General features: G+C 38.8%; 7 protein-coding genes across 10 annotated transcripts; 5 read left to right on the top strand and 2 right to left on the bottom strand.

Annotated features, from left to right (window-relative positions):
- Positions 1 to 12,000: 12,000 nt before the first annotated feature.
- LOC308699773 (uncharacterized protein) lies at positions 12,001 to 14,846 on the bottom strand. Its single transcript, XM_081380739.1, has 7 exons — positions 14,529 to 14,846; positions 14,394 to 14,447; positions 14,223 to 14,286; positions 13,843 to 13,933; positions 13,606 to 13,723; positions 12,711 to 13,113; positions 12,001 to 12,549 (listed from the first exon to the last, which is right to left on the bottom strand). Exons 1-5 carry the CDS (start codon positions 14,649 to 14,651, stop codon positions 13,702 to 13,704), a joined length of 354 nt encoding a protein of 117 aa, XP_081236865.1. The 5' UTR covers positions 14,652 to 14,846; the 3' UTR covers positions 12,001 to 12,549; positions 12,711 to 13,113; positions 13,606 to 13,701.
- A 1,666-nt stretch (positions 14,847 to 16,512) lies between these two features.
- Positions 16,513 to 21,514, top strand: LOC308696323 (dynein regulatory complex subunit 3-like; the record flags this gene model as incomplete). Its single annotated transcript, XM_081374899.1, has 9 exons — positions 16,513 to 16,534; positions 17,355 to 17,470; positions 18,626 to 18,694; positions 18,894 to 18,991; positions 20,298 to 20,376; positions 20,480 to 20,582; positions 20,824 to 20,930; positions 21,076 to 21,207; positions 21,419 to 21,514. The coding sequence occupies 9 exons, from the start codon at positions 16,513 to 16,515 to the stop codon at positions 21,512 to 21,514; spliced, it is 822 nt and encodes a 273-aa protein (XP_081231025.1).
- Positions 21,515 to 50,288: 28,774 nt separating this feature from the next.
- gid4 (GID complex subunit 4 homolog) lies at positions 50,289 to 58,561 on the top strand. Its single transcript, XM_081380406.1, has 6 exons — positions 50,289 to 50,693; positions 51,505 to 51,564; positions 52,437 to 52,544; positions 52,644 to 52,745; positions 53,847 to 53,977; positions 55,618 to 58,561. The coding sequence occupies exons 1-6, from the start codon at positions 50,505 to 50,507 to the stop codon at positions 55,679 to 55,681; spliced, it is 654 nt and encodes a 217-aa protein (XP_081236532.1). The 5' UTR covers positions 50,289 to 50,504; the 3' UTR covers positions 55,682 to 58,561.
- A 7,352-nt stretch (positions 58,562 to 65,913) lies between these two features.
- noxo1a (NADPH oxidase organizer 1a) lies at positions 65,914 to 69,670 on the top strand. Its single transcript, XM_081360249.1, has 8 exons — positions 65,914 to 66,027; positions 66,561 to 66,641; positions 66,753 to 66,825; positions 66,909 to 67,092; positions 67,196 to 67,365; positions 67,475 to 67,582; positions 68,100 to 68,217; positions 68,652 to 69,670. Exons 1-8 carry the CDS (start codon positions 65,962 to 65,964, stop codon positions 69,265 to 69,267), a joined length of 1,416 nt encoding a protein of 471 aa, XP_081216375.1. The 5' UTR covers positions 65,914 to 65,961; the 3' UTR covers positions 69,268 to 69,670.
- An 862-nt stretch (positions 69,671 to 70,532) lies between these two features.
- tbl3 (transducin beta like 3) lies at positions 70,533 to 98,732 on the bottom strand. The gene is made up of 23 exons (XM_081369760.1): positions 98,531 to 98,732; positions 98,341 to 98,392; positions 97,943 to 98,038; positions 96,067 to 96,114; positions 95,847 to 95,988; positions 94,524 to 94,608; positions 94,208 to 94,378; positions 94,040 to 94,115; positions 93,816 to 93,912; positions 91,223 to 91,434; positions 91,001 to 91,142; positions 87,526 to 87,584; positions 87,305 to 87,411; positions 85,450 to 85,585; positions 84,798 to 85,028; positions 82,964 to 83,034; positions 82,601 to 82,757; positions 80,135 to 80,193; positions 79,133 to 79,236; positions 76,871 to 76,942; positions 76,625 to 76,783; positions 76,439 to 76,532; positions 70,533 to 72,880 (listed from the first exon to the last, which is right to left on the bottom strand). The coding sequence occupies exons 1-23, from the start codon at positions 98,560 to 98,562 to the stop codon at positions 72,529 to 72,531; spliced, it is 2,754 nt and encodes a 917-aa protein (XP_081225886.1). The 5' UTR covers positions 98,563 to 98,732; the 3' UTR covers positions 70,533 to 72,528.
- Positions 98,733 to 99,590: 858 nt separating this feature from the next.
- On the top strand, positions 99,591 to 114,258 carry sco1 (synthesis of cytochrome C oxidase 1). Of its 3 annotated transcripts, XM_081369471.1 has the most exons (7): positions 99,591 to 99,888; positions 102,494 to 102,607; positions 111,978 to 112,068; positions 112,205 to 112,402; positions 113,367 to 113,459; positions 113,551 to 113,666; positions 113,809 to 114,258. In XM_081369471.1, exons 1-7 carry the CDS (start codon positions 99,718 to 99,720, stop codon positions 113,941 to 113,943), a joined length of 918 nt encoding a protein of 305 aa, XP_081225597.1. In that variant the 5' UTR covers positions 99,591 to 99,717; the 3' UTR covers positions 113,944 to 114,258. The 3 variants fall into 3 exon arrangements, with proteins under 3 accessions (XP_081225597.1, XP_081225596.1, XP_081225598.1); XM_081369470.1 differs by lacking the exons at positions 99,591 to 99,888; positions 102,494 to 102,607 and adding an exon at positions 106,725 to 107,441 and having other exon boundaries at positions 113,809 to 114,252; XM_081369472.1 differs by lacking the exons at positions 99,591 to 99,888; positions 102,494 to 102,607 and adding an exon at positions 111,203 to 111,403 and having other exon boundaries at positions 113,809 to 114,252.
- Positions 114,259 to 115,163: 905 nt separating this feature from the next.
- On the top strand, positions 115,164 to 120,031 carry LOC308691635 (uncharacterized protein). 2 transcript variants are annotated; one of them, XM_081367053.1, is made up of 2 exons: positions 115,164 to 115,570; positions 118,319 to 120,031. In XM_081367053.1, exons 1-2 carry the CDS (start codon positions 115,293 to 115,295, stop codon positions 119,526 to 119,528), a joined length of 1,488 nt encoding a protein of 495 aa, XP_081223179.1. In that variant the 5' UTR covers positions 115,164 to 115,292; the 3' UTR covers positions 119,529 to 120,031. The 2 variants fall into 2 exon arrangements, with proteins under 2 accessions (XP_081223179.1, XP_081223180.1); XM_081367054.1 differs by lacking the exon at positions 115,164 to 115,570 and adding an exon at positions 115,841 to 116,110.
- Positions 120,032 to 144,179: the final 24,148 nt, after the last annotated feature.

The following is a 144,179-nucleotide window of genomic DNA, read 5'->3' as shown; positions in this document are numbered from 1 at the left end:
ATTTATTTTAAAGGGGTCATATAATGGTACATGCACTTCTACAAGTTGATTGTACTGAAATGTGTGTTGGCAGTGCCTGTACACAACCATCATAAAATGATAAAAATCCATCCAGTGTTTTTTTTTTTTTAATCTTCTTATATGTTTTCCCGTCTCAAATCAAGCCGTTCGACCGTGTGACGTCACACAGTCGGACGCCCCTCCCACGATTGTTAATGACAGCAGCGTTTCAACACAGACCCGCCCTCGCTCGTGAGCGAGCTGTCAATCATAGTCCGCGCAGACCAGCGCGGTCATTGTTGATATGCTGGAGCACTGTCTATGAGCAGAATGGCGTCTAAGCGATTGTGGTGTTCTGTTCTTGGGTGTAATAAGCAGGGCTTGACATTAACACCCGCCAACACCCGCGGGTGGATTTTGCTTGTGGCGGGTAACATAGTCACTCCAACTAGCCACTTTGGCGGGTTGAATAATTGTAGTCTTTTCAAAAGGCATCTGAAATAAGTGTGACACTACGACACTACAACTCCCATAGTGCTGTCAACGAATATTCTAAATTCGAATATATATTCGAATAGTTTTAAAAAAACAGAATTTCGAAGGTGAAAATTAATATTCGAATGTGGAAAAACGCCCGCGGTAGCAGAGGCGCGGCTGTCTGCTTTGCGAGTGAGCGCGCTGCCTGAGGGGTCATTTTATTTAACGTTAAACAGAAACATTACTAAAGTGTAGGCTACTGTACTGACTGAATAGATATTGCATGAAAAAGGTAGGTTAGATACAGCAGTTTCATGCACTGCAGGCTTCCACTGGTTTGATTATTTACCGTTTCATGTCAAGGAAAAGTTCCATGTTTACCACAGCACAGCTCGCTCGGAGCGTTCAATGTCGGTTATATATACTGTAAAACTTCAATTAATGTTAATAATATTTGTTTCAATCACTGAATGAAGCCTGCTATATAAGAGTCGCGACCTTAAATTGCTTGCACAAAACTCTTGATCAGCACTCAACATTTGCTTATTGTTGTTGTTCATTTAAACTGTTATGCACAGAGCGTGTGACGCCTCACACCGGTTTCACACTGCACGCATTAGCAGAGCGTAAGCAGCGCAGGAGCAGTGCATATGGCGAGCAGGTATGGCAAGCCAAAGTATTCATAAACGCCTGGTCGGGCGTTTGATTGCACACTGACACGTCAAAAGCGTGCGTTTCTATGGCAAGCCAGAAGGCTCAGAAATGCGCCATAGATTAATCGCGTTTAAAGCCAAACGCCGTCAAATACGGCGTTTTAAAGGGCACCTATTATGCAAAATTCATTTTTACATGGTGTTTGAACATAAATGTGTGTTGGCAGTGTGTAAGCAAAACCACCCTAGAATGATAAAAATCCACCCAGTAGTTTTTTTACTATCTCAATAAATCATAAGCTCTGTCTCAGAACACCCTGTTCTAGATTTCCCTCATTGTGACGTAGAATTGAGCTAAGCCCCACCGACGTGATTTGATTGACATCTGGTTTTGGCATAGACCCCGCCCTCGGTGATCTGTGTACACCATCCTCCATTGTTTCAACAACAGCCGGTAATGTCTCCTAAGAAGTGTAGGTGTTCTGTTGTGGGATGTAAGAATGGACATACTAGTCTTCACTGACATTTTATTTATGAAGAAAAGGCACCACTTAAACTTCCTAAATACGAGATTCATTTTCTGACTGACTATTTAGTGAACGAGGGTCAAAGTTAATCCTCAAGTGTGGATCGTTGCCTACTGTTCGCGATCCAACGTCACCTCCAGAAAAAGTAAGTGTATTTTATGATTTTTGAGCAAATAGTCATTTCAATCGATGTCAGCCAGTTCAACAACAAATGCGTCTAAAACTATTTATTGTCGTCGTCATAGGATGTCTCAACAAACAACGTCAGACAGTTTTATGTCACGTAGGCATTTTTTTTTTTTTGCAGCATTTACAAATGTAAATAAATTAAGGTCTGCTCTATCTCCATAGACAGTATATAAACGTCTATCTCCCTCCCCTTAATAAATAAATAAATAAATCGTTTGTACTTAGCAAACGTTATCACAGTAGTGTGTGTTTGTGTGTGTGTGTGTGTGTGTGTGTGTAGTTTAAAAAAATTGCGCGAACGTTATCACAGTTCGTTTGTGTGTGTGTGTGTGTGTGTGTGTGTGTGTGTGTGTGTGTGTGTGTGTGTTGCACATCCATAATGGCAAAGGGGACGCGATTAAAACTTTGTAAGTACATAAATGTATCAAATAACCATTCCGAGACGTTTAGTCCATTCTCATTCGTGTTTATTCTGTGCCGGAGTCTCTGTCTTCATCATCTGGGTCCAGCAGCAGGGCGGGGATATGCAGCTCATTTACATTTAAAGTGGTAGACGCCAAAAACAGCTCTTTTTAAAACAGGCCCCAAAAATGACATTTTCAAATGGTTATAATAAATAAACTGGGGGGTATTTTGTGCTGAAACTTCACAAATGCATTCTGGGGACACCCAAGACCAATATTACATCTTCTAAAAAGGGGCATAATAGGTGCCCTTTAAACCGTATTGGACACTGTAAAATACGCCGTTGTAATTACAAACGGCGTAAAAGACGCGCGAAATACGTCAATGACGCTGTATTTGACGGCGTTTTAGTGTGCATGGAAAGCGCCGCTTTTTACGCCGTTCATCTCGCCATATGACGTCGTAAAAAAACGGCGTTTTGGTTGCACAGAGCGCGCGCTATTTTACGGCATTTTGCTTATAGTATAATGAGACACGCCCACTGATTTCCACAGCCAGTAAGTTTGAACTGTTCTCTCCCAATCAATGATGAACTGAGTCAGACCAGACGAATTCAGCACGGATCATTTAATCCAATTCTTATGCTCATATGAGGAGTTATTAAACAAGGAAAAGAATCCGTATTGGCTTAACTCGGCACATTTCCATCTAAGTGCTGAATAACACACAATATTGATATAACCCATATAATGCCCTATGAATTTGTGTTTTAAATAGGCCTATTTAAAAAAATAAAATAAAAAATAAGACGAATGTATTTTTTGCCATTTCTAAAAAATGTGGCAGGTTTGTTGGTAGGTCTATAAGCTTCTCCTTCCAGAATTAAATAGTGTTCCACTTTTTGTAGGCTAATTAAATTCGTGTTTTATTCATATTACATTGATTATATATTCATTAAATAGCCTAACATTATTACATTTCGTTATATCCAATATATTTTGAAAAATGAAGATTCAAATATTTTGCCCTTTCGATCGTCCAGTTCATAGTGAAATAAACGACTTGGGGGAAAAATTCAACCGTTTGTGGGTATAGAAGTTCAGTGAAAGCCGTTTTTAAAATACGAATTTTGAAATAATTTCCGTCATTTTAAAAGATAAAACATAAGGTGCAAGGGAGCAAACTCGGCAAATGACAATAAATAAATAAATAAATAAATAAATAAATAAAAAGAACATTATTTCTTTCCCACAATTGAGTCATTATTCTTAAAATAAATGTAAATTATGCTTGCAACAATAGCTGTAGGTTAATTGGCCTGGATGAGTGTGATTGGCCTAATATTGTTTCCCAGACCATCAAAATTGACAGTTCTGTCGATGTTTTGCCCAGGCAGGGTTAGTTAAGTAAATCTAAAACTATTAAAAACATTTAAATGCTAATCGAAATAAACCTGAAATAAAGGAAAATATAGCCTAACTATTAGTTGAAAAACTTAAACTAAACGAAAATGAGAAATGTTTTTTTTTTATCAACAAACTGGATTCATTTCGGTTTTTTTTTTTCCTGCCACCTTCAACCGACGCGATCTTCCATTCATTAACCGACAAGATTATGTTACGGTAAATTAAAATTAAATTAAATTAGAATGAACAAGTGACTGTGACCCATAAAAAAAAAAAAAAATTCCAGGGGTTTAGTTTTAGCCTGCATGTAAAATAGCAGCAATAGAATAGGTAATCGTCATCGTATTCACCTGTAGTGCTTCTGTGAACAGGTAAAAAACAGGATAACATCCATAACTCTATACTCTCTGTTTCTCAACTGGTTTTGTGACAGTGTTTAATTTGTAAAGTGGGAGGTTCCGGAGCACAGAGGTAACGGAACAAAAAAAAAATACAAGCTTCTCTGCAGGGGCGGCGCCAGAGAATTTTTAACTCATGTGCTGAGGGGGTGCTAGATCATTGACAGGGGGAGCTGCGCAAAACTTGGCCACTAAATATTTAATATTCAGTTATTTTAATGATCACAATTAAAGTTTTATTAAATTGAACAAGCGGAACATTCAGCATTCAACAATCAAATAAAAGATGTAGACTATTATTAATAATAATGTTATATCAACATAATATCTCGTTATTTCGACATAATATGTGTGCGTGCAACAAGCAAGATGTGCTTTATTAAATTGAACAAGCGGAACATTCAGCATTCAACAATCAAATAAAAGATGTAGACTATTATTAATAATAATGTTATATCAACATAATATCTCGTTATTTCGACATAATATGTGTGCGTGCAACAAGCAAGATGTGCGGTTGGCATTTGAAAATCCGGTGACACATGCATTGATTTTTATTAGTAGTGTTTTCTGACTGTCTGCTGCAAAGATGAAGTTGACGATCGCCATCTCCGTAGTGAACGCGCCTAGAGAGAAATACACATAATGGATTACATAATCAGAGAGTAGCCTTTTTCTTTTTCTTTTTTTTTTTAATTTTGAATTATTTCGTTTAAAGACATTTCAAGCTTTGTGTATTTGATGTATTTCTCATGTCTTTGTGAGGCATACACTGAGTTTCGTTAAGTTAGGATGAGATGCGCTCCAGTTAACGTGCAATGCAAGTGACCGCGCGGGCGCCTCCATGATTATATTGCCCATTATATTTGAATCCAGGCATTAAATACAGGCAATTGGTTGATGAAAAATTGATTAAAATTAAGATACAATTTATACAAAACGAAATTCACTTTAAAGAAAGGCTTTCTACAAATCAAAACTTAATGAAGTGGTCAAAATCATGTCTGAACCACTCCATGTCTCATATTGCGCATCCGATCTTCTCGTGCTGTTCACTTTTCATAAATCAACATAAATGGAAAAAATAACATTATAATATTTTAACAAATATGAAACTAAATGCGCTTATTTAATGGCTACAACAGTATAGTAGGCCTACAGACTCTCTATTTGTACAAATTGCTGCACATTCATTTAATTCTGAATTTTGCATGCACAAGTTAAAAAGGCATTTGTTCAAATCAAGTTCACGGATAATTGTGCGTGCATTTATTAATCATTATGATACTAAAATCATAACAAAGTGGGCTATGCTATGTACAAAAAAAATCAGATAAGCCCAGAACGCAATTACACGTTAAGTATTTTCCCCCATAGAAAACCATTATAAGAACGCTTAATGTGGCTTAATGCAGATTAGAATGTCCCCTTATTATGGCGAAATAACGAGATATTATGTCTATACTGCTGTTTCCACCATGGTCTACACATTCTTGATCAGTGGAAACGATTTTTGCTTGTTTGGGATCTGACTGGCCAGCGTATTAAAGTTAAGCAAACTTTGCTGTCTTTTTGACATTTTTCCCCTGAGTGAAACGATCAATTAAAATTAAGCCCTGTGTAACACCCTTTTAAAATGTGAAAATCCTATTAATTTTGCTTTATTGATTTGAATGTTCTTTAATATTTTATTTAATTTCAGTTTATTATTTAGCTTGGATTATTTTAATAGCCTACATAAAACTAATAATTCCTTGGGAGCATACGAATTGGATTACCACAAATGATCCGTGCTGAATTCGTCTGGTCTGACTCAGTTTATCATTGATTGGGAGAGAACAGTTCAAATTTACTGGCTGTGGAAATCAATTTTTTACGGCGTCATATGGCGAGATGAACGGCGTAAAAAGCGGCGCTTTCCATGCACATTAAAACGCCGTCAAATACGGCGTCATTGACGTATTTCGCGCGTCTTTTACGGCGTTTGTAATTACAACGGCGTCTTTTACGGCGTCCAATACGATTTAAGACGCCGTTTGGCTTTAAACGCGATTAATCTATGGCGTATTTCTGAGCCTCTTGGCTTGCCATATGAAAGCAAAACGTGCGTGTCCTGCTCCTGCTCGCCATATGCACTGCTCCTGCGCTGCTTACGCTCTGCTAATGCGTGCAGTGTGAAACCGGTGTGAGGCGTCACACGCTATGTGCATAACAGTTTAAATGAACAACAACAATAAGCAAATGTTGAGTGCTGATCAAGAGTTTTGTGCAAGCAATTTAAGGTCGCGACTCTTATATAGCAGGCTTCATTCAGTGATTGAAACAAATATTATTAACATTAATTGAAGTTTTACAGTATATATAACCGACATTGAACGCTCCGAGCGAGCTGTGCTGTGGTAAACATGGAACTTTTCCTTGACATGAAACGGTAAATAATCAAACCAGTGGAAGCCTGCAGTGCATGAAACTGCTGTATCTAACCTACCTTTTTCATGCAATATCTATTCAGTCAGTACAGTAGCCTACACTTTAGTAATGTTTCTGTTTAACGTTAAATAAAATGACCCCTCAGGCAGCGCGCTCACTCGCAAAGCAGACAGCCGCGCCTCTGCTACCGCGGGCGTTTTTCCACATTCGAATATTAATTTTCACCTTCGAAATTCTGTTTTTTAAAACTATTCGAATATATATTCGAATTTAGAATATTCGTTGACAGCACTATGGGAGTTGTAGTGTCGTAGTGTCACACTTATTTCAGATGCCTTTTGAAAAGACTACAATTATTCAACCCGCCAAAGTGGCTAGTTGGAGTGACTATGTTACCCGCCACAAGCAAAATCCACCCGCGGGTGTTGGCGGGTGTTAATGTCAAGCCCTGCTTATTACACCCAAGAACAGAACACCACAATCGCTTAGACGCCATTCTGCTCATAGACAGTGCTCCAGCATATCAACAATGACCGCGCTGGTCTGCGCGGACTATGATTGACAGCTCGCTCACGAGCGAGGGCGGGTCTGTGTTGAAACGCTGCTGTCATTAACAATTTTGGGAGGGGCGTCCGACTTTGTGACGTCACACGGTCGAACGGCTTGATTTGAGACGGGAAAACATATAAGAAGATTAAAAAAAAAAAAAACACTGGATGGATTTTTATCATTTTATGATGGTTGTGTACAGGCACTGCCAACACACATTTCAGTACAATCAACTTGTAGAAGTGCATGTACCATTATATGACCCCTTTAAAATAAATGTAATAATGTTAATGTTAATATTATGTTAGATAATTGTGAAGTTGATCTAATATATGTAATAGTTCTTCCTACAGAAACATGATACTTTTAACTATCATTTCAGACGTGATGCTGGAGAATGAGGAGAGTGAAGAGGAGAAGAAACATCATTATGTCAAAACTGGAGCTAAAACTCGCTCACAGACTAAAATGATTTCTTTACTGAAAAGAAAAGACAAGAAATGTTTAACTTGCAATCAGTGTGGGAAGAGTTTCACACACAAAAATAATCTTAAGGTTCACATGAGGATCCACACTGGAGAGAAACCATTCACATGTGATCAGTGTGGAAAAGATTTTAAACAAAATGCTCACCTAAAGATGCACATGATCATCCACTCTGGAGAGAAACTGCATGAATGTGATCAATGTGGTAAAACATTTGACTCTCATGGCTAATTGGACTTGGGACACAAGCTGAGGTCTGATCAACCTAGAGCTGGCTGTCTCTGGGGAGGGTGTATAGTGTCAAAGGCCGAAACACCCCATGATCCAGAGGAACACTACTGATGATGCGTCCCGTAAGTCCAATTCTTCTCACGAATCCACCATCCACCATTCACCGACAAGTCCACCAGTTACTCGCATGTGCTCGCACAGGGAGTCTCCATCTCATTGTGTGTTTTCTAGAATCTGAATTTGCTACAGAAACATGATACTTTTAACCATCATTTCAGACGTGATGCTGGAGAATGAGGAGAGTGAAGAGGAGAAGAAACATCATCATGTCAAAACTGGAGCTAAAACTCGCTCACAGACTAAAAGTATGTCTTTACTGAAAAGAAAAGACAAGAAATGTTTAACTTGCAATCAGTGTGGGAAGAGTTTCACACACAAACAGAATCTTAAGGTTCACATGAGGATCCACACTACAGAGAAACCGTTCACATGTGATCAGTGTGGAAAAGATTGTAAACGAAATGCTCACCTAAAGATGCACATGAGGATCCACACTTGAGAGAAACTGCATGAATGTGATTAATGTGGTAAAACATTTTTCAGGGCTTCAGACCTGAAGATGCACATGACAGTTCATTCACAGGAGAAACCACATTCATGTTCTTTGTGTGGAAAGAGTTTTTAACGTCTGTATCATTTAAAAGGTCATCAGAAAATACACACTGGTGTAAGAAATCACATGTGCTTTGAGTGTGGGAAGACTTTTGTTACAGCTCAACAATTAAAACGGCACCAGAGGATCCACACTGGAGAGAAACCTTACAAGTGTTCACACTGCAATAAGACATTCATTCAGTCAGAGACCCGGAAAAAACACGAGAGGATCCACACTGGAGAGAAACCGTATCACTGCACTGCATGTGGGAAGAGCTTCACTCAATCATCTTCTCTACTCAGGCACACAAAGAACTGTCTGAGAGTGAGTGTGTGTGTGTGTGTGTGTGTGTGTGTGTGTGTGTGTGTGTGTGTGTGTGAGTGTGTGTGTGAGTGGTGAGAGTGAGTGAGTGAGTGAGTGAGTGAGTGTGTGTGTGGAGTGTGGTGTGTGGTGAGTGAGTGTGTGTGTGTGTGTGTGTGTGTGTGTGTGTGAGTGAGTGAGAGTGTGTGTGTGTGTGGTGTGTGTGAGTGAGTGTGTGTGAGTGGTGAGAGTGTGAGTGTGTGAGTGGTGAGAGTGTGAGTGTGTGAGTGGTGAGAGTGTGAGTGGTGAGAGTGTGTGTGTGGAGTGAGTGTGTGTGTGTGAACCAGTTGAACCAGTGATTGAAGAGCTTCACTCAATCATCTTCTCTACTCAGGCACACGAACAGTGCCGCTGCTAGCCATTTTGGTGCCCTGAGCATCATTACTTTATGATGCCCCCCACCCCGCCCCCGAGAAAAAAAAAAGTCTGTTTTTGCCAGTTTAACTTTTTATTACCAAACATATAACGCAATACCAATAACACAACAGCAGCATCACAGTATAAAACTTAAGAACACTAAAAAGAGAAAGTGCAGTAATGCACACAATTAAACAGTATTTGCTTTATATTATTCATAATGACATTTTATATTTTTTATACATTTAACAGGAATTGTTAGCCTACCATGTGCACTGCACTGACTGCTAACGTTAACTCTTCCTGAGAAAGTATTAACCACCGTCACGTCAAAATAAACCATAAACTACTGCTCAATATCTAAAGAAAGATAGTAAGTAACAGCTAGCTGGCGTCAGTTATTTGTAAAATAGGTAATGTTTAACAGTAAAACCTGGGGGGGGGTACTTTCTAGAATAGAGCAATTCAATTATCTTGTTCCCCCTTTTTTGTTACATATACATGGCTAAAATGTGCCTAATAATATTCCTATAAGCTAATGAAATAATATCGGCATTATATATTTTTTTCATTAGGCTATTTTTGGTGCCCCCTCAGCAATTGGTGCCCTACGCACAGCGCGTGATGCGCGTGGTGGGAGCGGCGGCGCTGCACACAAAGAACTGTCTGAGAGTGAGTGAGTGAGAGTGAGTGAGAGTGAGAGTGAGTGTGTGTGTGTGATTGTGTGGTGTGTGTGAGTGGTGAGAGTGAGTGAGTGAGTGTGTGTGTGTGTGTGGAGTGTGGTGTGTGAGTGAGTGAGTGAGTGTGTGTGTGTGTGTGTGTGAGAGTGAGAGTGAGTGAGTGAGTGAGTGAGTGAGTGAGTGAGTGAGTGAGTGAGTGAGTGTGTGTGTGTGTGTGTGAGTGGTGAGAGTGGTGAGAGTGTGAGTGTGTGAGTGGTGAGAGTGTGTGTGTGGAGTGAGTGAGTGTGTGTGTGTGTGTGTGTGTGTGTGTGTGTGTGTGTGTGTGTGTGTGTGTGTGTGTGTGTGTGGTGTTGAACCAGTGATTGAACAGCTTCACTCAATCATCTTCTCTACTCAGGCACACAAAGAACTGTCTGAGAGTGAGTGAGAGTGAGAGTGAGTGTGTGTGATTGTATGGTGTGTGTGAGTGGTGAGAGTGAGTGAGTGTGTGTGTGTGTGTGTGTGTGTGTGTGTGTGGAGTGTGGTGTGTGGTGAGTGAGTGAGTGTGTGTGTGAGTGAGTGAGTGAGAGTGTGTGTGTGAGTGGTGAGAGTGTGAGTGTGTGAGTGGTGAGAGTGTGTGTGTGTGTGGAGTGAGTGAGTGTGTGTGTGGTGTTGAACCAGTGATTGAAGAGCTTCACTCAATCATCTTCTCTACTCAGGCACACAAAGAACTGTGTGTGTGTGTGTGTGTGTGTGTGTGTGTGTGTGTGTGTGTGTGTGTGTGTGTGAGTGGGTGAGAGTGAGAGTGTGTGTGTGTGTGTGTGTGTGGTGTGTGCGAGTGAGTGAGTGAGTGAGTGAGTGAGTGAGTGAGTGAGTGAGTGAGTGAGTGAGTAGTGAGAGTGTGAGTGTGTGTGTGTGTGTGTGGTGTTGAACCAGTGATTGGAGCTCAGTGCAAGGTGTTAACAGGCCTGCTGGCAGCACAACTGGCAGACAAAGAATGCTAGCTCTACTAAGAGCTCAATTGAAAGTATCTACCGATCTATATATTGCAAGTCAGTCTTCTGCTGTGTCTTCCTCTTCTTCTGTAAATTCATCCTCCTCGTCTTCCTCCTCCTCACTGCTGTCTTCGTTTGTATGGTCATCTTCTGTGTAATGGAAATAGTCATTGTCAAGTTGATCCCTGAAGATCAAGGTGTACTGTCTCTTGACTTCTTGCAGGTGATATGTAATGTGATGTAGTCTGCTACGCAGGGCACATCTTAGGCCTCTGCTTCCCTCCTTGGACAGCGTCTGTGAACAGCCTTACAAGAGATCGCCAGTGGCGTGGGGAAAATTTCTGAGGAAGCCAATTAAGACACAACCTCTAAGCTGTGTGTTTTAAGGGGTGGGGGCAGAAAATCATGTTACCATTTATATGTTGCTATTTGGATGAACTATTAGAGCGCCCAGCATCATCTTACCGGGACTTACGCTTGTTACAATCCAACACTTTGAGCACGGACGCGCTCTCGCTCTCTCTCTCTCTCTCTCTCTCTCTCTCTCTCTCTCTCTCTCTCTCTCTCTCTCTCTCTCTCTCTCTCTCTCTCTCTCTCTCACTCACACACATACACAGTCAGTCCTCTTAAACATCTTTCATGGTGTTTTTTTATTAAAACATTCGCAGATAGGAAACGCCAACGGTAAGCAACAAGAAGATAACCTTTTTCATTTAATACACCCTTAAATCGGTGTGACGCTCATGTAAGGATATACAATAGCGGTTATTCACAAACAATCACAACAATAAACAACAAAGTGCACTCACATGCTGCTTAATCAAAGCACGCAAGAAACAGTAAGAAGAACTATAATCACATTAAAAAAATAACACATCGCTAAATGGGCAGTTCAGACCAGACGCGCTCTCTCTCTCTAGCTCTCTCTCACACACTGCTGCTGTAGAGGCAGTTTAGTAAAAGATTTTTTTTATCAAATACTCCAAATCTCCACCCTCCATAATTACAATTAATAATTTTAGCTAACTAGCTAAACAAGATGTCAACACAAATCCACAAATCTTCCGCTATTTCATTCATTCATTCATTGACGATGATAACGTGATGTGATTGGCCTGATGCCAACAAGTTCATGGCTTCCCTTGACACTGTCCTGACCAATCACAGGGGAGCAGTGTCGTGACAATAGCGTCACCTGATTGGTTAATCATTCTTTTTTTTTTCTATCAAGGTACGCCAACTCAGCCTGGCCTCCTCACAGACACAGGGTGCAGTACCATGTTTTCAACGCTCATTCACCATGTCACTTTTATAGGGGCGCTGTTTTACACATCATAAAACGCTCAGTAATGAATGAAGAGAGACGATGAGGAGATGACAGAAGGATTACGTAAACTGTGAAAACAAAAGTGTTTATTAAATGACGATTCTATTCTGAAAAAGTGAGGAAGCCTGGCTTCCCTTGGCCTCCGCAAGAAAACGCCACTGGAGATCGCAGAATATATTTTATTTGAAAAATAAAAATGACATGACAAAGCACTGGTATGCAGTTTACCATCATTCATGAATTCAGTGTGAGGGGGAAATGTTATTTGACTACTTACTTAAATGGCTTCCGGTGTCAATGACAGTTTGCAACTCCTCAACTTTTCTCAGCAAGTTACGACAATGCTGCGTCATCTCACAAAGGAGGATGTCTTTTTCTTCCTCCAGTCTACTCACAAGCATCACCTGGTCAAACATCTTTCTTTTGACATCTAATCCAATCCCAGCTGTAGACAAAACATAAAAATGGAAACAAGTAACAGTTTACGCTGATTACAAACTGATCCCTTCTCTTGTAATCATAATGCAACTTCAAACCGCTGTCAATGTAAGAGTAATCTTTAAGAGTTCAACTGTGTTTAAGGGGGGAAAAATTGTCAGGTCTGACCATTTGGTTCTTCCTCCCAGGGCCAGATGTAGCCTCCTCTTCCACTGGTTGCCTCCTCAGGGTCAATTTTCTGGTCCGATGAACTGTTGTACAGTGAGATGGCTTCTGTCAGGTTGTCTTTAAGTGTGGATATCCGCCGTCTTTCCCTAAGTTTTTGGGTACTATTGCCTGCAACATGAGTGTGCAAGAAAACATATCCATAACGATCACGTCAACCTTATTGATATGAAAATCTTCTTCACTGACATGATGTGGAGGAGACAGGGGAATCCTCAAATGGTGTAGGTCATTTTGGAGCTAACATTATACAGACCGTTACGAGAATGTAGATCTTTCCTCCTCTGCTGCAAACTGAGAAACTCTATTTTGCTCTGCTGTTTCTCCAGGCTTCCTTTACCTTTGCCTAAGATGGAAAATTATGTTCTTCTTGTTACCCTGAACATGCCCTTGAAAAGGCCCTTTAATCATCTGCTTTCATCACCTATAGTTGCGTTAGCATCTAACTCATTTGCATATTGTACGCGCATTCATGAAAATGTGGCTTACGAACACGTGCATCTGCTTGCTTTTCCATCCATGTGTTATGTGCATTAAGAATGACTTTTTCTTAAAGACGTTTACCCAGCTGTACCATTAAAACATGAGGTGTCACAATACAACAAATGTGAATGTATGCAAATAAACTGTTTACATCAACTTAATTCCCATCATACCGTATGCGCATCAAGAGTTAATTCACCCCCCTCTAGCGAATCAATTATCTATGCGCATTAGAAATTATTATGTGTATTTCACGGGTTTCCAACCGGGATTTCTTATTTGAATAGTTCCAATGCGCATTAAAAGGTTGGATGGAAAAGCAACTATTGACTGGTTATCAGCATTGTTGTCGTACCTCTTAGTGCCCACTCTTTCACATCTGTCACCCACTGGTCTTGTGTTTCTGGTGTGCAGTTCAGCTGTGCCATCAGTTCATTGAGTTTTTGTTCCTCTATCTGTTTTTTCTGTACCACCTACAAAAAGAATAGCAATCCACAAAAAAATAACAATAAATAACCAAAAAGACACTACATGAACATAATGCAACATATTCTGACTAGAACGTTATTTCGGTTAGGATTTTTGTGTAGACCTGTGATATCGTTGGTTGAGTGTGATGTGCAAGGTTTCTGTTTTCCTCTGGTTCCACCCAAGCACATGTATAGTGATTATGTCCATCCTGGCTGTAAAGCAATTCAAACACATATTTACACAACTAAAACTAATTACAATGCTATTTCTTGGACATGAGGTACAGCTGTTGTTTGGCCAAACTTGTGTACAGTAGATCCCTAGGCTACCTGTGGGTGATGGTCTGTAGGACTGAATAATGAAACCATGGAGAATAGTGAACTGATTGTGTGATGTTTTTTGGGCTGTGATCAAGTGTAAGCTACTGAAACAGCAGATATTGGGTGTACAGATGGAGGGTTCCCCTGTTCATTTTTTCATGTTCTACACGATAATACTTACCAGCTTTTGTCATGTACTTGGTAGTCAAAGCCACCTTGGAGAGGAAGCTATTTACTTGTTCCAGCTATGAAAATTGAAAGAGCGCAACACTGGTATAAACTCAAAACCTATTGTATCCATTAGTATTAATTGATTCATTACACATGCAGTATATATCAGAGACCATTGTACCTCTTCACCAAGGGTATCACCCGCTCCAGTTTGGTATTTCCCACTCCATTTTATCTGCAACATGTTGTGAAAATTAAACACAATTATGCAAATGGTGAAATGGAAATGTCTGTGTAATATATGGGTGTTGCTTACTTCACACTTTGCAGAGTGGGCTTTGGCGTGGAGCACCGAAAGTAGCGGCTTCATGTTGAGGAGCCGCCCAAACTCCCTAAACTGGCCCGCCACCCGCTGCAGATAGGGCCAGTATCTACACATCTGATCAGTGCAAAAACATTTACGCTATGGCGGCTTGCCAGGTCCTGCTGTAGATAAAGTGGGTAGGCGAATACTTTGCCACGGTACATATTGAGTCCCCTCAAGAAAAAGCCATGCCGGCACACAGCGATCTCCATGCCTTCCTCATCTAGGCGATCACTAGCTTTTTTTGACACTGGTGGCTCTTCCAGGTGTCTAAAACACAATTACACAAACAAAGGAAACAGACATCTTGCAATATATGCAGACATACATTTAATAGACAAAATATTACACCTATTGACATGTTCGTTATTGCAAATATCCTCACATGCTATCTACTCAGTGCATTTTATCTGCATTTGTTGAAGTTAAAACTGAACATTAGAATGGAGAAGAAAGTTAGTGTAATTGACTTTGGACAGAATTGGCTTTCTGCAGTAAAATTTAAGAAGTACAATCATAATTGTACATAACCAGCAAGAAAGCCTGAATACATAATGCTTTAAATCAATGTTTAGGCTGCTGATGGTGGGGTGAGGCTGTTTTAACAGCACACTTTTCCCTCTGATAATATCTAGAATTCCACAGCCTTGTTCATAACTCCATGACCCCTATGTACCCAAACATTAAATGGGTACTATCAGCAGGAAAACATGGCATGCTACAAAGCTTGAGTCATCTCAAACTGACAAAAGAACCTGAGATGTGGTGGACATTAAGGAGGTGCAGCTGGCACAACCAGAAGCAACTGTGTGTTGTGGTACATGTAATAATAATATAGACTAAAGTGAAAAGTGAAGACAAAAGTGATATGATAATAGTTTGGCTGGTGAATGTGTACATTTCATTCAGTCTTACCACTCTCATGCCATCATTGTCAGGAGCAAAGAAGAGACCTTCATAGAAGGACTTATCACCAGTTCTAAAAAAAAAGGGGGGGGGGTTGAATACAATGAATAGAAGAACCTTTAGTTTGGGTATATCTCTAACTTTATATTCCCTTTCATATTCATACTTTTTTGCATTGATGTGCAGTATGGGACTATACAAACCCTTTTGATTTGTTGAAGCGATAAGCCTTCCTATTTCCATCTACCGACACAGCCACCATGTTCGGAGTGCAAGCTGGGCACTGCATTATGTCATCCTTTCTCAAATTTTGTCGAGCTCCGATCTCCGATATTGAATATATACTGACGAAACTTAGGTGAAATATATCTCGGCAGATTTTACCAATCTGTAAGAGATGCAAAGGGGGTAAAAAGTTGCATTTTTGACATTATACATACATATCTATTCTGCTCTTATAAGGCTACTGCTAATACATTGCACATTTATATTTATTTATTTATATTACTGTCTACGGCACTGTATGTCTTACTGCACCGCCTGTCTATATTTTTTTACAGTCTATGGTCTATACCATATAATACTAACCTTCCTTTGCAGTTTCTTCAACTAATACTGCCTTTGCTCCTCTCCTTTTGTGCTCGTTTTATCTTCGTGATATTTGTGAAATGGCTGTAGCACTCCCTGTGGTAGCCAGTGTTAGCTGGTTTGACTAACTGGTTTGTAGGTTCATGGCTTTGTAACTTGTATGCCTGTACTGCCTCTTCTGCTATAATACTTTCTCTGCACTCAAGCTCTTTACACAGAAACACTGATTTAATGAATTTGTCCCAGCTTGTGTCTGTGAAGGGAATGGTGGGTCCACTTCCCTCAATGCAGCACTTCATGTTTTGCCATTTATACCCAGTAAACGTGTGCGGGAAAAAAAAGTATTGTCTGGCTCGTTTTTATGACGTTGTGTTTCCAATCAATTCAGATCAAATGTGTGAAATCAGAACGGTGTATTTATTAAAGATTACAATTAAATGATATGACGTCGTATGACAAAAGATGTACATGAAATAAAAAAAACAGTAAGAATGGATAATGTTACCTCTACATTCACATTTTCACATCAAACTGAACATGTAGCATAAAAGTGGGTAAAATGAGTTAGCGGAGCGCGCCAATGTGTTGACAAACGCATCACCAACACCGACACTTTCCCCGGCCCGAACTCCATCTTGATGACAACAACAATTCTCCGATGGTGAGAGGCTGACGGACAACCAAAGCGTATACCTAGAAGTTAGTATACTTGGTACTTCTATACTCTTTGGCTGTCCGTTATAAAAACATGAATTTATGGACATGTTTGCTTTTCGAAATTTAGTTTAGAAATAGCGGAGGCATTTTAGTACACGTGGAATATAATTTCTTCTAAATTCAAATTGCCAACATTTCCTTAGATTTTCCATTTCATGAAGAATCTTACAAATTAAATACTCGGAAGAATATCACAAACGTTATATGGCTGAGTATTATTATTAAAATGTATTTTAATTTCTTTATAGCGCCTCAAAGCTCCTGAAAACTCTGGAAGTTGATGCGTCATGGCGGTAGTCTGTGGTTGCTGAGCAACAGTGTTTGCGTCCAGAAGACGAGTAGTAAGTTACTTCAGTGATATATTTCCAGGTAAGTCTGTTGTCAAATGAACAAGCTTTTAGTAATAACATTTGAAATAGGTGACTGATACCGTGTTTTGACTGACTGATTGATTGATTGATTGTTTTTGACTGATTGATTGATTGATTGTTTTTGACTGTCTGACTGATATCAAAATCATATCCGGAGTATCTCCAAATACTAAGCCAGAATTCTTATATTCCTCAGATCTGTCATTCAATAATATTGAAGTGATTGAAGGACTGGACTCTCTTGTGAAACTGCAGAACCTGCACATCCTCTCTATTGGAAACAAAAGCATTGCTCAAATGGATAACGTTAATGTAAGCCAACTATATTTTAGATGATACAATTTTAGAAAACGCTGGATTAGCGGGGTAAAGTTAGTTTTGTTTTCGATATTCCCCAGACATTCGCTGAAAAATGACAATACCTCCTAAACGACTTGGCCAAAAATTATTTAAACCCTATTGCCGCTAAAAAGGCAAGGATAACAATGTTTCACAAGCTTAATTTTCCGTATTTTCGCTCTATATAATAAGCACTGCCCCTCAAAAGCCGCCGCAATGTGAGTTTCGCCGGGAAAACTCGCTCTTGACGGAGATGCGAGTAAGGGACCGTGGGGAAAGTGTACTTTTTCTTCGTTTTTAAGGAAAACGCAGAGTGTGTGTTTTTGTAATAGCTTTTTGATTTTAAAAGGCCTATTGACATGAGACCAGTGCAGCTCGGTAGGGGGTCTCAGTGGGCATCTTTAACAACCTCTACTTTCACCCCTACTGGCTGAAATGGGTATTGCATGTCCAAAATTAACATTCTTTTTGTAATAGCTTTGTCCAGCAGTGAGACAGAGACATCAAACTAGTGTCATTAAGTAGAGGAGGACAGGGGACAACTTTCACAACCTCTATTTTTACCCCTACTGCTCTACTTTCACCCCTACTGGCTGAAATGGGTATTGCATGTCCAAAATGAACATTCTTTTTGTAATAGCTTTGTCCAGCAGTGAGACAGAGACATCAAACTAGTGTCATTAAGTAAAGGAGGACAGGGGACAACTTTCACAACCTCTATTTTTACCCCTACTGCTCTACTTTCACCCCTACTGGCTGAAATGGGTATCGCATGTCCAAAATTAACATTCTTTTTGTAATAGCTTTGTCCAGCAGTGAGACAGACACATCTAACCAGTGTCATTAAGTAGAGGAGGACAGGGGACAACTTTCACAACCTCTATTTTTTAGTACAATTTCACCGCTAGATGGGAGAAATTCCTACACAATGTCCCTAAGTGCATTCATGTTATATTATCTGCAAGTAGAGTTTTGTAAAATATATGAGATTCGAATTACACATACAAGTGCACATTCACAACATTTAAACGTGCTTCTTTTTCACAAGTGAGGGATAGCTAACATTTATCCTAATGTTCTGTTCATAATTCATATTTTTTGCACCTACATATAACTGCCGTTGCAAAGTATCGAGATGCTGTAGAAGAATGGCTAAACAAAGAGCTCCAGGAGAAGGAGGAGCTTCAACAACCCAAGGTAACCAACATCACCATGCCATCCATCTCATTCAAGTACAAGAACACTGATCTTAAATGCTCGAGGTTTAATAAGTCAGATTTACACTACAGTGTTTGAAACGCTGCACTGTATTAAAATCTTCGTTCTACTGGACATACAAACTTAATATATACTCTTCTTGAGAGTAGTGAATAAATATTGCTTCCTTCTTTCACAGGACGCATTCATGAACCATGCACCTTCACTTTTCGACAGCATATTTGCTGAGGATCCTTATGCAGAGAAACTGGCTCTCATCCCGGGAATTAAAGAACTGCGCGATTCATATCCTTATAATGAATAGCAAAATATACAAATCAAACCACAAATGAAAGCAATACTTTATAATACACTCTTAAACATAGGGTTCTTTTTTTGGTATTCATGGAGCTTTCTTTTCTTTAGATTAGATTTTTTTTTTCAGATAAAAAAGGGTTCTTTTAAGAACTGTTTCCTGAAAGGTTCTTTGGGGAATGAAAAATGGTTCTTCTATGGCATCACTGCAAAAACAAACAAAAAAACAACAAACCTATTATGTTTTTTTTACATTGTCAACTCCATTATTGTGTAATATTGCTGTTTGAGCATGAAAAACGTCTGCAAAGTTAAAAAGCACAAAGTCATTCCAAAGGGAGTTATTCTTGAGTTTTCTCCCGGGAACAAACACGTCACAATATTTCCCGCCCAAGACATACGCAATATAAAGGGGCGGGGCCTAGTTGAGTTAGTTAGTAGTGCGTTGAAACTCATGGTTATTGTTAAGGGCTGCACATTTCCCAAACACGCTCAAAGCAGTTTTAAAAAGAGGAGCTATTATGGAAATATTATACTTTAGAATAAAATATTTAAGTGCAAACTGAATGTAATGTTTTCTGACACTGAATTGCAATTTAAATTTAAAGGGTTAGTTCACCCAAATATGAAAATTCTGTCAGTAATTACTCACCCTCATGTTGTTCCAACCCCGTAAGACTTTCGTTCATCTTCGGAACATAAATTAAGATATTTTTAATTAAATCTGAGTGCTGGATCACTTCTCCACAGGCTTATGGACACTATAACTTGCTGGCCCAGAAAATGTATTAAAGACGTTGTTAATGTAGTCCAAGTGACTCCAGTGGCTCAATCTTAAGTTTATAAAGCGACAAGAATACTTTTTGTGCGCAAAAACAAACAAAAATAACGACTTTATTCCACTTTTCATTTCCTTCTCTCTGGGCCGTAGCGCGTCTGTGTTGCACGTCACCACGTATCATACACATGACCACGTAGTTCAATGAGTCTGTGTTTCCCAAAACTATGGTTCCAACAAACATTCGCTAACAGTATCGCAAACTTGTGTGGTCAGATCAACAGCTCTCGATATAGAAGCAGAGTTTTTTGTTAAAATATCATGTGGACTTATCCTTATCTTTAAGAGTGCAGATGAGGGAACAGCTGTTAAAAAGGACTAATCAATTTACCTTGACAATCCATTTACATTTAAGAGCAAAATGGAACCTCTATGTGTGCAGTTATCGATCCTTGAGAATGATTTTGCTCGGCTTGTTCAGAGAACGGCTATCATGATATCCTTTTTTAGCTGTTGCCCTGAGGGAGTGGCTGACAATGAGCGCAAAGCAGTGCAAATAACAGCTGTCTTTGAAAACTACAGGAGACAGGTTGGTTTCTTCTCCCTCAGTCACACAAGGAAAAAGAGAACACCTGTTTCTGACCAGTTGAACACATCAAAACGCTCACAAATTAAATTCTGTTCTATTGCAGAAGATTGCGGAAATGCAACAGATCGCAGACACCGATCTTATTAAAGCTCACATCACTTCCTGCCATGAACAGGCTGACCAGCTCACTGGTGGACCAACTGCAGGTCAGAATAAAAATACTTATATTGTTAATGTAATATTAATTACGGAAATTTCACAAATATGCTTTTTTAAATTTTTTAAGGACATCTTCAAAGACTTTGAGAGGAACGTCTCAGACATGGTTGGAGGGTTCATTGAAAACGTACAAGGGATATATCCTTTATCCAACAAAGCAAAACAAAAATATTTTTATTTTATGGGTAATGCTTCTTTAACTCTGACACACATTCGCACTGATTCGAGACCTGGAGAACGGGTACAATGAACAACAGCTTGTGATTGCCTTGGCAACACTGGAGAAGGTGGTCAAAAGCGAGCTAGGGGAGCAAATACTGGATGATCTGGCAATGGTCAGTGGAAAACTGTCTTCATGATCACTTAATTTCTGTGTAATTATGAATAATTAAGAAGTCAAAATCCATCGTAACTACATGCCAGACACTTATTTTTAGTATTGACTGATCCTTCGTCCTCATTTCCTATGCTGCCCTGTAGCTCCTGGTAGATAAAGACACAGTGACCAATGCAGTCAGTGCTTCTCACGACACACACGTGCAGAAGATTGATAACAGGGAGGATGAGCTACTGGCACGGGTCAACAGCTGGATGAGCGGTCTGCTGAAATCGGTACTTGATTATAAACACACATCCTGTGAACTCCTTAACAATATTATTATATTATATTATATTATATTATATTATATTATATTATATTATATTATATTATATTATATTATATTATATTATATTATGTTGTAGCCTACCGTGCAGCTGTCCAGGATCAGAACGACTTTTTATTATTAAATAAAATATAAATCTTTTTTGTTTGTGTTAATAGATACACAATGATGACGTGAAGAGGAATCGCAAGCGCATCTCAGAGATCCAAAACTACATTCGTTCTGTAAAGTATGAGCTGGAGAACATGGCATGATCAGCAGAGATGGCGGATGGTAGACGGGAATAGGAGATTGAAGAGGATGATCGCAGGTAGGTAGATTGGGTAAGTCTTTAAGTCTTTAGAGTGAGTCTTGTGCGTCTATGTTGAGACGAGACCAGTGAACTGAAGGTGCAGTGGGTTTATAAAGGGAGTGGGTGATGAGGTGATGAGGTGCAGGGTCAGCTTGGGTTTTGTGCCTCCGCACTGCCTGTCAGGTGAGCCGTGTCCCATACCCTCTCGCTCTGCTCAAACCAGTGGTTGACAGCTGGAACCTCTGAGGGCTCACCTGACCAGGGAAAAAGCGGCATTTATATAGCGCTTTTAACAATGTAGACTGTTCCAAAATAGCTTTACATTGATAATAGGAAATTAAAGTAAAGTGTTTTGGCATTATAGCAACTCTAGAATAAAGTTATTGTCCAGCTAAAGTTAGTTTGATTGATTCACTTCCGACGCAACGATCATTAGTTATTAACTTAGGGGCCGCTAACACGACACCGTTTTAACAGAAAACTCTTAAGTTCTTTCTGCTCAAACTTCAAAAACACGAACCAGCGAGAACGACGATGGCATGCACATGCGTATTACGAGTTCAGTCTATAGGTATGTGCATTTGAATATATGTACGCAAGCGTGTAGTCCTTCCCTACAAATCAACCCTCAACATACTACTTGCCTGTCCTTAAAATTAATAATACAGAATTTGTATCGCTTCCACGTAGCCAAGCGAACCGTAATTATCCCGACAACGCTTTATCTGTAGATAGGTAAAGGGAGGGGAGGGAGGCCTTTACAGGGAAGAGACTAGTTGACATTTCAGGACTGCGCTGTTGTCACATCCAGGCGCAGGTCCTTCGTCAGGTCTGGATACGGCCTGGATCCGGCAGACTGCAGTAAACCTCGTGATAAACAGAAAGACTAATATTAGCATAGATGCCATTCTTCTTATGATTTAACGAGCACATCAGGATTTATGGGAAGTGTTCCCGGTTCCGTCTGATCTAATCTATGCAGCCTAACATTGAATTATAGAAGTCTATAATGTATTATGTGAATGCTAGGTCAAAGAGATGTGTCTTTAATCTGGCTTTGAACTGACAGAGTGTGTCTGCTTCCTGGACAATGTTAGGAAGACTGTTCCAAAGTTTTGGTGCTAAATAGGAAAAGGATCTACCGCCAGCAGTTCATTTTGATATTCTTGGTATTATCAACTGGCCGGAATTTTGAGATCGCAATAGACGTGAAGGACTATAATGCGTTAAGAGCTTGCTCAAGTACTGCGGCGCAAAACCAGTTAGTGCTTTGTAAGTAATCAGCAATATTTTAAAATGTATGCGATGTTTAATAGGGAGCCAATGCAGTGTTGACAGAACCGGGCTAATATGGTCATACTTCCTGGTTCTGTTAAGTACTCGAGCTGCTGCATTTTGAACTAGCTGTAGTTTGTTTATTAAGCGTTCAGGACAACCACCCAGTATAGCATTACAATAATCTAGCCTTGAGGTCATGAACGCATGAACTAACTGTTCCGCATTTGTCAATGAGAGCATATGGCGTAATTTAGATATATTTTTAAGATGGAAAAATGCAGTTTTACAGATACTAGACACGTGACTTTCAAATGAAAGATTGGTATCAAAGAGCACACCCAGGTTCCTAACCGACGACGAAGACTCAACAGAGCAGCCATCAAGTGTTAAGGCCCGTTCACACCAAGGACGATAACTATAAAGATAACGATGAAGATATAATTCTAAAAATCGTTCTCCATATTAAAGAATAACAGAGTTCACACCACAACTATAACGATAGTTGTAAATAGACACAGTCTCTATATGATGATATCTAGTTGAAAGAGGCTCTAGGTGAAGGGATTTATCTGACCTTGGTGACGTGAGACAGCTAGCAGACGGTCGGTTTAGCCAGTCTGACTGCTTCCTGACCTGAGCCCCAAGTCATGTTTGAGCTCTAAGACTATGAGCCATATTACTAGAGAGAAGAGCAGCACCATCCCAGGAGGGATGAATACCATCTCTTTTCAACAGGTCAGGTTTGCCCCAAAAACTTTTCCAATTGTCTATGAATTCTATATTATTTTGCGGACACCACTTAGACAGCCAACCGTTAAGCGAGCACAATCTACTAACTATCTCATCACTCCTGCGAACAGGAAGGGGGCCAGAGCAAATTACAGTCCTTGACATCGTACTTGCAAGTTCACACACCTCTTTAATATTAATTTTGGTGATCTCCGACTGGCGGAGTCAAACATCATTAGTGCCGACATGAATAATGATCTTAGAGAATTTACGATTAGCATTAGCCAGCACTTTTAAATTTGCTCTGATGTCAGGCGCTCTGGCTCCCGGCAAACATGTGACTATGGTGGCTGGTGTCTCTATTTTCACGTTCCGTGTAATAGAATCGCCAATAACTAGGGCACAATCATTCTCAGTGGGTGTTTCACTGAGCGGGGCAAATCGATTTGTTATGGTAATCGGAATGCAAGAGTGATTTTTTGATCCGCGACTAGAGCGATCCCTCACTGTCACCCATTTGCCCGGCTGTGCAGGCTCTACTTCAGCCAGAACTGACTCATGTAAAGAGTTCACTATGCTAGGCGCATCCAAAGCAGTATTTAAATCTCTAGCACTCTTACTATCCTCAATTAATGTTTGGATGCGTGTCTCTAATTATGAAATCTTCTCTGCCAACCTAACTGTCTCCTTACATTTATCACATATAAATCCTATATTGCCGACAGAGAAGGCTATGCTAAACATGTGACATGAAGTGCAGGTGACAATAACAGGACAAGACATTACTCACCGTTTTTGTTGACTGATTCTTACTCACCTGAGCTTTTTATGAACTCAAAGGCGCGGACGCGCGAGAGAAAAATAAATAAATAAAAATAGCTGAGCGCACGGGTGGCGCGTTAACAGGCTAGCGAATTACTAGCGTGTTGTGATAGTAGTACTAGTAATGGAAGCTAGCGATGTCAGGTTAATCTGAGATGTTGGGTAAGATGTATTTTAGTAGTATAATCAACTAGAAATTGTAGTAAATGATGGTTCAAAACAAAGAAATACGAGGCTTAAACGGAGCTTACAGCACCGAAGCAAACACACTCACAGCAGGCAGCGAGGCAGACATGAGCAATCGATCAGTGTGCCTCACCAAACCACTACAAAAAGCAGCCAGGCGAAGAAGAGGAAGAATTCGTTTAACTCGTTAAATCATCTAAATCGACAACATGTATGTTAGAACCTATACCAACTAAGCTACTGAAAGAGATGCTTCCAGAGGTCATAGATCCTCTTCTTAATATCATTAATTCATCTTTGTCATAAGAATACGTACCAAAAACTTGTGATTAAACCTTATGATTAAACCGCTTGTTAAAAAAACGCAACTTGATCGTACAGAATTAGTCAATTACAGGCTGATCTTGAATCTACCGTCCTTTTTAGAAAGAAATGATATCTGTGAGGATTTTCAGTCAGGATTTAGACCATACCATAGTACTGAGACTGCTCTCATTAGAGTTACAAACGATTTGCTCCGATCGTGGTTGTATCTCTCTATTAGTGTTACTCGATCTTAGTGCTGCATTTGATGCTATTGACCACAACATTCTTTTAAATAGACTCAAAAATTATGTTGGCATTAGTGGAATTGCATTAGCATGGTTTAAATCATACTTATCTGACCGTTATCAGTTTGTAGCAGTAAATGAAGAGATGTCTCATCGATCACAAGTTCAGTATGGCGTACCACAAGGCTCAGTACTAGGACCGCTGCTTTTCACTCTCTACATGCTACCATTGGGAGATATCATTAGGAAGCATGGATTTACCTTTCACTGTTATGCCGAGGATACTTAGCTCTATATTTCTTCACGCCCTGACGAAATTTACAAATTCACAAAATTAACTGAATGTATAGGTGATATAAAAAATTGGATGACTAGTAATTTCCTACTTCTAAATTCTGAAAAAACAGAGATTCTAAGTATTGGACAAAAAACTTCCTCACGTAATAATCTACAATACTGTCTAACACTTGATGGCTGCTCTGTTAAGTCTTCGTCGTCGGTTAGGAACCTGGGTGTGCTTTTTGATACTAATCTTTTATTTGAAAGTCACAAATCAATTTTTTCCTTAGGGACACTGCAATGCACTGCCTGATGCGATACTGTAGTAGATGGTTGCATAGTTATAATTTTCTCCCTGATATTGTCAATCTAGTAAGTGAAGAGGTTCGTAAAGTCATTACTGCTGTGCTGCTTGGAAACTTCTGGGCTTGAAGATTTATTTTTTGTTAGTTTAGCCACTGTTTCAAATAAATACCTAGGGTTTTGTTTATTTTCTTCTAATAGGGTTGAAAAATAAGCAGATCTAGCAGCGTTTAAAGGTCCCATGACATGAAAATTTCACTTTATGAGGTTTTTTTAACATTAATATGAGTTCCCCTAGCCTGCCTATGGTCCCCCAGTGGCTAGACATTTTGATAGGTGTAAACAAAGCCCTGGGTATTTTTGAGAAAAATAAAAGCTCAGACGGGCGAATCTAGAATCTTCCCTTTATGTCGTCATAAGGGGAAAGGTCACCTCCCCTTTCTCTTCTTTGCCCGCAAAGAAAATTTGGCCCTCCCATGAGTCATCCTCATTTTTTATATAGCGCTTTTAACCATGTAGATTGTTACAAAGCAGCTTTACAGAGATAAATGTATAATTTATGGTAGTAGAGATTGTTTTGGCTTTATAGCGGTTCTTTAATAAAGTTTTTTTCCATCTAAAGTTATTTTTGATTGATTCGCTTCCGGCGCAACGATCATTTGTTATTAAATTAGGGGCCGCTAAGACGACACCATTCTCTCTACACAGACTTTAAACGCGAACCTGTGAGAAACGCTGATGCCGTTCACATGCACATTAAGAATTGGTTCTATAGTTATGTGCGTTTAAATATATGTGCGCAGGTTTGTAATTCCCTACAATCCAAGCCTAAACAAAGTACTGGTCTTTCCTTATAAATTTTGATACAGAATTTTATTTTATTTTGTCACTTCGGGGTTGGTACGCGAAACAAATTTCCCGAAAACGCTTTATCTGTAGAGTGGAAAAGACTAGTTGGCACTTCATCACTCCGTTGTCATCAAGTCCTGGCGAAGGTCCTTCGTCAGGTGTGGATACGGCCTGGATCCGGCAGGCTGCGGGAAAACCTCGGGATTAACAAAGACACTAAAATTAGCGTAGATGCCATTCTTCTTATGATTTAACGAGCACATCAGGATTTATGGGAAGTGTTCCCGGTTCCGGCTGATCTAATCTATGCAGCCTAACATTGAATTATAGAAGTCTATAATGTATTATATGAATGCTAGGTCAAAGAGATGTGTCTTTAATCTGGCTTTGAACTGACAGAGTGTGTCTGCTTCCTGGACAATGTTAGGAAGACTGTTCCAAAGTTTTGGTGCTAAATAGGAAAAGGATCTACCGCCAGCAGTTGATTTTGATATTCTAGGTATTATCAACTGGCCGGAATTTTGAGATCGCAATAGACGTGAAGGACTATAATGTGTTAAGAGCTTGCTCAAGTACTGCGGCGCAAAACTAGTTAGTGCTTTGTAAGTAATCAGCAATATTTTAAAATGTATACAATGTTTAATAGGGAGCCAGTGCATTGTTGACAGAACTGGGCTAATATGGTCATACTTCCTGGTTCTGGTAAGAACTCGAGCTGCTGCGTTTTGGACCAGCTGTAGTTTGTTTATTAAGCGTGCAGGGCAATCACCCATAATCTAGCCTTGATATCATGAACGCATGGACTAATTGTTCTGCATTTGTCAATGAGAGCATATGACGTAATTTAGATATATTTTTAAGATGAAAAAATTCAGTTCCCTTTCGAGGGAACTCGAACTACGTCGATAAGACACTTTGGGGAACGCCCTTAGCATAGCGGCTCTGAAGCATGAATGAAACTAAGCCAATCTTGATTGGTGTTGCGTCATGACGTAACGTGTGACGGCATAACCGGAAGATACAAAGGGGCGCTGGCACAAACAAACGTTAGCTCCTTTACGATGAAGCAAGCGCTCTGCCTGCGATAGGTGTGGCGACGAGACACAGTGTCTCGTTCCCTTCTTGGGGAACAAGGTTTACAGTCGTAACCCGAGAAGTTCCCCTTCGAGGGAACTCGCACTGCGTCGTCGTTGTGATGACACTTTGGGGAACGTAGTGCCCACTATGCCACACCTTAATCACGCCTGCCCTAGTATGAAGCTGGAAGACCAGGCATACCTAGGACGCGAGCACTCTGGCGCCAGGCGTCACAGGAAGTTGCAGACTGTAGAAACGTATGAAGGTGTGCGGGGTGGCCCACCCAGCCGCCTCGCAAATCTCCTGAAGCGAGACACCAGAAAGAAGCGCCACCGAGGAGGCCAAACGCAACTTGATCGTACAGAATTAGTCAATTACAGGCTGATCTTGAATCTACCGTCCTTTTTAGAAAGAAATGATATCTGTGAGGATTTTCAGTCAGGATTTAGACTGTACCATAGTACTGAGACTGCTCTCATTAGAGTTACAAATGATTTGCTCTTATCATCCGATCGTGGTTGTATCTCTCTATTAGTGTTACTCGATCTTAGTGCTGCATTTGATGCTATTGACCACAACATTCTTTTAAATAGACTCAAAAATTATGTTGGCATTAGTGGAATTGCATTAGCATGGTTTAAATCATACTTATCTGAGACTGACCGTTATCAGTTTGTAGCAGTAAATGAAGAGATGTCTCATCGATCACAAGTTCAGTATGGCGTACCACAAGGCTCAGTACTACGACCGTTGCTTTTCACTCTGTACATGCTACCCTTGGGAGATTAGGAAGCATGGAATTAGTTTTCACTGTTATGCCGATGATACTCAGCTCTATATTTCTTCACGCCCTGACGAAACTTACAAATTCACAATATTAACTGAATGTATAGGTGATATAAAAAATTGGATGACTAGTAATTTCCTACTACTAAATTCTGAAAAAACAGAGATTCTAAGTATTGGACAAAAAACTTCCTCGTGTAATAATCTAGAATACTGTCTAACACTTGATGGCTGCTCTGTTAAGTCTTCGTCGTCGGTTAGGAACCTGGGTGTGCTTTTTAAAACTAATCTTTTATTTGAAAGTCACAAATAAATTTTTTCCTTAGGGACACTGCAATGCACTGCCTGATGCGATACTGTAGTAGATGGTTGCATAGTTATAATTTTCTCCCTGATATTATCAATCTTGTATGTGAAGAAGTTCATAAAGTCATTACTGCTGTGCTGCTTGGAAACTTCTGGGCTTGAAGATTTATTTTTTGTTAGTTTAGCCACTGTTTCAAATAAATACCTAGGGTTTCGTTTATTTTCTTCTAATAGGGTTGAAAAATAAGCAGATCTAGCAGCGTTTAAAGGTCCCATGACATGAAAATTTCACTTTATGAGTTTTTTTTGAACATTAATATGAGTTCCCCTAGCCTGCCTATGGTCCCCCAGTGGCTAGACATTTTGATAGGTGTAAACAAAGCCCTGGGTATTTTTGAGAAAATAAAAGCTCAGACGGGCGAATCTAGAATCTCCCCTTTATGTCGTCATAAGGGGAAAGGTCACCTCCCCTTTCTCTTCTTTGCCCGCAAATAAAATTTGGCCCGCCCATGAGTCATCCTCATTTTTTATATAGCGCTTTTAACCATGTACATTGTTACAAAGCAGCTTTACAGAGATAAATGTATAATTTATGGTAGCAGAGATTGTTTTGGCTTTATAGCGGTTCTTTAATAAAGTTTTTTTTCAGCTAAATTTATTTTTGATTGATTCGCTTCCGGCGCAACGATCATTTGTTATTAAATTAGGGGCCGCTAAGACGACACCATTCTCTCTACACAGACTTTAAACGCGAACCTGTGAGAAACGCTGATGCCGTTCACATGCACATTAAGAATTGGTTCTATAGTTATGTGCGTTTAAATATATGTGCGCAGGTTTGTAATTCCCTACAAACCAAGCCTAAACAAAGTACTGGTCTTTCCTTATAAATTTTGATACAGAATTTTATTTTATTTTGTCACTTCGGGGTTGGTACGCGAAACAAATTTCCCGAAAACGCTTTATCTGTAGAGTGGTAAAGACTAGTTGGCACTTCATCACTGCGTTGTCATCGGGTCCTTCGTCAGGTCTGGATACGGCCTGGATCTGGCAGGCTGCGGGAAAACCTCGGGATTAACAAAGACACTAAAATTAGCGTAGATGCCATTCTTCTTATGATTTAACGAGCACATCAGGATTTATGGGAAGTGTTCCCGGTTCCGGCTGATCTAATCTATGCAGCCTAACATTGAATTATAGAAGTCTATAATGTATTATATGAATGCTAGGTCAAAGAGATGTGTCTTTAATCTGGCTTTGAACTGACAGAGTGTGTCTGCTTCCTGGACAATGTTAGGAAGACTGTTCCAAAGTTTTGGTGCTAAATAGGAAAAGGATCTACCGCCAGCAGTTGATTTTGATATTCTAGGTATTATCAACTGGCCGGAATTTTGAGATCGCAATAGACGTGAAGGACTATAATACGTTTAGAGCTTGCTCAAGTACTGCGGCGCAAAACCAATTAGTGCTTTGTAAGTAATCAGCAATATTTTAAAATGTATACGATGTTTAATAGGGAGCCAGTGCATTGTTGACAGAACTGGGCTAATATGGTCATACTTCCTGGTTCTGGTAAGAACTCGAGCTGCTGCGTTTTGGAACAGCTATAATTTGTTTATTAAGCATGCAGGGCAATCACCCATAATCTAGCCTTGATATCATGAACGCATGGACTAATTGTTCTGCATTTGTCAATGAGAGCATATGACATAATTTAGATATATTTTTAAGATGAAAAAATGCGGTTCCCTTTCGAGGGAACTCGAACTGCGTTGATAAGACACTTTGGGGAACGCCCTTAGCGTAGCGGCTCTGAAGCATGAATGAAACTAAGCCAATCTTGATTGGTGTTGCGTCATGACGTAACGTGTGACGGCATAACCGGAAGATACAAAGGGACGCTGGCACAAACACACGTTAGCTCCTTTGCGATGAAGAAAGCGCTCTGCCCGCGATAGGTGTGGCAACGAGACGCAGTGTCTCTTTCCCTTCTCGGGGAACAAGGGTTACAGTCGTAACCCGAGACGTTCCCCTTCGAGGGAACTCGCACTGCGTTGTCGTCATGACGACACTTTGGGGAACGTAATGCCCACTATGCCACACCGTAATCACGCCCACCCTAGTATGAAGCTGGAAGACCAGGCATACCTATGACGCGAGCACTCTGGCGCCAGGCGTCACAGGGAGTTGCAGACTGTAGAAACATATGAAGGTGTGCGGGGTGGCCCACCCAGCCGCCTCGCAAATCTCCTGAAGCGAGACACCAGAAAGAAGGGCCACCGAGGAGGCCATGCCCCTGGTGGAATGAGCCCTCACGGTCATAGGTGAAGGCAAATTGCGCACCTGATAAGCCGTGGCTATAGTCTGGACAATCCAATTGCTGATTGTCTGTTTAGATGCAGGCAGCCCTTTCTTGGGTGAACCAAAGCACACCAACAACTGGTCTGACATCCTCCACTGAGAAGACTTCTCCAAGTAAACCCTTAGGGCTCTGACTGGGCAGAGCAGGTGAAGTCTCCCCTCTTCCGCCGTCACAGGTGGAGGATGGAAGGCCTTAAGAACCACTGACCGTGCCACACTAGACGGCACATTGGGCACATAGCCCGGTCTAGGATGTAAGATGCCCTTAACTCCGCCAGGGGCAAACTCCACGCAAGTTGCCGTTATAGCCAAGGCCTGGAGATCTCCCACTCTCCTCAGAGAGGTGATAGCAAGGAGAAAGGCCACCTTGAAGGTCAGATTCTTTGCCTCAGCCGACTCCAGTGGCTCGAAGGGGGCCTCAGCCAACCCTTCAAGTACCACCGCCAGGTCCCAAGTTGGGACTCTGGAGTGAGCCGCAGGCCTCATCCTCCGAGCCCCACGGAGGAAATGTACAACCCGTTGGTGCTTTTCCAAAGGCCCATCACCTACAGGCCTCCTACCTCAGGAAGGTAGATTCGAGATCAGCCTGTAATTGACTAATTCTGTACAATCAAGTTGTGTTTTTTTAACAAGCGGTTTAATCATAAGGTTTAATCACAAGTTTTTGGTATGTATTCTTATGACAAAGATGAATTAATGATATTAAGAAGAGGATCTATGACCTCTGGAAGCATCTCTTTCAGTAGCTTAGTTGGTATAGGTTCTAACCAAGCGGCAACCTCCCCGGCTCTCTCTTGAAACCAACACGGAAGTGAGTTAAACTGCAATTCGTTGACTGGCCGCTTGAGGCTGGTGTCAAAAGTGAGTCAAATCTGTATCTCCCCCATGTTAAAATGCCAAATTTTACAGCAGAAAAAAACGTGTTTACAGCCTGGTGTCTGTATGTGGCTTTGGTCTATACAGCTAAGTTTGCCCTTCATGACAACTGTGAGGGGGGTGAATGTTTTTATAACTCATCCGTTTAGTTGATTAATCCTTAAAGTTCTGCATAATTAAGGGTGTGACGGCCACGTTTGAGTGACATGTGGATTGCCGCTGATGTCAATGCTAGCCGTTTGTCTGCTGTTACTAGCCGTCACTTCACCTCAGCAAATGTTAGCTGCTGAACTTGCCATCTCTGCAGTGTTTTGTGCTTTTTTTCGGGATTATTTCATACAATTTAATACACCCATTACTTCGCCCACGGCTTAGGATTCCGTCGTTGACGTCGAGTATCGTTCGAGAGATCAACCAGCGCTGCATTTCAGTTGTTTTCCTCTGTGAACATGCACTAATGGATGTCTGACAATTCTGTTGCTTTTTGGAGTTTTCAGATTTAAAAACGTCAATAAAGGCTCGTTCATTCTGCTCTCACGGAACAGATAGATTATAATATGCTTATGTACCGTCAGGTGAAATCCTGCAGGTGTCTGTGCTTCTCCATCCATGCAATAAATCCACATCCTTGAATGATCGCGGATTTTCTAGCGCATTTACTTGAACCTTATAGGCAATACATCTATGGTTTAACCCATTTGAGAGGCGGCCAAAATCACAATTTAAAATGGACTGAATAAGCTCTCTACGAACTTGACGAGCGATGCCACTCTGACGGACCATAGACTATAACGTTAAAAAAAGAGTGACTGACATGTAACGTTATGCACATAAATCACTGTCACACACACACCCTCAGAGTAATATTAAGTTACTGCATAATACATTTTCAACTAGCAGAATAGTACAGAATCACGATACACAGGCGCACTTGTAGCCATGTCTTTTAACTATTACAATATTTTGAAGGGCAAAAATAGGAACTTTTGATTGGCTTTACATCATCAATTGTCACTTTAGCGCGAGGCCCTGTGCAGTCGCAAACTTGGTACTGTCAGTAGCATATAGCATTACCTCCCAAGCCTGAGCTAACTCGATCACGTCGAGCTAGGTGGGCGTGATTTCAGATAGCCAGGCTCTGGCCAGGCTCCTCAGCTCCACTCACGCCCCGCCTCTTTGCCCATTTTCTGTTATCAGGGAGTGACGCAAGGCCAAGATGGCGACGGCCGGCTCCGCCCACTTTAGGCTTCAAAAATGCTCTTCAGAAACCTACGGGTGACGTCACGGACACTACGTCCATATTTTTTTACAGTCTATGGTTCTAACATACATGTTGTCGATTTAGATGATTTAACGAGTTTAACGAATTCTTCCTCTTCTACAGCAATGAATGAATAATTTTTTTCCTTAGGGACACTGCAATGCACTGCCTGATGCGATATTGTAGTAGATGGTTGCATAGTTATAATTTTCTCCCTGATATTATCAATCTTATAAGTAAAGAAGTTCATAAAGTCATTACTGCTGTGCTGCTTGGAAACTTCTGGGCTTGAAGATTTATTTTGTGTTAGTTTAGCCACTGTTTCAAATAAATACCTAGGGTTTTGTTTATTTTCTTCTAATAGGGTTGAAAAATAAGCAGATCTAGCAGCGTTTAAAGGTCCCATGACATGAAAATTTCACTTTATGAGGTTTTTTTTAACATTAATATGAGTTCCCCTAGCCTGCCTATGGTCCCCCAGTGGCTAGACATTTTGATAGGTGTAAACAAAGCCCTGGGTATTTTTGAGAAAAATAAAAGCTCAGACGGGCGAATCTAGAATCTTCCCTTTATGTCGTCATAAGGGGAAAGGTCACCTCCCCTTTCTCTTCTTTGCTCTTCTCAAAAGTTAGTTTTGATTGATTCGCTCCAGTCGCAACGATCATTTGTTATTAAATTAGGGGCCGCTAAGACGACACCATTCTCTCTACACAGACTTTAAACGCGAACCTGTGAGAAACGCTGATGCCGTTCACATGCACATTAAGAATTGGTTCTATAGTTATGTGTGTTTAAATATATGTGCGCAGGTTTGTAATTCCCTACAAACCAAGCCTAAACAAAGTACTGGTCTTTCCTTATAAATTTTGATACAGAATTTTATTTTATTTTGCTACTTCGGGGTAGGTACGCGAAACAAATTTCCCGAAAACGCTTTGAGTGGTAGAGTGGTAAAGACTAGTTGGCACTTCGTTGTCATCGGGTCCTGGCGAAGGTCCTTCGTCAGGTCTGGATACGGCCTGGATCCGGCAGGCTAGTGTCTTTGTTTATCCCGAGGTTTTGTTAAAACCTCGGGATTAACAAAGACACTAAAATTAGCGTAGATTCCATTCTTCTTATGATGTAACGAGTACATCAGGATTTATGGGAAGTGTTCCCGGTTCCGGCTGATCTAATCTATGCAGCCTAACATTGAACTATAGAAGTCTATAATGTATTATGTGAATGCTAGGTCAAAGAGATGTGTATTTAATCTGGCTTTGAACTGACAGAGTGTGTCTGCTTCCCAGAAAATGTTAGGAAGACTGTTCCAAAGTTTTAGTGCTAAATAGGAAAAGGATCTACCAGCAGCAGTTGATTTTGATATTCTAGGTATTTTTTGAGATCGCAATAGACGTGAAGGACTATTATACGTTAAGAGCTCGCTCAAGTACTGCGGAGCTAAACCATTAGTGCTTTGTAAGTAATCAGCAATATTTTAAAATGTATACAATGTTTAATAGGGAGCCAGTGCATTGTTGACAGAACTGGGCTAATATGTCATACTTCCTGGTTCTGGTAAGAACTCGAGCTGCTGCGTTTTGAACCAGCTGTAGTTTGTTTATTAAGTGTGCAGGGCATGGGCTTATCACCCATAATCTAGCCTTGATGTCATGAACGCATGGACTAATTGTTCTGCATTTGTCAATGAGACCATATGACGTAATTTAAATATATTTTTAAGAAGGAAAAATGCTGTTTTACAGATACTTGACACGTGACTTTCCAATGAAAGATTGGTATCAAAGAGCACACCCAGGTTCCTAACTGACGACGAAGACTTGATAGAGCAGCCATCACGTGTTAGACAGTATTCTAGGTTATTACGTGAGGAAGTTTTTTCAGAGTTTAGTAGTAGGAAATTACTAGTCATACAAGTTTTTATATCAGTTATGCATTCCGTTAATTTTGTGAATTAGTAAGTTTCGTCAGGGCGTGAAGAAATATAGAGCTGAGTATCATCGGCATAACAGTGAGAACTAATGCCATGCTTCCTAATAATATCTCCTAATGGTAGCATGTACAGAGTAAACAGCAGCGGTCCTAGTACTGAGCCTTGTGGTACGCCATACTGTACTTGTGATCGATAAGACATCTCTTCATTTACTGCTACAAACTGATAAAATGATGAGAAAATGAGCTGCGTGAGTGCGATATTGGTTTTTCCTCGAGAGACATCATGACTTGCAAACGAGCGAAGCATGGCAGTTGCTCAGTGTTTGGATGTACAAATGAACACAAAAGTATTTTTTTAGTTCCTTCATCCAAGCCTCTGAAGAACCAGTGGTTTATGTGAATTTCTGATGTGTAATTGTTCAAGTTCAGACAAATAATCTTTCTCTCAAAAAAAATCATTCAATACTGTTGATCAGTAAAATCGTTTCTCATGGTAGGATGAAAATAATCTTATTTAAACTGTGATTAAAATATATACAGAAAGCGATCCAAGAACAATCCCTTTCCAATCACCCTAGCTGTCAATCACACAGCGTGAGTTTATCTGGACACTTGCCAAAACTAGTTATGAAATCAATGACACTGTTACGCTGCACAATGAAGTTCTTACTGTACATACATCATGTTTGCATTGGTTAAAATAATTAGTGAGAGTGCAGAAACTGTGTTGCAATAAGATAAGATCTTCATTCACGCGATCAACAGACTGTCATCTACTCACTGCTCATCACTGCAATCTTTTATGTGATGGGAATAGATCTAAATACTTAAACTTCTCACGATTCGTTAATCTCAATAGCTGTAATAGTAAAAACGTATAATAGCTGTAATAGTAAAAGTATTAGAGAGAGTACTACATAATGCTAGCTATTTCATATGCAAGCATGTCACCCATTTACAGCAGTAGGCGTTTACATTGAAGTCTCACAGCAGACACGCCCCTTCAAACAGTGTTCAAATCAGAGGCTAAAATCAGGCTAGGAAAAATGCCTTTTATTTCTAAATTATTAAAAAAATAATCTTAATTTATTATTTTAGAATGTTTCCTGGGGTGCCCTTATAATGTTAGTATGTTTTTTAGATAAAAATTTGTTATAATTTAGAAATAAAAGGCAGATTTTAGCCTTTAATTTGAACACTCTGTTTGAAGGGGCGTGTCTGCTGTGAGACTTCAGTGTAAACGCCCACTGCTGTGATTGGCTGCTGTGAGACTTTAGTGTAAGCCCGTTGATCACGTGAATGAAGATCTTATCATTGCAACACAGTTTTTGCACTCTCACTAATGATTTCACCAATGCAAACATGATGTACGTACAATAAGAGCTTCGTTGTGCAGCGTTACAGCGTCATTGATTTCATAACGAGTTTTGGCACGTGTCCAGATAAACTCGCGCTGTGTGATTGACAGCTAGGGCGATTGGAAAGGGATTGTTTTTTGATCGCTATCTGTATATTAATCACAGTTTAAGTAAGATTATTTTCATCCTACTAAGAGAAACGACGTGACATTGATCGTTTAGTCACTGGCTTGATTTACTGATGCATAAACAGTATTGAACGACTTTGAGGCACCTTTTAAAACATACTAACATTATAAGGGCACCCCAGGAAACATTATAAATAATCCATGTCATGGGACATTTAAGGCCTCTCTGTATGCAATCGAGCTCTCTTTCCATGAAATGCGAAATACCTCTAGTTTTGTTTTCTTCCAGTTGCGCTCCATTTTTCTGGCTGCTCTATTAAGGGCCCGAGTGTGCTCGTTGTACCACGGCATTGGACTATTTTCTTTAATCTTCTTTAAGCGCAATGGAGTTAGGGGCTGCGTCTAAAGGATTTATTAAACTCCTTTGGGGTCAAGCAAAACGTCACTGGTCCCACTCATCGTCTTAATCATACACTAGAATTTATTATATCACATGGAACCAATCCAACCGATATAGATATTATACCGCAAAGTGATGAAGTCACTGATCATTACATGGTAACTTGCATACTACGTAGTGCTGAAATTTGTCATGTTGCGCCACGTTATCGACCAGGCAGAACAATCCTTCCAACAACTATAGATAGATTCTCAAATAGCTTACCTGATCTATCTCAGCTGCTCAGTGAACCCAAACAAACAGATGAACAAGAGGAAATGACTAGCACTATGAGCACCATTTTCTCTAGTACATTAGACATTGTTGCACCAACTATATTGAAAAAGGTTAGAGAGAAAACTAAAGCACCATGTTACAACAGTGCTACGCATGTTATCAAGAGAGAAACTTGTAATTTAGAGCGTAAATGGAAACAAACTAATTTAGAGGTCTTTAGAATCGCCTGGAAAGACAGTATGTCACATTATAAAAAGGCCCTAAAAGCGGCCAGGGCTGAGCACCTCCACAAACTAATAGAAAATAACCAAAATAATCCAAGGTTTTTATTTAACAGCATGGCTAGACTAACAAATAAACAGACATCACCTGAGCAAAATATTCCATTACAGTGTAGTAGTAATGATTTTATGAACTTCTTCACTGAGAAAATAGAAAGCATCAGAAACACAATTGTAAATGTACAATCTTTAATGGTGTCTTATGATTCAGCCTCAATTATCCCTCAAGAACAACTACACCGCTTTACAACTATAGGACAGGAAGAGCTAAATAAACTTATCATTGCATCTAAACCAACAACATGTTTATTAGATCCAATACCCACTAAACTACTGAGAGAAGTGTTACCAGTAGTGGAAGAGCCTCTCCTCAATATTATTAACTCGTCTTTATCTTTAGGTCATGTTCCAAGAATATTCAAGTTGGCAGTTATAAAACCTCTTATTAAGAAACCACAATTAGATCATAATAACCTAGCAAATTACAGACCCATTTCAAATCTTCCATTTATGTCTAAAATACTAGAAAAAGTTGTGTTCGCTCAATTGTGCTCTTTCTTGCAAGAAACTGATATCTATGAAAAATTTCAGTCAGGATTCAGGCCGCATCATAGCACTGAAACTGCGCTCGTTAAAATCACAAATGATTTACTTCTAGCTTCTGACCAAGGCTGTATCTCAATACTAGTTTTACTCAATCTTAGTGCTGCGTTTGACACTATAGATCACAAAATACTCTTAGATAGACTACAAAATTATACTGGTGTTCAAGGACAAGCATTAAGCTGGTTTAGATCGTACTTATCTGACTGCTACCGTTTTGTCTGTTTAAATGGGGAAAAATAACGTCTGTAAACTATGGAGTGCCGCAAGGATCTGTGCTAGGCCCTCTGCTATTCTCAATATATATGTTGTCACTTGGTAATATTATAAGAAGAAAACAGAATTAATTTCCACTGTTATGCTGATGACACTCAATTATATATTTCATCACAACCAGATGAAAACAATAAATTATCTAAATTGACAGAGTGTGTTAAAGATATAAAATACTGGATGACATGTAATTTTCTGCTATTAAATTCAGATAAAATGGAGGTATTACTTATTGGTCAAAAAAACTGCCCACAAAACCTCTCACATTAACATCAACTTTAACATAGTAGGATGTCCTGTTACTTTATCCACTACAGTAAAAGACCTGGGTGTTATATTAGACCGCAACTTGTCTTTCGAAAATTATATTTCATATGTTACAAAAACAGCCTTTTTCCACCTTAGAAACATTGCTAAGCTACGTAATATGCTATCAGTTTCTGATGCAGAAAAGTTAGTTCATGCATTCATGACCTCGAGACTAGATTACTGTAATGCTTTATTAGCTGGTTGTCCTGCATCCTCAATAAACAAGCTACAGTTAGTCCAAAATGCCGCCGCTAGAGTTCTTACTAGATCAAGAAAATTTGACCATATAACACCGATATTATCATCACTGCATTGGTTACCTATAAAGTTCTTGTAAATTAATTACAAGGTATTGCTACTGACCTATAAAGCCCTAAATGGCTTATCTCCAGTGTATTTAATTAACGGATCTTCTATCGCCCTATAATCCATCGCGCTCTTTAAGATCACTAAATTCGAGGCTTCTGGTCATTCCTAGGATATCTAAGTCCACTAAAGGAGGGAGGGCGTTTTCACATTTAGCTCCTAAACTCTGGAATGGCCTTCCTGATATTGTTCGTTGTTCAGACTCGCTGTCCCAGTTTAAAACTAGATTAAAGACGCATTTCTTTAGCCAAGCATTCACATAATACTTACCTTTTATACTACAGTTGAATCAGATTGAATGCATTAATATTATGAACAGCAGCTACGCTAATTATTTCCCATCTGCTTTTCTGTTGTTATCTCGGGACGCAAGTCCCGAGGTAAATACAGATCGTCAGCTCCAGTTTGTATCCAGCCTCCCATGGAAACTACAGATGCCCCAACACCCTTGCAGAGACGACTCGAAGCCTGTTAAGAGACGACTCGACACCTCTGAAGAGACGACTCAACGCTGGCGATATGTTTATGCCCTAAATTAATACATGATTAACTAACTGTATTTTTCTATGTACATTTCTGAAATGCACTTTCTGTAAAGCTGCTTTGAATCAATATGTAGGCCTATTGTGAAAAGCGCTATACAAATAAATTTGAATTGAATTGAATTGAATCTCAGAGATCCAAAACTACATTTGTTGTGTAAAGGATGGGAGGACATGGAATCATCTGAGGACAATTAAAATGTTTCTCTTGTCAGATCCAGAATATATATGGCTATGTATGTATATATAATAAACTATTTTTGCTAATTTTGTTGTTAGATGTTGATAAGTATGCAGCTGTATTATCTTTGTTTTGTTTATTAAATTTTGAGATCATCAGAGGGTTGTTCCATAAAACAAGATTAAAATACAAGCCAGGCTTATTTTGGTTAGTTAGACTTATTGTCGGTGGATTCTGTTTCATAAAGCAAACTTAAAATAGTTCAAACTCAGTTACCCTGGCAACTTATGCTGGGAAACTAGCCTGGTCCAGGGCAGGCTAACTGTCAGGCTAAGCCTCAGCTGTTACACAGATCCTCTAACACTGACCGACAAGAACACAATGATATTACCACTGACAATCTCTCATACCATTATTGGACTTTATTAACCACTATTAGTCCAAAAATAAATACACAGTATACAGAAAATCAACTTAAATAAGGCTACAATGATAAATTAGACAAATATATAGATGGATGGATGGATGGATGGATGGATGGATAGATAGATAGATAGATAGATAGATAGATAGATAGATAGATAGATAGATAGGCCTAAATACAATATACAGGTTTTCTTTTTTTACTGGCTGAATGTTTTTGTGCCCAAGATTTAATTAGATTGTTTTAAAGATTTATGAATACATTTCTCTCTGGTTTTGTTTGGCAGCTGTAGTACATGTTTATGATTAGAAGAACATTAAAACACAATCTAAAAAAAAGCTTTGTAAAGCAGAAGTTAAAATCACAAAATTAAAAATAAATAATTACAAAAGCACATTATAAATTTTAACTGGTAAGATGAATCTGAGCTTAGTAATTGACAGTATATTAGCCTACATTTGATTTACCCCATTACAATAGTCCCTTTACAGTTATTGCTATCATAAAAATACACTTGTAGGTTTAAAATTCTAAATAAGGCACATCTAATGTCCAAATAACAAATATTTTAGCAAATATATACAGTGCTATGCATAAGTTTAGACACCCATGCTAAAGTTGACTAAAAAAAGGAATAAAAAAATCATCTTTTGGAAATTGAACTTAATGCCTTAATTAAAAAAATTAGGAAAAATCCAACCTTTAAGGACACCAATTTTCTTTGTTGTTTTATGGTGCTTAATTTAACCCCTTGTTTGGGTCTTAAATATAGACACCGTCTACCTTATTTTGTTTATTCTCAGGTTAGGTAAAGTCAGTCGAATTCGTTCTATAAGTATATAAATTTCCATACTTACAATTCAGTCGAAAGACTGGTCCGTGGTTTAGTTCAGCTCAATATTTAGTAAAACAGAGACGTAAGGCAGGCGAGCTTCTTAATTTCAATTAAATGTATTTTTTTATTAAATACAGGTTAACAGGTTTACATAAAAGGTACTAATATATAAAATACAAATAAAAGTAAATCTAAACCAAATAATTTACAAACTTTCATCTTCATGAGGCACAATGGCAAGGCATCTAACACCGGAGAGGCCGTCCTTGGTGAATCAGCGTCTGACTGGACATGTCATTCCAGCTCTTTATAAAGTCCATCAATTTTTGGACATCTTCAGAAATCTCCTCCTGGAAACTCCCTATAACTTGTTCATTGGTCATCCTCTCCTGGAAACCCCCTTGGTTATAAAGCATTTGTCTCTCCATCCTCCTTCTTCTGGACCTTTTCTTCATCGCTGTATCTTCTGTGTCTCGTCCGCAACACATAGACGGTAATGATTGCATTTTTCTTCTTTCTTTGGTAAAGCTCTTTCTAATACATTTTCAATTTCTCTCTATTCTGCCATATGCTTAATAAATGCTTACAACATTCAGTGTGGTCTGTTTTTCTTTTTTAAACCATCTTCTCAATAAATGACTTTACATCACCAATTGCAGTGTCTTTTTTTATAAACCATCTTCTCAATAAATGACTTTACATCACCAATTGCAGTGTCTTTTTTTATAAACCATCTTCTCAATAAATGACTTTACAAACAACAGTTGTGGTGTCTTTTCTTAATGACAATTTCTTAATAAACATGTTTATAAAAACAAGTCTCAGTGTCTTTTCTAATGAACCAGATTCAAGGGTTTCTTATAAAAACTCTTTACAGTGTTTTTCTTAACAATAAGGTTTCTTATAAAAAACCTTTTACATTGTTTCCATATAATAAGGTTTCTTATAAAAAACTTATACAGTGTTTTCATAATAAGGTTTCTTAGAAAAACCTTTTACATTGTTTCCATATAATAAGGTTTCTTATAAAAACCTTTTGCATTGTTTCCATATAATAAGTTTTCTTATAAAAACCTTATACAGTGTTTTCATATAATAAGGTTTCTTAGAAAAACCTTTTACATTGTTTCCATATAATAAGGTTTCTTATAAAAACCTTACAGTGTTTTTCTTATACAGCACTTTTCTTGCACAAATTTACAATTATACTTAATACCCTATTAGAAGCCTATATATTATGAGGCATAAAATAATAAATTGCATGTTTCACACAACATTGTGAATGAATAATGTATCGTAAATAAATAAATGTTCTTCCTTAAAATACAGGGTGCATAAGTTTGGACACCCCTATGTTAAATTCCCATAGAGGCAGGCAGATTTTTATTTTTAAAGGCCAGTTACTTCATGGATCCAGGATACTATGCATCCTGATAAAGTTCCCCTTGGCCTTTGGAATTAAAATAGCCCCACATCATCACATAGCCTTCACCATACCTAGAGATTGGCATGGTTTTATTTCAGTTAGCCTAATAGCTAGTTTGATTTGCATTGAGAGATGATCTTATGGAAAGTACTCCATGCCAGTCTCTAGGTATGGTGAAGGCTGCCTCTATGGGAATTTAACATTGGGGTGTCCAAACTTATGCACCCTGTATTTTAAGGAAGAACATTTATTTATTTAAGATACATTATTCATTCACAAAGAAAATTGGTGTCCTTAAAGGTTGGATTTTTCCTATTTTTTTTTAATTAAGGCATTAAGTTAAATTTCCAAAAGATGATTTTTTTATTCCTCTTTTTAGCCAACTTTAGCATGGGTGTCTAAACTTATGCATAGCACTGTATATATATATATATATATATATGTATATATATATATATATATATATATATATATATATATTATGTACTTTATTATGTCTTTCAATTCAAACACATTTAACATAATTATACAAATGGACAGTTCCTTTAAAAGACATCTTTTCCCCCAATAAATATTCCTTATTTTTCCTTCTACTTTTTTTCTTTTGTGATAATACCCACCAACACATTGTCATGGTTACAAAAGACGGAAGCAAGTATGCAAGTAAAACTCTGTTTATTGATAATGAGAACAAATGTCCGGTGATGAAGCTGGCAGACTGGTGACATAGGGACTAGATGGTAAGCGATGGTGCCCGTGAAGTGAAGTGATGCAAACGTGACGATCCAAGTGAAGACGATATCGTTGAGTTATGCATATAACTACTGTTCCCAGAAGGAGGGAAACGAGGTACAACACATAAGACTATGGGATATCGCGCTCTAGCGCCATCTGCTGAAGACACCTTTATTCACGCCTGAAAGGCAAATGACGCATGACGACGTGGGCGGGGCCACCTGCCCACAGCATAAATGCAGTCGTATGCGTCATATCCTTTGTTCAGTCCAGCTCTTCACCGAGCCTCCGACTGCGCGGGGCCCAGAGGTGTTGTACCTCGTTTCCCTCCTTCTGGGAACAGTAGTTATATGCATAACTCAACGTTCTCATTCAGTCGGTCAACTCGGTACAACACATAAGACTATGGGACATATATTCACGCCCTGCCAAGTCGCTGAACTAAACGTAAGGGGCCAGCACTGCCACATCAACCATGACACAAGAGAGCGAGGGTCCTTGGTCTAACGCCCCCGCAGTAAGCACAGACAGAGCCAGCGTCAAAGCAGTGACATCTAGTCGGTAAAACCGAACAAATGTGTGTGGTGATGCCCAACTGGCTGCCGCACAAAAATCTTCTACTGACACCCCTCTAAACAACGCCCACGACGTCGCTATGCCTCTCGTAGAATGCGCCCGCACCCCTGCTGGTGGAGCTAACCCTTTACTTTTGTATGCAATTGAAATCGCCTCTACGATCCAATGTGACAGACCCTGTTTAGACAGCGGTTTCCCACGAACTGGGTTGGCAAAACACACAAAAAGTTAGTCAGATGAACGCATTGCTTGCGTCTGCTCGATATACCTGCGTAAAATTCGCACAGGGCATAACGCATGGAGTCTACTGTCTTCCTCCGACTCAATCGAGAGGTTTGACAGAGCTGGCAGCTCGAAAGAGAGCGAACTGTATGTCCCTGACATGACTTTTGGTGTATACGCCGCGTTCGGGCGCAACAGCACTTTAGACCCATCCAGTGCAAACTGGATGCATGAGGGATGCACTGATAGCGCATGAAGATCACCAATGCGCTTCGCTGATGCCAGCGCGAGCAATAGGGCTTTTTTATAAGACAGTATCTTTAGATCCAATGATTCTAAGGGCTCGAATGGAGGTTCACACATAGCCTCCAAGACCACAGTTAGGTCCCATGACGGTATCATCGACTTTGTAACGGGCTTCAGCCGCTTCGCTCCTTTAAGGAACCGAACGGCCAGCGGGTGCGCGCCCGGCGCGGACCCGTTAATACCCTTGTGACAGGCCGAAATGGCCGCTAAGTAAACCTTCAGTGTGGAATGTGAGCGACCTTCTTCGAACAATTCCTGCAGAAAAGTTAATATTCCTGCAATCGGGCATTGAAATGGTGATAATGACTTTTGTCCACACCACTGTTCAAATATGCGCCATTTCGATGCGTAAAGCCCCCTCGTTGATGGTGCTCTAGCACTTTGTATCGTGGCCACAACATTAATTGGGAGCCCTGCTGCCACTAGATTCACCCTCTCAGCGGGTAGGCCCATATATGCCACAGTTCTGGCCGGGGGTGTAGAATCTGTCCTTCTGCCTGGGACAGCAGGTCCCTGCATTGGGGAAGACACCACGGTGTTCCGGACAGCAATGTCATGATTGTACATGGTACATGCGTACCATGTTTTCGTTGGCCAGCGCGGGGCCACTAATATTAGTGACAGACCCTCCTGACGCACTCTGTTCAGAGTGGGCTGTATCAGGTCTACCGGTGGAAACGCATACAGTACAGTTTTGGGCCATACATGAGACAGCGCATCCACCCCCAGCGGGGCACTGCTGTTTATTATCGAGAAAAACAGCGGGCAGTGCGTGTTTTCCCTGGACGCAAACAGATCGACCTCGGCCCTGCCGAACCGATCCCAAATCTGCGCCACTATTCTCGGGTGCAAACGCCATTCCCTGACCTGTGGACCTCCCCGGGACAGCAGGTCTGCTCCGCCATTCAGGTAGCCCGGGACATGCACTGCCCTGAGCGACACTAAGTGTTCGCTGGCCCATATTAGGAGTGCATGTGTTAGCTGCAGCAGTGGAAGAGAGCGTGTGGCCCCTTGTCTGTTTATATATGATATTACCGTCGTGTTGTCCGTTCTGACTAACACATGTTCGCCGTGCAGATGCTGCACAAAGTGTTTCAGTGCCAAAAGAACTTCCTGCAATTCCAAATAATTTATATGGCGCTCCTTCAGTGTTGACGACCATTCTCCTCTCACAGAATTCCCTCTGCATAGGGCTCCCCATCCATGTAGGGATGCATCTGTCGTCACTACTACACGCGACGTAACTCTGCCTAGAGGGATTCCCTCCGTCATTAGACTCGGGGATCCCCAGGGAACCAGAGCTCGAACGCACGCTGGCGTTATCGTTACTTGTCTGTTTAAATGCCGTGTGACATTCAGACCAGTGCTCAGCGCCCATCTCTGGAACGCACGCATAAAGAGGAGACCGAGCCGAACAACTGTTATTATTGAGGCCATCAACCCCAACAGCCTTAACACTGTGTGAAAACGTATTCGCCTTCCTAGTCGGAAGAGACTCAGGCATTTGCGAAAATTCTCGGCTCTTTGAAGTGACAGCATAGCTGTGTTCTTTACCGAATCTATCTCTAAACCGAGATATGAAATCCGCTGACACGGAACTAGGGAGCTCTTTTTGAGATTTATTAAAAATCCCAGATCTCGTAGGTGGGAGACAAGGGTCTGTGTTTGCAATACTGCTTGTTCCCTGGTATCTGCGGCCAGGAGTAGATCGTCCAAATAGGCGAATACTCTCATGCCTTGATGATGCAGCGGAGTCAGTGCCGCTTCTGCACACTTCGTGAATGTGCGTGGTGCCAGGGACAACCCGAATGGCAGGACGTGAGAGGAACTGCAGCCGATAACCGCACTGAATCGTGCGAAGAACCCATAGAGTTGGTGCGCATGCGCGCCACTGTTCCAGGCTGACAGCAAGGATTCCCGGCATCACCGGGGAAACCCCCACCTCTCTCATTGAGCATTGCTGGATATTGGATATCCCTGCCTTTTCCCCCTTTGCCAACACATGGTTTATTTGTAAACCTGGTGGTTTCAACACACTTTGATTGTCCTGACAAATCAATACATGAGGCATTGCATGATTGTTTTGACAAATCATAACATGAGGCATTGAATGCTGAACACAAAGTTTCTTTATTGAAATTGAACTTAAAACTGAACCCGCTCTTTTGCAAGGTCTCTTTTTCACTAAGAGAAGAATGCGGCTGCCTCTGGGCCGATGATCCTCCCTCGTCTGCGAGCTAGGAATTTGGCCGCCCCCTCCTTTCTGCGGAGAAAAATTTCCCTTTCGCTGGGGGTGGGTCTTTCTTCCCCGACCCCGCCTGCTGTTTAGGTTGTGGATACGTTCGCCTAGGTCTAGCCTCCCAAGCATTGTGTCTCGGCGCTGCTACCGCAGCCGGTCTTTTAGCTGGCGGCGGTCGAGACGACACCCTAACCCCTGGCTGAGCAGCCGACTGTGTTGGTCTGTTAAACCTTCTAGGCATTGAACCCCTAAGAGATTGTGCTTGTTTCTTTGAATTTTCAAACCGCGCCTGAAACGCGTCAAGACCTTCTCCAAATAGACCCAAGGTAGAGATTGGTGCGCCAAGGAACGCATTCCGATCTCGTTCCGGCAGGTTCGCCAGAGTCAACCATAGATGGTGCTGAGCCACCACTGTACTGGCCATCGCATGACCTAAAGATACCAATGCACAACGTGTTGTGCGCATTATATAATCAGCGGTGGATCTCACCTCTCCCATGAGCTCGTCACACGGTCTTCCCTCTGACACGGCCTCGCTTAGCTCCCCTAAGCAAATAGCCTGATACGTTTGTAGCAGGGACATTGTGCTCAAGGCTCTAGCCGTGCAGGCCTGATCACTATAAATTCTGCTAAGCTGTCTGTACGAGAACCTACACGGTCCCGACGGGAGAGTGGGGATGCCCGCGATACCGCTATTATGCATTGGAGCCAAGTAAGTCGCAAGCGAATGCTCCATTGGTGGAGCTGACATTAACCCTGCTTCTTGTGCTCCTTCGAGGTCGGTGAACTTACTCATACCCAACACCGGGGAAAGGGAAGACATGGGTTTCGACCATGAAGCTGTAAGTTCTGCTAAACAGTCTGGGTAAATCGGCAGATGTGTTCTTACCACAGTTTGAACCTGAGATAAATAGAACCCGCCGAAACGCGAGCTTTTTTGAACCGGGGGAGGGGCAGGCCACTCTACCGACAACTTTGCTGCCGCCCTTCGATATAGTTCAAGGAAGGGTTCCTCCACAAACTCACTTCCCCCCGTCGCCTCGGAGAGTGAGGGGGAAGCCGCGACCTGCTCTGGCTGAAAACTATCGTCAAGGAACTCTTCGCCCGCTTCTAGCGAGACAGAGTCCTCCTCCCGACACTCCAACGAAGCTAGCAGGGGAACATTACTGAAATCATCCATAACCTCCCCGGCTTCCATACGGTCGCCCCAAGTATCTGTGGTTTCTTCAAAACCAGATAGTGCCGTATCTGGAACAGCACCTGAAGACAGAAGCGGACCGTGTCTATCCGCTGTACTCTCGAGCACTCGTTCAACAAACGCTACACGTCGCTCGAGTGTCGAACGACGAAGCTGTCGGCAGTGTATACATGTTCCCGTGTTGGAGAGAGCCAGCTTAGCGTGGACAATCCCCAAACATACCGAGCAGTGCTCGTGTGTATCTTTTTCAGACAACAAGTACCCACATGCCATTGGGCATGGGCGAGAATTCTTGTTTGTAGCCATTTCTCCCCGAGAAAAAGACTTATTAGCTTTTAGTTAGCAATGCTAAACTTATGCTTATAACACTTTTCTCTGTCGTGCCTTTCAATAGGAATCACCAACGTGGGCTTTCCTATGAAGATTGTGGCGTGATGGCGTTCTAGCAGCACAGTGAAGAGCTGAAGAACAAAGGATATGACGCATACGACTGCATTTATATGCTGTGGGCAGGTGGCCCCGCCCACGTCGTCATGCGTCATTTGCCTTTCAGGCGTGAATAAAGGTGTCTTCAGCAGATGGCGCTAGAGCGCGATATCCCATAGTCTTATGTGTTGTACCGTGTTGACCGACTGAATGGGAACCAGGGGAACAGGAACAGGAACAGGAACAGGAACAGGAACAGGAACAGGAACAGGAAGACATCAAACAACGATCTGACAATGAAAGGAGAGTGCTTTGAGGTTTTAAAGGTGCGTGAATGAGCTGCAGCTGGAGTGATGAATGAGATCAGCTGGAGCGCTGATCAGTTGGAATGAGCGGTCACACCCACTCACACACACCCATACACACATAACAACAGAAACACGAGACAAGAAGGAAACAATGAATTTATGAACCGTGACACACATAGCCTAAAAAACACATGATTAGAACAATAACCAAAAAGTACATAGTTAGACACTTTTACATATGATTTAAGGGGGAAAAAACAATAAATAAATATTAATAAAAATTTAACATTCACATATTCATATCAATCTCTTATAATGACACATAATTCCTAATAGTTATTCAAGTAATATTATTTGAATATCAAATATTCAATATTAAATAAGTAAATAAATAAAATAACAAATGTAGGCTAATATATATTCCTTTATTTTATGGAATATTCTTTGATTTTAGAGTTGCACATATCTTTTCAAAATGTATACATTTGCTCTTAATTTCATGTTATCCTCTCCATAATGTAGGCCTACTTTAGAAACTAAATCTAACCACTCATTTAAAACTGGGGATTCTTGCTTTCTCCAAAAAATTATTGCATTAAAAGCTGTAATTCTCAGCATTCTAAATAAGTATACATCATCTTTATTAAGCAGCATAGGTCCTATACCCAAAACTATATTATATAATATAGTATAGTATAGTATATTATATAATAATAATATAGTATATATATTATATATTTAGTTTCTTAAAAAAAATCTTCCCTGAATTAGGCTACTTCTGTTCACTGAAGTACTTCTGTTCGCTAGAAGTTTACGGCAACTTATCCAACATCCTAAAGATAAATTATTATAATTAGAAGGTATTTCTAGTGTTATAAAATATCGCATATTAATTTTCCAAGCAAAATGTATATTTTAGTCAGAATTATTGCGCTCCTATTTGGCGCGCATGCGCGCAGCAGCACTTGTTCAATATTAAGATTAGTAGCAAAATGGATACATTTGCATGACTTTCTAACATTTACAGATGGAGAATATAACTGTAAAATGTAAGTTTTGCACTGAGGAAAAAAAAAAAACATGTCACAAACGCATAAAAGATAAACCTGGATCAAATTAGTGAGATTCCGTGAACTTCAATTACCTTTTATAGAACCACTTTAGCCCCAACTTATTTGTTAGGCTCATTCAAGTCCGGTTTTGGAGTTTAATCCCCGCTTTTCTAAGCGTCTGGAACAATCCTCAGTTTTACAAGAATGTTGTAGGGTTTGTTTTTGTATTTTATGCAATGCTTCCATCTACAGACGATTAAAGAGTGCTGCAAAAGAGAGAGAGAGAGAGAGAGAGAGAGAGAGAGAGAGAGAGAGAGAGAGAGAGAGAGAGAGAGAGAGAGAGAGAGAGCTGTATATTACATAAAAGGGCATTTCTCAAATGGGGTGTGGGCAGTTATATATAATTTGGAAATAAAGCTATATAAATATTATATATATATATACATACATATATATATATATATATATATATATATATATATATATATATATATATATATATATATACCACGTTAAACAGGTTTTATTAGCAAATTCATTGTTTAGAAACAGCTGTCACAACATAAACGATTCTCTACATTTCTACAGTACTGCTTTCTTGTAATAGAACTGCAAATCCCATCATGCCTTTTCCAGAGTAGCCAATGAACATCCAGCGTCATAGTTCCCCAATGTTCGTCATCCAATCAGAGAACAGCATGCTGGATCACATGACTCGCCGTTGAGCGCCTTCATTCTGCTCTGAGGGACTCATCCGCGCGTCCTGCGGGAGAAACTCCGAAACTCACGCACTGCGCTGTCAGTGTCGCGTTTTCTTCTCTTCCTGGGTCTCGGATAAGCGACGCTCAGCTGGTTGTGTTCGGGGACTTCCCCGCAGAAGCGATCAAACATGCCGGTCCGTACCGACTGCTGTCAGGGCTCGTCGTTGGCCTGCATGGCCTCGGCCTCTCTCGTTCCGCCCCCGCCGATCAATACCCGTCAGCCCGGCGTCAACACCTCTCTGCTCTACAGCGGCTCCCAGTTCCGCGGGCACCAGAAAAGCAAAGGAAACTCCTATGATGTCGAGGTGGTTCTGCAGGTAAACACTTTGCTCTCTGTGGATATGCTCAGTAAGAAGTGAGCTGCCTACCTACTAGGCATTCAAATGACTGCTGTCTAGGGTAACGTTAGGCAGCTCACTAGGCTGTGGAACTATGAAGCCCAAAAATGCTGTTTGTTTGTTTGTTTTTTGGTAGGCAGCCTAACGTTACTAGGTAGAGTTTGAGTCCAGAAATGCTGTCTAGATAGGGTGCTCACTCATTTGGTTGTGAAACTTTGAAACCCAAACATACTGTTTGTTTGTAGGCATGAGCCTACTATGTAGCTTTTGAGTAAAACAAAGTGTGCTCGATTATGTTGTGAGAATATGAAGCCCAAAAATAATATGCTGGCTACCAGTTTGTCAGCTATTTTGGACTTAAAACCTACATAGTAGGCAGCCTACATGCGGTCTAGGTAGGCAGCTCACTATATTGTGAGAGTATGAACTTGAGCCCATATGCTGTTTGCTTGCTTGTAGGTAACGTTAGCCAGCCTACTATGTAAAATGTCCATCATACTATGTGTCTAGGTAGTTTACTTGTGTGATTACAGTGCTCATTGTGCAATGTGTCTAATATTGCATGTCAGTGAATCTGGATATTTAATCGGTATAGATCCATTACCCATTTCTAAGTAGGGCATCCAGAAAGAGTCGTATCTTCATGTTTGAGTCCAGATTGGTATTTTCAGAGGTTTTTGTTGAATGTTATTAACTGACCCACATTAGCAGATCTGTTCTTGTGGTCTGGAGTTGTGCCAAGTACACCATTATAGTGATTTTATGAAAACCCTTTGCTTCTGACCCACAGCATGTGACCATGGAGGACTCATACCTGTGTGGATACCTCAAGATCAAAGGTCTGACAGAGGTGAGTGGTCAAGCTGACCGCGTTTCGACTTCTGTAATCACACTGTGACCTGCAGCATGTCTCTTTAGCTGTTGTTTATGGCAGGGCATGACGCAAACATAAGCACTCTTGTCGTTTGTCTGAATGGAGATTCTGCTTTTGTGGTCTTGTTTTCTGGTTGCAATACTGGAGCACAATAGATTTGGACTCTGACACTGACTGACTGACACACACTGAAAGTTAGTCTTTGATATTTTTCAAGATAAAGAAGCTTAAGTGTACTTTATGAAGCCTAATGCACTCATTTATTGATATGCATCTCAGTTGCTGTGTGTCAAAGGAAATATGTCACTGTCCAGTATTTATCTTGATATTTGTGTCACTTTCCTGAAGTTTATTAAAAGCGTGATTAAAAAAAAAAAGTATGTATATTTTTTTATTTCCAATCAGTCTTCAAACAAGTAGATTCAAAATGTTAATGCAAGAACTAGAATGATCATTTTCACTCATATGCACCAATATAACAGTACAGAGTAATAAACATTTTTGGGTTAGTATGCGAGTGAATAATTGAATCAGTTTGAATCAGTTATTTTAAATGGACACTTTGAACTGATTCTTGGAAATTAATTGGACTTGCCAACTTTAATGACATAAGTTTAAATAACAGACGCTGTTAAAACATCTCGTGACAAGGAAGTATATCACAGTCTAATCAATGACACACTCTTTTTGGACAAATAAAAAGTGCATTGATATCATTGTGATATTCACGATTTTATATTTCCAGAAACATTTGTGTGAATATATCGGAAGTATGTATTGAGTCCGGCCACGTTATAAAGCTCACAGAAGGTGAAGTGTCACTCATCCTGCTCTATTGCTCTCTGTAGGAATATCCCACTCTCACTACATTCTTTGCCGGGGAGATCATAAGCAAGAAACGGCCCTTTTTAACCAGGAAATGGGATGCGGATGAGGATGTCGACCGAAAACACTGGGTAATAAATATAGATTCATTGTGTTTATAATGCATAATAATTATGCGCCATGACTCAAGTAGAAACTGATCTGCTAAACATGTTTTTCTTTTTTCTCAGGGGAAGTTTCAAGCATTTTATCAGTACGCAAAAAGCTTTAATTCAGATGATTTTGACTATGAAGAACTAAAGAACAGTGATTACGTCTTCATGCGGTGGAAGGTACGGTGTACATCACAACCATATACACTACTGTTCAAAATTTCAGGGTCAGGAAGACTTTGTTTTGGTTTTGAAAGAAATGAATACTTTTATTCAGCAATGCTTTTACATTGTTACCAAAAAAAAATCTGTTTCATATAAATGCTGTTCTTTTGAACTTTCTATTCATCAAAAGTATCAGTTTCTACAAAAATATAAAGCAGCACAACTGTGTTTAACATTGATAATAATAATAACAATAAGAAATGTTTCATCTAATCATCATATCTGAATGATTTCTGAAGGATCATGTGACACTGAAGACTGGAGTAATGATGCTGAAAATTCAGCTTTGATCACAGGAATAGATTACACTTTAACATATATTAACATAGATAAAAGTGGTTTTAAATTGTCATAATATTTCACAACTTTACTGTTTGTACTGTATTTTTGTTCAAATAAATGCAGCCTTGGTGCGATTAAGATAAAATCTTGCTGACCCAAAACATTTGAAAGGTAGTGCATGTATACAAATCCATAAAAGCTGCTTTATATAGATATTAGGGATTTTTGTCAATTTCTCATTTCGTCAGGAAAATGAAAATTAATGTTGACAAATAAAAATATGACATGAAACCATGAACGTGTGAATAGAAAAAATAACTGCTAGATTATGTTTCATCAATGTTATTGAAAAAGAAGCATCTCAAAGGAACAGCTGCTTGACAAAAAGACACGAATGCGCACATGACCTTGACCATGCTAGTCTGATGTGTAGCTAACTCGTGAACGCGCTGAAAACTAAAACACATCTCGCACTTAACTGCATTTGATGATCAAAGTGATTCCAGTCACCACTGTGTGTGCGGTTTCACTTTATTTGGCCGGTCTGGAAGGCGAGCTGTCTAACGTTAACCAATCAGAATTCAGGAACCAATCAGAACTCAGGAACCGCCCCAAATGCCGCAATAACCAAAAAAAAAAAAAAAGAGCAGACCGAGCATCGTTTTCATGATCGATCGTCGCTGTCACATTCGAGTACTCGTGCCCATCCCTAATAAATATGAAAATCTGGTGAAATAAATGTAAATAATGTGAAATGTTGTTTGTTTGGTTCAGGAGCAGTTCCTAGTTCCAGATCACACTATCAAAGACATCAGCGGTGCTTCCTTCGCTGGCTTCTACTACATCTGTTTCCAGAAGTCCACCGCCACCATAGAGGGTTACTACTACCACAGAAGCTCTGAATGGTAAATATATAGAAAATAAAGATCAGTGTGTCAGTGTATATGCAGTAGTCAACATGAATTTTGAATGTCCACTTCAAATGTCGACTACTAGTTTAATGTAGTTTAATTTTAGTTTAAATGTTAATGAAATTAATCGTTCCGCACATTGCTTATATAATACACATATACATGTATATATATATATATATATATATGTGTGTGTATGTGTGTGTGTGTTTATATATATGTATATATATATATATATATATATGTGTGTGTGTATATATATATATATATATATATATATATATATATATATATATATATATATATATATATATATATATATATATATGTATGTATTGTGGCAAGCCAATGTTGGAGAAAGGAGCCCAGGAGCAAAGAAGTAAGTCCCAGCAGGAAAAAGTAATCATGAACACTTCCACCTGTTCACCCTTCAAACATGGAACCACTCACAGCTGTAGCCAATAATGGCCCTTGCAGGTCACTATAAATCTGGGATCTGTGCTTCACTTTAAAAAGAGATGGTCCTGGGTGCAGACAACCCCAGGACAAGGTGAAGAAGCACAGGGAGGCCTAGAGTTCAAGCAGACGGTAGGAACGGCGCTGTCACGAGGACCCAAGACCGGGAAGAACCTAAGTTCCAATTTGGATCCCTTTAGGCCATCCTATATATTTTTTGTTAAATAAAAGACAGTTTATGTTAACGCTGCCCCCGTCTCTCTTGTGGTTGTGTTTTGTGGCAGCTGAAACCTCTCCTTGCTTTTGGGCTTGTCATAGTTGGTGGAGAATGCGGGCAAGAGCGGCCAGTGCTCGAGTTGTCACAAAACTAGACCCGGAGAAGAACAAAATGGAGGATGCAATTAGGGCCTTGTTGACCAGTCATGCCAAACAGAGAGAGGAGCTAAGTGCCCTTAGGGAGGCAGTTACTTCCATGTGTCAAGTCATGTCCAAACCCAGCACCACCCTAGACCCAGGGCGGGTCCTCACTTAGCAGACTCCAGAGGATGACGTGGAAGCCTACTTGGAGGTATTTGAAAGAACAGCAAGCAGAGAGAAATGGCCTGAAGAAGATTGGGGTGCACTGTTGGAACCTTTTTTGACGGGGGAGGCCCAGAGGGCCTGTCAAGATCTGTCCGCTAGAGATGCAGCTGATTATGGGAAGTTAAAGGCGGCCATTTTGTCCCATTATGGGCATAGCCTCCCTGCTCGTGCCCAACCTTTCCATGCATGAATTTTTGATCCAACCCAGCCAGTAAGACCTCAGGTAGCCACACTGACCCGACTGACTAAGGCCTGGCTCGGTTCTGGGGATGGCCCCCCATTGATGGAAAGAATAGTGTTAGACCGTTGCATCCGTTCCCTCCCAGCTGAGGCAAAGCGCTATGCTGCGCAAATCAGTCCTACTGACAATGAGACTTTGACAGCGCTGTTGGAAAACCATCAAGTGACAGTTGAGGTAATGAAAGTTAATCGTCAGGATCCACCCAGAATGATCCACAGTGTATATATATATGTATGTTTTGTGTGTATATGTGTATGTGTATATGTTGTGTGTGTGTGTTAAATCACAAAACGTAAATATTCTGAATCTATCGTCCCAAAAACCCAATTTTTATTTGTCATATTCTTCTGATCAGGTATCAGTCTCTGAACCTCACACACGTCCCTGAACACAGCGCACCCATCTATGAGTTCCGGTGACACTGAAGTCCTCGCGTCACGGCAAGAGGGTGAATCTACAGCGGACAGGGGAAATGGACATGAGTGAAAGAGAGGAACTGTCTAATGCATACGCCGAGGACTCGGCTGTCCTCTCCCCTCAGTGAAAGAATAAAACGGAGGTACAGATGATGGAGAACTCTTTCAGGAGACCGTACGCAGGCCGATCAAGCGAGAGGGATTCGGGGATTCGCAGCAGTGTTAGCGTTTTGGTTTTTCTTTTATGTTTTTGAGCTTTTAATGCTTCTGTCCTCCGATCGTCTTAGAAAACCAATTTTATCCGTAAGGTTTGGGGATTAAGATCACAGTTTTTCAGGATGGAAGAGCCAATTGTGAAATTTTTCTTTTCTTTTTTTGTTTTTTTTTGTTTTTTTTGTTTGTTTTTGCCTTGTTATTTCATAAAACAGCATGGTCAATCTAGAAATTTGTTTTAATTTATTTTTAATCGTTCTGTATGAAAAGACTGTGGAAATGACTGTGATCAGGACAGTGTATACAGACACCGGGGACGTCTTTTACAGAAGTATCAAAGATTCTGTGTGCGATATGATGGGTACAGAGAGTTGCTGTTGTCTGTGGCTTGCTTGGCCCTCAGACGTTTTTTATTAACGTAAGGTGTATCATCAAAAGTCACATATATAGCAGCTGGGTCTTTCGCTTCTACGTGTGATATATTTTTTATTGTGAAATGAAATGGAGTTGGGTGTTATGGAAAGAGGCATATATTATCCCACGGTGGTTAAGCTATTTGTAGAGCTGCTTTGGATAAAACTTTAATGTCTGATTTTGAAGGAAAAAAAATCTGTTGGTAGTTTTACGTTCCTTGTTTTGCTATGCAACCTGAAAAATCTCAGCTTGTAAGAATCTCAAGTATATGGAGGCTTGTTTTTGTCACAGAGTAAAAAAAAATGAATAGGTAATTGTTTAGGTAATTAATTTTTAATCGCACAATTCCGACTTATTTCTCGCAGTTCTGAGTATATGTCTTGCAATTTTTATTTAACACCTTGTAGTTTTGATATTGTTTTCTCAGAATTGCAAAATAGTCATTGTTCTGAAAAAAATTGATTGACCTTTTTCTCACTTTTGTGAGTTTATATCTCACAATTCTGACTTGTTAACTCTGAATTCTGAGGGGAAAAGTCAGAATTGCAAGATGTAAACACAGAATTCTGGTATTTTGTTTAAAAATAATTAAAAAAAAGAGTCAGAGTTGCAAGATTTAAACTTAAAATTCCAGTTAAAAAAAAAAAGTCAGAAATGCAAGTTTTAAATTCAAAATTCCAGTTATAAAAAGTCAAAATTGGAAGATGTAAATTCAGAATTCCGATTTAAAAAAAAAGAGTCAGAAATGCAAGTTTTAAATTCAAAATTCCAGTTATAAAAAGTCAAAATTGGAAGATGTAAATTCAGAATTCCGATTTAAAAAAAAAAGTCAGAAATGCAAGTTTTAAATTCAGAATTCCAGTTATAAAAAGTCAAAATTGAAAGATGTAAATTCAGAATTCCGATTAATAAAAAAAGTCAGAATTGCAAGATTTAAATTCAGAATTCCAGTTAAAAAAAAGTCAAAATTGGAAGATGTAAACTCAGAATTCCGGTTATAAAAAAAAGTCAGAGATGTAAACTCAGAATTCCGGTTATAAAAAAAAGTCAGAGATGTAAACTCAGAATTGTGAAATCAAGTCAGAATTGTGTGATTTATAAAGTCGCAATTTCCTTTTTACATTTTTTTTATTTAACGGCAGAAACAGGCTTCCATGCAAGTATCTTATCACTTTGTTCACTTTAATATTCACAGCTCAGCGAGTGTTGATTGATATTCGCACCAGTGTCAGGTGGCGTGTCAGAACGCAAGGCGTTGCTTTCATGAGATCATGACGGATAAGCAAGTGTTTTTATTGGAGGGCTCAGGAAGATTTTTAAAAGCAAACAGTCCAGATGATGGACAACACTGTTCTTTTAAACTACCCATCAGCCTCGAGTCGTTTTTGACGGCCGTGGTCTACATCCTTTACAGTCTAGCAACGCACAAAAATATAACGGCTGAGGCTTTAAGGAACCTTTCGTAAGGTGTTGGAAGTCTGGGAGAAACATTTATGATATATCCTTTTAAGCTTTAGTCCAACCCTTTGCCTTAAAAGTCCGAGATTTGTCTATGAAACCTCTTTTATAAGCATTAGTTTAAGCTCTGTACAGACAGAAACGACATGTACGAATGCAAGTGTTCAGGTTATGAAAGTGTTGGAGGCGTTTGAAATGAAAGATTGCTGTACCTCATCCGCCAAACCTCCTTTTTAATTGTAGACTAGTGAGAATTTAACAACAGGTTCACACATTTCAACCTAGCTATGTTGAGACGTCTAAATGACATTCTGTACATACACAGCAAGACAATACAGAAGAATTGCCCAAATCCAACTATTAATGCACATTATTTCCCATGCAAAATACCTAAAACACACCCAATAATTGGCATGTTTTTCAAATATGTATGTAAATTTTACTTCTTTTTTTTTGACCTATTTGATTTATTTTGTAAACATGGTTTCAGAAAGATGTTTATGAATATGTGGGATGTTTTGATTGTTGCACCTAATAGTCTGCAGCCTGAAGGTCAAGATTTATTTAAATAAATGCTATGAAACTGAAAGGCCACTGCACATGCTGTTACAGTACAGATGTACATAATAGTGCTGTGGTGTACACGAAAGATTTAATTCTCTACAATTATGAGTCATCTTTTTATTGCCACAAAGGGATAAGAAAAATAAAGACTATTGAACACAGATGTGAGTTGGTCTTTATGTGGGAGCACTGGATACAAAAATCAATCTCTTGAAAATAAAGGTCCCGAAAGCGTTTTTGTTTGATTGTTTGTGCAGTGATGCTATAGAAGAACCCCTTTTGGTTCCCAAAGCAGAACCTTTTTTTTTCTTGGTGTGAAGAATTGATTTTATACTATAGACCTTATGTAGCCCCGCCCCTTTTCGGCGCTTACTTCCGGTCTGTATTTTCACAGCGATTTTGCGTGTTTATTAATGAACGGCTCGTTTTAAAAACTTCCCGGTCGACTGACATTTGTTAAGACATCTGCTTTAAACACTACAGTCCTCATGATAACTTTCGTTAACTTTACATTAAGTAAATCCACTTCAAAAGCTAATTACTCATGGACAGCAACGCCATAGAAATATAAAGAGCGACCGCAAAAACGGAAGTTCAAAGACAAAATTCTAAAGATGGCGGCGCCCTCTTTTCTCTGGCGCATAAGGTAAATAAAGAATGCTGAATGCTGAAAGAACCTTTATTTTTAAGAGTGTATGGATAGAAATTCTCAAAGGTTTGATCTAAACTGTAGACATACAGGAAATGAAGAATTCTAATACACAAAGATATGTGGGCTACATTTTGGAAATGTAAGCAGCTCTTTCAACCAGTAGATGGCGTAGTATCATCTCTTTAGTGCATGGGCTGTGATCCAACTGCACTACACTGTATATTCTGAGAACCAACATCATGCAGTAGTGCACTTTTACACAGTAGTGTGCCACATTATTAAACAGTCTCATTATGCCTAGCTGATTTCAGAAAATGGTGCACAGTTATGACTAAATACATTTTTGTTTATAAATATAGGCTACTACCTTGAGTTCAGTCAAATGAGTCAAAGCAGAATAGACCGAATTTTCATATTTCATATTTTCATTGCTTCAGTCTTCAGTGTCACATGATCTTTCAGTAATCATGATTTGATGCTCAAGAAACATTTAGTATTATTATTATTATCAATGTTGAAAAACAGTTGTGCTGCTTACTATTTTTGTGGAAAGAGTAGAAAGATTTAAAAAAAAAAAAACCAGCATTTATTTGAAATAAAAATCTTTTGTAACATTATAAATGTATTTACTGTCAGTTTTTATCAATTTAATGCATCTTTGCAGAATACTAAAAACACATCTTACTTACCTTTACTTGAACTTTTGAATATATAAGTAAAGGTAAGTAAGATTTGTTTATAGACTATGTTGAGACTATAAATATATGTAGCATGAATCAAGGAAGATAAATATATATAGTCTCAACACACACACACACACACACACACTATATGTGTGTGTGTGTGTTGAGACTATATATATTCCTCTTCCTTGATTCCTGAGATTGTTGAGACTAGCAGGAATCAGGGAAGAGGAATTAATACTGAAGTGTGCTTTTTCCCCATTGATAAGTTGGGGATGTGCCTTTGGAGTTTTGTCCCAGTAATTTATTACCTATAACTTACACTAGCATATTTTATCACTAAATTATGTCATGTGGCTAACGACAATCCTACAATAAAATGGCAACAAAATATTTCCCAACGCATTGCATGTTTCACAATGTTCTTGACGTCAAAAAGCAAATGACACTGACAAGTCTTTTTATTATTCTTTGTAAACAAGAGCGATTCATATGATTCACAACAGGAAAGGATGGACTTGAGGAAGAGGCCAGTTAATGTTTATCTTCCTTAAAGGAAGACATCTAGTAACACATAGGTTACATAACAATTTTAAACACTTGACTGTTTGTCCATTAATCTTGAGTGATGTCAGTGTAATGAAAACCTGTTGTCCATTGTAGAAGTGATCACTTTCACAAGTTGCTCGCCTCAAAGGGGAGAAAAGATAAAGCTTGTGAAAATTCACCCAGAATTTGTTGAGAATCTCAAACACTCAACTGGTCTGATCCTGCTCTGGTTGATATCTCTGGGACACTCTTATCTGTGAAGGTAGCACTGCTGACCAGCGGTGTTAATAAAACCACATTCACACCGCCTTTAAAATGCAGTGTTAAAGGAAAGGCTTGATTCTGATCACAGCATAAATCACATGAAGCAAAATAGGATTGTCATCTCTGTCATTGGTTTGGCACCCCTTTCAAAGTCAGAGATACAAGTAAAATGTGCAATAAACTCAATGTTTATGTTTTTTTTTTACAAGAAAATGTCAGCAATGCTTGCCTAAAATCACAAGGGTGTTCTGGGTGGTTGCCAGGACACTGCTGGGACGTTAGGAAATCACTGAAGTCGGCAGGTTAATGAGGATTTGCATTTATTCCCGTCAGCGATCCCCGAACCCCCTTTATAAAGCATTATCATGAACTAAAACTAAGATATTAAGGAGAACTTTTTTAATTTCTTGAAATAAATTAAACATTAACTAAAAAAAAAAAACAACTATTATTATAACTAAAATATTTCAGCTATTTGCCAAGGCAACAGTTCTCCTTTACATTAAGATTACGTTGAAGTAGCTTACTAAAAAATAAAATAAAAATAATAAAAACTATATAGAAATATTACAATTTTATATAATCTAATTCAAAATATGAACAAAAAGTATTATGGTACATCAAGGATAATAAAATAACACTAGTATAAAGTCTGCATGTTTCGTTTCAATTTTGATCGGTCTTTTATATGATATTTTAGTATTTTTACATAGTTTATTATTTAAATGTCTTAGTGGTTTTCATAGAGAAATGCTATTCCACCTTTTTACTGCTTTGTATTATTATTATTATTATTATTATTGTTGTTGTTGTGTTTCACATGATTAAATACAGCATATTTGCAGTCAGTTACCCTTACCATATGTCTCTATATGAGGAAATACCAAAAACTCCCAAACCCATTTAAGGGAAAAAAATGTAATTGATGTTCAACAAATAAAAAACAGACCTGATCCCTTTCTTCAAAAGCACTCATTGTTATTGATATGATACAGACTACAAGATGTACTGTGTTTGACAGAAACCTGGCTAAAACCAGACGATAACATTACTTTAAATGAGTCCAACCCGCAAAATTATTGTTAAACATGAACCTCGTCTGAAAGGCAAATATCTTCAGTATTAGATAGATAGATAGATAGATAGATAGATAGATAGATAGATAGATAGATAGATAGATAGATAGATGCAGGAACAAAACTCTTGCTATACCAGCCCTTTCTACACATCAGTAATCTATACCTCCGGCCAGAAGGCAGGGGACAAAATATTTAGGCTACTGAGAAGTCTAATATAATTCTTTTGAAGTGTTGGTGGTTAAAGGTGGTATCAGTGATTTCAGGCCCAAAAATATTTTTATCACATTCATCTAATCTTTCCTAACGATCCGCTAGCTGCCCGGTTTTGAGTGTTTGGCTAAACCATTTGTTTTTGTGTGCAGATCTCAGAGCCTAGGCTGCCTACAGAGACGCGTTTTTTTGACGGCATGCTTATGGGGCGGGCAGCTATTTTATTAGCGGGCAGCTAAAAATATTTTTGGGCCTGAAAAATATTAAAACATCAACTGAACTAGCCTACATGATATCTGATTTAGCCTACCTAAGAACATTAGTTATGTGTTTAAAATTAAAAAGGAGGGTAGAGAATTAGCCTAAGTAATTTAGGAACTGGATTGTTCATAACCCTAACCCAGGGAATAAACCCAGAATTATTATGATTATTATTATTATTATTATTATTATTATGTTCACTTAGCTCCTTTACTGAAAACCATTATTACATAATTGCAGACTACACGGTTGTTGGATGAATCAAATTAAAATAGCATGCTTTTCAATGCGTCTGACTGAGTTGACCATTTAAGTTATGAAGTGAATGTTAAATAAAAAAAAAAAACTTTTCCGAAAAACCGAGATGGTCCTCACTGCAAAGCATAAAATCTGGGGGGAGGAGTCGGATAAAATCCAACTCCTCCCACCTTACATACCTAAACCTACCAATCTCCACCCCCCTGATCCCTAAACCCACCCCTAAACCTACCCATCTCCACCCCTTATATAAGTTCCGACTCCTCCCCTCGGATCTTGTGTACTGCATTGAGGTGCTACTGGAGAAACCTGTTCCTTAACATGCATTAGAGACCTTTGTCTATAAATATATCAATTAGTGTGAATGTATTATTAATTAATAAAAACTAACATCTAAAACACGTTTTATCCCTTATCTCAAGAATCAGTGAAACACTTCTGGTTAATAAACAGCTGCAAATGATAACTTCACACTCATTTGAAACTGACCTGTAGGAGCCATTTTCATTCAATTGTATATTAGTCCATTAGGTGGCGTTCTGACATTTCATAGTAAGGGCATTTAGGTAACGAGAAAGGAGAAGTGTGTATTGGTAGTCGAGAAGCACACAATTTTTGCAGGATTGTGTTATTGTGTGTTATTTCATCACGCTTGATTGGTAAAGAGTGACGTTCAAGAAACAATTTAGTGTGTGCGTGTGTGTGTGTGTGTGTGTGTGTGCAGTATCTGCAAGGTACTTCATATTTATATTATATGCTATGAACTTGAAAGAATGAGACACCACAGGAAGCTAATTGGAAGCAATGTTTATTTTATTTTATTTTTTATTGGAGCACAATAAAGACACGATTGCATTTTACATCTGTGTTTATGGATTCAATTTGTACGTGTCAAATACTTGCTCACTCCTGCAATGGACACTTAGTGGAAAGCCAAAGCAGACCTATGACCTTCTGTGAACATGAAATGTATGTAGTTTTAAATGATCCCATGGATGTGGCTCTTGTGCTAGCTCACATTTTTTAATAAGCCACCAGAATTAAGGTATTAATAGGCTATAAAGTTTTTGTTTTTCCTCAGATATCCCCAAATATGAGCAATAAGGGTTTTACTATAAGTAATGAAGAAGTTGAATAAACAACATTAGCACAGACAAAATTTACATAAAATAAAATCTGATATTTCAATAATGGGTTTTTCAGTGAGTCAGTCAATACTGATAGCAGGGTTAGGTGTGAAAAAATGTTACGGCAAACAAAGGTGTTGGACACACCTCTGAGAGGAATCCTGCCTACGTTTCCTTATAACCCTATAGCGTTAAACCTTAGCTTCTATTTCCTGGAACGTCAAGGGTTTTTCCTTGTACGTGCTCAACTAACAGGGATTTATGAAAGTGTCAGCATTGTTATGACACGGTGATGATGACTTTGATGTGGAGAAGGGCTTAAACTATTAAATTGGCTTATTGTAAAAAGTGTTTTCATTAGGGGAGAGTGGGGTAAAATGAGCCAATTTTATATATTTATTTGTTTTTGTTTTTGACTTATGTGGTCCTCAAGATAGGAGAAAATTAGGAAATAGTACAATAAAAAAGTATTAAAGTAATTTCAGGATGTTTCCTATCATCATCTGTGGCTCAATTTGCCCCAGGTTAAGGATAAGTTGATCTGGGTGTAAACTGACCATCTAATTGAATCTGAATCAAACTCAGGTGAATTGTAACAATAATCTACCTCTTTTAAAAACTACTTCAGTGATCAATTTTTATTTTACAAATAGTCTTAAAAGTAGTCTTAAACAACGAAAAACCGACCAAATGAAGTTGAAAATTCAATCTTTAATGGTTTGCATTTCTGAAACATTATGTTGAACACCAAAGTTTTAACCTTCCCAAAAACAGACTAAATGAGTTTGTTGAGTAAACTTAAATAAAATAAAAACTGAATTAGAATGAATGAATAAATCTCATTGAAACTTATAAATATTTTAGTCAAAAGGTTCTTGGCATTGTAGTCATGTACAAAATTTGCTTTTTTCTATATACAATTTACATAGCCTATCATGCCTTCATCATACTTCTACGTTCAAAAAGCTGAAGCAAATAGTAGGAGCCCCCAATGGACATTCTTGTTAAAATATCAAATTATGTATACACACCTTATTAATAAAGCACATGTAGCCTACAGAATAGCAGATGAGCCCAGAATACAAACGCATGGGTTTAATTACACCTGAAGCGTTTTGGAAAACTCTTAACGTGGCTTTCTATGGGAGGATGGCATTGCGGTGCACAACAAATCATTTAAATGGTAGCCTATATTCAATGCAAAAACAAAAATGAAAAATATAAGTAGCCAATAAAATAAAGATACATTATTGTGGCATTAATTAGCCCACAAACAATATTTATTTAGGTAAAGTGTTGTATTTGTTTCATTTGCAGTGCATTTGTGCGGAGTGTGGAGCGTGCGCACTGCATGACGTGGAGGCGCCGGCGCGGTCACTTGCATATTCCTATCAACAGTGGAATCAACATAAAATACTCCATCCATTCTGGTCATACAGAAAAGAATAATACATCATTCGACTACTTGTTTGTAAACTCACAACAACAAGAAAACGTTGAGCTTTTGTACAATAAAATAAAACATACAGGACGCGCTTTCATGGTCTCCGTCAACTGGAGCGCGTCTCAAAAATGAAAATAAATCAATAAAACAAACAGCCTATAGGCTAGCCTCACAGACATTAAATATACCTATATAAAACTTGAATATATGGTAAAAGCAAATATGGTACCATCTGATTATGTAATCCTGTCCGTATAAAAGGTGCATTTCTCTCTACGCATCTACTTTACAGCGGAGATGGAGTCGGAGATATGTTTGCAGCCTACACTGATTTAGAAAACACTAGTTTATTAATAAACCATTTAAATACTTCGTTATTTTTTCAGACATATTTATTATCATTAGTCTACTTTTGCCGGTGCTTTGCGGCCAGATTTATGCAAGCGCAGATCATTTTTATTCCTCCATGCACCCAGGATTTAATTAATACGTGCGATTAGTCACTAATTGCTTAAATAAATGACTAGCCTATAGTCGACTCTTTAGTTTTTGGCAATCAATAGCCTACATTTACTAGTTGGCCTTTATTTAATTAGTAATTAGTATCCAGCTCTTTACATTAAATTAGTTGAGTTAGCATAATTAGTTAATGAACTAATAAAATAATAAATAAAGCTTAAATTAAGATGCTAACCACATATTTCTATATAGCATTGCTTACCGCAATTTCCCCTTGGGGATCAATAAAGTTTTTCTATTTTCTATTCCACCACGCAAAGGACTGTTTTTAATGTGTCAAAAATGGTGTAAGGTGTATAATCCGTTATGTATACAAAGATTGTATCTTGAAGATTTTTGTATTGTATTGTATTGTATTGTATTGTATTGTATCTTCTGTTATAAAGACGAACATGCTCTTTCCAATAAATATTGTTGATGTAATAGCGGACTCTCCGGTTTGTGAAATTGCAGCGGGAGCGCGCGCGCGCGCCGCGCATGTTCCCGCCTCTGACTGGAGCTGTATAAATAGACAACAGTTATTAGTCAAACATCAGAGCAAGAGCTGCAGACAACACATCTACTACAGCAGCCTATTACCTGATCAATATGGAGGAGCAAAGATATCCTGTCAATATTCAGCTTGTTGGAGTGATGCAAAAAGAACAAGCGAAAGTAAGACTTTTTAATTTTTATATTTTGCATGCATTATTAAAAAGCTACATTACTGTTGTTTTGGATGAAAGTATCGATGATGTTTGAGAATGTTCCAACATATTACAATTTTACATATTATTAAAATTGATCAGTATCGTATAATTAATTGATTTAGTAAATACTGGAGTAATATTAACATAACAATGTGGAATTACAAACAGCTCCATGAAACATTTAAAAGTAATTCACACTGTAAAACATTGTTTTTGTCAGTTAGCATAAAATATGCTTCATGTGGTAGCTAGTTAACTTTTTTCCTTTAAATAATAAAAATAAAGGCTATGATAACATGATTTACTAAAACTGGAATATATCATTATGAAGGGTCACATCAGATATATATAGGGATAGACTATCTTATGTATTCATTCAGTAGGCCAACTTACCTAACTAAATACACAATAACATAAGGACTGTAATGTATAGTGAGAGCTTTGATGTAAAGAGAAGCACTGAAATTCGTCTAATCACATTCTTCCCATTCTTCCCAGTTGTACATGACCACCGTTCTCTGGTCAGATCAAAATGAGATCACTGTGTACAGATCGCTTGAAGACTTCAAGACACTGCATGTAAGTCTCCTTCATCATTTCATTTGAAAACAATTTATGTGGCCTATTTTACTGTATAAATACTGTTGACTTAATCTGAGTAGAATAACATAAGTATGCTTATTTCTGTAGAGACAACTCAAGAAGAAATTCCCTTCTTCAAACCCCATTAAAAGGTCAGGAAGGATTGTTCCCAAGTTCAAAGGTAAATACTCTGCTGGTTTCCCCTTAAAACAATACAAATCCAAGTACTCATTGTTAAGTAATAATAAAAAAATGCATTTGCAGCTGCAAGAGTGCGGAAATACATGCAGAAGCGGAGTGCCAGTAAGTCGATGCTCAGACTGAAGACTCTGGACGAATACTGCAGTGAACTGATGAAGAGCGATCCCCGTATCTGCCAGAGCTCGGAGCTCATCCAGTTCCTGCTTCCCCAATCCCAGGACCTCAATGCTGACTTTGCAAAAAACAGGTAAGCTAATACTGCAAAACAAGCAAAGCAGAAAATAAATACATATAAGAATTTTCAAAACTATAGTATACAGAATATTTAAAGATTCTGTTTTGTTCTGCAGTATTGTGATCATGCCATCCGAGACCTCTCAAACGAACAATGGGGTGACTCAACCCTTTGTTACCGAAACGTACCGCTGCGTAGCTACGTTTGAGACCAAGGACACCAAGAATCAGCCCTTCAAGGTTGAAGTGGATGAGATTGTGGATGTGCTCATTAAAGACCAGAACGGTGAGAACTCATTTGGCCGAACTACACAGGCAGCATCTAGAAGCAGGGAGCCTCTAAGAACACTCTTCATTGTTTGCTGACCTTGTTGTTTTTGACTTTTTCTTGTCAGGATGGTGGCTGGTGGAGAATGAAGCCAAACGTCTCGCCTGGTTTCCTGCTCCGTATCTACAGAGAGCTGAGATGGCTGATGACGGTCCTGATGTGATGGATGGCGGAAGTAAGAAATGGTTTAGTGGTTTCTAGTGTGTTCTGTCTACATTGATCTGGAAATAAAACCGGTTTGGCCGCAGTTTTCACATTCTTCTGTGTGCTCTGAATCATCCTTTCTTTGGAAACCACAGTTTATATGACCTAATTATGCTTATACCGTTAAGTTTCACTGAAAATGAATTGTGGTCAGTTGCTTGTTGCAAATCACTGGGAATGCATCTTTAAATCAAAACTAGCAGCCTAAAAAAATAACCCTTTACAGGGGTGTCCAATCCTACTCCTGAAGGTCAACATCCTGCAGTCTTTAGCTCCAATTATGCCCCAAAACACACTCGCCTGGAAGTTTCTAAGGATCCTAAAACCTTGATTAGCCGGTTCAGGTGTGTTTGATTGGGATTGGAGCTAAACTCTGCAGGATTCTCATGGAGACTCTCTTGGAAACCCTTGCCGTTGTATATTAATAATGGATAAATTTGTTGACCAGGACATTCTTTAACAAATCTTATTATGTTTCCCTTCTTCAGGTGTTTTCTATGTTGCAGCCAAAAGTTTCAAAGCCATAAACAGTGATGAAATATCAGTCGAGATTGGGTCTGTGGTGGAGGTGTTACAGAAGTCTGACAATGGCTGGTGGATAGTAAGGTAAATCTCAATATTGTTTACTCCTGAAAATGAGCAGCTGTAACCAGTTGAAATAAACACCAGTCATTTTACGGGAAGGAATGTTTTACTTGCTCGTGTGTCGTGTAGATAACGCTTGGGGAAACTTGGCACTTGCTTTACATCCTCATTTTTGCGGACTAGTTTGTGCAGACCAGGAGCAGGCAACTGTCCTGCAGAGTTTAGCGCCAACCCTAATCAAACACACCTGAACAAGCTAATCAAGGTTTTCAGGATTACTAAGGCTACAGGTCATGAGTATTTTTTTTCTGGATTGGAGCTAAACTCTGCAGGACAGTGGCTCTCTAGGACCGACGTTGCCTATGTTTCTTCCTTGTTCACTTCCACTGAATGAAACTGACCTACCCAGTACCCATTCCTCAACGATTGACAGCTGTTGTGTCTCTATCCCTCAGGTACAATCGAAAGGCGGGCTTTGTACCATCCATGTACCTGCAGCCGTACAATAACCCACGGATTCGCATGATGCCCGCTCAGAGGGAGATGACCAGCTCCACTCTTGACTTGGCACGGCTTCAACAACCTGGAGACAATTCCCTGAAGGCTTCCGACCGTGGGCTCAGCAGATCCCAGGGCAACCTGCGTCTACCTCTAGGAGGCACCCTGGACCCTAGAGATAAGCTGATGTCACGTTCAATGGGTAGGCTGCCGGACGCTAGTATGACATGGTTGACTCCATCAATCCGAGTGCAGTTTGCAGAGAACGGTCAGCAAAGAAGTCTGAGTGAGGACAGCGAAGAGTTCAGCGACGAAAGCAGCTTCTCCGGCAACGATTCGTTAAACCGTAAGGACGCAGAACAGCAATTCCACCGGAGTCGCACCCCTACGCTTGACTCTTCTGGCAGACTGAGCGTTGAAAGTCCCACAGAAGACAAGATGATCAGCAGCCGATCAGACCCTAGTCTCAACAAGATGCCCTCCACCCCCAAGATGCCAGCCAGACCCCAAGCTCAGGAGATACTCAAACGCTGCACCACCGTTACACGCCAAAACCTGCAAAGAACCAGTTAGGTCACCTCACTGCAATGTGTCCAGTACTTTAGGTTACATGTTTGAGGAGAACATGAGTTACTGTTCATTAACAAAAACACTTGTGTGATAATAACGTGATCACTTGATGGACAAATTAGAACTAAGTCTCGTTCTTCTTCTTGGAACAGAATATTGTGTATGTTACAAATGATAATCTACTAGAGATACTGCTCTTTGGATCAGGCACAGAAAATGTATTGCAATCTTCAACAGAATATTTATCCAAGATTTAGGTCTTTCTTAAGTTTTTGCTCTTCGAAGAAAAAACCTTTCCATAGTGGAAAATATAACTTGTACCTTATATGCATTGCATATCTTGACATATATTATACATTGTACACTCTTGAGAGAATTTAATAAAATGGTTGTCCTAAAGACTGGCATTTTTGGAGTTTTTTTTTCTGCAGGGGTCATTGATTTCAAATCCTGCTCTTGGAGCACAACCTTCCTGCAGAGTTTAACTCAAATCCTAATTCAATACACGTGAACCGGTTAACCGAGGCGTTCAGGTTTACTTGAACATAACGGGCATGTGTGTTGGAGCAGAGAAGTCTGCAGGGAGTCGTGAGCAGACTTGGCTATTCCTGTTTTAAGTTACTTTTAATAATTGCAAGCATATTATTACTATGGTTTTAAATCAGGGGTGTCTACTCTTGGGGCCATTCTTCGTATGTGTATTACTCAGTTATCTGGATTTTACTGGTGATGATTTGACATGATCCATGATTGGATCTTCGAAGCTCATCCTGGAGTTGCCGTCATGGCAACAGGTCTGTAAGCTCAAACCTGCTCGGGAGAAGGCTTTTTAGTGCAATTTTCCACTGGACAAATTGCGATTGTTAACTCATGATTTCTGTTCTGCGTGTCTGTGCGCACCAATCTTGCACTTCTATCTCCTCCTCAACCAGACCACCTAGAGACTTCGGGTTTTCGGCATTATGTTAAGGAAGGTCTAATCTCGGGAACGCAAAAAAAAAAAAAATCCAGGAAAAGATTAACTATCTCTTAGTGTTGTGATCCCATGAGGTGAGAAAATTGCGCTAAAACACTCACCGAGTTTTTATTACTTGTTTCATATAAATAGGATTAGACTATCTTTTTAAGCAGAGGTGATATTTAAAGTTTGTTCCAGCCACTGCAGCTTTCTTACAAGAGTACCCTATTGAACCAGGGACAATAATAATTTAAACAAATATTAGAAAATTATATCATAATGTTATCTAAATAAGTCACAGACAGTTTTACTTGTTGAGAGATTTATTCATGAGGGAATAATTATGTAATAATTTTAGTCTTAAACACATGATGTAGGCCTACAGTTGGTTTAAGCCGGACATTAATTTGAACAGTGACAGCTATTATGGGAGTGAATACTAAGGAATACTAGAAATCGTGAAATAACGGAAATAATTGGGAATCGTAACAAACAGCACACGTTTCATTTTTCTTATTACAACTTTAACGTCGTTTTGGTCGCTTGGCGGTTTCATTATGAAGGTCGTCTTTTTCAATATGATGTCATTACGTTGTCTTGCCAAGTTGCCGCCAGCCAATCGCTGCATAGCCGATCATGGTTTTGAATATCGATATATATATCTGCCCTTTCCAATGAACACAAGAACGAGCAGTAATCTCAGACAGTTTAATACAGATATTTTAATCAAATCTGTAAATTCGTTTAAAGAACCAAATTCACCAGAGATCAGTTATCACGATTAGTATATCTGGCATCTGTCATCGGTCAAATCATCTTAGATGTATTAAGCAAGAAGAACAGACCCTTGTTCTTGGAGGGCAACTTAACTGCTTCAATTCTAATGAAACACACCTGAACGAGCTTTTCAAGGTCTTCAGAAACACTAGAAACGTCCAGGCAAGTGTGTCGGAGCAAGATGGAGGAGCTCAACTCTTCAGGAGCAGAATTGGACACCCTTGACTTACACTAACGAGCTGGCTTCAGTTTTTTGCATGCATATTTAAATAACCAAAGTAAATAACCAAGACATTTAAGCAAATTAAAAAACAAAAAAACAAAACAAAAATAACACGCAAACCTGATTAGATGACAATCAGGCAGTCAAAGCTGTACAGTGTTTTAATCTGACACAATGAGATAAAGTGACAAATGAGAAGCTAAATCTCAGTGTAAATCTGGGTATGTTTTTTTGCGTAACAAGGTGTGACTGAAACAAGTGAAACGTTTTATTTGTTTCTTGGTTTCTGGCATCCTGTAGCCATGTTTCCCGGCGAAATGTCATTGGTCCAAAATCCTGATCTGCGCAATGGGACAGCATTTTCTGAGTCGCTGCGTTCTCTCAGAGAGAACCGACAAATTACTAGTTGGGGTTAAGACACATTATTATGTAGAATGCAAACATCAAGATCAACTCGAGAGAGAACATGTGTAGTTGGTAATCGGTAAAGAAAGAAAGAGTATTGCATGCAAGCTGCATCCTTGCCAAGCTGTGCGTCACACATGCGCACTGTGTATCCAACACTTGCAGCAATCTGGGATGCCCAACATTCAATAATGTTGAGCAGTGCACACACACCTCACTGTTTGCACAAGATACTGAACGTTTCAGAAAAACCGATGCGGGAACAAGCCACAGTATCATTTAAAGGACTCAATACGCACCATTACATGATTAGCATGAAGGGTCAAGTTTGTTTTTGGAAAGGGTTGTTTGAACAGTGCTAGAAGTTAAGTGATACTTTAGTAGAGTGAGATATTTAAGGAATGCTCGGTGATAAATACAAGTTCTGTGGAACGTGACATTGTCCATTACCACAGAAAACACAAAAAATAAAGTACAATGTTAAAAGTTTCAAAAAAAGTAGAATACTCATATTTTGGTTGAATTACTTTTTGGAAATTATTTTGAATTTGATATGTAAAATTGGCCAAATCATCCTATTAGTGGTTTTAATTTGAACATTTATTCCTATTCTTAAATGTTGCTCATTGAAAAAAAGAAAGTTTAATTCGATTGACAGACCTCAACTTAATTCCAACAGGTAATAAAATGTATTTTTATTTTCCAAGAGATATGACCATTATTTATTTGAAAGATGACAAAAATACATAAAAAAGTGGTGTGCTGATAAAAACAGGAAGACCCTGTTTATAAGCAACAATGTGTGGATGAATCAGAATATTCAGAAAGACCAGAAATGGTCCATCAATTCAATATACAGTTCTGAATAAAATGGCTTGTGATTGACAGCTACAGCAGCCAATCATCTTATAGTTGCTGTTTTGCAAAGGGCAGAACCTGTAAATTTGTTGGGACGAGACTTGGTGGAAATTTCCATGACTTCATCTTCATCTTCACTCTCCTCACTGGACACATGACCTTCCTCTGCGCCTCCATTCTCCCCGTTGTGTTTCTTGAGATTCGCATGAGCACTTTTAGACGTGCTGACACCTTCATCAAGAAGCTCCACTCTGTTTTCTGAATCCTCCAAATCTTCCTCTTCCTCTTCCTCTTCCTGCTGAGATGCTTGAGTGTCTGTCATCTCCATTGGTTGCTTGTCTATGATGAATATGGACTGAGGACTGGTGTCCATCTCATCATCGTCCAAGTTCACACTAGAAAAAAGCAGACCAACTGTAAAACATGATATATTGAATTCATAGATGCCACCTGTCACTATAAATAGAACGCCGCCATATTTGCGATCGACTCGCCCAGTATGGCCTCCCAAACTGCCCCTTTGAATGAGAGAGAGAGAGACAGAGATACCTGGAGAAAATTTCAATTTTAGGCTCAGATCCTTATTTGTTACCCCCAGTTTTCTTTAGTCCATTATTATCTGCCCCAGGCTTGCCCCAATTGGCCTTTCATGATATAGAAATACTTAAGTCATAGAGCTTCATGGCGCGCGTTCAAGAGCGTCTGGGCGATGTCATGAATGAATCTATGAATCTGCAGCTGTTCGGCTGGCATGAATGAATCTATCTAATCCGAACAGCAGCACTGGCAGAGTCCAGAGAGACACCAGCATCAGCACAGCCAGAGACATCAGCCGAATCATAAAAGACTGCCATATCTGTCCGAAAGAACAGATGTTCAATTACAGAGAGAAGGTTTAATACACACAAATATCGAAATGAAAGAATCTTTCGAGTCGAATCTTTTTGAATGATTCGGCTGCGATTAAAAGCTATCAAGAGGTAAAGCTCATCAGTGATTATAATATAACGACTTAAATTGCAGTTTGTTCGTCACATAAAGCTATCAATAAATAACAATATTAATATAACGGACGAGTTGTATTAATCACTTTTATGATACTTTTGTGATGTTTTTTTTTGTCTTTTATTATTATTATTTTTTTGCGTGACAGCCCCCAGTAGGCTAATGTTACTCATTCTCTTTCATTACATCGACGAGAAGAGTCTTCATTAGGCTACATATTCAAAAATGTCCCTTTGTCTTCCACGGAAAGTATACAGGATTTGCACATGAAGGTGAGTAAATGACGGCAGAATTATCACTTTTGGAAGAACTAGTCCTTTAATATGCATTTCAAGGCTGAGATTATGCATCGTCTGCAGAGCTAACGTTAACGTTACTTACACAAAATAACATCTAAAGCGCATGTGACAAAGACAATATCTTTATGAACTTCAGAAAAATATTTATTAGATTTAGGTAGGTATTAACTAACAGACAGACAGACAGACAGTTATATTCAAAACAACCCCAAATCTTACTAACTTACCATGATAAAGTGCATTTAAACAGATCCAACAATAAAATGAAGACAAAACATTATCTGTCGATATCTGTCTATAATGTTGGCCACTGAGAGTATAATGGAAATATAATTAACCACAAACCAACATGAGACTTCAAGTCTTTTAAATAAATGATTCTCTCTTCTCTCTTCTTTTGGTATAGAATAAAATACCAGTTCAGGGTTCCTCTTTCGGCTGTTGTTGCAGCCAACTGCACAACATATTGCAGGCATTACTGAGAGCGCCGCGGTCGCAAAGATGGCGGCGCAAAGCTACAGTGACGTCATGTGAATCGAATGAATAAACTTTATTCTTTCGGTAAGATTTTTTAACTCTTATGCTCACATTGAGTGCATTTGTTTGATCAAAAATACAGTAAAAAAAGAAATATTATTACAATTTATTATTATTAAAGTGTAATTTATTTCTGTGATGCAAAGCTGAATTTTCAGCATCATTACTCCAGTCTTCAGTGTCACACGAACCTTCAGAAATCACTCTGATTTGAGCTCAAGAAAAATGTCTGATTATTATCAGTGTTGAAAACAGTTGTGCTGCTTTTTGTGGAAACCATCAGGGTTCTTTGATGAACAGAAAGGGAGCAGAACTGAGTGGGTGTTTTCAGTTCAATCCCTATTAAAAGAGCGACATGCTCATGCAGGGGATTGTGGGATTGTCAGAGAAAGTATTGGCAATTTTTGTCTAAAAGTTGAGATATGCTTTGAGAGGAAAAAAATGCAAATATCTGGAAAAAGACAGCAGGCGACAGCAAGGAAAAACATGCTAAGATGACAAGTTAACTTATTAAGAAGTTTAAAGTGAAAGGAATGTTTAATATTTGTTGAAAGAAAGCTTGGGAGACTGGTGTTGATTTAAACCCACTTCCTGGAAGATGAAGAATTGGGCAGTGACTCATGTCAGACACTCAATTCTACAGAACTGTAATCAGATCAGGAAATAAAGAAGGAAGGAAATAAACAATGTTTCATTGTTTTGCATTAAACTTGACTATGAAGATGTCTATCTTGAAAAAAAACTTGCTGACTGAAGAAAACGATTGCCTATTTACATCTACAGAAGTGCTTTCTATTGAGCTTTGTTTTTCTAAAAATGAGATTGGCTCTTGCTTAGGCAAATCTTGGTGACTGCTCAAGTGTTGGAAGATGTTTGCGAGGTTGTTGCTTACTGGTTTGAATTAATGAGAATCTAGACAAGTCCCTGTTTTTGGGAGCATTTAAAAAGAAAAAAGAAAAAAGCAAGTCTGTTTGCTTAGAAAAGTAAAAGAGAACAGTTCTTTTCTAACAAGATTGATTATTAATTCATACCCATGGCACAAACATACAGTACTAGTTTTGCACCAAAGATTAAAGGAGAACTCCGGTCAATTTTAACATTGAGCTCATTTTATTGTACATTTGGAGTGCTGTCCATACAGAGAACAACGACAAAAATCGGTGTTGCCTACACCGAGTTATTCTATTTTTAAAATTTGCACCCTGTTGACTTCAATGGGGCAAGTTTTAAACCTGCTTTTAGCCTCTTAACATCCTTGATGTGTCATTACAAGTGCACAGCTAATGTGAGTGATTCCTTCAGAGTGAACACGAGTGAATCTGACTGCAGTAGATGTGAAAGATATGAATAAAAATGATGTTATTTCAGCCAGCGCACATACCTGTGTTTACATCCTGTTTTCGGTGGAAGTCCAAAGTAGTCGATTGCCGAGTTCACACGCATAGGTTTAGTTACCTATGATCACGCGCGTGAACACGACAATCGATTACTATGGACTTTGACCGAAAACAGGAAGAAAATACAGGTATGTGCGCTGGCTGAAATAACATCATTTTTATACATATCTTTCACATCTACTTGTACATCACTTGTAATGACACATCAAGGATGTTAAGAGGCTAAAAGCCTGCAAATTTTAAAAAGAGGATAACACGGTGTAGGCAACACCGATTTTTGTCGTTGTTCTCTGTATTGACAGCACTCCAAATGTACAAAAAAATGAGCTCAATGTTAAAATTGACCGGAGTTCTCCTTTAATACCAATATTTAGGGGTCATGAACTGCATTTTTTTAAATTCTATATAAATATTTTATGTTCTATGAGGTCCACTTTTTTTTTTTTTTTTTTTTACCAAAAACCATTGTAATGTAGAACAGGCAATGTTTTATCCTGACAATGGAGCTTGGTTTAAAATATAAGCTTATTTATGGACTAACAAGGAAGTTTTGAGTTCTGAAACTTGCAGGATATTTATAGTTACAATGGGAAATTTTGATTTCTCAGTTCATAACCTCCTTGAGTATGAGCAATACTACTGATTCTTCCCTAAGCAAACACTACTACTAATTTAACGAATGCACAACCAGGAGGTTTAGGGAACGTGTTTTTACCTCTCTTTGCCACCTGTGATGCGCATTTTCTGCCACATGTAATCCAGAAACATTGAGGCCTGCAGGAGACGGCCAATCCGCTGCATGTGTCTCTCTGCGGGAAACAGGATTCAAATGCATTAATGGAAAGGTCAGAAAGCACTTTATTAAAGGATAAATGTTTGGATTTATGTTTGGATAAAACACCTGTGTACGGGATGAGGCCCTCCAGGTGAGTACGAGCCCCCTGGTACTGCAGCATCTCCTCTGGGCTCAGGTGTGTGAGCAGCACCTGCAGGATGGCCTGAGCGTCCAGACAGCTGCGCGAGTTCGTGTTCCACACCACACAGTAGCGCAGCACCGACTCTGAACACAACACACACACTCAGGTAAGGCAGTCACGACGAATCCGATGACCTTCACTAGAGCACTGCGCCAACACACGGCGTGTACCTTTTTGATCCTGACGGAGTTTCAGGAGGGTCTTTTCTAGCTCCTGTTTCCCATCCTCCTGCTGCCGAATTTCTATGAAAGATTAAAGAAAATGACATAACATATGATTAATTGTGTGTGTGTGTGTGTGTGTCGATTCTTGAGGTCACGATTCAATTAAAAATCGATTCTCGATTTTGAATAAAATGTTGATTCAATATATGCAAAGATTTGATTGTAGTTTACTATTTTGTGTGACTTGTTTGACTAATAGGTCTAGAAGAAAGAAATCTCTCTTGAATTTTTTTTTCTTCCCATTTTAGTCAACCTAATATTATAAAACAAGTGGCATTTAAGCTGACTGCAATCATTACTCGGACGACTGACAGTCTTCTGTAATAAAGCAAGTTAGCCCTGAGACAAACAGAAAAACTAAATTCCTTGATACAAAAAAAACTTTTGCAAATATAAAACTTAAATAAAATGAAAATAAAACAAATACAATAGAAAAAAATATACACATTAAATAAAATAAGCTTCTCAGGAACAGTAGTACTATATATATATATATATTTTTTTTATACACATACATACATATATACACATACATACGCTTCTATAATGCTTGAGTTATATATATATACACACATACATACACACATATACACATATATACATATGTGTGTATATGTATATATATATATATATATATATATATATATATATATATATATATATATATATATATATATATATATATATATATATATATATATATATATATATATAACTCAAGCATTATAGGAGAAAACTTAGAGTTGCTATCTTGACAAAAGGAGATTGCAAAAAGTATTTAATAAAAGGGGGCAAATAATTGTTCCCAACATGTTTTGGAGAAAAACATTTATTTCATAATGTGATTTCCACCCCACTTTAAATTAATGAAAGGTTAGATTTTTGTATTTTAAAAAAATATAATAATCAAAAGGATAAACAATGCAGATTTATTTTTTACAGCCATCTTTGATCATATTTACCAAGGGGGCAAATAATTCTGACCAGCACTGTATATATAGCCCAAATATAAAACTGGCGCATCAAATAAATAAAAAATAATAAATAAATAACTATAAAAAGTGTACTGTTAAGTAAGTTGTGCATTAATTCAGTAAACAAACTGATATTAGTCAAATCTAAACAATCCATTGTCATAAAATGTACATTTCTAGTATAAATTTCTTCTAATCTTCAAAATCTTTCTTCTTTAAACAGGATTAAAACTTGCAGCTGGATAAATAAAAGCCGGTTCATGTGCACAGCGCCATTCACCTTGAAATCATGAGATTCGATTCACGTCTTCTTATTGGTTTGTGAACTTTTGATGGCAAAGGAAAGTGGCGTTTAGAGGTTTCTGCCAACGAACCGGTATTTCTGAACGGGCTGAGGGTGGGGTTTAGTGGGTTTGAATCGAAAGTATTTGATGAACATCTACTGCGTGTGGAGAACATCTTTTTTTCTTTTCTTTGATGAATAGAAAATGATGAAAAGTCAGATCTGCATTTATTTAAAATAGAAATCTTGGTTTCACTTTATTTTGATGGTCCACGTTCTGTTGACTATAAGTAAAGCTGCACCTACATGTCTACTAACTCTCATTAGAGTATTAATAGACTGGTAGGGTTAGGGTTAGATTAAGTTGACATGCAGTTGCAAAATTACTTATAGTCAGTAGAGTGTCTGTTGGAGGACCATCACAATAAAGTGTTTGCCGATATTAAGCAGACAGTCTACTTACACTCCAATGAAAGTTAGTTGACATAGTTGCAAAGTTACTTATAGTCAACAGCACGTTCAACATCAAAATAAAGTGTTACCGAAATCTTACATAATAGTGACATAATATGGATTTGGCATTTCTTAGGTTTGACCAGTTCAGCAAAAGAGCAACGCTGGAATTTCTTAAGGAAGTGTTGTTGAATACAAGACAATGAGTAATGAGTAATAATACACCAAGCATCATCTTACACAACCATAAACCATCATCAGAAATTAGCCAGTGTTTGATTTACAACATTCAAGAACTAAAGCTCATTCACTTTTTCCGAATAAACCCAGGACAATGAAGTTTTAAATGGAAGCGGTGGAGCGTCTCAGATTCCAGGTCATGGAGAATAAAATGCGGATCTACCAGATTGTATTCCTAACAATCAGAGGGGCCATTTCAAATAAATGCTTTTGGAAAGTAAAGGCAGACTCAATGCAGGGAAACAAAAGAGAAAGTACCTCTGATGACTCGTAAGGCAGTGTGCGGCTGATCCAGAGAGATGGCGATACCCAGAGCCTTCAGGTACTTCTTCTCCTGAAGTAAATTTGACAGTTCCTGCTGCCTGCGAACATGCCACAAAATCTATAAGCACTCAAAAGCAGATTTCGTTTTGGAATGACAGACAATAATAAGAAGCAGCAATAAGTTCCAAAAGCGCTAGTTCATCCAAAAATGAAAATCCTGTCATCATTTGCTCTCCCTCATGTCGTTCCAAACCCATAAACCTTTCATATATCTCCGAAGCACAAAGATATTTTAGTCAAACATTAGATGTTTCTTCATTGAAGGTCCATCCAAGCCAAATTTTGATGTTTCAAAAAAGGAGATCATAAAAATGAATCGAGTGGTTTCATCCACTTATGATTTTGCTCCTGTGCCAAGAAAACAAAGATTGATCTTCACATTTGATCTGTTCTATATGTGAATAAAATCCTACATAAAATCTGTTTTGCATTAAACTGCTTGATTCATATGGATTACTTTTGCTATGTCTTTATGAACTGTCAAAGTTTTGGTGGAATGGAGAGAATAAAGAGAGATTTATCTAGATAATAGAGATACATATCTTCTAATCTTCATCTGTGTTTCAAAGATAAATGGAAATCATGCTGGTTTGGAACGACATGAGGGCGAGTAAATGACAGAATTTTCATTTTTGGATGGACTATATCTTTCATATTAGAAAAAACGCTAATAATTAAAATGAGCATATCAGAATTGAATCAGTGCTAATGTTTATGTATAAGCTGTCACGTTTAAAGAATGGACCCGCATGGATTGATACAGATCAGGTAAACATAGAAAGCGCTTTAAGGGATCAAGAAACAATGTTTTGTTTCAACAACAGGATTGGTTTTGGCAAGTGATAAATGTTATGACATTTCTCCTTGTCAATCTTTCATCGGGTATCTATCTGCCTGACTGCATTTGTTTGTTACATTAAGCAGGCAGTGACTTACTTAAGGACTTGCTCTTCTTGTTTGGCCTGCTCCTCCGCCAGCTCCACTTTAGTCACATCCTAACCAGAAAACAAACAACCGTGTCAATACTGGCCAGTACGCATAGACAATTGAAACAAATACACAGCAACCTTGACAATTGGTATAGGTATATAGAAGTGCTTTGGCTGGAATGCAAATTATTATTACGCCAGGGTTTTTGAGAGCATGACTGTATAGATCCAGTTTCACATAGTTATAGATAGAGCAGCTTGCTTATTATAAGGATTATAAGGAATTGTCCACATAATGTGTGTTACATAAGAATGGTGTATTAATTAATCCTCCAGTTTGTGATCCTCCAGAGCACTCGTGACTCATTAAACGATTCAAATTCACATTTGTCGTCGTCCTCAGGAATTGTGTTGTCAAAAATATTATGTATCGACACTGAAATATCTGAAACTGTTCCAATACTGATTTTCTGTAGTATCTATACACCGATACAAGCTGAGCGTTCTCGCTCTCTCTTCTCTCTAATGGCGAAGTGACACGCACCGCCTCCTCTCACTCACTCGTCTCACTTGCTTCATGTGGAATAGTGCTTGTATTTCGCATGATTTTAATCATTGCCGCAGGTTTCACGCTCTCATCAAAAGCACATGCAACACTAATCTATATAAGTGTCACGCACATAAAGCCGCCTCTCAAACAGCTCGCAAGAACCAAAGTGACTTCTTTTTATGGCTTATTCCAGTCAAATACATACAAAATGATGCCAAAATGCCCATCTTGCCAAGTGTTTAGGTAAATATGGTTGAGAGAAAACGCATGTTGTGTAACAGTGCATAAGCTCTTAAAGTGACAGTAGCCTAATAAACCTGCTGCTGTCTGTCATGATAATCACCAAAGACAGAGAAAATCACTCTCTGCTCGACTGAATAACTTCTGTAACTTTAATTGTAAGCATTAATCTGGATTGAATGATTACTATGACAGCTATCCAGTGCTATTTTACATTTGATTAATTTCATTTCTGTAGTATTTCTTATCTAAATACCACTGATAGACCCACCTGAAAAACTTAAAGCTGTTTTTTTTTCATTTCTCTCTTTATTTTCTTTGTATTAATTTGTGCTGAGGTTTGCAATTTGTTTATTTGTTATTATTTTATTACTATATACATGTCTTTTTTTGCAACAGTTCAACAATTTAAATAAAGCCTCCATGTGGTGTGTGTAAGCTATTACAACAAAATTACCCAAATTATCAAAATATTATGGGATAATAACAATTTATGTGTACAGCAGTATATATGGCAATTTCTCACGTGGAATCAAAGGTCATTATTTTTGAAGGTATCGCATCGAAGTTGGAAACTCCAGTATTGTGACAACACTACTCAGGGATGACTAGAATCAATGCCCATGTACATGTATATGTATTCAGCATGGCTATATCACTGTTGATCCACTGCATACTGTAACACACTGATATCTTCAGCTATTAACCTGCTGACCTACTTGGCTACAAAAATATGTGCTTTTATGCAAGTTAATCAGACAATATCCTGTGTCTGATGTAAATTAGTAAATCATAAACGTGGCCTACAGTGTGTGTGTGTGTGTGTGTGTGTGTGTGTGTGTGTGTTGTTGGACTTATTGCACACAATTTGCAAGAACATTAGGAGAAAAACATCTGTTCAGTGTAGTAATTGATTGTAGCAAATAATATCAATAATATCATATGTCCAATCAAATAAGATGGATGAATCAAGGTCTCCTATATATTAATATTAATATATATATACTGTATATATGTATATATGTATATATGTAAGGTCAACACTACTGTTTTAAAGTTTTTGGAAGAAGGCTCTTATGCTCACCAAGGCTGCATTTATTTGATCAAAGACAAAATAAATATTTTTTTAAATAAACATAAAATAAAAAATATTGTATATTATAATAGGTTTCTATGTGAATGTTTTAAAATGTTATTTATTCCTGTGATCAAAGCTGAATTTTCAGCATCATTACTCCAGTCTTCAGTGTCACATGATCCTTCAGAAATCATTCTAATTTGATGATTTGATGCTGAAGAAACATTTCTGATTATTATCAGTGTTGAAAACAGCTGTGCTGCTTCATATTTTTGTGGAAAAAGGTAAGTTTTTTCCAGGATTCTTTGAACATTTAAATATGTTGAACAGTAATATATGTAACTAAAGAAGATACATATAAAGGCTAGAGATATCTGCTTTATCATCATGATTGTGTGGAATAGCAGAACATAATAATCCAGAAACAATGAACTGAAACATATTCATCATTCATCATGATCAGTGCCAGTGTAAAACAATGGGCCTTTTCTCTTGGTACGGGAAACTGACTGTTTCAGCACAAGATGCAGTTCACAATGTTTGATTTCGCATTTGGTTTCATAACCGTGTTTTAACACCCTGCTGAACCTGTCAGGTGGACTGACCTTCCACAGTGTGATGGTGGAGTCGGCTGATCCAGACACCATCAGGTCGTCACTGCTGCTGCCATGCAGAGCCCACACTTTGTCCTGGTGAGCATCGAATGTTTTCACACACTCATTCGTTTTTATGGTCCACAACTTCACAAGTCCGTCAGATCCACTGAAGAATGACAGAGAAATAAAGTTGGGTCACAAAGGCACATGTTTGGACTTTGAACCACAAGCACAAATAATATTTCTATATAAACATAAAATATGTGCAAATATCCTTATTAAAATGAAAGTGAACGTCTATGTAGTTGAAAATAGTGCATGAGAACGGTTAGGACCAGAGTCAGAACATGTAAGAGATAGTAGATAACCTACCTAGACACTAGTTGAGTTCCTCGACTGACAAATATGATCTTTAGCACAGATGCATCATGTCCCTCAAACGTCTGCAGAGATGAAACAGAAATCATTTGAATCTACTTAATACACCGAATATCAGTATGTATGTTTCCATCCACCTATTTGTATGTGAATTTTGGGATATCAAAAAAAAAAAAAAAAACACAATGTAAAAGCCAAGATGTGCATAAATAATAAAAAAAAAATATCGCATAAACATATGTGCGTAATTAAGGCTTTCTAAACACAGTTCCTGATCTACTATGATTCAAAAGGTCATGTTACACTAAAGATTTAAAAAAAAAAAAAATTTTATCAAACACTTCACATCAAAATTTATTAACTCCGTCTCTGAAACGACTTTCTTATTGAGATGATGCCCCTAAGACTTGCTATTTGACACCATTGGTACTGTATGTAACACTCATTTTACTATCCAATTGGATAAAATCAAGCCCCATCTTCGCTGTTTTTGTTGAATATTTTGCTTGGAAAACAATCAAATATAATGGGCTGCAAAAGCAGTTTCATGTTTAAATGGTCTGATTTCCCCGTGCAACACTCACCACTGATGCTAGGGTATTGTGGGAGGTTGTCAGAACATTGCTATGCCATATTCTGTTCTCCAGATAAGACTGCAGAGTGCAACAGTCGAATTCTGGAAGAAAATCCCATTCATTTTCTCCATTGGGAAATCGATTTTTAACAGTAACTTATAAACCTATAAAGACAGACCTACTGTGAGCTATGAGGTTGTTAACCGATGGTATATATACAGGTATATAAGGGGTGTAACGATACCCTCTCATGTCACGGTTCGATACACATCACTGAACTCACGATACAATATTATTGTGATACTCCAAGACGTATGATAAAAGGTTAACAAAAAAAAATACTGTCATCTGCGATGCTTCATGGGATTGTATTTCTTTGCCTCATTAAAGCCGTTAACATCACCATGAAATCAAAACTGACAATCCTTGCTTTATATTATTTCATCATATATATTTTTTTCAATCTATGTGCCCTATAATCAAACTAACTTCCCATCGTGCAGCGACATCTCTTCTCTGATGACGTGAGGGCGGGATCAACCTGTCACTCACATGAGATCCACCAAGAGCAAACCACAACCATCAAACCATTCAATAAATTCCTAATGAAAATCAAGTCTCTCCCTACATTTGTTCTTGTTCGAGAAGCCGTTTTACTCTAATATGCATCACAATATGGAAAAAAGACTTCTGTGTCATGCCTTCTTTAAGTACACAGTCTTGAACCTTGTTCTTTTTGCCTGATTTTTATTTCAGTCAAGACCACTCTGTTAGATTAGAGGCAAGACTTTCTTGTCTCAGGCGGCAGAGATAGCGTATGAATGTTCTCTGGTAAGGCGATTGGTCACGGTATTACTAGAAAACTGATGTTACATCAGACATAATGTTGAATAGATAGGCACAAAATCACTCACAGACCTTTTTCTGGACCATTTTCAAAAAATGTCTAAAGACACATCTTTTTCAGCAGCATCTGACCGATAATACTAGCACTTACCTTTTCTATTCGGGTTTCTTTCTGATAAAAAAAAAAAAAAACTAAAAAAAAAAAAAAAAAACCTTGCCACGTGTATAGTGCTAGACTGAGACTTGTTACAACACTTGTATACTGTTGCCTTCTTGTTGGTCTGATTGCTTCTATTGTTCTCCTCATTTGTAAGTTGCTTTGGATAAAAGCGTCTGCTAAATGATTAAATGTAACGTAAAAGAAAGGGAGGAATAATGCTTGGATTAAAGCTGAAAGTGTAAGTGACCTTGAGGCAGCAGAAGTCTTGGAGGCTCCAGATCTTGATGGAGCCGTCCGCTGAGGCTGTGGCCAGGACCTGGTCCACAGGAGAGAACTGAACACACCAAATACCTCGACCATGACCTCTGAAGACGCCTAGCAGACTCATGTCAGCCAGGGACCAGAGTTTAGCTGTGCGATCCTGAGAGCCAGAGGCCAGCAGTTTGTCATTGGGAGAGATGGTCACACTGTTCACATCCTTCAGGAATATTCCAGAAAACAGAAACAAAATGACAATCACGTGTGAAGCATTTTATTTTATTTTAATTTATATTTTTATATTTTTATATATATATATATATATATATATATATATATATATATATATATATATATATATATATATATATATATATATATATATATATTCCAATCTGTTATTTTGAACATAATAATGAATGTTGAAAATGATAAACTATGGTTACACAGTAAGAATGTGCATTTTTCTCTTATCTCAACAATGGGCAATGGTTTTGACACAATGGACGCACAAGAAATGTCAAAAAAGATGGAAAACCGAGCATGTGCTGTCAAAACATGTTCTCCGCCACGGTTCACCTGACAGCTTTGCTGAACACATTTCTTGAATGAGATTGAGCGTGACGAGGGCAAAGACCCACCTTGTCATGAGCTTTCTCTGTGAGTCTTGCTGTCATCAAGGCCGGTTCACATCCCACGGCTGGCGGAGGGTCAGGCAGTTCCCACACCTTAATAGTGCAGTCCTGACTGCCTGACACCAGGAAGACTTTCTTTAACCTGCATGCAGGAACAGTTAAACAGGTGTACGAGTTAGAAGAACTCAAAAAATTAACAATTATTTGCACAGTAGGGTTGTCAAAAATACAGAAATTTAAAAAACGTGACGATAACAGCATTTCCCTCTAGCATTTTGAGCACTGTTGAACGGATCCTTAAACACCTCTGACTGGCCATTGCGTTCACACGATTAAAAGTGTATAGTGACCAATCATGTCTCTGATTGGTCATTCCGTTTTGTTGGTCATTGGTCATTCCGTTCACACACTCAACATATATGTCTCTGATTGGCCATTGCGTTCACATGCTCAACATATATGTCTCTGATTGGCCATTGCGTTCACATGCTCAACATATATGTGTCTGATTGGCCATTGCGTTCACGCGCTCAACATAAATGTCTCTGATTGGCCATTGTGTTCACGCGCTCAACATACATGTCTCTGATTGGCCATTGTGTTCAGCGCTCAACATAAATGTCTCTGATTGGCCATTGTGTTCATGCGCTCAACATATATGTCTCTGATTGGCCATTGTGTTCACGTGCTCAACATATATGTCTCTGATTGGCCATTGTGTTCAGCGCTCAACATAAATGTCTCTGATTGGCCATTGTGTTCATGCGCTCAACATGTACGTCTCTGATTGGCCATTGTGTTCATGCACTCAACATATACGTCTCTGATTGGCCATTGTGTTCAGCGCTCAACATAAATGTCTCTGATTGGCCATTGCGGTCACATGCTCAACATATATGTCTCTGATTGGCCATTGTGTTCACACGCTCAACATATATGTCTCTGATTGGCCATTGTGTTCACACGCTCAACATATACGTCTCTGATTGGCCATTGTGTTCATGCACTCAACATAAATGTCTCTGATTGGCCATTGCGTTCACGCGCTCAACATATATGTCTCTGATTGGCCATTGTGTTCACGCGCTCAACATATACGTCTCTGATTGGCCATTGTGTTCATGCACTCAACATATACGTCTCTGATTGGCCATTGTGTTCATGCACTCAACATAAATGTCTCTGATTGGCCATTGCGTTCACGCGCTCAACATAAATGTCTCTGATTGGCCATTGCATATATGAAACAGTGTCAATTGCAGTTGGCCGGTAACATATTTATAAATTCTAGCAATGCAATGTTGTGAGAACATGATTGCGAACAAACGTGAACGACGCTCGGGACAGTTGACCGGCCAATGCAGCATCGTCACAAAAGTTGAAGCCTTGCCAATTGAAATATTCAAGCGCAAGAAGATGTGAAAAGGAACTCAATTTATTACTTGCTATGTGGGAAGTTTTCAGTGCGCAAACATTCGCGCACCTGAACGCCAAGCGAACCAGGACTAAATGTATTTTTCTCCTGGACCAAAAGAACCAAGGCATACATACACCCCCGCTTCAGTCAGGTAGGTCACGTTCTAAGGTGTTACAAAATAGCCAATAAGTGCAGCATTGGCAACCATAAAAGTTCATGAACTATATTAAAATGGGTTATTATGACCAGGTTTTGCAATTATTTGATTAAAATGTAATGTTTGATTCAAATTTGATTGCAAAATGTTGATGTTAAAATGTCATTCCAGAAACACACTTTTCAAAGATGTTTCAGGACAGACCTATGATAACGCTGCAGGTGTTTTTGCACACGTCTAGACTTATATTGCTCATCAAACTGCTATGTCCAGTGATATACTCTGACCTGGAGCAGGCGATAGAGCCCACGGCATTGGAGTGTCCGCTCCCCTGAGCCACGCACTGCACGTATCCGCTCTTCGGATCCATCTTCCACAGCCGCAAGGACTTGTCCTGTGTCAAAAGTGACATAAACCTGTTGTTTTTCCATGTGTGGGCGAAGCAATACAATCAAAAATATTCTGAATACCAAGATATGCCAGTGAAAAGACAAAGTAAAAGAGTCACCTTTGCACAGCTGGCAAACATGGAGCCTTTGCGAAACACATCAATAGATAAGATGGTATCTGCAGACAGATAATCAGAGCAGAACATCAGCAGATGACAAGTTAATAGCGCTCTCCTCATCGACGAGAATGTCAACAATGAAGACTGATGACTCAAGAGGTGCATGAAGAATACGTGGAGTGTGAGATTCCCTTTTTAATGTTTGAAGCCGGTTATTTTTACAAAATTGACAATTTATGTAGGGCTGCAAATAATGACGGTTTTGACAATCCATTGCCTATTTTTTGAATAACTGAACAACAACAAAAAGTATGTATCTAATGATCATGTAGTAGCGTGCGCACAAACACAGACACACCTATTAACCACCTATTAACGCTAAGCTTATGACTTATAAAAAGTGACCTATTTATACCACATACTGCTTAAAGTTTTCCTCAAAAGAAATCAGCAAACAATAACAATAGCTTTCAGTTTGCATCAGGAAATGTTATGTTACATAATAACAACTGGTTAGTGTTAGTTTCAGGGTGGGGCAACTGATTAGCTGCATTTTTAACTAAATTATCGTTACTAACTTTTTTGTACATACTTCTATAGTATTTATTAATATTCTATATTATCTTTCATTTTAATGCTTTCCGTTTCACTGTAATTTTTGTTTAAGATTGAGTAATTTTGTAATGCTTTTGTCGTTTTTACAATTTAAAAAAATAATTCTATATAGTTTTAAATAATATTTATTTCATTTTAGTTTTATTATTTTAGTACTTAGACTTGTTTCAGTTAGTTGCCAAGGCAGCACTTCTATTTTCATAGAGTTTTAGTTAACAATAACACTGCTTCCTTTTAAACCTTGCCCAAGAACAAATATTTGATCAAAATTAATATTTTAGTCTTAATCATGGCAGGTTGACATTCAGACTCCCTTGATCAGTGAATTCTTTGTGTGTGTGTGTGTGTGTGTGTGTTTAACATGGGCTCATACATTTCATTTGCAGATATTAATCTAATGATAACTTGTGCTGAAGGAAACACCACACACAAGTGCATTAACAGCACGCGCACACACACACACACACACACACACACACACACACACACACACACGAAACTATACTAATGATCTTGTTTTGACTGAATCAAGTTCCATGCAGTTATTGTAATAGAATTGAGATACTATATTTATTAACATTTTAAAATGGTTTATATTTTAATCTTGACTTCACATCTTGATTTTAATTTTAGTAAAAATATTAGTATATTTTTTTCTTCAGTTTCAGCTACATTAGTACAGTACAGGTCAAAAGTTTGGAAACATTACTATTTTTAATGTTTTTGAAAGAAGTTTCTTCTGCTCATCAAGCCTGCATTTATTTGATCAAAAATACAGAAAAAAAGTAATATTGTGATATATTATTACAATCTAAAATAATTGGTTTTTAATTTATTATACTTTAAATGATCATTTATTTCTGTGATGCAAAGCTGAATTTTCAGGATCATTACTCCAGTTTATCACATGATCCTTTAGAAATCATTCTAATATGAGGATTCATTATCAAAGTTGGAAACAGTTCTGCTGCTTAATATTTTTTCATAACCTGTGAATCTTTTTTTTGGATACTTTGATGAATAAAAACAAAAAAAATAAAACAAAAAAAAAAGAAGCAAATTTTTTAAAAATAGAAATCTTTTGTAACAACAATATACACTACTGGTCAGTAATTTGGGGTCAGTAATTTTTTTTCTTTCTTTTTTGTAATAAATCAATACTTTTATTCAGCAAGGATGTGTTAAATTGATAAAAAGTGATAGTAAAGAAGATTTATATTATTAGAAAATATTTTTTTATTTTGAATAAATGCAGTTCTTTTTAACCTTTTATTCATCAAATATATTAGGCAGCAGAACTGCATGTTTCCAACACTCATAATAAATCAGAATATAAGAATGATTTCTAAAGGATCATGTGACAGACTGGATGTCACATGTGACACTGAAGACTGGAGGAATGATGCTGAAAATTCAGCTTTGCATCACAGAAATAAATGATAATTTAAAGTATATTCAAATAGAAAACTATTATTTTAAGTTGTAATAATATTTCACAATATTACAGTTTTTTTTTTCTGTATTTTTGATCAAATAAACGCAGCCTTGATAAGCATTAGAGACTTCTTTCAAAAATATAAAAAAACGTAAAGCTTCCAAACTTTTGACCTGTACTGTACATCAAGTAAAAACTGAAAATGAGAGCTGATGTGGAAAAAAAAAATACAAACATTTACATTTTTAATTTTATTTCAGGTAACAAATGTTTTATGGCATTAGTTTTATTGAACTATAATAACCCTGGTTTCCATCATGTCTGTTTTTTCACTGCTCTCAAATGTATTTTCATTATAGTGAAGCCAAAGAAAAATTTCCACTTGTGGACAATAAAGGAACTAAACTAAACTAAACTAAAAACAGCGCTGGTTGTTCTCTCGATACTCGACAATGACGGAATCCAACGGCGTGGGCGAAGGTATAATGCGTGAACTAAATTGTAAGAAACAATCCAGAAAAAAGCACAAACAGGACAGAGATGGCAAGTTCAACAGCTGGGATTAGCTGAGGTGACGTGACGGCTAACAGACACGCCCTTAATTATGCAGAACTTTGAGGCTTAATATAAATTAAACCGATGAGTTATAAAAATATTCACCCCCCTCAGAGTTGCCATGACGAAGGGCAAAATTAGCTATATAGACCAAAACCACTTTTTGTTCCAGGCTGTAAACATATTTTTCTCTGCTGTAAAGTTGGGCATTTTAACATGTGGGGATATATAGAATTGACTCCCTTTTGGGGTTTAATTCAGTTCTGTGTCTTGAAGGTTGCCGCTCGATTCGGCCCAAGTGTTCAAGTAGGCTTGAAGACTGCAAGTGTGTGCAGAACATTTGATTACCCGATGGGACACACTTATAGTGTTGCACAAATGCATGCGTTTACAGAGCTTTATTGTGATATTCAATACTTTGCATTTTAAAATAAACTTCTAAATGTCTGTTCAGTAGTCGCCATGAAACAAAAGACATTATTTAAAAATTGTGGTGCTTCCAATTAAGTTACAAAAAGCAGTTGCAAATGTTGTGCAGAGTACACATAACCCACTCCTCTTTGAAAAGATAAAATGAGCAACACTATGGTTTACAACCAAATTATATTTAATAGGCTATCTAATTCATTTCAATTACAGTGGAATGTTTTCCTCCACGTGAGTGTCCGAACATGATGCATGGCGTGATACGCTTAGCTTCCCGAAAGCGATATTTGAGATAGTGCGGGTTTAGTGTCGCGTGCACACACTCTCAAGTGACCAAGATTGCAAGTGTGGGTATTTGGAAAGGTGTGAACCGAAGTGTTTTGAATGAAAGCACAGCGTGTGTAGCGTATCCAGTGTGCTGCTGCCCTCTAGTGGCTCACTGACCTGTGTGTCCATACAGAATCTGACAGCTGTTAGTGGCCAAATCAAACACCTTCAGCTGAGAGCTGTTAGTGGCCACAACGATGTGCGTGTCGTCCTTCCCCAGGAACTTCACATCCAAGATGTCGTCATTGTAGCCCACGAACTTCAAAAGAAGAGATAAACAAGCCGAATGATCCACCATTCCAGGTGCAGCGGTGACGCAAGACGAGCTGTGAGGCTTACCTGCTGCTGCACGGTGAGCGCGGGCATCTGATAGATGAGGATGTTGTGCTCTGCGGTGACTGTGGCCAGCCTGTTGGACTTAGGCATGGGCAGAAGGTGCACCAGACAGCGCGGGTCCAAATCGGCCTCCTCCGTGCTGAGAGCCGGGGCATCAGGCAGAGTCTGCGTGAACACACAGCGCGCTGAGCTGGAGTCCCACACTCGAAGAACACCTGCGGAGAACATCACAATTACTCAGAGCAAGGACTCAATATCTGCATTGAACAGGAGCGCCACACAGCACCGAAATCATTCAATGTTTTAATGCATGCATTTTAAGCAAAATGTGTATCTTTAAACAACAACGTTTTCTCATTCAGCTTAAAGGGTTTGCATGCATCTTTGTATCCCTATTAGATGCAACAAAGCAGATTAAAGTGTAAGTTTGACAATTTTCAACCCGATTTGTATTGTTACAATGTCGGTAGTACATGAAAATTAACTGTTTACTCTTCTGGATGGCAACATGCCCATACATTATATAAGTTTTCATAAAGACAACAGACTTTTTTTGTTTTCTCTAGTCAGGCAGCACCGATTATTTTATTTTTATTGAAAGTTTTCCTGTAAGCCCATTTTGCCAGTGATAAAGTACCCATTTGAAATGATGTCTCAGTGTTTCTGTGTCATGAACCTCAGCCATTGGCTAATCTAGTAATCATTTTTGATTTTTAAAACCTATATGTATGTTTTTAAACTACATTTAATCTACATTAAAACGAAAATCAATCTTTTTCATTGCTACAAGTAAATTTAGGCATCACAACATTATAGAGCTGGTAAGTCCCGCCCATCCGTAAAACCCCAAGTGGACCTCTAGGTTAAAAAAATCATCAATGCAAGTGAATGGGAGAAAATAATTATTTTCTGGTCCCGTTTGAATTGTGCCATGAATGTGAACATATGTTGTCTGTGAATATACATAGATGTCGCCTTTGCTACTGCAGTTCATTGGAACGAAACCGTAGCCAAGGCGACATCTATGTACATATCTATACCCGCGCGCGCCGTCAGATCATTTGGACGTGTGCTGTGTTACAAGAGGTAAAAACGATATAAATACTGTTCGTTTTCTCACACAAACCGCTCGTTTCGTGTCTTAGGCCATCAATGTGTACTTACGATGGGGAACTGTTTAATTTGGACGATGGGGAATTGTTTTAATTTGGACTCTGTGCTTGTGTTTTGAGACAGTGACCATCGACCTGCATTATATGACCGACAGACAAGAACGGTTTGATCTAAAAATATCAAAATTGAAACTACTGCGAAAAAAAAGACACCTACATCTTGGATGCCCTTGAGGTAAGCTACAACATAGCAACATTTATTTTCAAAGTGAACTATCCCTTTAACAAACAAACTAAAATAAAATAAGTTTAAGTACCAAACTTACTAAAACAAATGTATAATAAACTAAAATATATATAATCAAAATAAATTAAAGCTAAATATAAAAAAAAGCACACAACAAAATGACTAAAACTTAAATTAAAATTGAAAATATAAAAATAATAGCTAATTCACATTATTGATTAATACTATATAAATACTACTAATAGTATATAAATAATACTAGAATAACACTGACACCAGTTAGTGTGTAGTTGCACACCAGGGTAGGGTTGCACCAGCCATTCTTTCTTACGCAAGTCCACACTAGACGCTGAGTAACTACTAGCCGGTTTGTAACTAACTCTGTACTTTATTCCGCTACACCATTTGTTCTTAAGGCAGAATGTAGCTAGTGTGTCGTAAGCTCTCCGTAAAGTAATGCGTAGTCACGTAATATGATGTTTACCCTCAATTATCCAATAGCAGCCTTCAAATACGTGAGCAGAAGTTGTGTTGAAATGCTGTGAATTTCAGTTTATCTTTCATTCTAACTTCTTTTGCCTCACGTTACTAACGGTAAAAATAAGTTTCCTTTAAATATGATTCTTAATCATGGATAACATAACTGTTTTTATATGTAAATAACATTCAGAAACTGTATTTGAAACTAAATGAATAAGGATAAATAAATAAGTACTGATACAAAAAACATAAGAAATTACATTTATTGATTATGACTTATGATTTTATTTGGCATGCATAACACGGACCGATGGGACAGATGCACACAGCGGCGCGCTGTTTAGGACGGGTTCATGTTGAGGAGCCGCTAACAAAGTAATCTTTTCACACAATGTTCTGCAAGTGTAAATGTCAGCATTATCATATACAGTGTGTCTAAAGAATTCTGTCAGGCAAAAGAAGAGATTATTGATGCAGTTCAGTCTGTCTGCTATTTTATTCCAACCGTTACTCCTGATCGGAGGCTTCCATAAATATTTAGTTCATACAAAGAGTTACGCTTCAACTAAGTTTAATGGTGCAAAGCAAAAATATTGAGCAGTGAATTTAGTTGAATTTAGTGTCCATTTAAATCATAACTAGTCTAAGTTGTTACGTACGCACAGCTGGTGCAACCGGCCCCTGGTCAGTACTGTTTTTATGGATTAGCATCCATTATAAATGAAACAGTTTTGAGATTTGAACGAGTAGAGTTTACCTTTGCTGCCAGCCGTGACAAAGTGTAACTCTTCATTCTTCACACCCATCTGGGAGAAATCGCTCGTCCCAGGGAGAAGAACAACACCTTCCACAGCCTGAACATCCACAAATAAGACAAATCCACGTAAAACAACAAGGCCGTGTTTCCAGAGTATCCTGCTTAATTACAAACACAATAATTGAGCTGCTAGAAAGGTAAATGGGACAACGTCACATCCTGACCTCATAGACAGGGACTGTCCTCTTCACCGCCTTCTCCGTCAGGTCCCACACCGAACAGATTTTGTCTCGGCCAGAACTAAAAATGGAGACAGCGCGACTTTATTAAAACTGGACTATTGTGAGGACAATGCTTGATGAGATTCCCGAGAAATGCGACGGTTCGTTTACCTGACGAGCGTTTGTCCATCAGGAGAGAAGGCCAGCGATGTGACGGCACTGTAGTGGCTCTCCAAAACACACACGCACTTGCTGCTCCGCAGGTCCCAGATCCGGATCCCGCAGTTCGCAGAGGAAGAGAAGAGCTGCAGCCGGCTGATGTCTGGATGAAACTCAACCAAACTGAGAGAGAGAGACGTTACAGCTTTCAGACATGGCATAACAACCAGCTGTGCCAGTATTGCATCATTACAGAAAGGAAGGAATTATAAAGGATAATTGAGAGATGATTTCGAAATTTTGGAAGCCGAGTTTCTTCAGCGCTTACTGTACGACACCAGACGATCCTTTCAGATTGTGTGTGCAGTACTGCTTCACAACATCCCACAGCTTGATGGTGCCGTCACAACCTCCTACAAACACAACAACACATATTCACTACCCTTGTGAAAAAGAAGCGCCCTTAACTTTAGTCGATGTGCACTTGGAGTGTGTATTTTGGCAGATGATGTTGTAATAATGAAATAAAAGGCCAGACACTTTCATGACCGTTTCTTAACACACATACGTAAACTTTAAAACAGTGCACTTTGTAATAATGTAAATGTTTAATGTTGAAATACATTTGAAAATCATTTTTATAATATTTTGCTGTGCTTTAAAGAAGTGCACTTATGATTTGTTGACTAACATAATACAGCACATATCGGTACTTGATTATTATTTTACCTGTAGGTTAAACTGTAGGTATTCAGTATTACATTTAATATACTTTGTGTTTAATACACTTTTAATATACTCTGTTTGACGCCAACCATAAGCGTTTTGTCCATAGAAATGGGTTATTCACTACTGTAAAGCGACGTGATTGGCTGATGTTTACCGAGCACAGCGGGCAGACACGACTAATCGATAAGCAAATTTGTTGTTTATCGACAATAATGCATTTTATTGATTAGTATTTGCAGCCCTACATGTAATACACATACAATTAATTGTCTGAAAAACATTGCATTCTGTTCACACTTATGTTTATTCTTTTACAATATATTATTATAGTAATCCTATGTAATAATATAGTATTACTATCTTTTTAAAAGCATGCTAAAGTGTTATTTTTCTCAAGAGGATTCCTAAGTAAAGTAGTAAAAAATAAAGTAATAAAGTAGTAAAAAAAAAAATATCTTGATATGACATTTTGCCCTATTATGAAGATATACAGTTGTGTTCAAAAGTTTACACCCCCCCTTCCAGAATCTGTGACAATATGAATAATTTTTGCACGATTAATCGTAATTACCATGACATTGAGCTTAACCCGTTTAGGTAGAAATTCTTTTTATACCTGATAACGAGCCACAGTATTAAGAATCAGGGGTATGTAAACTTTTGACCCGGGTCATTTTGATAAATTCAGCTATTTTTTTGTCTTGTGGACTGTATGTAATCATCCTTTATGTAAAATATCTTGTTCAGGATAGTACTAAATAAAAAAATTAACATGCATTTTGTATGTTCCCTCTTATTTTGTTTGTAAATTATTCACAGCTTCTGCAAGGGGTGTGTAAACTTTTGAGCACAACTGCAGCTGACATTAAAACTGGCGCATATAGTGCTACTCGTTGCATCAAACATCTGGCTTATGTCTGACCTGTGGCCAGCAGGGTGGAGGTGCAGTCAAAGGTCATGCTGGCCACGGGCACATTGTGGATGGCCCTCCACGAGCGAGTGCACTTGTCCTGCTTCCAGTCCCACTGCTTCAAGAGCAAAGCCCTGCTGGCGGTCACCAGCATCTGCAGAGAAACAACAGCTCAGCCTCAGACATCCTGAAACACCAGACAGTCCAACGCCAGATCACTGAGTGAGCTCACCTCATCGTCAGGGCTGAGGGAGAACGAGGTGATGTCCTCCTGATCATCCTGCTCAGAGAAAGTGAGAAAAACAGGCCGTCATTTTACAGACATGGCGCTTCTTCAATTTTGGGCACTTTTATATCATTTTATTACATGAAGTTCACACTAAAGTTTATTTCAATCCCTTCATCATATTGCTATTTTTAAATGTATTTATTATAAATGATGTATCTGTGCACATCTTTTTAAAAAAAAAAAATGTTTTATTCATGTGCCTCGTAATCTTTAATCAAAATAACTTCCCCTCCCACTTGCAGCTCATCTCTTCTCTTCTCTGATGACGTTTTTACTATCAACCTGTCACTCACATGAGATCCACCAATAGCAAACCACAACCATCCAATCAATTCCCCATGGAAAACATCAAGTCCCGCTAGAGCTGCACGATTAATCGCTGAAAGATTGCGATCTCGACACCCATGTGATCTTGTGATCAGAGAAAATACGGATCTGCGTTGGCGCTGCCGCTGACATGTACAGTACAGGTATGAGACAGACTTCTCAACCACACAGTATCATTATATCAGTCTTACAATAATTCAAATTATCACAGAACAACTGGGATAAAAGTTTAAAGTTCGGATATAAACAGCTTTTGAAATAAAGATTGTATCAATTACATTGTTACACCAGTAGGTGGCGACAAGTGACTGTTAATGAACGTATTTGTTACTGTGATGTGTTCAAAAACGCTGATTCATCCAGTAATGAAACTAAGTGAAGTATTTATGAGCGAGTCACTGAATCACTCAAACCGATTTTTAAAAATAAATGAATTCAATATTTTTTCAAGACTATCGTGGGAAGATCGTGTTTATCAGATTATCCAGAATCGTGCAGCTCTAAGTCCCAGCCTACATTTTGTTCTTGCTCCAGAGGCCGATTCACTCGGATATACGCCACTCAAAATAGGGAAGAAAAGACTATTGCAACTTCGGTTTCATGCCGACTTTAAGGAAAGACCCTGTACAGGGTAATAATCATATCAGAGATCATCATACTTCACCAGTAATTCTCACATTAATACAACAATAATTGTTTTGTATTACAAGCTTTCTAAAATGTTTAAGTATGCAGATGATGCATCATCTAATTAATTCGGCACTAATTAGCATAATTTTCCAGAACTTTAATGTTTTACAATATTATTAGTAATAAAATGTTATAGAAATCAGGCCAATGATATAAGAACAAACCCATCTGTCAAAACCTTCACAATACAGAGATACACTGTTAAAAAAAATTCTCATAATTTATTACAACTTTTTTTCTTTCGTCAAATCAATTTATTCACTAATGTTTAAATAGCATAATATTTTGAGTTTCTGTTGATTAAACCAATCTCTTTCTTTTTTTGTTTTAACTTTTGTTGTTGTTTCAACTAACTGAAATATGTATGGCAAGCAGGTTACTTACTTTTTTAAGTTAAACCAACAATAATTTTTACAGTGTAGAAATAAAATTGTAAAGTCTGGTGTATGTAAGTGCTCCTAATGAGGAGATTTAAAGATATGTTTTAGGCAACAAACATTAAAAAGAAACGAAGTAAAACAAGCATAAATCATTTCATGTTGAGAAAATGATTTTAACCTTAGAAAGAGGCAATACAGTCAGACATTTTATATTAAAAAAAAAGATTAACATGTCATTTTCGCAACAAAATAGTGCAGTTGAGATGAACAACACAACATGAGATGTGCTGGAAATATTAATTTTTCCAGCATTCTCGTGTGATTGATGCATGTCCACGGTTTTAGACAAGCTAAATGAACTAGATCAGAAGCGCCCACAGTTGAAGAAACGCTCATTAAAAACTAAACTGTAACACACTGACCTGCTCAATACTATGAATGATTTTCCCTGTACTGATCTGCAAAATGTTGACTCTTGATCCACATGTGCAGAAGATGTGCTGTTCATCACGACTTATCTGTATGGAGATACAAAACAAGTCAAACGTGCAGGTATAATAGCTGGAGTTAATGTAACTAGTCTAACAATATGATTATTTAAAGAAAGGTTACGCTTTATTTTAAGGTGTCTTTGTTGCACTGTAATTATACATTTAGACCCAAGTACTGAATGATATTAAAGTAACAACTTATATTAAGGGTTTGCGGTTAGTTGCATGTATGCATAATTTATAGTTATTATTTACTATAGTAACTGCATGTACCAAAGACACTGTCAAATAAAGTGTAACTAAAAAAACTATTAAAAATATGGACATACCTGCACTTTGCCTCCCTTATAGAACGGCTCTATTTTGCTGGAGACTGCATAACTAAACAAACAAATAAGACGATCATAAACTAGTTGTCAAATAAGGCAGTTAATAACAGTAATCTCAATTTGTCGCTGCACATTTCGAGTGAGGCTCTTCCATTGAGAACAGTCAGGACAGACGATAAAGTACACTTACTTGGATTTAAACACCAGCGTGTGTCCAGCCATGACAACAAACGATGTTTGCGACTTTTTGGGAATACTATGGTTCTTGTAAAAAGCATATGTATTTAATTCATGCACCTCTGATTTTTACACGCATGGTGCATGTGTTCATTCCAATGTCGCACGAATATGACGTCAAGATGAAAACGCATGCTACAGTGACCTCTAGTGGCAAACAAACGAAATAACGAATGCCAAACTAAATAAACTAACTAAATAAATAAATAAATAATAATAATAATAATAATAATAATAATAATAATAATAATAATAATAATAATAATAATAATAACAACAACAATAATAATATCACTATATTTTTTTAGTAAAGGAGAGAGCATAACATAAGCGATGGTAAAATAATCTTTCAAATGTTCACAAGCGCATTTGTTTAAAATTTATAAAAATAACCTACATTCTTTCGGTTTTAGTTAATTTGTTATCAATCCGGCTTTGTTGTTCAATGTATTTGGAGAATATGATAGGAATATGAAAAGTCCTAAAGCAAAGTATTTGTATTCTTTATTGAAGGATGTTGGTTTTGTAACGTAAACCTCCTTCTCCCTTACTTTATTTGTGTGTATCTTACTTATTTTTTTTTTTCTTTCTATTTTTTTGTTTGGTATATTGTGGAGAATGTGGTGTTAAAATTGACCAGTAATCTTTAAAGTCTTTTTCCCTTTTCGGCTTTGTATCGTGTTTTAAAATTAAAGCGCTAGATGTCACCAATATATATATATTAACATTTTGCCAGTAACATTTGACATTTGAAAACATAGATAGTACCGTATTATATTAGCCTTTAGCAATGATTAAGAACAAACAAACTGTTACGAGGGATTTAGAATAACAGAAAAAAATCCAGATAAAACAACAAATAAAATAATAATAAAATACAATAACAATTATATCAAAAATTAAATAATAATAATACATAGACAAAAAATAAATATTCTCCGTCCATGGACGCGAAGAAGTCTTCTTACGTCACCTCCGCTTTTTCAATGTCATATCCTCAAACAGACCTCAGATCAGTTGGATCTTCGTTCAGTTCGTTGTTTTTCATATTAACAGCTGATCCAGGGTCAGCCATTTGTATGCGACGTATGTACGCCGTTAGGTTGTGTAAACCGACAGTCACTTCCGCGTTGAGGAAGCATGATGTTAATATCTATCAGGCTCAGCACTAACGTTATGGGTTTAACAGCAGTTTCAGGTTTAACAAGTTTAAGATGTCAGATGTTTAGAGCAGCCTGTGTCAGTAAACGTTATAATGTTCAAAGTCTCTGCAGTGTCTCCAGATCAACACAGTCACAGACCAACACACTGGTAGGTCACTGGCTTAAAATGTGTAGTAACCATGTTTTTTTTTATGTTTTTTGACGGATTTATTACCATTTGTATAACCACAGTTTACTACAAATACCATGGTATAAACCGTGGTTAATTTGTGGTTACCATGGTTTAAATAACCATATTTTTATTTTATTTGAAGTAAAACCATGGTTAATTGTATTTGTTCAGTCATTCATAAATGATCAAATCTACTCCTGATATTTCATATGCCAGGTAATTAGAGTGATTAAAGTGTTGTCTGTCATCTTTATGTATTAATTGTACCTTTAATTGTATCACTGGCATATTTGAAGTTGGTGGTTTGTCTGTATTGGATCTGTATGTCCAACACAATATTCAAAGGTCCCTCATTTAAGTTAAACTATTGATATCTTCTGCTGTAATTATGACACAGCTGCTTGTTTTCGACCTTTTTTATTGACAGAAGCTGTGAGTGCCATTATATTCAATTAATCAACTAGCCTAGTTATTTTTGTGATTACAGAAGTTTCAAGAACTGTATGTTCAATACAAATAGTTTATAATGATAATAAGTAAACTTCGCAATGAAATAGGGATTAGCCTACATTTTTAAATGAAAAATACATTTTCAGTTTAGACCTTAATTTATTTTTTATTTTTTTTAGATTATTTTAATATGAATTAAATTAAACCATATTAAAAGGTTAGTTCACCCAAAAATGAAAATTCTGTCATTAATTACTCACCCTCATGTCGTTTCAAACCCGTAAGACTTTCGTTCATCTTCAGAACACAAATGAAGATCTTTTTAATGAATCCTGAGTAGGGATCGACCGATATGGATTTTTTAGTGCCGATGCCGATACCGATTTTTTTTCATCAGCCTTAGCTGATGACCGATACGGGCTGCCGATTTTCTTGGGCCGATATTTGGAGCTGATACTGCTTTTGCTCACTCAATTTAAATCATAAAAATGACACAATGATGATAACAAATGTTACAAGTCTCAATTTAAAAAAGGAACATTTATTGAACTTAAAAAAAAACAATATTTGACAAATATTAAAAACGTGAGGTAGAACAAGTAAAAAAAAAGTTCAGTGCTAAAATTACTGAAAATAAATATTTAAGCATAATTCAAATTCTTTAAGTAAATTCTGAAAATAAATATTTAAGCATGAATAAAATAATTACACTATTGCACACAGTAGCAACAAGCAAGCAGCATAGTAAACGTCTGTCTTTGCTATGCAGCCATGAACTGCGCTCTCCATGATGACATGGAGGAAGGATTAATTTATTTCCTGCCCTTTACGACTACATATATTTATGGAGGTGAGGAATAAAAATCCGCCCTGTCCAGCTATGATCAGCTGTTCGGCCGAGTTTTCGATGCTGTCGTATTATTCCACCACAGATGCGGCATTCTGAAAAGTTGAGATGTTTTTATCTCGATGCGGCGCGGACGCTCTTGGAAAAAACAAGCGCGTCGCTTCCATTATGAGCGCGCATACTGCGCGCCTACATTTGAAATAACGAACTTGAGCGCGCAAAAGACGCGATATGTGAACAGGCCCTAAAAAATGTATTTGTTTTCATCTCACCACGGCATAGAAGCGCCTGGACAAACGAGCGCGATGTGTCGCAACCGCGTCGCTTCTTTTATGAGCACACGTCCAAACCTCAGCCAGGTGGTTGCTGAATAAAACTCCCACAAATATCACGGAACAACGTCGGCATTATTTAATCCTATGATGACCAGTGTTCGTAACGGCTGCCGTATGCATATGGATAGCCTCAAACTTAGCTATTTGCAGCTCCCTAAATACAATGACAAGCAGTTTTATAGAGGCATTCGCGTTTTCCATTTGGACCCACAAACTTGCTTAGTTGCACGCACATATAGAGCAACGTGTTTCCACTTTTAAAGTGTATGGCAATATTTCAGCTAAGTCTAACAGTTAAAAGACGCTTTGAAAGTTTAAAACTTGCCTTTGTCTTGAAGAGGCTTTCAGCACTCTGCTAGTGTGGGAGGGGCAGTGCATGGGCTGCACGTGAACTGCAGCGTCTCCAGCAACACAGAGCTGCATGCGTACACCTGTCTGTAAATAATGCCGGGAAAAAACTATCGGCGAACGCAGCAGCCGCGTATCGGCCGATGCCGATACACGTCAAACCCGCAAATATCGGCCCGATTTATCGGCCGACCGATATATCGGTCGATCACTAATCCTGAGAGCTTTCTCTACCTCCATTGACAGTCTACGCAACTACCACTTTCAAGGCCCAGAAAGGTAGTAAAGACATCATAAAAGTAATCCATGTGACGACAGTGGTTTACCCTCAATTTTATGAATGCAAGTGCTATGTACGAATGTTACGGGTTTGGAACGATATGAGGATGAGTAATTAATGACAGATTTTTAATTTTTTGGTGAGGAAACTCTATAAATCATCCTGCAGGCCCCTTCAAAGTTTGCTGAGGGCCCCCTAGTGATCCCCTGGTTGAGAACCACTGGTCTGAAATGTGTCTGTTTTATAAATAATGGTTGTATGTAGTGGAGTGTAACTCCAGCATGCTTCTTTATTGTATTTGTATGTGACTTTCTTCTTCAGTTTAGGACATGTAGGACAGCACCATGTGTGTCCCTTCTCAACATGCGGACGCTGTCCACTCTACCTCCACCTCCCTCATCTAGCAGAGACAAATCCAACAACAAGAAGACTGGTGTAAGCCTCATTCACAGCAAGATGTAAAGATCAGGGGCCTGATGTATAAACCTTGCGAATGCACAAAAAAAGGTATGAAAATGTGCGTACGCAAATTTCCACGCACATATCGGGATTTATAGCGTAAACATGTCCGCACTCTTTTACTGGAGTGAGTGAAGTAAACAGATTGATTTTCAACTCTGTTTTCATTTTGATATAGGCCTACACATTTAGATTGAATATACCTCTCGTTAAAGGAGTTATTAAGTACTCAAGTTTCATTAAGTCATTATCTAGAGGTTAAACAAAAATTATATGAATGTAAATGTGAATGTGATTAAATCATGGGATAATTTTCATTTTTGGGTGAACTATCCCTTTAATGACAGCGAAGAGTGCTAGGTGTATGAAACTTCCTCTTTAAACTAAATTGCTGAGGAAATATTTCTCACAAGAACAGTAATCGATGTATGGAAGCTTGTTTTCCGCCACAGAATAAAACATTTTAAGATAATTGTGACTTTTTTTCTCAAAATTGCGAGTTTACATCGCACAATTCTGACTTTATAACTCGCAATTGACACTTTACATCACGCAATTCTGACTTTATAACTCGCAATTGCGACTTTAAATAAACGCAATTCTGACTTTATAACTCGCAATTGCCACTTTATATCACGCAATTCTGACTTTATAACTCGCAATTGCCACTTTACATCACGCAATTCTGACTTTATAACTCGCAATTGCGACTTTAAATAAACGCAATTCTGACTTTATAACTCGCAATTGCCACTATATATCACGCAATTCTGACTTTATAACTCGCAATTGCCACTTTACATCACGCAATTCTGACTTTATAACTCGCAATTGCCACTTTACATCACGCAATTCTGACTTTATAACTCGCAATTGCGACTTTAAATAAAAGCAATTCTGACTTTATAACTCGCAATTGCAAGTTCATATCTCGCAATTCTGACTTTATAACTCGCAATTGGCACTTTACATCACGCAATTCTGACTTTATAACTCGCAATTGCCACTTTACATCACGCAATTCTGACTTTATAACTCGCAATTGCCACTTTACATCACGCAATTCTGACTTTATAACTCGCAATTGCGACTTTAAATAAACGCAATTCTGACTTTATAACTCGCAATTGCCACTATATATCACGCAATTCTGACTTTATAACTCGCAATTGCGACTTTAAATAAACGCAATTCTGACTTTGTAACTTGCAATTGCCACTTTACATCACGCAATTCTGACTTTATAACTCGCAATTGCCACTTTACATCACGCAATTCTGACTTTATAACTCGCAATTGCGACTTTAAATAAACGCAATTCTGACTTTGTAACTTGCAATTGCCACTTTACATCACGCAATTCTGACTTTATAACTCGCAATTGCCACTTTACATCACGCAATTCTGACTTTATAACTCGCAATTGCCACTTTACATCACGCAATTCTGACTTTATAACTCGCAATTGCCACTTTATATCACGCAATTCTGACTTTATAACTCGCAATTGCCACTTTACATCACGCAATTCTGACTTTATAACTCGCAATTGCGACTTTAAATAAACGCAATTCTGACTTTATAACTCGCAATTGCCACTTTATATCATGCAATTCTGACTTTATAACTCGCAATTGCGACTTTAAATAAATGCAATTCTGACTTTGTAACTTGCAATTGCAAGTTCATATCTCGCAATTCTGACTTTATAACTCGCAATTGCGACTTTAAATAAACGCAATTCTGACTTTCTAACTCGCAATTGCCACTTTACATCACGCAATTTTGACTTTATAACTCGCAATTGCCACTTTATATCACGCAATTCTGTCTTTATAACTCGCAATTGCCACTTTACATCATGCAATTCTGACTTTATAACTCGCAATTGCCACTTTATATCACGCAATTCTGAATTTATAACTCGCAATTGCGACTTTAAATAAACGCAATTCTGACTTTATAACTCGCAATTGCCACTTTATATCACGCAATTCTGACTTTATAACTCGCAATTACCACTTTATATCACGCAATTCTGACTTTATAGCTCGCAATTGCCACTTTATATCACGCAATTCTGACTTTATAGCTCGCAATTGCCACTTTACATCACGCAATTCTGACTTTATAACTCGCAATTGCGACTTTAAATAAACGCAATTCTGACTTTATAACTCGCAATTGACACTTTATATCACGCAATTCTGACTTTGTAACTTGCAATTGCAAGTTCATATCTCGCAATTCTGACTTTATAACTCGCAATTGCGACTTTATATCACACAAGTCTGAGATAAAAAGTCAGAATTGAGAGATATAAACTTATAATTGTGATATTCAAATTGAAAAAATTTGTATATTATTCTGTGGCGAAAACAAGCTTCCATAATGATCCGACTCTGAGCATATATTTATTTTAAAATAAGACAAAGGATACTAAATCATTTTTAGTAATGTAATGTGACGGCACAAATGCCATTTATAGTCCGTATCTCATAGAGGAGACTGGTGGGGAGGAATGTACGCACAATCTTCCACCGATAAGGATTTCTAAATGGAATTTTGCGCATGTTCTGGCATAAGTACGGTTTATAAATCTGAAAACTTTTGTGAGTTCGCAAAATCTATCTTTTGTGCGTACACACTTGAAATCTACGTAAAGTTTTATACATGAGGCCCCAGGACTGCTAACTGAAAGATTGTTGTTTTCCCAATACCCTGGGTTTGGATAAAAGGGTCCATAAAAATAACAAATTTGGAATGCATTTGTAAATTAGTATAAGCAAACGGATACATTTATTTGATCAAAAATACAGTAAAAACAGTAATAAAAATTTAAATAATTTTAAAATAACTATTTTCTTTTGTAATTTATTTTAAAATGTAATTTATTCCTGTGATCAAATCTGAATTTTCAGCATCATTACATCATTGCAGCCTTCAGTGTCACATGATCCTTCATAAATCATGCTAATATAATGATTTGTTGCTCAAGAAACCTTTCTGATCAATGTTGAAAACAATTGTGTTGCTTAACATTTTTGTGAAAACAATTATACATTTTTTTCACGATTCTTTGATGAATAGAAAGTTCAAAAGAACAACATTTACTTTTACATATTTTTTTTAAAAAACATTTTAAATGTCTTTACTGTCACGTTTGATCAATTTAATGAATCCTTTCTGGATAGAAGTATTCATTTCACATTTTTGAATGCAAATATACAGGGTTTCCAGAAATATTTTACAGTATACAGTTGGGGTGTGCCGGTTTCAGAATTGGTGATGACGGTTATGACGTGAGTCAAATGTGACGGTTCATAACATAACCGTCGGCCGGGGGGGGGGCGTTGCGAAGGTCGTCTGTTATAGGACAACTTAGTTTGAATAAACGAGCAGACACTGATTAGCTACTTGGTCGCCTATTAAACAAATAAAATTAATATCTCAACATCCGCACCAATGTTTTTTTTTTTTTCAAAGCCGCACCCGCCCGCCATCCGCTGATTGTTTTGCGGTCTATGGACGATGCAATGCTCTGCTGATGCGAGCCGCAAGAAAGCCCTTGTCTGTTCTAGAAAGGATGCAGCAAAGATATTTAATGCTAATGTATGAGGCATAGGCCTACGCTGAGTTTCATTAATTTACGATGAGATGCGCTCTAGACTAGTTCACAATGAAATGCAATGCAAGTGAACGCGGCGCGCCCGCGCCTGCATGTCGCGGTTATTATATTGTCTACTATGTTTTCTTTTTATTTATTAAATAGGCTACATGAAATTGGTTGATGAAACATTTATTAAAATTAAGATACAATTTGTACAAAACGAAATTCGTTTTAAAGAAAGGCTTTCTACAAAGCAAAACTTGATGAAGTGGTAAAAATCATGTCTGATGATTTACAAAACTTCATTAAGTGGTAAAAACCATGTCTCCCGAAATATTGCGCATCTTATGATCCAATCTTTTATTACAATTGTTTTTTGAGTTAAAATGTAATACACATCATATATACTGTAATGTATTTGAGTTGTTACACTACCTGATGGCCACTAGAGGGCACCCCCGTGCTGTTGGTTGTTGTTGTTGCAGTGTGCCGAATAAACCAGTTGAAACAGTGCAGTCAGATCTCCGGTTTCCCTCGTGTGTATTCTGAAACACAAATAGTATAATATATGTTATTATAGCATATTGATGCATACATAACATAAATTGGCGACGAGAATAAAGTTCCCACTGTAAATATCAAGTCATCGGCCGAGCAAAAAGGATGGCTACTACGATCATCGGACAGATCGAGGCATTCGACGAGGCAAGAGAACAGTGGCCTACGTATGTTGAACGTTTTGAACACTTTGTGGAGGCAAATGACATTAGTGAAGAGAAAAGAGTGTCAGTTTTCCTCAGTGTAATGGGAGCATCGACGTATGGACTGTTGCGTAGTCTAATTGCACCAGTTAAGCCCGGGTCGATGGAATATGAGGAGATTGTGAACACACTTCAAGCACATTTTACCCCCAGGCCCATTGTGATTGCAGAGAGGTTCAAATTTCACAAACGAAATCAAGCAGAAGGGGAAAGTGTCGCACAATATGTGGCGGTGTTAAAGAAACTGGCGGAGCACTGTGAGTTTGGTGACAACTTAAATGACGCACTGCGAGACCGATTCGTGTGTGGGCTGAGTAGCGAATCAGTTCAAAGGAAGCTATTAACTGAATCGGAGCTCACGTATAAAAAGGCTGTGGATATAGCGATGTCAATGGAGGCTGTATCTAGAGAATCACAGCACTTGAGCAACTCATTGAAGGTAAATGCCATGTCTCTGTCGTCAGAATCGTCAAAAGAAAAATGTTATAGATGTGGAAAGCCCAACCATAGCCAAAATGAGTGCTTTTACAAAGATCAAGTGTGTCACAAGTGTGGGAAGAAAGGCCACATTGCACGAATGTGTAAGGGTAATAAGACAGAGGAGAAAACATTTAAAACTACAGTAAAGGGAAAAAGTGCAAAATGGAAGGGACAGACAAAGAAAAGACCAATTCACAGAGTGGATGCTAATAGGGAAAAGAGTGAGGAAGAGACAAATTCGGACACGGATACCGAACTGACTTTACACAAAGTAACAGCAACATCGCACAATTCTTCACAGGTGAACAAAATGAAAAGTGAAACTGATTTAGTGTCATCGGTAATAAAAGTACAACCAAAAATTGAAGGATTGCCAGTCGATATGGAAGTGGATACTGGAGCGGCGGTCTCTATTATCTCAAGTGAACTGTACAGAGATAAACTGAGTCATGTTCGATTACGCCAGACGAACGTTGTTCTCAAGACATATACAGGCGAGGTCATCCCACCAGAGGGCGTCATCAAAGTGCGTGTCAAGCTAAACAGACAAAATGTACGTTTACCTTTGTATGTTGTTCCAGGAAACGCAGCTCCTCTGTTGGGACGAGAATGGCTTCGCAGAATTCGTCTAGATTGGCGTGAAGTAAAAACTGTAAGAGCAGTGCATCAAGTTAATGAAGGAACATTTGAAAGTCTCCTAAAAAGGTATGCCAAAGTTTTCAAAGAAGATTTAGGGACATTCAATGAATATACAGCGACCCTGAGTCTGAAACCGGGAACCCAACCAAGATTCTTCCAAGCTCGGGTGGTACCGTACGCCATCAGACCCAAGGTGGAAGAAGAAATTGATCGTTTACTGAAGGAAGGAATCATTTCACCTGTGCGATTCAGTGAATGGGCAACCCCGATCGTACCTGTAATAAAAAAGGGCGGCAATGTTAGGATCTGTGGCGATTTCAAGATAACCGTGAATCCAGCTCTGTGTGCAGAACATTATCCATTACCCCGGATTGAAGATCTGTTCGCGTCACTGGCTGGAGGACAAAGATTTAGCAAACTAGACCTTTCACATGCCTACCTGCAGATTCCTGTGCATGAAGATTCACGTAAATACCTGACCATCACGACCCTCAAGGGGATGTTTGTGTACAACAGATTACCCTTCGGCATCACTTCAGCTCCATCGATATTCCAACGAGTCATGGAACAAGTGTTACAAGGACTACCGGGTGTACATTGTTTTTTGGATGATATCCTGATCACAGGAAGAGATAATGCTCATCACTTAGCTAACCTGGAAGCTGTGTTAAGTCGGCTGGAAAAATGTGGACTTCGTGTGAAAAGAGAGAAGAGTGAGTTTTTCAAAACTTCATTGGAGTATTTGGGGCATGTGATAGATGCATCAGGACTTCACAAGTCTCCAGATAAACTGCGCGCCATCGCCGAAGCACCAGCTCCTGTTAATGTTAACCAACTACGATCTTTTTTGGGACTGGTTAATTATTATGCAAGATTTGTGCCAAATATGGCCACAGTTCTTCACCCCCTGAATGCAATGTTACACAAGGAAGTAAAATGGATGTGGTCTCCAGAGTGTGAGAAAGCGTTCCAAGATGCTAAAACTCAGCTGTTAACACCCAGTATACTCACACATTATGATCCAAGACTCCCAGTTCGTTTGGCCTGTGATGCTTCACCATACGGGGTGGGAGCCGTACTTTCCCACATGATGCCGGATGGGCGGGAAAGGCCCATAGCTTTCGCGTCTCGAACTCTGAGTAAACCGGAGCAAAACTATGCGCAGCTAGAACGTGAAGCGCTAGGAATCATCTTTGGAGTAAGGAAGTTTCATACTTACCTATATGGACGTCACTTCACATTATTAACAGACCATCGTCCGCTTACTTCCATACTTCATCCGAACAAAGCAACTCCATCCATGGCTGCTGCAAGACTTCAGAGGTGGGCTCTTCTGTTAGCTGCACACAACTACACAATTCAATATAGGAGTGCTAATGACCATGGGAATGCTGATGGGTTATCGAGATTGCCACTGCCGGTACAACACAGAGACAAGAAAGATGCAGTGGACACTTACCTCATAAATAAAATGGATGCACTTCCTGTGTGTAGCAGCGACATCAGTAAAGGAACCAGAGCAGATCCGATCCTCTGTCGGGTGAAAGAGATGGTATCCACTGGATCATTTCCATCTACAAAAGATTCAGAAAATGCACTGAGGCCATACCTCACAAGAAAGGAGGAACTCTCACTGATGCAGGACTGTCTGATGTGGGGACAGCGAGTTATCGTTCCATCTAATCTGAGACAACGAGTGTTGGAGGATTTACACACAGGACATCCAGGTGTAGTAAAAATGAAAGCTCTAGCACGTAGCTACATCTGGTGGCCAAATATTGACGCACAAATTGAAGAGAAATCAAAGACATGCATGTCCTGTCAACAAAATCAAAAATCTCCGTGTCTCTCACCTCTACATCCCTGGACATGGCCAGAAGCTCCTTGGCAGCGAATTCACATCGACTTTGCTGGTCCATTCGAGGGACGAATGTTTCTGGTAGTTGTTGACGCACACTCAAAATGGCCAGAGGTCTATGTGATGGATTCGACAACTTCCTCCAAGACCATTCAAGTGCTGCGTGGTCTATTCAGCCGCTACGGTATACCTGAAACATTAGTTAGCAACAATGGCCCACAATTTACTTCAGAGGAGTTTGGATGTTTTCTGAAAGCAAATGGTGTTAAACACGTCCGCTCTGCACCATTCCACCCAGCCACTAACGGGCTAGCTGAGCGTTTCGTGCAGACTTTTAAACACTCACTTAAAGCATCCAAAGAACCAGTATCGTTACAGCAGAGATTGGACTCTTTCTTGTTACAGTACAGGAATACACCACATAGCACAACAAAAGAAGCACCTGCTATGTTATTCTTGCATCGCAGATTGAGGACACGGCTGGATCTACTGAAACCAAGTGTGAAACTGACTGTGGAGCAAGCACAAAAAGTACAATGTTCTCACCGTGCCCTTCATGCCAAACACAGAGACTTCAATGTGGGTGGCTCAGTGCTGGTCAGAGATTATCGAAGGGGAGAGGAGAAGTGGAAAACCGGTACTGTTTCTTCTCAGTCAGGACCAGTGTCGTACACAGTTCAGGTGGACAGTTCACAAAGCTGGAAAAGACATGCAGATCAAATGTTAGACTGTCATCCAGAAATTACACAAAGCACGGAACAATTGTCAGCCGAAAATAGTACATCACCAACACTGGATGTTAAGGGGCAAGAGTTGTCTTTAACAGCTAATGATACTGAACCAAATGTTCCAGATCAACATGTAACCAAGCTTGTTGAGCCAGTTACTGTTTCTTCCCCAACTGTGAGAAGATTTCCCGTTAGAACCCGTAAACCACCTAACAGACTTGATCTGTAAAATGTGTAAATGTTCTATACACAGTTGTATATGTTAAAAGTGTTACATACTTTTGAGTAAGTAGCGAAGTGAACATTGCAAATAATAGTGTTTGAGGGTGGGCTACTAATTGTTGGGTCCTAACTGTGATTTCTTAGAAATAGCAGTTCTTATGTTGAAAAGAAATACGGGGTAGACTGAAATAAGGAGGGAGAGATGTAATGTATTTGAGTTGTTACACTACCTGATGGCCACTAGAGGGCACCCCCGTGCTGTTGGTTGTTGTTGTTGCAGTGTGCCGAATAAACCAGTTGAAACAGTGCAGTCAGATCTCCGGTTTCCCTCGTGTGTATTCTGAAACACAAATAGTATAATATATGTTATTATAGCATATTGATGCATACATAACATATACACACACTGTAGGCTATATGTTTCGTTTATCAAACATGTTTGGGGCCAGTCAAGGGCTAAACTGCACGATCACGGTAATGATACATTTGTTATTATTGCAAATGTTTATTGCTAATGTTTATTATTGCAAATGTTTTTCCTTTGTTTAATAAATCTCATAATGATGGCACATCACTATATCATAGTCGTAGCTTTTATTTCTATCTCAAATGATTGGCGGTAGGGGGTACTCGGCAAAGAATCAAATACAGTTGGAAACGATGTAAATCACTAATAACACAGACTGTTAACAATTGTTTTTAATTAGTATTTAAACATTCTCTATGATAAAAAAATGTTTGTAAAAAATATTTTAATAACACGGTTTTGGCGGTTATAGAGTTCTAATGACGGTGTTCAACTATAACCGTCGGTCTCACGGTTATATACTAACCGTCACACCCCTAGTATACAGTATTCAAAAAAAGAAACTTTGCTTGAACTTTACTTCAGGACACAATAATCTCAGTTCCCTTCCCAGCAATCCAAATGTGTTACCCTTTTTTAATAGGACACTTCAAAAAAGTGTTTGACATTGTCTGTGGATTACCAATGATTGGGTGTATTTTAATCAGACAAATGAATAGTACTGATGTCTCTTTTCCACAGCCAGTTACATGGAAATCTCTTGCCATCACCTTTGCGCTGGGAGGAGGTCTTCTTCTTGGGATGAAATACTTCAAGAGAGAAAAAGAGGAAAGTAAGGACTTGGATCTATGCATGTATAAATGATTAACCTACACCACATTGTTTTTGTTTTTACATCCTTATATTATTATGAAAATGCTCCACAACATAATGATAGCTTTATCATTAATGTGTTTTTGTTGTTGTAGTGATTGAGAAAGAAAGAACAAAGTCGATGGGAAAACCAGCTCTCGGAGGACCATTCTCCCTTGTCGACCACAACAATAAACCCACGAAGAGTGAAGATTTCCTCGGCCAGTGGCTCCTGATATACTTCGGTTTCACACACTGTCCAGACATCTGTCCTGATGAACTGGAGAAAATGATTGAGGTCGTTGATGAGATTGGTAATGTATAATTTAATTTTCTTTACTACGTAGAGCCACATTTTTATTGACACTATAAAGCTCTCAGGTTTGATGTGTGCATAATATCATATTAAATAATGTCTATAAAGCTGGATTGTATTTTATAAAGTAGCCCCTAAGAATTTGGACACTTAAACAGGCTCTATGTAGAGTTCAGAAACCCTTATTATTAGCGACACCGGTGGCCTGCAAGTGAACTGCAACAACTTACTGTTCACACGTAACGTACAAGAAACTGAACCTGATTCAAGGTCCGGATATATTCCGAATAACCGGCATCATGTCGACAGATGAGGTCATTAAAATCACACCGTTATGATAGTTTGATAATAAAGTATATTTGAGACTATAGACTATATAGATCTGACTATGTGAGGCTATAGTTTAAATTAATTCCTTTTCTTTGCATGACACATTGACATTACAGTACAGAACGTCTCTTTCGGCATTATCCAGAATATTGTATTTAATTTCATGTGCCATTGAACGGATAAGAGGCTCTCGGGAGTGTGTAAACATCTCATCCTTTGTATTTTCCTGGCAAAAATGACCCGAGTCCTTCACTTAAAAATCAGTCTACAGGCTTTCATAAACAACCTAGTAAGTTGGTGTGATTGATTAGCAAAAAAAGATTAATACATGAAAATATTTACATATAGTCCCTTTAAGCTACCACTAAAATATATATATGAATGTATTTTTATAAAATCTTTGGGAATGTGCTATATCAATAAAATATATGTGTATATAATATTAATAATATATATTAAGAATTAATAATAATATAATTAATCATGTATAATAATAATTATTATTATTGCTTTTATCATCATCATTATTATTATTATACCAGATGGCACACAAAAGTGGCTTTTATTTTAAAGAAAAAAAGTACAAGACCCATTTCAAGGAACTCTACTTGTGTCTTACATTTCTGTCACAGATAAAATTAAAACCCTCCCAGACTTAACACCAATTCTCATCACCATTGATCCTGATAGAGACACACCCGAAGCAATGGCAGCGTACGTCAAAGGTGAGCAGGGATCATCTTCATTACTCTGCACTCACCATATGCTGTGAAATGATTTCCTCATCATTTATATTTTTTAATATCTCACATGCAGAGTTTTCCCCAAAGCTGATCGGTCTGACAGGCAAAACTGCCCAGGTTGAGCAAGCGTCCAGAGCCTACAGAGTGTATTACAGCCAGGGCCCAAAAGATGAAGACAACGACTACATTGTGAGTTACTGGTTCTCCTTAATTATGTGGTTTGGCTTGTGTAAAATTGGTTTTCTCTTGCCTCATGTTAATGAATTTAATTCCTGATAATCTCACAAGCCTGAAGTCAGCATGCAAATACTGTATTTCCCTGTGATTGCAGGTAGATCACACCATCATAATGTACCTGGTGGGACCTGATGGCCAGTTTCTTGAATATTTTGGACAGAACAAGAAATCCTCTGAGATCTCCTCATCCATTGCATCCTACATGAGAAAGTACAAACATGGAAAATGAGTCAAAGTGCATGACTTTAGCACACACTTGAGTGTTTATTTATCTATGAAATGGGTTTTATTTATTTGAAGTGAAAACCTGATATACAAAATCAAAGATTCTGAAGCATTCCCCATTTTGCCGCAGCCCAACACGGTAACTTCTGTTGATCTTTATTCATTTCTGTTCACAGCATTCTAATTCAAGGGATTCAACTTAAATAAACTACGTTTTGATTGCTATTTTTGTAATGCATTGCGTTGATGAATTGTGTGGTACCATGTTGCATCACTAATTACATCATTAAATAAATAAATTCATAATTTATGTAAATTCTATAAATTGAATTAATTACCAGGGTGAAGACTTTCAAACAACCATTTCTTAGTCAAACTGTTAGCGACGGACAGATGATTGACAGAACACTCACATTCACTGCATCTTTTTACCACACAAACATTTGGTAAAGCACATTTCACCATTGTTTTACTCAACAACTAGGCAGAGGTGTGACTGTAGTGACTCACAATCCTCCATGAATCACAGTCAAGAAAGTACAAACAGCTAGACCGGACTGTATTCTGGGGACAGAAACTGAATCTGCTTGATGGTACAGATTCTAGGAGGATTTTGAAATATGTTTATTTCAGTTATCTTTAATCTGATGCATTCATGTGGGATCTGGGAGGAAGTGGGTAAATAATAACAATTGTAGGACAATCAATAGAGATTATCCCTGAGTGGAATTGGTGACAACTCTCCTCATGTTACATTACATCCATATTTAAAAGTCATCATTTTTTATTGGTGCACAGTTTATATAGTTTTATATATATCTAAAGGGGACAATGTGTAGTTTTTTAGGTATTTTATTATCTAAAATCAATATTTTTATTCAGAAATATGTCCTCAATGCAGTACAAATACCTATGCCAATGATCTGACTTATCCTTGTAAATGAAGAATTTATTATCTTTATATATATGGGATAGTAGCGGTAGCGATATTTTTTCCCCCAGGATGGTAGGGGAAGACCATGGGGAAGACTCATGAATATTAATTGAGGAAGTCATCCCTGATTGGTCTTAACCCCAGTGACGGGTAAGTTTAGGGCGGGGTTAGGAGTAGATCATCAGACCCCCAGTGGCGGGTAGTTTTAGGGGTGGGGTTAGGAGTAGGTCATCAGACCAATCAGGGATGAGTTCCCTAATTAATATTCATGAGTCTTCCCCTACCATCCTGGGAAATAAAAAATTTCGCGGACGGGTAGGTCCACGGAGGCTTCCATGTAGTCCCATGAGAGGGACAAAAGGTACTAGGCCAACGCGTTTCCGTTCAGAACCAGCGTCACGTGACTGAGGCCAGCAGAAATGGAGGAGCAGAGCAGTGAGAGGCACTTCACTTCCCCGGCAAGTTTAAAAGGCTGCACTGCACGGTTTTTTATAATGGAGGACCATACATATGCTGAGTCACAGGATAAGGAGTCCTCGTCGCCGAAAAAGTCCAAAATAGACCGTAAAAGAAAACGTGACCGGAGATTACAAAAAACAAGGGTTAATGTCGGGATAGCTTTTTCCAGGTGGAAAGACCTAATGCAGGAGAAAGCTTTCAAAAGAGACGCTGAAGTTGCCTGCTTTCTTCTCGACAGGTAAGTCAATGTTACGGTCTTGAAGTAACAAACCTGTTCACCTGAAGGAAAACTCAAATTAGAAGACATCCTGCCATAGCTTTTTGGTACATAACGGCTACCGTAGATGCAACACGCATATTCGTTTGAATGCAAAATACAATTTCACCGCTAGATGGGAGAAAATCCCACACAAATGTGCTTCAGACTTCCAAGCATGTAGTCTCTACAGTTCACCAGCAGATGACACCCTTTAGCTGTCTTAAAATAAATAAAAACATGATGTGTCATACTCTCATAGACAGTATAAGAAGTACTATCTCACCTATCCAGTTGTTAAGTCGTGACGTAACCACTCTCCGATTAATACTGTTTCCGGGTCCAAACAAAGGCATTGTCCCCTCTACCTACCGCTTTCGCTGGTGTTTTCACAATGCCGCAGTGCTGTGTCCCGTGTTGTTTGAACAGATCAGAGTTTAAAAAAACAAGTGACATTCAGTTGTCATTTTACCGCTTTCCCTGTGACGAGAAAGAGAAGAGGAAATGGCTGCAGTTGATAAGGTAAGTTATACATCTTAAACGAATGAAGAAACTTACTGGCGCCAAAGCATAACCAGCCCTTTGAGAAAAAGGCTCATGTAGTCTATGGGTTTTATATGTTGTTTGTTGCTATAAACCCAAATCTTGCATCATGTTTCGGTTGTCAGGCATTGTTCTGGGCAGCCTGGCTAAGGCTAACTAGCTAACATTAGCTTTGGCAATCAAGTCAATGACAAGAAACTTAGTAGCTGCATTTCTTTTCTTTCACTAAATAAAAAAGCTTTTCTAAACAGTAAAGCTACATTTCTGTTTTGTTAAGAAAGAAAAGCTCAATGTGTTTTTTTTTTTGTATGAAACTTTTGGTCTAATCTAACTCGCTCAGGAGGTGTTGCTTTTCTGTTTAACAATTTCCTTGGGAAACTTGAGTCAAGATCTAGCTTGGATGGACATTGGTTATTTTGCATTCAGAAAAAATTAACATTGTTATACATTGTCTTAGGAAATGTGTATCCTAAAACAAATCTTTAATTTCAGGAATTTCACTGATGTTAGTGGAAATGAAAGCAAAGTATGCTACTGATTTTATTATATTGGGTGGTGACTTTGATTTGGTGTATGATGAGTGGTTCGATAGGTCACCAACTAAATATAATGTAAATCATTAAAATTCGTTATTTTTACACATTTGTAATAATCAAGGTTTAATAGGTCCCCTTGAATTGATGATAACTCATAAATATAAACCTTTCCGTAACAAGGGTTATTGGAAGTGTAACTCTAACCTTCTCAGAAATTAAGATTATATGAACTTGGTTAAGGGTACTGTTTTAAATATTTGTAATGATAATAGCCTGGTTTCCTAGACAGGAATGAAGAAGAGGAATGAAGAGACCCCCTTCTTGTGTTTTTCTTGGTCATTTTTCTTTCTTTAAACATATGAAGAGTTCAGATGCAAAAACCTCTAAATGCCATCTGAAATTTTCTTCTAGAATGATCATTTTTATGAAGCTCGTATATTTAAGTTCAGTAATTTCACTTAAATGGCAATGAAAATTACCTATTAGTTGCCATTTAAGTAAAATTATTGAACTTAAATATACGAGCTTCATAAAAATTATCATTCTAGAAGAAAATTTCAGATGGCACTTACCTAGAGGTTTTTGCATCTGAACTCTTCATATGTAATTTTCTTTTGTCATTATCCATTTATTTGACTGGCATGTTCCTTGCTTAACTCTCATTTATCTGTATATATCAATGCCATTGTAGGTGTATATTCTGTTTTTGTTACGCTCTTGGTGTTCAATAAAAAAAAAGAAAAAGTCAATGACAAGCTGAAGCACGAAGATGTGTGTACGTAGCAAGAAAAACAATTAGACCAGTTTAAGTGTGATAATCTGCCAACGTTTCTCATTTCTATAATACATCCAAGACATTTTTAATATATCTCCGATTGTATTCGACTGAAAGAAGAATGTCACTTACACCTAGGATGGCTTCAGGGTGAGTAAATCATGGGCTAATTTTCATTTTTGAGTGAACTATCCCTTTAACTGTATTGTACATACATTAGTTTCTGCATATTTGCTTGCAGAAATCAGATTAAAAAGTAAAACAAAAAACAGGTTAATGAGAAATGTTAGCATATTATCATACTTTAACTGGTCTAATGTTTTGTCTTGCTATAATAATGGAGTATTGTTGGAGGGAGTCTGAGATATAAGATCAGAATCATGATTAATGGCCAGGTATGTTTAGATATTTGACTCTGATCTTAAATTGCTCTGTGTACATACACAGAACAAACATAAACACACAGGACAACAAGCTAAATAAAAACGCACACAAACTACAGTGTACACACCTGAAACAAAACATTTGTAGACAGCAATTATTGCCAATGACTGCTTTACTGTTAGTGTAGTGCGTTCACATGACAAATATATATATATATTTTTTTTCCCAGTATTCAGCTTATTTATAGGTTTAGAGCTCCTGCATGCAACGACTGTCATTTCTTGATTTCACAAATTGGAAATAATTTGTGAATAAAAAGCAGTGTAAAAACGTCTTCATACAGAAAATCTTGAATTTAGGATACAATTCGGTACAAACACAAACTATGACACTACCATTCAAAAGTATAAAGTAGTTTTTTTAAAAGAAATCAGTACTTTTATTTGGCAAAGATCCACAAACAAATAATTGAATTGAATTTTTTTTTTACAGACGTGAAAACTTCACACCAAACTGCAACTCCAGGGTGTGCAGTTGGCATTTCCCCAATGGAAAAGCTGCTGGGCCATCGCGATTTGCTTGGAATCAGGGAAAGCCTTTCCAGTTCCCCAAGCGCCTCAGCCATCTCCCTATAAAACGGAAGAAACAAATGGTCCCTAGCAGTGGTGAGGATGAGGGAACGGATGCTGACATGGTAACTGCAGAGACCCCATGTACTTCAAAAAGTCTTGTGGCACTTGAGGTGGAGAATGACATGCTGAGGGAAGAGAATGCCCTATTGAAAAAACAATTGGAGAAACAGAAGCAGACTTTTTCCTTTAGTCAAATTTCTTCCAGCCCTGACAGAGTTCAGTATTTTACTGGATTGCCTGATGCTGCCACTGTCCTGTTTTTGGAAGCGCTTCTTTCTAAATTCGAGCTACAATATCATTCTGATTGGACTGTCCAAATGATGCCCCTAGTTGATCAATTGCTCCTGACCTTAATGAAGCTTAGGCTAAATTACGACCTCATAGACCTTGCAACCAGGTTTAATTGTAGCACAGCCACAGTAACTAACATCTTCACCACCATCATTAGTGCCCTGTATGACATTTTGTATGTCGGTTTGCTTGAGAACAACATCCCCTCCACAGCCAAGAATCAAACGTCACGGCCAGACTGTTTCCAGCCCTTCCCCAACTGTAGGATCGTGCTCGACTGCACGGAGGTTGCCGTCTCGAACACAGAGAGGCTTGATACACAGTGTCATTTGTACAGCCAGTACAAAGGACGAACCACACTCAAGGCTTTAATCGGTGTTGCGCCTAACGGAGTCATTACTTTTGCCAGTGACCTGTACGGCGGGAGTGCCTCAGACGAGGCAATAACAGCTGACTGTGGACTTCTCCAACATTTACATCCTGGTGATATGGTTATGGCAGACGAGGACTTCACAATTCAGGACATTCTGCCAGAAGGAGTTTCCCTGAACATCCCGTCTTTCCCCGTCAATGGACGGTTTACGCAGGAGGAAGTGAACAATAACAGTCTCCTCTCAAAAGCTAGGATGCATGTGGAGTGTTCAATTCAGCGACTGAAAATGTTTCACATTTTGGACCACGTTCCATACCAGTTCAGACTACATATTAACAAAATACTTAAAGTGTGTGTGTGTCTTACAAATTTGCAAACACCCATTCTCTGTGAAATTGGATGTTAAAGGTATAAGCTTAAAGGGTTAGTTCACCCAAAAATGAAAATTAGCCCATGATTTACTTGTGCGTCAAGTTCAAGGGTTACTCTTTTATTGTAAGTTTAGCTATGTTGAAGATGCTATAAAAATTGGTTATGTTTATTTGAGTTTTTGAGTGTTGAGTAATACTGTGATTTACTGTGTTCATAATGCCTTGGACATCTTGCAAGTGGCCTTAGCTTTCATATATAGGTCATTTGCTGCACTCATGCTTAAAGCAGATCAATTAGACGCTTGGGAATCTAACCTTCAGTGGGTGTTCTGATCCTCTGCAAGGACAATTGCGATCACAAATGTGAGAGGTATTGATTCAACAATGCAACGCACAAATAAATGATTCCAAATGATTAAACTTGTCTAATGTATGACCTAAATGAATTAAGAACTTGGTCTGATGTAGTAAAAAAAAAAAAACTTTATACAAAGTCAAACTGGTGCAAAAAATAAAGAAGTAAATCTTTTCAGTTAGCAACAATTTCATTGATTTGTGTTCAATTCTCACGCCGCGCTGCTGGTTCCTCAACCATCTGTCACAGTATCCCTTTGGCATCCTACGTCAAAACACACTCACGTGACATCATCAAAGTCCTGGCTTCTGAACATGTTGAACAGGATCAAAGCTCACTCCCATGGGGCTAATTCTGGAATGTCATGCACCAGAGATCACCTTTATGATCAGAAGGCAGACTATGGGTTTCTACATATGCTTATATGCTCTCCTTGTTCTTTTTCATTCTTCCTTTGAAGGTGCTATTTCTGTTCACCAAATATTATTTGGACAAATAATGATTGCTGCCAAGCATGTCTCCTTACAAACATTTCACCTTTAAACTGAAAGAATAGGATTTATGTCGAATGTCACATGAACAAACAGGAAAACCGGTTTCATCACATCTGCTTGTCAGAGAAAGTGTTAACAGAATGAACTGATGGTGATATCTATAGACTTTAAAGTGTCAGCTAATCTAGCTATTTTTTTACTCTTATTTTATTGTATTATTCAATTTTAATATCCAAATGTTAGTGAGAAGAGGAAAAATACAAATAAAAACATCATTTGTAGCTCCTTTGAAGGCATCTGGAGTAAAACAGCTATATTTAACAAAGCACAAACAAAAAACCTGATCTGAAAGTGATTCAACCTGTTTTAATACAGATTTTTGCTGCACATAACCCCATTCTATTCAATCTCCTTTCCCAGTCTGAATTAAAGAACATTGATATTGCATAAGGAGCAATGTATATTTTAAAACAATTGAGATTTTGTTACAAACAAAATCTAATTCTGACAACGCATTGCAAACAGCATCCGAATTAAAACTGATGGAGACATTTAAAACTATACTCATTTAAAAATCTTGATTATAATTGTAAAAACAATATATTTTAAGTTTATTGCAAAATATGCAAATAGTGTTTTGAGAGCAAAATCAAAGTGCTGATATGTAACTATGTAGTAACTGATATGGCACACAGAAAAAATTCACATGGCACAATAAAATAACCCTTAACTAAATGTGTCTTGAAACACTGAATGTCAAAGGGTCTCTGTAATAAAGGACGTGAGTGGATTAAAAAAAAAAAACGGACCTATTTGACAGGAATTTGGATGTCAAGGTGGTTGATTATGATGAAACTTAACCTTTGATGTATTTTTCATCTTTTTCATTTTTCATCTAAGATTTTATACATTTCCATTTACTGTTTTAGTTCTGTCTTAAAGACATATTAAACACAAAGGATTTCCAGGCATGCACTTTTAAATCCATATTCTTGAGCAATGTTACCTGATCTTGGCGACACATTTAATTAGCCTTTGACTTTCTGAGGCTCAACTTAAGAGCGGAGCACATAAGAGAGTGTGACGTGATTAAGATTTGAATAGAATTACATGCCCGAATATAGAGGGTGCTTCTTTCTTTCTTTCTTTCTTTCTTTCTTTCTTTTTTTCTGGTCTGGCACATCTTAATAAAAGGAGGAGTATGCTGTGCTAAGGAGATTGTCAGTTCGTGATCACCCGTGGTAAGATCAATGTCACATTCAGTTTATATATATATTACTTGTGCAAAAAAATATTTGTAGAATAGAAATATAATAAATTTAGATATGGGTTTTAAATAATTAGTCTAAACAAGATAAGTATTGAAGTGTTTTTTTTTCTGTTGAAATTGTTTACATTTTTTAATTGTACATTAAAAACTTTATTGTTATACTAGAAAATAACGGTAACACATTACAACAAGGCCTAATTTGGTAACATTAGTTAATGAATTAACTAATAATGAGCATTATTTTGACAGCATTTATTAATCTTTGTTATTGTTACTTAATAAAAATACAATAGGCTTTATGCCCAGCTCCACTACTTCCTGAACTTCAGCCAGCTCCTTTGTTTCCTGTCTGCCATTATTGGACAAACTGATTAATCCAGGTGTGTCTGATTATTGTTACTGAGGTCAGGCACACCTGGATTAATCAGTTTGTCCAATAATGGCAGACAGGAAACAAAGGAGCTGGCTGAAGTTCAGGAAGTAGTGGAGCTGGGTATAAAGCCTATTATTCATTGTTTGTTCATGTTAGTAAGTAATGTTAACAGATACAATATTTGATTTTAATAATGCATTAGTAAATGTTCAAATTAACATTAAAGGTACACTATGTAACTTTTTTTGGTTCGAAATTAACACAGTTTAAATAATGAGTCAATACATCATCAATACTTCTTCCAAAACATGTTTTTGTCTTATCCTGATTCACCATGGTAAGCCTATAATGTGTTTATATTTTAGACCTGGTGGAATGGTTTTCGCTGGAAATTACATACCTTATTCGTCCGTGTGTGTCTCGTCATATCCATAAATAGAGAAAAGTTGCTCTGGCTGCTTTGTGTCACGGTTCATGAATTCACTGTCTCTCTCTCGTCTAACGTGCTGTTGTGTGTGTGTGTGTGTCTGTGGGCGTGGTCACTGATTATCAGTGATCAGTAGCGCCAGCTGGTTTCAATTGTATGTCCCTATATAAGCTCAGTAACTGGTGTCTCATGTTGTCAGATCGTTGTGGTTTTCCTGGTGTGTTTCCCGTGCTTGTTCCTGTGTTCCCCGTGCCGTTTGGATCTTCCTGTCGTCGTCGTGTCTTCCTGGATTTCTGCACTCTTCACGGATTCATCTAGCACTTCACGAGGGATTACCACTGGATCACTGCACCAGCACCTGTTGCCCACCGAGGTCCCTGCGTCACCACACCATCAGCGTTTGTGTCCGCCCACCTGTCCCGCTGAGTTAGCGATCATCTGTGTGCTGTGTTTCTGACCATCTGTGTGTTTTCAATAAAGAGCGTTGTTGCATATACATCCTGTCTGTCATCCGTTACAGAACGATCTGACCTACCATGGATGTAGCAGGCGCCACGAATTGGGACGAGTTTGCGACTCGAAGCATCGCGAGAATGGACACCCAGGAAGAGAGCATCTCCAACACAGGTCGGGCGGTCCAAGCGCTTGTGACGCAGGTGTCCGAGCTCACCCAACAACTCCAACAGCTAAGAGTTCCCACTGCGCCGCCCACACTGCCCGTTCAGCCCAATCCACCAGAGCCGTCCCAGCAGCGCGAACCGAGACTACCGACACCAGAGGGATATTCAGGTGACCCGGAGTTTTGCAGAGCATTTTTGACCCGATGTTCTATGCACTTTTCATTACAGCCACTGACGTTCAGTCAAGAACAGTCGAAGGTGGCATTCGTGCTGACACTGTTGTCCGGCAAGGCGGCTCTCTGGGGAACGGCAGTGTGGGAGAATCAAGATCCATGCTGCGCCTCGTTCCAGGCACTCTCCGAGGAGATGAAGAGGGTCTTCGATCGTGCGGTGGCGGGTAGGGAGGCGGCCAGACTACTCGCCGATCTCCGCCAAGGTAACGGCTCGGTGTCGGAATATTCCATCCGGTTCCGCACCCTGGCTGCAGAGTGCCGATGGAACGAGGAGGCGCAGTGGGATCATTTCCTGCATGGGTTGGCTGACCGTGTCCAGAGGGAAATCTACATGCTGGACCTTCCACGCAGTCTAAATGGACTCATTGAGCTGGCGTTGCGAGTGGATGCTCGATTGAGCAGAATGGGTCGCTTCCAACAGAACCCTCCGTTTCGCGGTATGGAGAACCCGCGTTTGGAGAACCTGGACACGGTCAGTCCCGTGTGTGATCCCGAGCCCATGCAGGTGGGTAGAGCTCGGCTTTCCCGGGAGGAGAGAGAACGGCGGAGGTCCCAAGGACTGTGCCTGTACTGCGGGAAGGCGGGTCACTTCATCCACTCGTGCCCGTTAAAAGATCAAGCCCGGTAGTAACAACGAGGCTACTATCGGGTGGGATCTCCGCCAAGAAGACCTCATCATCACCATCATCAGCTACTCTCCTTCCGGTAAGACTAAGGTGGGCAACCCACACTCACGACACCAAGGCTTTACTGGATTCGGGGGCAGAAGGTAATTTTATGGACTCAGAACTGGCTCATCATCTTCGCATTCCGATTTCCCCTCTTCCGTACAAGATCTCTGTCAAGGCTCTTAATGGACAACCACTTCCTGACATTTCACACATTACTGAACCCATCACTCTCATCTCTTCTGGCAACCACACAGAGACAATATCATTCCACCTCATGAACTCACCTCTCGCACCCATCGTACTCGGACATCCTTGGCTCACATTACATAATCCCAGAGTCGATTGGGGTCACAATTCTGTTTCTATGTGGAGTAATACATGTCATGAGTCATGTCTTGTGTCTGCGTGTTCGTCTGTACCTGTGTCTGTTTTCCAGGAGGAGGCGGTGAATTTGTCTAACGTGCCCGGGGAGTACCAGGACCTGAGAGAAGTGTTCAGTAAGTCTCGTGCTGCTTCTCTCCCTCCACATCGTCCCTATGACTGTGCCATAGACTTAGTGCCAGGTGAGTCTCCGCCTAAGGGCAAGTTATATTCACTTTCTGTTCCAGAAAGGGAGGCTATGGAGAAATATATTTCTGATTCTCTAGCATCCAAATTCATAAGACCTTCCTCATCTCCAGCGGGGGCGGGGTTCTTTTTTGTGGGGAAGAAGGATGGATCTCTGCGACCGTGCATTGATTACCGAGGGTTGAACAACATCACGGTAAAGAATACTTATCCTTTGCCGCTGATGTCTTCAGCCTTCGAGCGGTTACAGGGAGCATCCATCTTCACAAAATTGGATTTACGTAACGCTTATCATTTGGTTCGCATAAGGAAGGGTGATGAATGGAAGACCGCGTTCAATACCCCCAGGGGGCACTTTGAATACTTGGTCATGCCCTTCGGGCTGTCCAACTCCCCAGCGGTCTTCCAGGCACTCGTCAATGACGTGCTGAGAGATATGGTTGACCAGTTCATATATGTCTACCTGGATGACATATTGATTTTTTCATCTTCTCTCCAGGAACACGTTCAGCACGTCAGACGAGTGCTTCAGAGGTTGCTAGAGAATGGGCTTTTTGTCAAGGCGGAGAAATGCGTTTTTCATGCACAGTCTGTTCCTTTTCTAGGGCACATCGTCTCATCTGAGGGAATGCGTATGGATCCTGACAAGGTTAAGGCTGTGATAGATTGGCCAAGTCCAGATTCCCGTAAGGCCCTGCAGAGGTTTCTGGGGTTTGCCAATTTTTATCGGCGTTTTATTCGCAATTTCAGCCAACTAGCCGCGCCTCTGACTGCCTTGACCTCCCCCAGAACGACGTTCAGGTGGTCCGATACAGCGGAAGCTGTATTCGCCAAACTGAAAAGCCGCTTCGTTTCGGCTCCCATCCTCGTTGCCCCTGATCCATCACGTCAGTTCGTGGTGGAGGTCGACGCGTCAGAGGTGGGGGTAGGAGCAGTTCTTTCCCAACGTTCTTCCACAGACGACAAGATGCATCCTTGCGCGTTTTTGTCTCATCGTTTATCACCTGCCGAACGTAACTATGACATTGGTAATAGAGAATTGTTGGCAGTCAAGTTAGCGCTGGAAGAGTGGCGTCACTGGTTAGAAGGGTCAGGGGTACCTTTTATCGTATGGACCGATCATAAGAACCTAGAATATATCAGAACCGCCAAAAGACTCAACTCTAGGCAGGCTCGGTGGGCACTTTTTTTCGGACGTTTTGATTTTTCTCTTTCGTACCGCCCGGGTTCCAAAAACATCAAACCCGATTCCTTATCTCGTATTTTTGACCAATCCGAACGCCCGTCTACTCCCGAGTGTATTTTACCCGAGACATTAGTGGTCTCCACTCTCAGATGGGAGGTCGAATCGAAGGTCATGAAGGCCTTAGAAGGGGTAACGCCTCCGCCCGATTGCCCACCGAATCGTTTGTTTGTGCCAGAGGGGTGTCGGTCCGACGTCATTCAGTGGGGTCATTGTTCCAGCATAGCATGTCATCCAGGGGTAAATCGCACCAGTTTTTTGGTTAGGCAACGATTCTGGTGGCCATTAATGGCTCGCGACATCCGCAGTTTTGTTTTGGCTTGCTCAGTTTGTGCCACTGGTAAGACTTCCAATCGACCCCCGGATGGGTTACTCCAACCGCTGTCTGTCCCTTCGAGACCCTGGTCCCACATTGCGCTAGATTTTATTACCGCCCTCCCGCCCTCCCAGGGCAAGACGGTCGTTTTGACTGTCGTGGACCGGTTCTCGAAGGCGGCTCATTTTATTCCCTTGCCCAAATTACCCTCAGCCAAGGAAACAGCGGTAACTGTCATAGATCACGTCTTTCGCTTACATGGCCTCCCGATGGACGTGGTTTCCGACAGGGGTCCCCAATTTGTGTCCAAATTTTGGCAAGAATTTTGTAAGTTACTGGGGGCGACTGTCAGTCTCTCTTCGGGGTTTCATCCTCAGAGCAATGGTCAAACGGAGAGAGCCAACCAAGATCTGGAGAGAGTGTTGCGATGTTTGGTTTCCAAGAATCCTTCCTCATGGAGCCAACAACTCTCTATGGTGGAGTACGCCCACAATTCATTACCAGTGTCATCCACGGGCCTTACTCCGTTTGAATGTAGTTTAGGTTACCAGCCACCAGTTTTTGCTAGTACGGAATCCGAAGTCGCGGTCCCCTCCGCTCACGCCTTCGTCCAGAGGTGTCGCCACACTTGGACTAGAGCCCGTGAGACTCTTCTCCAAGTGGGGGCGCGCACCAAGGCTAAGGCCGATCGCCACCGGTCGAAGCCTCCCGTATACGTCGTTGGTCAAAAAGTGTGGCTTTCAACCAAGAACATTCCTCTCCGTTCCGTTTCTAATAAACTTGCTCCCAAATTCATCGGCCCGTTTCCTGTCACCAAGATCATTAGTCCGGTGACAGTCCGACTCAAACTTCCTCCTGCGTACAGGAGAATTCATCCCGCCTTTCATGTGTCAAAGATTAAACCTGTGTTTTGGGCACGCATTAATCCGCCAGTCCCGGTTCCCCCCCCCGCCGCGTCTCGTAGATGGGGAACCAACTTATTCGGTTAACCGTATTCTGGACTCGAGAAGGAGGGGACGCGGATTTCAGTACCTGGTGGACTGGGAAGGTTACGGTCCGGAGGAGAGAAGTTGGGTTCCTGCTAGAGACATTCTGGATCACTCCCTTATCGATGATTACAATCGACAGGTAAGTCCGTCGGGGAACGCCAGGAGGCGTTCCTAGGGGAGGGGGTACTGTCACGGTTCATGAATTCACTGTCTCTCTCTCGTCTAACGTGCTGTTGTGTGTGTGTGTGTGTCTGTGGGCGTGGTCACTGATTATCAGTGATCAGTAGCGCCAGCTGGTTTCAATTGTATGTCCCTATATAAGCTCAGTAACTGGTGTCTCATGTTGTCAGATCGTTGTGGTTTTCCTGGTGTGTTTCCCGTGCTTGTTCCTGTGTTCCCCGTGCCGTTTGGATCTTCCTGTCGTCGTCGTGTCTTCCTGGATTTCTGCACTCTTCACGGATTCATCTAGCACTTCACGAGGGATTACCACTGGATCACTGCACCAGCACCTGTTGCCCACCGAGGTCCCTGCGTCACCACACCATCAGCGTTTGTGTCCGCCCACCTGTCCCGCTGAGTTAGCGATCATCTGTGTGCTGTGTTTCTGACCATCTGTGTGTTTTCAATAAAGAGCGTTGTTGCATATACATCCTGTCTGTCATCCGTTACACTTTGACGTGTGTGTGGTGTGGGAGTGGCAGAGGTTAGTTATAACAACGAGCGAGAAAGTTTGAGATGGAGCCGCTAAATCTCCAGCCTCCGCTGAACAGAGGAGAGTCTGCTGGCAAAAAGAGCTTGTAATAAAACAAGAATCAACATTGACTTAGCTTTTCAGAGATGGCGAGAACTGAGGCGTTTGAAATGTTGTTAGAGACACGGTGAGAAAGGTATTTTATTGAACAGATAAATTGCCATATGTAGCTCTAAAGCAAAAGTAGCAGGTGTACCTTTAACTAAGATAAACAAATGTTGTAGAAGTATGTATGTCAAAGACAAAATTCTAAAGATAGCTACTGTGCACTTGTTTCTCTGGCGCATAAGGTCTGTAATAATATAATATAATTAATATAATTTTTTTAAATATCAGTGCAATCTACTACTGGTGAGAACTTGCAAAGGTATAGTTCAAATTTTCCATTTATTTTGTTCTGTTCATCCTCTTGGTTTTGCATGATATTTTCACAACATCAGTGTTTTTTTTGTTTTCCAGGTTCGGGTCATCATGAGCAGCGATGCAGAAATGGTCCAATATGGGCCAGCTGCAATCTACCTCCGCAAACCCGAGAAGGAGAGAACTGAAGATCAGAATCGGCCTTTTGATGCCAAGACAGCCTGTTTTGTTCCTGATGCCAAAGAACTGTACAGAAAAGGCATCATTCAAAACAGGGAAGGGGGCAAAGCTACAGTCCAGACCGAAAGTGGGGAGGTGAGATGCCATGAAATCCGTTTTGATTGAAGAGTCTTTAAACGGCATTACACTGCAACCCATTCCATTCAAAATACAAAGAAATGGCATTGCATAATGACTGCTTGAAGACTGCAGTTACATGACTTTTCTCTGCAGAAAGTGAAAGTGAAGGATGAGGAATGTCACCCAATGAATCCACCCAAGTATGATAAAATTGAGGACATGGTCATGATGACCCACCTCAACGAGCCCTCTGTGCTGTTTAACCTCAAAGATCGTTACGCGGCGTGGATGATTTATGTTAGTAATGCCTCAGTTCTGAAAAATGGTCAGACAGGAGCACTTAATATCAGTTTAATGAATATCTGTGATTTCTCTGCAGACCTACTCTCGGCTGTTCTGTGTTACTGTGAATCTTTACAAGTGTATAACTCAGAGGTGGTGGTGGCATACAGGGTCAAAAAGCGCATGGAGGCCCCACCTCACATCTTCTCTGTGTCTGACAATGCATATCAACATATGCTTACAGGTCGGTCTATTTTAGAGCAATAAGGGCACATAATTAATTGAGGGAAAAGCTCTAAACGTCAGTTTTTATAAAAGACACTGATGTTTATTTTTATAATTTTTTTTATTAATTTTATACAGCAGTTGAGTGTTAATCTGTTTCAATCTGTCTGTCTACACTGCACAACGGATTTACTGTTTATTGGAGCTTTGAGCTAAATTCTTCTGCACAGTGACTAATTAAATACCTCTGATTGGCCATTGCGTTTATGTGCTTGAGCATGTAATTACGATGCTCAATGATGCAAACAACAACAACAGGATAAATAGGCAGTAATTCTAAGCATAATCATTATTTTTCTGATTAACCATGTAGCTTTAATTTTTTTAATTAATTTAAAGTTGATCGATCATCTGTTTGCAGAAGATTCTTGATGTGGATCAATGTAAACACACTGTGTTCTGATTGGGTGATGCTTCGATGATGTATTTTTGTAGGTCAAAAATAGTTTACATTTTAGCCCTTCTGGTTCCATCATCCCCAAATTCAATGGGGGAAACAAATGTAAATATGTTTTTTTGAGGATAATAAACCAGCGGGCCAATATTGCAGATGATTATGCTTAATGAAACCCTTTCACCGACTGTGATGGCGCGTATATATATATATGTGTGTACATTTATAATACTATACTTTGTATTATAACTTTGCATCAGATTACAGAAAACGTCTCGGGTTACGACTGTAACTCCGTTCCCTGAGAAGGGAACAGAGATGTCAAGTAACGAAGTACAAATACTTCGTTACCTTACTTCAGTAGAACTTTACTGGAGTAATTATTTTTCAGACGACTTTTTACTTCTACTCCTTACATTTTGACGCAATTATCTGTACTTTCTACTCCTTAAATTTTAATCCTAGATGCGGTAAGCGAGGGAGAAATCGGGGCAAATCGCGTCAGGTAAGCGAGGGAGAAATCGGGGTAAATCGCGTCAAATATTGATTGAGAGAGAGAGATAGAGAGATTTTTTTCCTTACATTACTTTTATACTTTAAGTAGGTTTGAAATAATTATTTTTTATACTTTTACTTGAGTAAAAAGCTTGCGTTGATACTTCAACTTCTACAGAAGTATTTTTAAACCCTAGTATCTATACACTGATGCATGAATGAAACTAAGCCAATTGTGATTGGTGTTGCGTCATGATGTGAGGTGTGTCGGCATACACGAAAGCTACAAAGGGACGCCGGCACACAACAGCGTTATCATATGTGATGAAGCAAGTTGCTCCCAGGCAGAGGAAGGCGTGGCGAAGGGACGCAGTGTCTTGTTCCATTCTCAGGGAACAGGGGTTACAGTCGTAACCCGAGACGTTCCCTTTTGAGGGAACTTGAAATGCGTCGAATACGACACTTTGGGGAACGAGTACTCACTATGCCACAACGAGCCCTGCCTGTCCCAGTGGTGGCCCATCCTGCTGCATCACACACTTCTTGGATCGGGCCGCTGAAAGCAGGGCTCTAGAGGACGCCATGCTTCTGATTGAATGAGCCCTCACGGCCAAAGGTGAAGGCAAGCTGCGCACCTGATAGGCCATAGAGATAGCCTGAACGATCCAGTTACTGATGGTCTGTTTGGATGCGGGAAGCCCCTTCCTGGGCGACCTGAAACACACCAGCAACTGGTCTGACTTCCGCCATGAAGAAGACCTCTGAATATAAATCTTGAATCTCTGACAGGGCAGGCAGAGCAAATGAAGGCTTTCTTCTTCCGCCGTCACATGAGGTGGAGGATGAAAAGCCTGCAGAACCGTAGGCCGTCCCACATTAGATGGCACTTCAGGCACATAGCCCGTCCTGGGATGCAAAATAGCTGACAGGCAGGTAGGACATTATATCGTACTGAATACACTGATTAGACAAACATTTTTTTGGTCCTGAGACTTCCACAGAAGATATATATATATATATATATATATATATATATATATATATATATATTATATATATATATATATATATATATTTTTTTTTTTTTTTTTAATATTTAGACCACTTCTCGTCAGGATGTGAAGAGAGTTTCAACCAGTATAACAAAAAGTGTTTAGAAAACAAATTGTCTACCCTCCCTTTAATGTTTATATATGAATAAAAGCCTAAATTCAATCGTTTCATCACTTGATTCATAATGGATTCATTCTAAACCGCTTGATTAATATGGATTAGTTTTATGATTTCTTTATGAACATAATGAAGCGTCAAAGTGGTAGTTGTGTAACTGTCAACGGAGGGACAGAAAACTCTCAGATTTCATTTAAAATGTGATTTAAGATGAACAAAAGTCTGACAGGTTTGGAATGACATTTTTTCTTTTTGCATTTTTGGGTGAACTAACCAAACTAACTCATTGAGACCTGTACCAAAAAATGTAGGATAAATACTGCACATAAAACCTCAAGGTTGTTGACTATTAGCTTGCCATTCAAATATAGTTATATAACCTATATTGTCCCAACTTCTATGAAATGTCATCTAAAAGCCTAGTAATCTTTCTAAGCTTTATTGTTGTTTATTGTAAATAGGAATAATAAGAATAATCATCTGAAGTCTGTCTGATAGGAAAGTCAACTTAAGAGGATGTCCTAGTGGTTAGAGGGAAACATACCTGTGTTTTTAGTGCAAGCATGAATTGAGCACAGCACATTTATAGCCTGCTGGTTCTCAGATTAGACACAAACTCCTTCTGGTTTTCCCAAGGACAATGAATAATTCATGATTGTTGTTGTTGTTGTTTTTCAGCTGCATATGTATTTATAAATGAAGGGAATGAGCATATCAGGTATAACAGATGTTAAAGAGAGCAACAGGGTCTAGGTAGTCTTACAGAGTCAGAGTCTTGGGTGTAAAATCTGAACCGCACTGCATCTTCTGCTGGCAAAGAATCTCCCACTTAGACAGGAAGGAGCCATTTGACTGATACGTAAACATAACATTAATGCATGGGTGAATCAATGATGGCACAATATTTGACCAATTATTGTAGAAATTGGTGGAACATAGACTTTGTGGCCAGACATTTCAGAGGTCCAAAAGTAATAATCACTATTATAATTTAACTTTGAACACAAAGCAAAATATACAGTTTTGCTCAAAGTTGGCTTGCTAGTCAGTGCTTCATATACCATTTCAAAAACCCAATGCCACGAGCATTCAGATTGGAGCATGTGAGGTTGGAACTGTTTTTATGTAGAACAGAACAGATGGTCTGTTAGCAGTCCATGGGACTTCATCTGAGGCCGAAATTTTGGACAGATACGTTTGGAAACTTCCACTTTAATCTTTCAACTTCTATTACCTACATAACTTCAAAAACTTGAGACATGGAAGCAGATATTAGTTTATGAGCAAATTGTGTTTGGAATGTAAGATTGTACATCACAGAATAATTCAAAAGCTGTTGAAAGTTCTAGAGCTTCATAATATATTGCATCTAGCTAGAACATGGTGAATTATACCCAGTTGGATATCATGGAATCACTGCCTCACATTGTCACGCATGGTTGTAGAACAGATGATGAAGAAGAATAAGTTCAGAAAGTAATTTAAGATCCATTTAATAATGAATTTCTTTGTTCTGCTGAACACAAAGAAAGATATTTTGAAGAATGTGGAAATGAATGTGGAATGCTGAAAAACTCTTTTTTTGGGGGGTAGCTACCCTTTGTTTGGGTAAAACGCAGCGCTCACCACTGTCACCTACCCAGCCGTCCAGTCACAGTGAAATGTGATGTTCACTAGTTCACCTGCCCATTCAGTCTTAAAGGAGAACTCCGGTCAATTTTAACATTAAGCTCATTTTTTTGTAAATTTGGAGTGCTGTCAATACAGAGAACAACGACAAAAATCGGTGTTGCCTACACCGTATTATCCTCTTTTTAAAATTTGCACCCTGTTGACTTCAATGGGGCAAGTTTTAAACCTGCTTTTAGCCTCTTAACATCCTTGATGTGTCATTACAAGTGCACAGCAAATGTGAGTGATTCCTTCAGAGTGAACACGGTGAATCTGACTGCAGTAGATGTGAAAGATATTAATAAAAATGATGTTATTTCAGCCAGCGCACATACCTGTATTTACATCCTGTTTTCAGTCGAAGTCCATAGTAATCGATTGTCGAGTTCACGCGCGTGATCATAGGTAACTAAACCTATGCGGGTGAACTCGACAATCGATTACTATGGACTTCGACCGAAAACAGGATGTAAACACAGGTATGTGCGCTGGCTGAAATAACTTCATTTTTATTCATATCTTTCACATCTACTGCAGTCAGATTCACTCGTGTTCACTCTGAAGGAATCACTCACATTAGCTGTGCACTTGTAATGACACATCAAGGATGTTAAGAGGCTAAAAGCAGGTTTAAAACTTGCCCCATTGAAGTCAACAGGGTGCAAATTTTAAAAAGAGGATAACACGGTGACACGGTGACCGATTTTTGTCGTTGTTCTCTGTATTGACAGCACTCCAAATTTACAAAAAAATGTTCTCCTTTAAAGGTTAATAGTAAACTAACTTGGCTTGCTGTCTTTGGAGGAGGCTCAAACCCGAGGCTCGGCTTGCGCTCCGAGTTAACCCCCTCCCATGATGAAATTGCGCATAAGAGGATGGAGATAATTTACGGGAGGAGGAGGGCTGCCGGAAAGATTTGTCAATGGGATGACGTGGACAGACGTAAATGCCTGTTCACATCTAAAACTACAATAAGCATCATGTTTACACACAGTTTACACACTCTGCACTTACTCACAATTTCTCTCAACATGGGTACAGGAGAGCGGTCAGTCACTAAATGTGATAAAGTAACTTTTTTTAGCGTCTCAGCTGTAAAAAACGCTGCAATGATAAAGCGCTCTCAAGCGCCCACAGCAAGACGTTTTCAGAAGAGCTCTGCCGTTTTCAGCTGGCTAAAAACGCTTAAGACACACTGCCTAATTCAATTGTTGACCCTGTTTTTTAAACCGTTTCAGCTTTTAAGACATCTTGATGAAAAGCACTGCTTTAGTAGATTTATAAAAATCCAGAATGCACAAAATATGCAACATTTAGTGAACAATATAACCAATCAGCTTTTAGCAGACTCACGTGGCACACACAATTGTAGCAAATTAGCCAACTGCAGCCGACTGCCTGCACAAAAGACTCTAAATGGGTGAGTGACAGAGGATTGTTTACTGTGACACAGCTTTTTTAGCCTCTCTGCACTGAAATGGAGCCCACGAGTATAGATAGCAGTGCTTGAGACCGTCTATCCACATCATCGTCTTATCATGTCTAATTTAGACTCCCAGCTTTAATCAGTGGTGCGGCTGTTCTCACCTTTAATTAGGATTGTGTTAATTAAAACTCGCCAAGTTTACTTCAGACTACAATGTCACAGTTAGGTGATTTTGCTGCAGGGCTTTGGTTAAGCTTGGTGGGGGGAAACAATACAGGAAGGCTTTTGTTTCAGGCTAATTAATCGCTTGACTTCTCTCGACAGGCGTGGAGTCTCAGACTTGCCACAACCATTTGTCAGTGCCAAGATTTACAGGGTTTCATTGCATCCACAAGAACACATTCAACACATTGTGGCTGATAAGCTGTTGCAATATTACGAGCCAAACCTGCTATATAAATAAATAAATAAATAAATACACATATAAATTGTAAATATGTGAAAAGGGACATGAACGATGCAATGCAAATAGGTTTAACCATGCAATGTCCACTACAGTCGCCAAAAAAGCCCTTTTAAATTACACGTTTAGCCTACTGTTTGTGAACTTTGTTCATTATTCTATGAACTGAAATTTTAAGAACTTTTCAATTATTCACATATGTTCTGTAATTACTGTATGTGGTAACACTTTAGAATACTGTTCCTTAATTAATGAATAATTACACAGGAACAAACGAGTAACGCATTATTAACATTCTAGTAACTATTAACTGACAAGAAACTCTGATTAACAAATTAGTAAGTAATAGCGCTCAGATAAATGTAGTAGTGTTAGAATACTGATCCAAATAATTAGAAGTTCCTTTAGAAAGATGTAGTAACACTTGAGTCATTACTATCAAAAAACTTACAAAAGCCTTAAAAGCTTACAATGACTTCAGTCAATATTAGGTATTTATCAAGTTTTTCACTTTAGAATACTGATCCAAATAATTAGTATTTCCTTTAGAAGGATGTAGTAACACTTGATTAATTACTAATGAGTTACCATTACCTTATTATATATTATGCATTATTAATATTAATTATGAACCTGTATATAGTAGTTCTTAGTAGTCTTCAGTGAGGTATGAAAAATAGTAGTTACTGATTAGCTGAACTACCACATTCGACTGAACGCTATTACTTACTAATTTGTTAATCAGTTTCTTGTTAGTTAATAGTAGTTACTAGAATGTGCATTACTCATTTGTTCCTGTGTAGTTATTAATGAAGGAACAGTATTCTAAAGTGTTACCCTGTATGTAAATGCAAATTACATTGTTTATTTATTTTTTTTGATAAAGGTTCTATATTCAAGGTTGAGTTTATTGTCATTCAGCTCATATAATGAAAAATTACAGAAAAGAATACCTTGACGATCAAGCTTGTGTCGTTTTATCAACTCACTGTTGTCATCATATAACTCCAATACATTATATCATCATCTCTTCTCTCTCTGCTGCCATCTTGTTACTCCTAACTTGATTAGAATACCTGCCCAGCACTTCTAACCCTCTGGTGCTCTCCGCGTGTCAGTGAAAAATGATTTTTATTTAATATTTTGTATTTTTAGGGGATGTTTTGGTACTAAATTATATTTCCGCTGCTTTTATAATCAATTTATTCACTTTTTGATTAAGTTTTATCTCTTTTCAGAGACGACACTTGGCAGATTCTTACTGAAGTGAAAAAAGTTACAGAATTTTACGTTTATTGTTATGAAAATATATATTTTATATGAAATATATATTTTCAAAATATCGCTTTACTCTAAAACGGCAAGAAAATCAAAGATAATAATCAATAAAATTAATAATCAATAAATGTAAACAGGTTGTGTTCCAAATTTGAGCTTGATATCCCATAAAATGAGCTTTCAGAAAGATTTTGTTTGGCTGCAGTACCAAAAGTTTCCACTAGATGAAATTCGTCTCCCATTCATTTCCAATGCGGTCATTTTTGACCGCAAGCAGTACAAGTGTGGCTATTTTTTTCAGGACCATTTAGCCTGCTCGAATCATGTCCATGATTTTTTGTGTGTGTGTGTATGTGTTCACTTAACAAGTGCCAAAACCTTTACCAAGTTTCGTACCATTCCGATAAAAAAAAAAGAAAAAAAAGTCAAAAATGACTGAAACACCATATAGGAACCTAATCACACTTATACATAAGTCTAGGAATAAGCCTAAAATCACATCATTCTTAGAATTTCGACACACTTAAGATTAAAATTTTACTCTTGAGCAGCTTTATACATATGGCCAGGTTTCCATTGTGACCTGTTTGTGTTAAATATTTTTTTGATAACTGCACTAGCTTCTTTTAGCACCTTATAAACTGCAAGTGTCGTATCTTCATGAAGCACAGCTGCTGTTAGGACCCTAGAGAGTGCTTGTATTTTAAGGGCACTGCTTTAATTCTGCATGTGTGTCTGGTCTGTACAATGTTTGTTGACACTGCTTTTAGTCCTTAATGATGTGGTGTACAGTGCACAGTGCCCCCACAATCAGTGGGTGTTTTCTGCCCACGGATAGGTTTGTTTAACTAAAGAGGAGTTGCTGATGTGTCATGCACCAAAGATTATTTTGTTCATCTCCATTCAGACCAGGAATTAATGTGAATGCAGTCCTGTTTGTTTGTGAGCACACCGAGAGGTCAAGGTTTGGCTGGTTAGTTTGGTCCAGCAAGTCCCTGCTGGTCGATCGTGACTACAGCATCTGGCAGTAAAAAGCATAATCAAAAGAAAATGATTCCACAGCATCAATACATTTAAATCTTAAAATAAACGTTTCGTTGTCTTAATTAAATCATTTTATTATGTTTGCATGAAATGACTGGTGACATTGTGTCGTGACTACCCTTCTAGGCTCACTTTTGGCTGATTGAGAGGTTGAGGGCAGCTATTTTGGGGTTGACATATTGTAGTCCTTAGTTCACTTCAGTTAGTGCTTCAGTTAGCACCTAAGAGTCTGTCTTAAAAAGCATTCAGTTGCGTTCTAGACTCTGGGACAAGTCTGTGGCAAAACTCAAGTGTTTTCCACATACCAAGATCAGAAAGAAGATGGAAAACACTAGAGGCACGAAACATCTTTTAGCGTTAGGTAAGTGCCTTTTACCAACACAATCCAATCTGAAGTTAATTAATACATCGTTCAACCGGACATAACTGTTCTATATATGAATATAGGTTGTTTGCGTACGTGATATCAGGAAGCAATGTAATACGCACATGAGGACAGGAGGGCGACGGCGATGCGCAAATTGAGTTACCCCTCCCACTTCTGCTAGTTTTACTCAGATATCTTATCCTGTGCGAATCGACCATTAATATTACAGACGTCCTGTGGTAAAATTACATTACTCCATCTACCCTTGTAAAGTTTATCCCATCCGAATAGGGCTTTAGACTTTGCTGAAGTTGCTTTTAGCTTCTTTATAATTAGCTCCTAACAAGTCTTTTTTACTAAGAATTTTTTGACACTCAAGTCAAAGCTTAAGCCTATTCTTAGCATTTTTGAGTAGTTTTATACATACGGCCCCAGGTATACACACACACACACACACACACACACAAACACACAATGGGTTTCCATGTTTCATGAGGACTTTCCATAGACATATTGAATTTTATACTGCACAAACTGTATATTCTATCCTCTTACATTTTCAAAAAAAAAAACATAAATTGGAATGATTTATAAGCTGTTTTCCTCATGGGGACAACAAATTTCCCCACAAGGACAAGAATTTCAGATATTGCCATGTTTGAGTCATATTTTGATGTCCCCATAATGTGTTTACTAGAACCACATCATAACCCTATAACCCCCAAAAAGAAAATATTTATTTTATGTTTTAATGTTTATTGTCCATCTCTGATGTCACAAACAATGTAAATGTTTAACATGTATTGTCATTGACAAAGCAAGTATGTAGAGAAAAGAATATTCATCTAGTCATTTTGATACACGCATTCATTGAGGGTGGAACATCTCTAGATTTAAAACTATTACAATTAGTGTCTTGTAAGATTGACTTGGTCTGCAATTGCACAGCATATTTGTTTTAAATAAGTTGTTTAGCCTGCTCCTACATGTTATTTCAAGAAGAAACCTTGAGAAAGTTTGATTTGGTGGTCTGTGGTCACCCAATTACAAAGATAGTTGTCGTATTCATTTCCTCTAGACTTCTGTTACATCCAAGGATGTGTCAGATTCCCTGCCAGTTAGTGGACTTGAGTTTGAGCAGGAAAACTTTCCTTCAAAATGCCCCATTTAGGGCTGCAGTCTCAAGACAGCATTTTGTCTTCTGTCTTCCGCCCTTCCTTCCCTTTTAGTGATCCGTCTTGTCAGTGGCAAGAACAGTAGAGCACTTCTAGCTCTGTTTGAGAGTGCCATTAAAGGAGGAAGTGAGGGACTAAATGGGCAGCAGGCGCCGCACACAAGGCTCAATTTGATTTGGTAGAAAAGGAGAGTTTGACAGCACAAAACAGGCCTTGTTGCTTAAGAGAGTGCCATCGGCCCATTCAAACAGTGTCAGACATTGTGCTGCTGTTCAGCCCTCAGAGAACGGCCAGATTACGGCACTAGTCTCTCTTAGTTTTCCTACATCTGGAACTCCCAAAACAAAGGCTTTCAGAAATCACTCCAGCCTAGACACCAGAGCAAGACATTTTTTGTCTGACCCCTTTTTTTGTGACACATGAAAAGAGAAAAAAAAAAAGTGCTAAGTGATTTTCAGGCTAGTTCATTCTTTCTGTGTCTTTAGCTCTGACCATAGGCCATTTGATGCATGAAGGAGTGAGAAGTTCCATGTGTGAGAAGTTTGGCTGCCTCTCTTGAAACTCTTGGACGGCTCTTGGATGTGCACAGGGCCGTACGTACTTAAATTGAACTACTTTTCACATCGCTGGGAAAGGCTCACTTGAAATATTATGGTAAGAGCTTTGTTATGTTTGAGTGTATGCCTCTGTATGTTACCTAAAGGAATATTCTGGTTTAGGCTCAATCAATGGAATTTGTAGCATAATGTTGATTACCACACTTAAACGCACTTAAAACTTAAAACGGGAAGCTCGGCATTTTATAAAAGCACTTACATTAATTAAGCTGTTAAAACATGTAAAGTTGTTCTCGTCTTTTGTGCAGTCAGTTCAGGGTTTTAGATGTTATGTGGTAATGACAACAAATTCGTGAAATTGGATGTACAGTGTGGCGAGCAGGACGAGGCCGAGAGAGAGTGGCGCGAGGCCGGTGGCGTGATTACTAATGAGCCACACCTGCGTATCGCACCTCGTATCTCTCACGGCCCTCGGCCTCGTCCTGTTCGCCACATACAGTAACTTTACTCACACACAAAAAGGTTGGTATGTTTTTTTTTCACACTTGCTTCATGCGAACGTGCATAATTTTTATGGCAAGTGTTCTGAAAAACCGATTGCGTCCAGTAGGGGGAGCTTTATGAGAACGTAAGGGGGGAAGAACGTAGAGAATAAAGTGAGTGAAGAGTAAGCAATGCTATATGAAATACTATGGGCCCTATTTTAACAACCTGAAACGCAAGTGTCAAAGCGCAAAGCGCAAGTAACTTTGTGGGCGGGTCTTGGCGCTGTTGCTATTTTCCCGGCGGGATAAATGACTCTTGCGCCCGGCGCAAATCTAAAAGGGGTTGGTCTGAAGCAGCTTCATTATTCATAGGTGTGGTTTGGGCGTAACGTGAAATAAACCAATCAGAGCGTCATCTCACATTCCCTTTAAGAGCAGACGCGCTTGTCTAGATCTATCTATCTATCTATCTATCTATCTATCTATCTATCTATCTATCTATCTATCTATCTATCTATCTATCTATCTATCTATCTATCTATCTATCTATCTATCTATCTATCTATCTATCTATCTATCTATCTATCTATCTATCTATCGTAATAATGTATGATTTGCAAAAATGAAAACTGCTGCTTCTGTGTAGATGAGAGAATCAAAGTGTATGCACTTTGTTCACACGCTACATTGATTATGGCCAAGCATGCGCCCTTAAAATAGCATATAACATGCGCAACGCGCCACTGACTTTAAACAATTTTTTCCTGGTTAGTGGCGCAATTGTTTTCTAAACCTGCAATATAGCATGAAGGAAAGTTTGCGCCGGAACACGCCTCCTTTTTTGCGCTGAACCGCCCAGGGAGCGCAAGTTCATTCCCTAGTTTAGCGACGTGCTTCTGTGGAGGGAAAAGCGCGCTTTGCGCGGGTGCAAAATAGGAATGATACATGCGTCGGTGTACAAAGTCAATTGCGCTGGGTGCAAGATAGGGCCCTATGTGTGAAATACTAATACTATGTGAAAATATAACAAATTGGCGAGGATGGCATCTTCCGTCCCTGCTCCTGCTCCATTTACCCTGCCTGATGAGCCTACCCTTCCCTTTATGATTTGGTGAAGAATTGTAGAAAATTTCCTTGTGGTAATAAATGCTTCTGCATGTGGATGGACTGATGCTAGATGCGGAGCAATCCTCTAACACTGCCTTTGGATGGAAGGACAGAGACTCTTTTATACTCTACCTAACACTGGGACAACAATGGAAGACGCAATAACAGCGCCTTGAGAGGCATTTTGTCCCGAATGTTAACATGGTGGCTTATCGTCATGCTTTCCGACAGATCGTAAAGATCTTGCTGCACCATGTGCGTTTGGGGAGATGGAGGACGAAATGATCAGAGACCAATTAATAGAGCATGCACACCTTTGTCAAGTCAGAGACAGACTTCTGCTTGAGGATGATCTTACTTTGCTACAGGCCTTGACTTTGGCACATCAGGCGGAATTCAACAGTGCAAAACTCATCCATTCCCAATGGGGGTTATTGCAATACATAAATCCACTTTCCAAAGGCAGCAGAAATTTCGCTCCGGGAAACAGTCGAGAAAGCTTCCACCAGAGCCTGATGGAATAAAACAGAAAAAGTCCTGCTTCAGGTGTGGTTCACTGTATCATCTGGCAAATGCTAAAAATTGTCCCGCTGCATCAGTGACCTGTAAGTCATGTGGAAAAAAAGGACACTCCGCAAATGTTTGCAAATCCACAGTTAACCCTCTGGGGTCGACAAATGCGCCGGCGCGTTTTGCTGGATTTTTTTCACATAGCAGCAAAATAGACTTAAAATACTCCGTCATTAGACATACAGACATAAGAAATATGAAAAAAATAAAATGTCCACTTACAATCGAAACAAAACATTGTGCTTTTGTAAAATAAAGAAAAAAAAACAGGGTATGCTTTCTGCCTCTCCGTCTCTGTGAACTTTTTACAAAACTAACTTTTCTCTAAACTTAAACAAAACTCAGCGAATACTAGTCTCACAGGCATGAGCAATATATTTTTATTAACATTTAAGTGTCTATTGTTAAATTATCTAATTAAAAACTAAAACAAATATTCTCTATTTATGTAATCTGTATGAAAAGAGAGAGATGTCAGTCGTTCTCATGGCAACTCATTATCTGCTAATGTGAACATACCTATGGAAAGCACGCGCTATTGAAACGCAAATGATCTGAAGCGACCCATGCAAACCTGTCAACGCCCACATCAACTCGATAAAACTTTGATCAGATTCATGTACTTTATGTCGTCCTACAACGCTGTGAGGAATAATAATAGCGTAATAGTAATATAATCCTGGAAAAATGTACCTTAGAAGTGCTGGTTTCGGATCCAGCTGAGGAATGTGAATAGTAAGTTCTTTATTCTTAAGTGCTTTGTTCTAATCGCAATATAGTGTATGTAAACTGCAAAAAGACTTTAAATATGAATCGCGTGTCTACATGTGAATGTACGGCACAGATGTGCGCTGTTGTTTACTACAGGCACTAACATTAGTAAACATGCTATTTTTACATGAACATACACATCTACTAGTTTAGCTTTGTAAAGAATGTATGTATTAGAATGTATTAAACTGCAAATTAACATTTATATGCCCTATATTAATATATCATAAAAACGATATGTTACAGACGAAGTATGAATGTTTAAACAAGATTTCGTTGACTAGTTTTGGAAAGATTATAAAGTTTTTACTGCAAAATAGACTACTGTCACATCAAATAAGCTTCTGTTCACCAATTTCTGCTCAAATGTTAAATATATGGTATGGGATGTTTTGTCAAAAATAAAGAATATTAAATTATCAACTAAGATGTTATTATAGTGTTTGTTCCAATGTATATTCAAACTAATGAATCTTTAACTTTGAAATACGTATGATAAAATGTATGTTTTTTACAAAGAAAGATTACACTTGAAATATTGTTAAAATTGTTGTTGATTTACATGTAAAAAACTATTTAATAAAATAGCAAAAAATATGTTTACAAGGTAGATGTAAACAAAATCTTAATAGGTCAATATAAGCCTTCTCATTAAATGATTTATTATTGTGTTTTATTAGTGACAAATTTGGGGAGGTGATCAATATTCCAAAACTTAGTATGAGAATTAACTGCACAATTACTAGAAATGTTTACCTTGGATATTATACAATTTGCATGCATACAAAATTTGTGGGAAAAGACAAGACACTTTTTTTCAAGATGTTTCCAACTGTGACTTTGAGCCAATTCTGTAGAATGGCCCATATAGACTATTTGAACAGGATTTGTTTCCCGGTATGACTGTGTACTCAAAATGTGCTTTTGACTTTCATTTATATTTGGATTATATTGTTAACTATATTCTAAATAAATTCAATCCAATATATATATATATATATATATATATATATATATATATATATATATATATATATATATATATTGTCCTCGCATTCTTTCTTGTGATGGTCTTCACCCAAATCCTGACCACATCAAGGCCATTGTAGAGGGCCACATTTACAGCCAATCTACAAGCTCTCAGATCCTTCTTAGTTTTAACTTCTTGGTTCAATAAATTAATTCCCAACTACAGTACTGTAGTGGAACCACTGAGAGATTTATTGTGAAATTCATTCGACTGGACAGTGGAGGCAGAGAAAAGTTTCACGGAACTGAAGGAGGGACTGGTTAACCGCACCACTCACCTTGTTTGATCTGAGTCTGCCAACACTTGTGTCCACGGATGCCTCTGATTACGGATTAGTTGGTGTTTTTTCGCAGTTGCATCCCAACAACACAGAGCATCCCGCGTGTAGTTGCGTTTGCTTTCGCGTACACTCTCAGCGGCGTTTATATTTTCTCAGAATATTTTCTTTACGCAGCTGAGATTTAGCCTAGAAATCTAGACGCACCCTAGCGGCAGGAAAATATATTTTGCAGCCAGGGGGGTCTAGCAACTCTGTTGACTTTCGGAGCTGTAAAAACCTAAATTGGGTCAGGCCAATCACATCGTGTATAGAGTAGATGGGGTGGGCTTAACATAATGACGACAGAGTTGCAATGGTTCTCTGCTAATTGAAAACAAAGAATGACGGCTGCTGCTGGAGAACAGTCTTTCGAATCGGCTTCGGCCGCGACTCTGGAGGACTTGGAGTTAAGCTATTCTTTGAGAAAAGAGCAAAGAACGGCACTTAAGTCTTTTTAAAAAAGGAAGATGTGTTCGTAGTTTTGCCGGCCAGATTCAAAAGTTGAATCTATCAACTAATGTTTGCTCCGCTGTTGGGAAAACGCTCTGGTTGGGTGAAGCGCTGTCCTATTGTGTGCAGAGGGAATTTGAAGGACAGCCGTTTATCCCGCCCCTCGGATTGAGCCGTGTCTAAGGTGAGTTGCCAGACCTAACATCTTGATGTAGGTCTGGCTTGCCAGGCTAGCTGAGAGTGTACGCGAAAGCGAACTCAACTACACGCTCTGTGTTGTCGGGATGTAGAGCAATGTAGGACGTACCTGTGGGGTACGTTGAGGGATGTTGCAGCAGATGCGCTGTCACGCAATCCCCTTCCTTTTTCATCTCGCAC

This window comes from Scardinius erythrophthalmus, assembly GCF_964197995.2.
Source record: "Scardinius erythrophthalmus genome assembly, chromosome: 1".
Classification (NCBI taxonomy): Eukaryota; Metazoa; Chordata; class Actinopteri; order Cypriniformes; family Leuciscidae; genus Scardinius; species Scardinius erythrophthalmus.
Note: the sequence above shows the minus strand (reverse complement) of the source record. Positions and strands in the feature narration are given on the sequence as shown.

Coding starts and splice junctions, on each gene's coding strand:
- LOC308699773 (XM_081380739.1), bottom strand. CDS start 14,651: ATGTGTAGATACTGGCCCTATCTGCAGCGGGTGGCGGGCCAGTTTAGG. Junction 13,934..14,222: donor CAAGTACATGACAAAAGCTG/GTAAGTATTATC, acceptor ATTGCTTTACAG/CCAGGATGGACATAATCACT. Junction 13,724..13,842: donor CTCAACCAACGATATCACAG/GTCTACACAAAA, acceptor TTCTTTTTGTAG/GTGGTACAGAAAAAACAGAT.
- gid4 (XM_081380406.1), top strand. CDS start 50,505: ATGCCGGTCCGTACCGACTGCTGTCAGGGCTCGTCGTTGGCCTGCATG. Junction 52,545..52,643: donor ATGTCGACCGAAAACACTGG/GTAATAAATATA, acceptor CTTTTTTCTCAG/GGGAAGTTTCAAGCATTTTA. Junction 53,978..55,617: donor TACCACAGAAGCTCTGAATG/GTAAATATATAG, acceptor TCTTCTGATCAG/GTATCAGTCTCTGAACCTCA.
- noxo1a (XM_081360249.1), top strand. CDS start 65,962: ATGGAGGAGCAAAGATATCCTGTCAATATTCAGCTTGTTGGAGTGATG. Junction 66,826..66,908: donor GATTGTTCCCAAGTTCAAAG/GTAAATACTCTG, acceptor ATGCATTTGCAG/CTGCAAGAGTGCGGAAATAC. Junction 67,583..68,099: donor TGATGTGATGGATGGCGGAA/GTAAGAAATGGT, acceptor TCCCTTCTTCAG/GTGTTTTCTATGTTGCAGCC.
- tbl3 (XM_081369760.1), bottom strand. CDS start 98,562: ATGGCTGGACACACGCTGGTGTTTAAATCCAA. Junction 79,237..80,134: donor CAAGAAGAGCAAGTCCTTAA/GTAAGTCACTGC, acceptor GCATGTTCGCAG/GCAGCAGGAACTGTCAAATT. Junction 76,784..76,870: donor ACTCCGTCAGGATCAAAAAG/GTACACGCCGTG, acceptor TGTTGTGTTCAG/AGTCGGTGCTGCGCTACTGT.
- sco1 (XM_081369470.1), top strand. CDS start 106,905: ATGGCTACTACGATCATCGGACAGATCGAGGCATTCGACGAGGCAAGA. Junction 112,069..112,204: donor CAAGAGAGAAAAAGAGGAAA/GTAAGGACTTGG, acceptor TTGTTGTTGTAG/TGATTGAGAAAGAAAGAACA. Junction 113,667..113,808: donor ATGAAGACAACGACTACATT/GTGAGTTACTGG, acceptor CTGTGATTGCAG/GTAGATCACACCATCATAAT.
- LOC308691635 (XM_081367053.1), top strand. CDS start 115,293: ATGGAGGAGCAGAGCAGTGAGAGGCACTTCACTTCCCCGGCAAGTTTA. Junction 115,571..118,318: donor GCCTGCTTTCTTCTCGACAG/GTAAGTCAATGT, acceptor TTTTTTTTACAG/ACGTGAAAACTTCACACCAA.